Source organism: Canis lupus, chromosome 31 (assembly GCF_048164855.1).
Source record: "Canis lupus baileyi chromosome 31, mCanLup2.hap1, whole genome shotgun sequence".
In the NCBI taxonomy this organism is placed as follows: domain Eukaryota; kingdom Metazoa; phylum Chordata; class Mammalia; order Carnivora; family Canidae; genus Canis; species Canis lupus.
Window position 1 is genome coordinate 12,923,776 of NC_132868.1, and position 121,896 is coordinate 13,045,671.

At 61.5% G+C, this 121,896-nt stretch overlaps 2 protein-coding genes across 6 annotated transcripts; one reads left to right on the top strand and one right to left on the bottom strand.

The window, feature by feature from the left end:
• The first annotated feature begins 26,390 nt into the window (after positions 1-26,390).
• On the top strand, positions 26,391-91,896 carry SLC12A7 (solute carrier family 12 member 7). 5 transcript variants are annotated; one of them, XM_072807403.1, is made up of 25 exons: positions 54,649-54,863; positions 68,774-68,868; positions 69,259-69,384; positions 70,374-70,520; positions 71,552-71,606; positions 72,666-72,796; positions 73,458-73,699; positions 74,429-74,640; positions 74,946-75,113; positions 75,530-75,628; positions 76,165-76,222; positions 76,536-76,710; positions 78,038-78,156; positions 78,430-78,528; positions 78,983-79,102; positions 79,598-79,702; positions 80,128-80,296; positions 82,261-82,456; positions 82,753-82,922; positions 83,003-83,134; positions 85,139-85,246; positions 86,216-86,394; positions 89,425-89,558; positions 90,473-90,588; positions 90,782-91,896. In XM_072807403.1, the coding sequence occupies exons 1-24, from the start codon at positions 54,734-54,736 to the stop codon at positions 90,562-90,564; spliced, it is 3,261 nt and encodes a 1,086-aa protein (XP_072663504.1). In that variant the 5' UTR covers positions 54,649-54,733; the 3' UTR covers positions 90,565-90,588; positions 90,782-91,896. The 5 variants fall into 5 exon arrangements, with proteins under 5 accessions (XP_072663508.1, XP_072663504.1, XP_072663503.1 ...); XM_072807407.1 differs by lacking the exon at positions 54,649-54,863 and adding an exon at positions 26,391-26,499 and having other exon boundaries at positions 90,473-91,896; XM_072807402.1 differs by having other exon boundaries at positions 90,473-91,896.
• Positions 91,897-97,617: 5,721 nt separating this feature from the next.
• Positions 97,618-120,609, bottom strand: NKD2 (NKD inhibitor of WNT signaling pathway 2). Its single transcript, XM_072807408.1, has 9 exons — positions 120,570-120,609; positions 120,108-120,187; positions 102,460-102,520; positions 101,190-101,317; positions 100,914-101,009; positions 100,339-100,486; positions 100,034-100,118; positions 99,296-99,423; positions 97,618-98,975 (listed from the first exon to the last, which is right to left on the bottom strand). The coding sequence occupies exons 1-9, from the start codon at positions 120,592-120,594 to the stop codon at positions 98,410-98,412; spliced, it is 1,317 nt and encodes a 438-aa protein (XP_072663509.1). The 5' UTR covers positions 120,595-120,609; the 3' UTR covers positions 97,618-98,409.
• Positions 120,610-121,896: the final 1,287 nt, after the last annotated feature.

Consider the following 121,896-nt stretch of genomic DNA (forward strand, 5'->3'; position numbering starts at 1 on the left):
ACGCAACTCTGCAGAGGAGACACGTTCCAATGTACCTGTGTTTCTACTGTTGGGCAGTTATGTCATTCTGGATGTTACTGTAATGTTGCTGCAATAAACATCTTTGTTTAAATACCCATTACCAAAAAAAAAAAAAAAAAATACCCATTACCCATCTTTGAACTTCTGGGACAGCGTTTTCTAGAAGGGGCTTATTAGATTGAAGCCTATGAGAACTACTTTCTGGAAAGATCTTGAAGCAAGAGCATCCATTTCTCTAGCCTTGTTGGAAGCACCAGGTATTGTTTTAATCTTTGCCAATTTAATAAGTAGGAATTGGTATCTTATGGTATCTGTTTGTCTGTCTGGTTCTTGCCTGTATTAACATTTTTCATCTATTTCTTTAGCTGTTTGAGGTTTTCATTACCAATTGCAATGCCCCTTTCTCCAGGATGGGGGTGTCTGAACAGTTTTCTGGCTCCTCATGTGTTTGGGCCTCAATCACCTCCTCCCTGTGGGGTCAGATTCTGGGATGGGCCTCTCCTGACCTCTCAGCCCCTGGAGCTGCCAACCCTCTGTGGCTGGTGACCCTGCTCTGGTTCATTTCACTGGGCCAGGCTCTGGGGGAGACACCATCCCTCCGCGAGAAAGCACCCAGAGGCTGGAAGGGTGGGATTCCCAGCTTGCAGATATAGAAGTCCCAAGGGCACCCTGGGTGGAGGTCACTTTGATCAAACCAGGCCCAGAGGGAGGAGATTCTGGGTCTGAGGACCGCAGGAGATATGGAGCTGGAGGCCCAGCCAGATGGTGAGGAGTCCGAAGGATCCCTGCAGGGCTGCATGCCATGGAGGACAGCGTGGAAGAAGCTGTGAGAACTATTCAAGGGACCCAGGGAGAGGAGAGACCAGTTAGGGACCCAGGGCCCAGAGAGGGTAGGAGATCAGTTAGGGACCCAGGGCCCAGGGAGGAGGGAGATCAGATAGGGACCCCGGGCCCAGAGAGGGGGAAGATCGTTAGGGACCCAAGGCCCAGAGAGGAGGGAGATCAGTTAGGGACTCAGGGCCCAGGATAGGGAGAATATGGTTAGGGACCCAGGGCCCAGGGAGGGGGGAGATCAGTTTGGGACCCAGAACTCAGGGAGGGGGAAGATGATTAGGGACCCAAGGCCCAGAGAAGGGGGAGATCAGATAGGGACTCAGGGCCCAGGGAGGGGGGAGATTGGTTAGACCATTGGTTAACCCCAAGCAGCACCTACACTCAGGACCGGGATAGAGTGGACCTGGAGGCAGCAGGCAGCAGAGATGGGACTAGGAGCAAGTAGACACCAAGGCTGCGTGAGCCTCCTGCTCCCTTGTCTGCCCCGTGAGGCTGCTGGAACCTGCAGCTGGACTCACAGAGACTAGACAGAGCCTGTGACAGCAGTGTCTGCCTGGGATGCCTTCCGTGGGGAGGACCGGGGAAGCCACAGAGGGCTGAGCCCGAATCAAGGAGGAACTTTACAGCAGCTCTGGCCGTTCATGCTTTACATCAGCTCCTGGAACTTCAAATGAGGCTCAGAGAGGACATTCAGTCTCCAATGTGTGGGATGACATTAGAAGACATGGGGATGGGGGATGGGGGCCCCCAGCCCTGCACCCACTGCTTCCCTCACCCAGAGCCTCTGCAGGAGGGCAGCAGGATTCACCCCTTCTGCACACTGGAAGAAACTGAGTCCCAGGGATGTGGAGTCACCCAGGCTGGAGGCTGAGTGGGAACCAACCCCTGGCTTCCTTCTTCCTGCTGCCACCAGGCCCTGCTGAAGGCTCCCCCCCCGCCCCCCCCCCCCCCGCCAGCCTCAGCGAGGACTTCTACCCACCTCTCCCACAGGCCTCACCACCTGATACCTGAGGGGCTCCAAGGCCCACTGAGGGCTGGGGGAGGCAAGGGGTACCATTTGGTGAAAGAGCCCAAACCTCAGATCGGGAGCTCTAAGCCCCTCACTGCAGCCCAGAGAAAGGTAGTGGACTATGGCACAGGGGTCCAGGGGTCCTCGACATGTGTGTGGGGGTCCTCGCATCTCTCCACCTGACCCCAGGGCCTGCGGAGGCAGCAGCAGTCCCCACCCGCAGCCAGAGCCTACACCAGCAGCTCCTTCCACTCGGGGCATTCTCAGAAACTGGTCAAATTGTTTTCAAGGGGACACATGCGATTAACCATCAACCTGAGAAAATGACTTCTCAGTGGACTCTCGGCCAGTACTTTTCCAACACACCCTGGACCCTGGTCCCCACCCAGTGTCCCAGGGAAGAATCTCAAGGTGTGGAGGCAGCACCGGGGGGTGTGGGACAGTCCAGGAATCCCACCTTTGCTCCTGCGGTCCTTTGGAGGACCCCACACTGCACCCCACATGGTACCCTCGCTCCTCCGGGTTCAGACGACCTCTTCCTCAAGCCTCCTGCCCCTCCCCAGAGCAGTCTCCGTGCCTTTGTGCCTTGTACCTTCCTCACTCCCAAAGGCCAACCCCTTCCCTCACTCCATCTGCTCGGTGATGCCCTAAATCCCTCCTCAGGCCCTGAGGACTGAGCTTGGGGACCCAGTCTGGGGCTGCCCCCCAACCCTTCCCCACTGGGGACCCTTAGGAACACACAGGTGACACAGAACAGGTCCGGGGGGGCTGCCCAGACAGAGCACCCACATTTGTGCATCAGTGCTGGTGAGCTTACCTCGGAGGCTTCGGGGGGCACGAGAGTAGAACTTGGTTGTTGCAGGGCAGCTGCACCTGAGCAGGGTTGGTCACTAAAGTGACATTTGGCTCGAGGTTCCTCATGGACCTTTGATGGGCCAAGTGGACCAGTGGTGCAGCAGTGCCTTGACACTGACTGGCTTTTAGGGATACAGTCGGGAACGTGTGCACTGTGAGAATGAAATTCATGGTTTGCCATAGCGATAGTTTGGACCTCTCCAGGGAATGTAGCTTGCTGTGAGCACGGGGCCACGCGGCAGATCGCACTGGGAGCTAGAAGGCAGTGTCCTTGGACTGTCCCCATGTGGACCCGGTGTCCTTGCAGACTCTGCCACGGTTCCCACGGCACTCACTCTCCCCTGCCTCACTTTGATGAAGGGGCCAGAACCATAACTATACCCAGCATGAGGGACTTGTGTCTACACTGACACGCCCATGGATAGACCTCATAACGCCTGCAGCTCCACAGCACAAGCCCTGGGCAGTCGTCCCCATCGGGTGCTGACCAAGCACCTCCTGAGCACCAACCCCATCCATGCAGGTGCCCTGTGTTCCTGGTAGGACAGCAAATACCAACTGCGAGCCCCATCTGAGCTTGTGCAAGTGGGCAGGGGTGGAGAGGGGCAGGTGAGGAGCCCCAGGGCCCTCACATTCAAGGATGACCAAGGGGGTCGGGTTTGGAGAGCGGGCCAGAGAAATGGGCAAGAGTCAGGCCAGCAGGGTGGGAGTGTGTCACCCCGAGAGTGACAGCTGCTCTGAGGTAGGAGGCTGGGTGATGAGACCCCTCAAAGTTGCTGGCTGTAAGGGGTATGCATGGAGAGGGCAGGGGGAGGCCTAGTCCAGCGGAGGAACAGTGGGGACAGGCTCCACTTGGGGGACTGATGGGACCTGAGATTGACCAAGGAGTAGACTGAGACCCTCCAGCCCCTGAAGACATGGCCGCCTCCAAGCACAGATGCAGCAGGTGTGCCCTGTGGGTCCCCCGCGGCTGCTAGAGGGCGCAGAGCAGGAGGCAGTCGAGCAGGGGTGGGTGACGGGGCTGCTGGAAGCCAGGGTGATCTTGAACAGGAAAGATGGAGAAGCAGCTTTGAGCAGATGTCATCTCTGTACGTAAAATAGCGCCTTTCCCAAGAACTCATGGAAACAGAAGTGACTTCTTTTAGAAGAGTTGCTCTGACAGAGGGGAAGCCAGGCTACAGGCAAGAGTTGGGTCCTCTGCCCACCTGCCGCTCAGGTTGTCCCAGGCTGGGGTGGAGGGAGGGCTGCAGGGGGTGGGAGAGGGGCTTCGGGGGGCACAGGGTTGGGGAGGGGCCATGGGGAGAGGGGGACCTGAGGATCTAGAGCCCTAGCCCTAAGTGTCCCAGCAGGTGGTCAGGAGCTGCCCACAGGCAGGCAGGTCAGGGCACATGGATGCCATCGGTTGTCGAATGGTTGAAGTGGAGGAAGGGGAAGGAAATGGAGCAGGCGCTCATGGAGCTCCTGGGGACCCTCGAGAAGCCAGAGGGTCAGAGAGACTCCTGGGGGACACATGAGGTCAGCCCGGCGGGATTCAGGAAGTTTGGAGGAAGGAGACAGGAAGGGTGACCACCTCCCCTGCCCTTTTGCCAGGTTGCATCTAAGATTGGTGCTTAGGAGAAGGTTCTAGAGCATGAGCACAGGCAAGGGCATCCGGAGAAGGTCAGAGATGGAGGTGAGCCCGCCCAGGCTGGCAGGCCCTGAGGCAGATGGTCAGGGTCCAGCTGGGGACAGGCCAGGGACACTGCTGCACAGAGCAGGCCAGGCTGACGCGCAGCCCCGGACTCCCGGCGGGACATGGGGGCTGGGGGTCCGACCGGACACGGAGGGGGTGCTCGGCTTAGGGCGTGGCGGGCCTCGGGTGTGGTCCTGGACGGTGGCTAAGGTTCAGAGGGTAAGGTCGCTGGCTGCGAGGCTCGGAGGGCGGGCCAGGCGATGCCTGAGTCAGCTGTCCAGTCAGGCAGAGAGCCTGGCCAGAGTCTTCAGAGGAGCAACCCGACTCAGGGTTGGGGGTCAGAGGTCAGGTAGCATGGGCCATGGTTGGGAAAGGCAGGGTCGGTGCTGGCAGGGAGACCTTCCACCCTCAAGTCAGGGGGTTGAGAGAGAAACAGCACTGGGGACACACCCTCTCACTTTCTCTTCCTCTGCGGGGCTCCCCGAGGCACGCGCCCCAGCTCTCGCCAGGTCAGGCCCCCCTCCGTGTCTGCAGGGAGCAGCACGAGGCTCTGGGCTGGCCCAGCGTCAGGGCAAGGAGCAGAGCCGTCCCCGTGCCTCCACCGTCCGGGGACAGGTGTGGCCGTGCCGCCACCCGGCCCCACTGCCCTGGCTGGCGTCGGCCCCCGGAGTTCGACCCTGCTGGTTGACCCCGGCCGCAGGGCAAGGCCTGACCCCACCGCGGACCCTCAGTCACTTCAGCCCAAACATCAAGCAACAGAACAGCTTTTTGGGATCTTAGGTGTTGCAGTCCGGGACCTACCAGTTCTGTGGAGCTGGAAAGAGCGCTCTGAGGGCAGAGGAAGCCTCTCCAAAGGCAAGAGCCACAAGCTTATGTAAGTTGTTTTGAAAGAATCGTGGTTAGCGCAGGCAAAAATCGTTACCGCTGGTCTCTGCGGCCCGGTCACCGCGCTGGGCGCTGGCTGGGAGCGCCGGGAGCTGCAGGGCAGGGGACGGCTGGCAGTGGCACGGTCCAACGGTTCACCTGCCATCCAGGTGTGGGCTCCAGCCCGGCCCCAGCTCCACCCGGGAGGCGTGTTCACACCAGCACAGCGCTCCACGGCCCGTTCAGGAGAGCTGCACGCCTGGCACACCCAGGTCCTGGGAAGGCATGTTGAGATGCTGGAGCCTGCAAACAGAATCAGGGACATGCTTCAGTGGCCTGCCCATCAGTGAAGGGCACGAGTCTCCCACGTGGGTGGCAGGTGGCTCCCTCAGCATCCGAGCTGCCGGGGGAAGTGGGGCCCCGGGACGCTAGTGACCCACGGCCCAGCTTCTGTGCACCCCACGGAGGAAGCAGCCCCACCTTACTACCTACAGATCCTGGCAACGTGGGGGGACGTGATGAGTGGGGAGAGGGCCTTGTGGAGGGGCAGGGGGTCCTGAGGAAGGGGAGGGGTTCCTCAGGGGAGGGAAGAGGTCTGGAGGAGCCGAGCTGCCAGACATCCTAATGAGGCCTTGTCAGACCTTGCAGTCCAGCCCAGGTGTGACCCCCGCAGGCCCAGGTGGAGTGGCCCAGGGCCCAGGCCGCCTGAATTCCCAACCCTGAATTAGGAGGAATGACACCTCAGTACTGTTCTCGCTGAGTTTGGGTGGATAGTTTGGCAGACAGTGACACATGCGGGAAGGTCTGGAGGTGGTCCTGAGGAGCGATCGGCCGAACCAGGAGGCGCCCGGTGGGTGGGCAGCCGCTGTGGCCCCAGCGAGCAGGCTGGAGGGTCCTGGCCGCCTAGAGACCCGCGGGGCGGCCAAGGTCAGTAGGGAACACGCATGCCTGTGCCCCACGGGCGATAGTCTTAACCCAAGTCTGCAGAGAAAGTCAGGGGGCTGCCAGGAAGGGGGTCCCTGTTCCGCTGGGGGTGGACGCCCAGCCTGACACCTCAGAGCCCGTGTCAGCTCATGTGGCTGACAGCGTCAGCTGTGGCAGCTCCACTCGGGGGACGTGCTTGCAGAGGTGCCCAGAGAGCTGCCTTGGGTGCCAGGCAGTGTCCCCGCCAGGCAGTGTCCAGAAGTCACGGAGCTCTGGAGACATGAGGGGCCTCCACGGTATGAGGGGGTGGGCTTCCCGGGGAGACCCTACGGGGGCAGAAACTCCCATCACAGCTCAGCCACACCCAGCACAAGAGGTGTGTGACCCGGGTGACCAGGTCCCGGTGCAGTGGGCCCTCTGCCTGGTGGAGTCTCCAGGGTGACAGTAGGGATGGGGGTCGCATCCCTCTCCCATCAGGAAACCCATGTGGCCGTCCCGCATCTCCTAGTGCCACCTCCCCACAGAGGTGCGGCGTGGGCGCTGGGGGTCTCTCCCGCTCCCTGCGAGGCTGAGGGTCGGGGCCTGGACCTCCCTCCAGCCTGCTACCCTTCCCAGCTGCTTGCTTATGTGCTTATTTCAGATGTGCTGTCGCATCTGTGTAGCAGGAGGCAGCGTGAGACCCCGCCGGGAGACCGGCTCAGGAGCACACTGTGGACAGTAAGCCCCACTTCAGACCTGGGGGGACCCAAGGATGGTCTTCCACACCTGAATCTCCTCTTGGGACAAAGTGGGTGGCCGGGGGAAGGCTCGGAGACTGAAAGAGCCCCCCACCCAGGCTCCCTGTGCACCTGTCCCGAAGGTGGCAGGTAATGGAGAAGCCAGCACCGCAGCACCCCCTTCCCAGGATGGCGGAGCCCACTGCCAGAGGCCTCCTGTCCCTCTGAGCTGGGGACCTGAGCCGGTCAGCCCCCTACACACGTTCTCACGGGCTCGGGGCTCCCCATGAAGCCCTCCTGGGCCCCCCCTCCCCTGCCCTCTGCATTTTACATGCACTGACCTCCTTTGAGCTGGGAACTGTCTCATCTGTGAAGTGAGGACACTGAGTGAGTTAAAGACCTGTCCCAAATCGTGATTAGTCGTGTCCGCCCTGCCAGTCTGCCCACTGCTGGAGGGCGGCCCACTGTGCCCCCATCCATGTTCCTCACAAGCACGGAGTCAGCACCTGGCCAGTGAGCCTGGCGGTAGAAGCGTCGACAGATGGATGAGCCGGTAGAGGAATGAACGCGGGCCTGCCCGCGCACCATGGATGCAAACTCCTCACCGCGTTGAAAGAGCCGTTGGACCTAGTTCTGGGTCCAGCCCTGCCCCCAGCGCTGTCCTCGCAGCCACCGAGCCGGAGTCTGCATCAGGGACTGGGGCGGCAACAGGGAAGGGCGCCTGGGGCAGGGGGTAGGGAAGCATGCCGTCCCCGCCCTGCTTCAGCCCGGCAGGCCCCCGGAGCTCTCTGGACGGAGCCTCACAGGAAGGGGTGCCCTCCCAGCACACGGAGCAGAGATGGTGCTCAATAAGTGCACAGACCCCGGCAAACACCAGGACCCCCTGCAGAAGGCCTGCTTCAGAGCCCAGGGAGGTGTTCTGGGGGCCCCCAGGATAACCAGGGCGGAGGGGGAGGGACGGCGGCATGTGGGGGAAGTTTTCCAGAAACCACAGTGTCCCTTTGAGCAGAACCTCCTCAAATGAAGAACCAATTTTCCATCTTCCCCAGAAGTTAGCTGTGGCCACAAGGAGTGCAAGGACAGTAGGTATGCAACCCCCTAGGAGAGTTCCTAGGGGGTCGGGAGGCCCTTTTTGTCCTCCGCCTCCTTTCCGCTGGCTGGAAGGCATGTGGGTTGACTGGAGCCTCAGCAGCCACCTTGGGACATAAGGACAAAGCCCCTGCGGCTGATGGAGGAGCAGTGAGTAAGCAAGACACGAGGAGCCCTGCACCGCCCTGGACCCCTCCCTCGGGCTTCTCCAATGTGAGAGAAATAAGCTCAGGCGAGTCTAAGGCCGCGGGTGGGGGCAGCGCAGGGCTAGCAGCCCCCCACCCGGCTATCATCCAGGAGCCTCCGCTGGCGGCAATGTCTGCATGGACCAGCAGAGGGCGCACACGCTCAGGGGAAACCAGGTTGCACAGCCGCCCTCGCCTGCAGGTGTCCACAAGCAAGCGCGCGCAGAGCACTGCCCCACGATTCCCCCAAGACTCAAGTTTCAGGATGGGCTGATGAAAGCCCTGCAGATCCCCCACCGCCGGGAAGTCACGGTGTTATAAAGGCAACCAGTCCTCGTGCCCACGGGCGCTTTCACAGAGCGTGGGGGTGAGGCGTGGCGTGGCTGGGGAAGAGCACCGCTTCCACGGGCGTCGTGCCTGACCTGCTGCAAACCTCACGCCTCGAGCATGCGGTCGCGAGTCAGGAGCAACGTGCCGTCGGGGACCACTGTGTCATGTGCGGGGTGAGCCCTGGGACAGACCCCTGTCCAGTCGGGGGGACACCACCGACTCAGTGTCCCCAGCTCCACGTCCTCTGAGGGAAGATAGACCTGGACGATATAAGGCCCCGTCTCCTTTGGGTTTTATATGTGTTTGTTTTTTAGCAAATCAGTAGCACTCACTCTCCTTCCCTTTTTTTTTTTTTTTAAGATTTTATTTATTCATTCATGAGAGACACACAGAGAGAGAGACACAGAGACATAGGCAGAGAAGCAGGCTCTATCCGGGTCTCCAGGATCACATCCCAGGCCAAAGGCAGGTGCCAAACCACTGAGCCACCCAGGGATCCCCACTCACTCTCCTTCCAATATTCCTAAAGATTGTCATGAAATGATGTTTGCCTCTGTCTCTGTGTCTCTGTTTCTGTCTCTCTGTCTCTGTCTCTGTGTCTGTGTCTATCTCTGTCTCTGTATCTGTGTTTCTGTCTCTGTCTCTTTGTCTCTCTGTCTCTCTCTCTCTCTGTTTCTGGCTCTGTCTCTCACACCTGGCTCCAAGAGGGGAGTAGGGGTGCTCTGGGGTCAGGGCAGTGGTCCAGTGGAGGGACGGGTCAGGCATAGGTCCTGGGGGAGACTGGGAGGTGCCCCAGGGGATGCCGCAACCTGATGGCCTGAGGCAGGGGTGGGTGGGCTCTGGGATATTCCAGCAGGATGGGTTGCGGGGGGTGAAGGTGCTGCCCTCCCAGTCCTCTTCAACAGGGGTGGTGGGTGTGGGGTCAGCGTGGGGACAGGGAAGGGCTCACCTGCCGACTGGTGTGCTCACACAGACAGACCCTGCCCCCAAGCCTCAACATCACACACTTAATTGCTCTTTGCACACCTCTGCTGGCTCTGGACTGGGGTTGTGCTCTCTGGTGAGGGTGGGGGGACAGGGTGGGGAGGGAAGGGTGGGGGTGGTGGGTTGGGGGGTGAGGGAAGGGCAGGGGGTGGTCAGGCTCTCCACCACTGCCCGGGTGCCCCTGAGATGCAGTGCAGCTGTGCCAGGCGTGATGTACACAGCCACACGGGGTCCTTGGGCAGGTGTTGGTGGCCCTGGACTCCTTCATACCACCACCACCCCAGGTCCCTCCCTACCCACAGAGCTCTCTGGAGTTCCCCAGGGATGGGCAGCCAGCACCTGGGGAGGCTGGTGGGGAGCCCCTCACCCTGGGTCATGTGGGGTGACATCAGACTGCCCGCATTCTGGAAAGGGAGGCTTTCTTTGCCCATGTGGGGGCTCTGAGGGCAGCGCCCCCTTCCCTCTGCCCCACCCCTGCCCGTGCTGGGGCCGCAGCAGGGTCTGGAGACAAAAAAGAGGCCAGTGGGGATGATGGGAGATGTCCAGATGCGAGTCACTCCTGGGATCCTGGTAGCCAACCTTCACCCTTCCCCCTCCTGCATCAGCCACTGTTCGAGGGCCAGAGGACGGACTCAGCTGTGGTCAACAGCCAAACGCCACCTTCTTCACACAGGTGGCATCAGGTGATATTCCTATGACCTCTACTTCCTCCTTCCAAGTCCGCTCCTGTGCCTGTCGGCTCGTCTCCAGAACCAGCCAGCCTCGCTCTGAGTCCTCTGGGTGTGGGTCACCCTGGCCTCCCCAGACCCTGGATGGGCCCTCTGGGACACAGTGCCCACGGACTGTCGGGCACAAAAGTGCTGGGCTTCCCATTATGTCTGACCCCCGTGTTCTACCTTCTGCTCCCAGGTATCACAACCCTTCTGAGTGATCCTTGAATTCTGGAACATTCTACCTTAAGGAAGGTGAGCTGAGCTCCTGAGGGCATCCAAGGCCTCCCGTGAGGTCTGAGAACGTAGAAAGGTGCCAGTTCCCTTGGGACGGGACGATGGCAGGGCGTCCTGTGGTAGCAGATGTAACAAACGTGCAGGTGGTGAGGCCCAGGGACCTACCCAGCCCGGGTCAGCCGGAGCAGGGTCCAGCTCACCCCCAGGGCTGGAGGGGCAAGGTTCAGGCCAACTGGTGCCTGCTCAGCCTGGAAGCCAGGGGACCAGGGCTGAGGCCTTGAAGGGGGGACATAGAGCAGAGCTGACGAGGAATGCAGGCTGGAAGCAGGGCCATCCAGGGCAAGGGTGTGCGGGGGTTCGGATGAGAGCAAAGTCGGAGACCAGGAGCACGGGGGTGGGGGGGTGGGGGGCAGGGTCTGAGGAGGGCGAAGGGCAGCTGTGCCCAGCCCGAGCTCCCAGTGGGCAGCCCTGCCAGGCTTAGCCAGGTGCCAGCAGGGTCATGGGGATGGCCTGAAGGGGCCCCAGCAATGATGATGGGCTGACAGGTCCCTGATGCAGGGACCCCCCACACACAAAGCCCCCCTGAGGCCAGGACCCATCAAGGGAGTCCTCCCCAGACCCCTCCCTGCCCCCTGAGCCCCTGTCTCTCCAGTCCCCCCCACCACCACCACCAATGCACTCTCACTGCGTGTTTCCTGGTGCCCATCCTGTGCCCGTGGCCTCCCCCACGCTGGAGCAGACCCACCTGAGGACCTGGTCGAGCCCGAATTGTGTCCTTAAAGACCCGGTGCAATCAGTCCTGTTCTCAAGCACTGGGGGTAGGACCTCAGCATGTGAATTTGGGAGAATGCGGGTCAGTGGTAACACCCATGGGATAGGTTCTCATTGCCAGACCGTTTGCTCCTCTGACATTTTCCACTCGGGACCTGTAACCAGTCCCACGGGGGCCTAAATGCACAGGAGCAGTGCCCCCACCTGGGGTGAGGGCTGTGAACACACCCCTGCACCTGCCGTTCCTGAGACCCACTCAGCACAGCTGGAAGGACGCCCGGGGCTCTGACCCACCCTGTGGCACGACGCTTTACTTGGGCACAAAAAAACTCGCAAGGCCTGGGATCAGGCTGGTTTCTACCACGTGAGACCCCAGAGTGTCCAGAGCATGACTGTTCCCACGGCTGTAGCACCAGTGTGGGACTCTTCACTGGGCGAACCTGGACCAGTGTCCTTCTGGGGGGGCCTGGCCCAGCTCTCGGAGCCTGAGTTCTCACAGGCCGCCAGGAGCTGCCCGCCCTGGCCCGGGGACCCCTGCCCTGGGGACCCGGGGAGCCACATCCTCCCCGCCAGGCCGCCCCCGCCCACCCCCGGAGGCTCTGGCTTCACGGAGGGCCTCTGACACCTGCTCCTCCACCTGCCTGTGCGTGGATATGGCCCGGGCAAGCTCGTGGGGGCCGCCAGCCGCCCCTCCTCACCGAGCCTCTCAGCCCAGTTCTCCAGTAAGAAATGAAGACACGTCTGCCTGTTACCCACTTATAATGCACCTTTTGTCAGTGTCCTGCGGGCTCAGGGGATTCCCAGCACCGGCTCTCCTGCCAAGTGGCGCTGAAGAGTTACCTGCCTGGGCCCCTGGGTCACTGAGACCCTCCCCAGGGGCCTGGCGGGGTCGTGGTCCCGCCGTGTGTGAGCATCCACTGCCGCTGCTCCATGTGTGCCTGCCGGGGACCAGGGGCAGCCAGGGGCACTTGGAGAGGGTCAGGTGGCTTTTACGCCCCTCCCTGCTCCCGAACAGATGCGAGGTGACAAACAGATGTGCACGGCTTGGATTTAACAGGGAAGAAGGGGAGATGAAGTCAACTGTTCTGACCGCAGGTGCCGTCTTGGCTCTGTATCCCCGTCTCAAAATGTGAGCTGCTTCTTTCAAGTTCAAAATCTCCACAAACACGAAGCCTTGTGAGCAGAATATCCTCTATTTGCTCAGCGCGTCGCAGGCACTTTAACTACGGTGAGTTCACGCCGCGAGCAGCCTCAGAGAAGGGGCCTGTGTGGCCCGCCGGGCCTTTCAGACCCGCACTGCACCCCTGCATCCCACTCACCAGCTCCGTGGGAGCCACCGTGCTGGCTGCACCCAGGGCAACCCCACCCAGTGCTACCGGGATGTCCAGGAAACCGGGCACCTCTTGCCCCGGGGCCGAGTCGGGACCTGAATCGGGCACTTCCGTTCCACCACACGCATGGCTGGATCCAACCAAGGCTGCACGCTGTCGCCCCACTGACGGATCCCCTCACCCCCACTCTGGTCCGACTGTCACAAAGCCTTGGGGTCCCCACACACAGAATGGGATGCTGGTGACCAGCCCCCCAGAAAAAAACAACCCAATTCATAGCATTTGCCAGGTTCTCTGGTGAACATGTTTCTACCTCGGCTGATTTCGAGCTGTTGGTGTTTAACAGGCAGCCCACAAATCCCTAAATAGTTGACAACTGCTTGTGAAGCCGGGATGGGCGTGCCAGGGCCCCCTGAACCCACCGAGGCTAGAGCCTGCACGCTGACCCTCCATGGGGGGTGGGGGAGGTGGGCAGCAGAGAGAGCCACGGCTCTGCATGCAGACGGCCCCAGGAAGGGGGCAGGGAGGGCAAGGGTTTGCTGCACTCCAGCCCCCAGGCCCATGGGGAGGCAGGTACCCCCTCCGGGTACCCCCAGGGCTGCGCAGCCCTGCTTGGTCCCATGGAAGGGGGGTCGCCATCTCCAGAGAGAGCCCGTCGGGGTGGGGTCTCCCGCCCACCTCATCCTTCCCTGCCATTCCTCTCGGTTTGGGCGACTCTGTTCTACATCTCCCTTCAGGGTGCCGGGCCTCTGGCTCATAGCACAGTTTGGGGTCCTCGAAGGAACCCAAGAGGACAGAAGACCTCACCCAACACCTGTTGCCCACTCCCTCCTTTGTGACCTACTCCAGGGTTTCTGCGGAGGGGAGCCCCTCCTCGCAGGTGGGGAAAGAGCGGCGGCCACCCAGGCTGGGAGCCCCCAGACCCCAGGTCTGCTCTTCACCCAACAACAGCCAGCAGGTCAACCCCAGGCCGCGTGATGTATTTTTCCTAAGGCCGATTAACCTTGGAAAACAAATCAAGGCGATGACAAGGATCCACAGGGAGGGGGATTTCCAGTCCCAGCGGCCAGGAGAACAGAGGCCCGGTGCCAGGGCGGGCGAGAGGAAAACACCTCTAAGGCAGGCTCTGATGTCAGGCAGTTAGGGCAAAGGTTCTCAGTGCCCACCGGCTAGGAGCCCCCTGAGTTACTCCTCTGTGCCTCAGTTTCCACATCAGTTAAAATGTTGGTGTTTTTTAGGACTGTATAGAAATGGTATAATGTGTATAAAGTGTGTGTCTGGTCCCTGGGCCTGGACAACTCTGAGTGTGGCTTTTATTCTCCTGTGTCAACCAAATGCCAAAGTAGGAGAGAGGCCAGGTGTGAGCGTGGAAGACGATCTGCCTCGCGAAACTCAAAGGGACTCCAAGAGTGTAAAAGGGGACGACCACTGTGGAACGATGCTTGGGACTTTGTCAAAAAATTAAACGTACTTCTCATCCGTGGGCTGGCCACTCTGCTCGTAAGTACCCGCCCAGGAGAGACAGCGGCATGTCCACAGGGACGCTGGCGCGCACAGGCCTGCAGGGGCCTGGTCTCTCACAGCCCCGCCTGCACCTGCCCGGCCTCTGTCAGCAGGAGATTGGAGAAACCACTGAGGCATCCACACTGACATCTCGCTTCACTGGTGGGAAGGAAGGAGAGGTGAGCAGCGACACACCCCGCCATCTGGTTTGTGCAGAGTGGTTACCTGTGGGCCGAGAGAACTTTCCAGCGAGGGCGTGTCTGTATCTTGTGCTGGAGGCTGCTGCACAGGTACACGATCCTCCAAGCTCTGACTGACCAGCTAAGGTCTGTCCACATCCTTACGTGTAAACCGCACTTCGAGAGGAGGGCAAGAGCCCCCAGAGCCCTGGCCTCTGAGCGCACCCGCAGGGTACATGTGCCCCATGCGGCTGGCACCACAGGAAGGAGGGCATTTTGTCAGAAAGCACTGCTCTTGCCTTAAGCTGCACCCTGGCAGCACCCAACCCTTCCTTGGAGCACCCACGTGTCCAGGTGTGTCCATCCTCAGCTGCCATGTTTGTGTGGCTCCAAGCGAGGCCTGTGTGGGAGGGACCCCAGCACACTGGAGCCAAGGCAGGTGGTCGCACACACCCTACAGAACAAAGGCACAAGGAAGGGCTGCCCCTGCAACAGGGGGTGGCGGGGAGGAGTGAGGGCCAGTTGGGAATGAGCCAACCCTGGAGGAGTAATCATGGTGGGGGTGGGGGCAAGGCTGGCGATCCAGGGCATGCACAGAGGGGAGGGTGAGATGGAAGATGAGTGTGCAGAATGGGGAGGAGCCTCTAGGAGCCCTGACGGACACACAGGGGTTAGACCTGGAACTAGGGAGCCACTGAAGATTCCAGGTACACGGCAGCCTGAGTGGAGGAGAAAGGAAGGATCAAGGAGGTTATTTCACTCATTACCATCATCCCTCTCTGGACTTCAAGTGACAGATGCACAAATTGAAAATATCTCAACAACAGAAGAAAGAGCTCAGGATCCTTGCAGGCAGAATTGGCCAGGAAGCTGGAAGCAGGACCAAGCTCTCATCTTTCCTTTGCTCCAAGCTGCCTGCAGTCTGGGGCCGCTGCGCTGACATCTTCTGTCTCTTCCTAACTGCTCTGAACCCTCATCTTTGTACTGATGGGCAGGATGGGCCCCACACTCCCTCCTCCTGTACTGCCCACCATGACCTTGCCCTTCTCTGGGCTCCTCACACATACGCTCGGCTCCACTTTCTTTCCTCTCGATGGCAGGCACATCAGGGGAGCCACCACAGGGGCTCCCATTTGTGTCCCCAGCCCTGTGCAGCATCTGATCCTCCGCATTCCCTGTTCCATGAATGATGGATGCATGGATGAGTGGAAGGATGGTGAAAGAATGGCAGATGGATGGATGGATAGGTGGATGATGGATGGGAGGAAGGAGGAAGGGAGGGAGGGGTAGATAGATAATGGAAGGATGGTGGATGGGTGGATGAAGGAGTGTAAGGATGGTAGAATGGTGGTGGATGATGGATGGGTGGATGGATAGGTGGATGGTTGGATGATGGATGGAAGGATGGTGGATGGATGAGTGGATGGATGATGGATGGATAGAGGGAGGGAGAGATGATGAATGGAAGGAGGAGTGGAAGGATGGTGGGTGGATGGATGGAGGAGTGGATATATGCATGGATGGATGATGGAGGGAGAGAGGGAGGGGTAGATAGATGGCGGATGGATGGATGATGGATGAATAGAGGAGTGGAAGGATGGTGGATGGATGGATGGATGGATGGATGGATGGATGGATGGATGGATTGATGGGGTTAGAGGGTGGCTACATGGGTGGCTGGGTGGACGGGTGATGGGAAGTAGGTTGCACGTACCGAATGTGTTCTGTCTCCGCCATTCTCGGAGAGCATTCTGTGTGATGTGAGAAGCCTGTGGGGTTCGGCCTGCCTGCTCATGGACAGCACCCAGGCCACTCAGAATGGGAAGCAGAGCCAACTGGGGTCCACAGCCCCTTGAGGCTTGAGGACCACAGGGTCTGATACACTATGTGCCCCCAAGCCTTGGGAGATAGTTTAGGGAGGCTCAGGGCCAGGGTTATCCTGGGCACCCCTTGTTTGATTAGGCTGAGACACTCAGCCCAGGAAACCTGACCTCCCAAGGGACTGAGGGGCCAGAGGAGCCCAAAGGATCAGGTCACTATGCTGAGGAAGGCAGCAGGTCAGGTGGCCCAAGTTTCCGTATTTACACGTCCAAAGTGGGGCAAGCCTTGCCATAGGGAGGGGCCTATGGCAAAAGGTTGACCCAGGGACTTAGAAGCAACATGGCTAGGGTTGGGACTGGGCCTTCCAGGCAGGAGAGGCCCAAGGTGTCCATCACAGGGGTGACTGAGCATCCTGATCCTGATATCCCCGAGACTGATTTCAGAACCTGGGCTGACCTGTCTGACTTGACCCCCACAGTACCAGGCACCACTGCAGAATGAGCCCAACTAAGAACAGGACTATCTCCCCCTGGACTAGCCACAGGGTACGAGCCCATGGACCACAGACCTCGGCACAGGGCTTTCCACACCCCAGCTGTGGGCCTGAGGAGGAGACTGTCATTCCAACTGAAACATTGTCCTATGGTCCTACAGAAATCATTCCCAGAGATGCCCCCTTTCCCCCGCCCTTGCCCCTCACACCTACCCTCACTGCTCCTTGGCTAGACACTTATCAAATATCCACACCGAAATCCAGCACAAGAAAGAGGGTAGGACTACAGAGATGGGCTCAGATTTGGGAACCAGAGAGGTGGGCACCTGGACAAACCGGGGCTTCCCCAGCAGGGTGGGCAAGAGGAGATGGCCATTGGGATGGAGGCCAATGGGGTCACTCCCAGCTGCTCAACTGCTCCTCCTGTGTGGTCTTCCCTGATCCCCTTGTTTTGGCTTCTATCAGGCCCCACTATGATCCCAACCAGCCTTCTGAGTCATCCCACTATCTCTGGAGCCAGTCGTGGCATCTTCCCCAGCATAGTCTGCTGCATGTGCCCTCCTGTGCACCTGTTTCCTTATCTTTCCCTTTCTCTGTCTCCTTGCCTAGACCAAACTCCTCAGCACAAAATTCAAGGGAGAGATGCAGAACTTAAGCCAAATATCCATGAGCCAATAGCCATTCCAACACTTTCCAGAAGAAAATAATAATGAGAATCAACATTCACTGAGTGCCAACCCTTCTGTAGGGAAAGCTCCAGACATTTGTCCATGCTTCTATGGTCCATCCATCCATCGTTCATCCACCACCTCTCCTTCCATTATCCCTCCATTCCTCCATCCACCATCCCTCCCTCCCTACCTCCATCGTCCATGCACCTGTCATCTCTCCCTCCCTTCACCCATCATCCCTCCTCCCATCCATCATCTCTCCAACCATCCATCCATCACCCCTCCATCTACTGTCAATCCCTCCCTCCATCCATCATTCATTCACCCATTTCCATCATACCTTCTTCCATCCACCCATCATCTCTCCAACCATCCATACACCCTCCATCCCTCCATCCACCATCCCTCCACACACCCCTTCATCATCCATCTATCCGCCATCCATTTATCCATCATTCCATATTTATTTCTCTTTTTATAAGATTTTATTTATTTATTCATGAGACACACACACACACACACACACACACACACACACACACAGAGGCAGAGACACAGGCAGAGAGAAGCAGGTTCCATGCAGGGCCCGACGTGGGACTCGATCCCGGATCTCCAGGATCACGCCCTGGACTGAAGGCAGTGCTAAACCGCTGAGCCACCGGGGCTGCCCTCCATATTTATTTCTGAATGTTAGAGGCACTGTACACCATCCTGGGTGCTGAAACAAAGCCATAAACAGTACAGAAGGGTCGCCTGGGAGAACCAAGGGCCATGGGCAGCTGCTTCTGTCCCAGAGGGTGCACTGGGCTAGTGGGGCCATCCAGCAGGCACACAGGGGAACTCCAGGGCCCTGGTTCAGAGCCAGAGGACATTTTAAAAGGGGGAAGTGGTACCAAAAGAAATCTAACTCCCCCTTGGGTTGTCCTGAGGACCCTGGGAGTACTTTTTGTGGCCCTCTGTCTATGGGGCCCAGTGCTGTCTCCCCAGAACAGGTGACATGGTCCTTTATTGGCACAGTGATGACCCTTTAGCCAGGAAGCATCTTTCAGAAGCAGTTGTGGGGGGAGAGACTCTCCCTGTCACCCCCTTGGTCTCGAGTGTGAATCACTTCCCTGCTGATGTCCAGGAGCCCAGCATGTGTCCAGCACGTTCCATCACACTCCTGGCCCCCAGCTTTGCCCCCAGCCCCCTTTTGTTGCCTCTGTCCCTCAAGCTCCTGGTGGCCAGCGACAGAGGGCTACAGCAGTGGGCAGGACTCCCCATGGCAGTGCACACATGAGAGCTGTAGCTAGCTTCACAAACAGGGGCTCTGAGTCAGGGCACACCCAGCGGCCCGTGGTCTCATCTGGTTCCGGCTACCTGTAGAGTTAGTGACGAGAGCAGTATTCACTCGTGCTTTGCAAATTAAGTGCCATGACCTGAGTCATGTAACCCTTGTACCAGTCCGACAGGGACGGCATCATTGTCCTCATTTCAAATGAGAGGAAACTGAGCCTTTGAGAGATTTGCCTGGTGCACAGAACAATTGTATTGGTTAGCAGTTGCTGGGCTACAGCTGAGTGACAAACCACTCCGACACTGTAATTCTTCCCATTCTTCCCCTCACTCACACATCACCAGGCCAGCTGGGGGTCAGCGGGTCAGGCTTGGCTCCTCTGGCCTTAGCCCCAGGCTGTGGGCTGGTTCCGAAGCTTCTCCGAGGCTCCCCCTCCTCTGGAGGCCAGCAGGCCAGACATGTACATTCTCCTTGTGGCAACAGAAGACCAGCCCATCTGCAGAAAGTCACTACCACTCCATCGACCAGAGCAAGCCACCTGTCCAGCCCAGCACCACAGGGGCAGGGAAGTCCCCAGACCCTGGGAGAGGGAGGGGATGAGTATTTGCTGAGCCATCGTCCAAACTCCCCTGGTGAGTCTGCAACAGAGTGGGGCTGGAGAGCAGCCCCTCTGGCCTCAGAGGTGAGGACTGTGGGTGATGTCAGCCCGAGTCCGCCTGAGCTGGCCGCATTGGGTCCAGCTCCAGCCCCACCCAGAGCCTTTCAGCACACAGTTCCAGGTACCCCAAAAGGAGCCTCCTCCTGGAGTCCTGCGTGGAGAACACGGGAGCATCCCTGTGCCTCTTGAGGAGGAGGGGCGGGCACCGCTGCGGGAGCCACTGCCAGCGGTCCCTTTACCAGCGTCCAGGGCTGGGGCACCCTGCCAGGGGCTGTGGAGTGAGAGCCTCAGGTGGCAATGTCCTCCTTCCCCTGGGAGGCACACCTTCTCTGCCCACGCAGGTGGGGGTCACCCATGATGCCCGTTCGGGTCCTTGGTTCTTGGTCATGAGAAGCTGCCCCAGGCAATGGAGGGCTTGGCTGCCGTGGCCTTCCCTGAGTGGCCAGCCTGGACAGCACTCCCTAGGCCTCGTGTCTGGCGCTGGTCACTGCCTTCCTGGGTATCAACAGGTCACACATTTACTACAGAACTCAAGAAACCAGTTGAGAAAAAATAGGATCTTTCAGGACTTTGTCCCAGCTGGTTCATTCCAGGGTCTTAAAGAATGTAATGTCTTTCCATCCACTTGATTTTTTTTCAACTCAGACTTTTTTAAAGCAGTTGTAGGGTCACAGGAAAACTTCATGGAGAGTACGGACGGTTCCCATATACCCCCTCTAACCCGTGCCCCATTTCCCTGGTTTTGAACGTTCTGTGTTAATGTGCTGCATTTATTACAACTGATGAGCCAATATCAATACGTTCCTGACTCGAATCTGTTGTTTGTAACGTTCACTCCTTTGTGAGCCCAGCTGAGGGTTCATGAGAGGACTACAACTCCTGGCTCCTGGCCTCAGAGGGGCAGCGAGGGTGGGAGTGAGGGGTGGCCAGGGCGGGAGCAGCTCTGCACGGCATCCAGCCTCCCCAAAACCAAAAGCAAGGCAGTATTTAAAGACAGTGAAGGGGTTCACCTGGGGGCTCCGTTGGTGCAGCGTCTGCCTGCGGCTCAGGTCATGATCTCAGGGTCCTTGGAGAGTCTGCCTCTCTCTCTCTCCCTCTGCCCCTCCCCTGCCCACACTCTCTATCTCTCTCTCAAATAAATAAATAAAATCTTAAAAAAAAATAAAGACAATGAAGAAACAGAGGAAGCATGGACCTCACAGGGCTCTGAGCCCCCACTGCTGTGCGTGAGAATGTTCCGGAGCGGCTGCCAACTCCCTCCCCTCCACCCCCCTGCAGGAATGAGGGGTGGGCCCCCTGCTCTCACACAAGGGTGGTGCATTTCACGCAGAGGTGACACACTGCTTTCCCATAGCCTGAAACCCAATCTGGTCACCGTCCACTGAGCCCGGGAAGGTTAACCTCCAAATAGGTGTTTGAGGGTCACCAGGATTCACAGGGTGGGGGCTTGTAATGTGAATCTGTGAGCCTTAAAAACAAAACAGTTATTCTACCAACAAAAATGGGTTTATTCAGAAACCCACACTTATGTGGTCGGTTAATCTTCGACAAAGCAGGAAAGAACATCCAATGGGGAAAAGACAGTGGTGTTGGGAACATTCCGCGTGCGGAAGACTGAAGGTGGACCGCTTTCTTACACCAGATGCAAACATGAACTCAGAATGGATGACGGACCTGAATGTGAGACAGAAACCCAACAAAATCCTAGAGGAGAACGCAGTCAGCAATCTCTGTGACCTTGGCTGCAGCAACTTCTTACTAGACACGTCTCCATAGTCAAGGAAAATAAGTGAAAAAATGAACTACTGGGGACGCCTGGGTGGCTCAGTGGTTGAGCATCTGCCTTTGGCTCAGGGTGATCCAAGTTCCTGGGATTGAGTCCCTCATCGGGTTCCCTGCAGGGAGCCTGCTTCTCCCTCTGCCTATGTCTCTGCCTCTCTCTCTCTCTGTGTCTCTCATGAATAAATAAATAAAATCTTAAAAAAAAAAGAAAGTAAAGAAAATGAACTACTGGGATTTCATCAAGATAAAAAGCTTCTGCACAGCCAAGGATCAACAAAACTGAAAGGCAGCCTACAGCATGGGAGAGGAAATTCATAAATGATATATGAGGTAAAGGGCTAGTATCCAAAATATATAAAGATCTTATCAATAATCAAAAAACAAATAACCCAATTAAAAAATGAGCAGAAGACATGGACCAACATGTGTCCAAAGAAGACATCCAGATGAGTAATAGACACATGAAAAGATTCTCCACATCCCTCAGCATCAGGGAAACGCAGACCCAGAACCTCAGTGAGATCCCACCTCACACCTGCCAGGAGGGCTGAGATCAAGAACACAAAAAACAAGTGTTGGTAAAGATGTGAGAAAGGGGAGCCCTTTTGCCCTGTGGGTGGGAATGCAAACAGAATGCATCTGTTCTGTAAAACAGTGTGGAGGGTCCTCAAGAAGTTAAAGATAGAGCTACCCTAGGACCCAGCAATTGCACAACTGGGTATTTACCTAAAGGTAAACAGTAATTCAAAGAGATGCCTGCACCCCAATGTCCACAGCAGCATTAGCTACAACAGCCGAGATATGGAGAGAGCCCAGATGTCCACGGACAGACGAACGGACAGAGAAGAGGTGGTGCATATACAGTATTACCGGGACATTAGTCATGAAAGAGTTTGAAATCTTGTCATTTGCAAAATGAGGATGGAGCTATGGAACTAGAGGGTATTTGCTGAGTGAGGTAAGTCAATCAGAGAAAGACAGACACGGTGTGAGTGAGTCCGGCACCCAGACCGGCCGCACAGACACTGCTGCTGAGTTTCAGGGACTGCCTGACACACCCTGGGCAGTTTCCCGGCGTGGCTGCCCATCCCTGGATCCCGCGAGGGCCTGGAGTGGTCCCAAGGTGTGGGCACAGCCTGGCCTGGCATTGGTCGTGAGGGCCTGGCTGGGGGCACAGGCGGAGAGCCTGGTGGGGCCCTGCCCCCCCTTCTGCCTCTGCCTCTGTCTCTGCTTGTCCCCCACTTCTGTCTCTGCTCTGTGTCTTCCTTGCCTCGGCTCCCACCCCTGTGACCGATCCTCTACTCACTGCCAGGCTCTCTCTGGGAGCCCAGTCCTGACAGTAGGGGGCCGCCCTGCTGAGACACCCGGCCTCTCCCCCATAGGTGGCTGCTGGTAGGGGGCAGACTCCAGGTTTCTGGAGAGTCCTTCTGGGGTCCCCCAGAACATGGGCTTGCTGAGCGAGGCAGCGAGAGCCAGACTCTGGCTGAGCCCTGGAGGTGTTGGGGGGTTGTCCTCTCCTGGAGTCATTGAAGAGCTCTGGAGTGAAGGGTCCAGGCTCTGGGACCCACGGTGCCTCTGTTCCCAAGGCACAGCCAGAGTATGTCCCGTCTCCCCACTGTCAGACACATCAGCTGGCTGCGTGTTCTGATCAGCACCTGTTCCAGGGCCCACCTGGTGTGCTGAAGCGCAGGCTCTGGGCTGAGGTGCTGAGGACAGGGTGGCTCAGGCAGCCGGTGGGTCAGTGCTCCCAGGGGCCCTTCTTGGCCTTAACCCTGTGGGTGGCCTAGCATGGCCCGTGGGTGAGCCCAGGGTAGCTGCTGTCATCTGAGAGGGCTGTCTCCCCCAGAAGGCCAGGCCAGCATCAGGGATGCCGGGGGATTTCCACACACCTGGTCAGACGCCAGGTGCTGCCTGCTTCGTCCCACCTGTGGGCCCAGGGCCCCCGCCCCAACACACACACACTCATCCTCTGCTGCCCATCTTCTGTCAATGGAACGACTCTGAGCTGGTGCTTTCAGGGCCTGTGTGGACCACTCACACTTGCCAGCACTGCAGCTGGAGGTCTGGCAGCGCCCGTCTCCTCAAAGTTGGATGCATACAAGTGCTTTCCCAGGACATTTTTTTTCCCCAGGACGTTTTTACAGCCACAGCGGGCAACCAAAGCATGTGTTTTGAAATTGTCCAGGCTAAGACCTAAAGGCTGCATGCTGCAGCATGGACACCAGTGATGGGATGTTCTGGAAAACAACGCAGGGACTGGAGGGTGGCCAGAGCTGCCAGGGGCACAGCTGGTGCAGGAGAGTGCTCTGTCCTGCTATTCTGTTCGTGTGGGTCACGACCAGGGAACTCTGCCCACAGTGATGAGTCTGATGGTCTGCACTGGAGACCCAATTAACAGTCAACAAACCAATAAATGTATGCGTGCATACACACTTATATACAGGCGTGCACACACACGTAGATACAAGAATATAAATACACACATATACACACAGATGCAGATATAAGCATATAAATACGCATACACACACGTAGGTACAAGCATATAAATGCACACACATACACACACATGTAGATACAAGCATGCAGCATATAGACACACCCATGTAAACATATAAACACACACATGTAGATGTGTGCATGCATGCATATAAATACATGCACACATACACTCATACATACATAAGTATACACACGCACACACAGATGTAGACACATACGTAAATTGCAGACACAGAGACACATACATGTGTGCATACACACATGCATGCATACACAGAGACACACATACACACACATACATACATACATAAATCTGAAGCTTAGAGACTATAGAATTGTATTGGTTGAGGAGATTACAACTGCAGTCTAGGTAGACGATGATGTTGACAGAGCACCTGGGAGAGGCCACCTGAGAATCGAGGCCAGAGACTCTCACTGGGGCCCCACTTGGGGAAGGGAAGTTTCCAGGGGCACAGAGCTCATGGCGGGAGCCTCGGCTATAGCTCCAGGGCTCCCGGCCAGGCCTGTCCACAGCTGCCTCAGGGCCTCGTGTGGACAGAGTGGAGTCCTTTCCCTGCTCCGTGACCCCAGGGGCCTGTGATGGCTGAAAGCCCCCCGGGCCAGGGGGTCCTGCTCTTGCCAAGGGTGTCGCTGAGCAGAGTGAGAGACCCTGTCCTCCCCATGGGCCGGCACCCTGCTTGGCTGGGAGGCCGGAGACTGTCCCACTGTCAGCTCAGAGCAGCAGGAGCTATATAGCCCATGTGCTACTTCACACTCTCCGGGGACGTCCAGGCAACCCCAAGCATGAGGCCAGAGACGCAGAGAGAAAGCACAGCAGGCACAGCGAGGAAGGATGTCACCGCAGTGCTGTATGGGCAGGAAAGCTCCCGACCTGGAGACCCCGCTGGACGACGGGATGTCTGAGAGTGGCCAGCCCCGGAGGGCACACCCGCTGGCTGCGGTGTGTTCTGATTCTATTTTTACACATAGATGTAGTTGCAAGACCCGTGACATCGGGAACAAGAAATGTGAACATGTACAAGCAAACTTCATGAAACATCCCTGGAGCCCGGACGAAGGGTGGACACTGTGAGCAGCCAGTGCTCAGCAAGGTTGTTTATAACTCGCTGCCTTTCCCACACAAGCATCCATGGACTGGGGGGAACCTTTGCAAATTCACTCACTTGTTCATCTCGGGCAAACATGCAACGGGCAGAAGGGGCCCAGAAAACACCGAATGAGAATGGGCGGGGAGGGCAGGCCCGCCTTCCCCATCCGTCCTGGAGAGCCCCCACCCCTGCCCCTGCTGGAATACAAATGGGACAGCTGGACCAGGAGCAGCTATCATGGATCCTGAGGTGAATGAGTAGAAATTGCACACAGCTGATCACTGACCTCCTTTAAGTCATCGCTCAGAGATCATCTCCTCCCAGGGCGTCCTGGTCACCCCATTTACACTTTCACCCCACTAGACCCCTTGTTTGCTGCCTCCCTTCTAGAATGTGTGCTTCAAAGAGGCAGGGGTTTCTGTCTCCTCCCTCATCTGCGGGGCCTGGCATAGCTACGCACTAGTAAATCCTGTTGAACAAATGCGTGTGCAAAACATGTTGAATGCTGTAAAGTGCTAGCACAAAGTGGTAGCGATATTAACACAGAAGTACCGTGTGGCTGGTACCTAAGCAGAGTAGGCTAGCTCTTGTGCACATTTCCTGTCCTGCCCCTGGTTCCAGGCTCCTGGTCTCACCCCCTCCTTCCTGGTGATCTCTGCCCCATCCAGGTAGAAGTCTGAGGCTGGGGCCTGACCTCCTGGCCAAGTGTTGAACACCTGAATGGTCAAGAGGCCCATGGTGGGGGATGGGAGCCTGCAGGTTCAGGGTGTTCCTTCCCCAGACCCTTGGTCCAGGAGGCCTCCACTCACTTCAGGAACTTCTGTACCTGCCTCATTGTGAGTGGCCCTTGGCTGCCATTCTGCCACCCAGGGTGGTCACTGTCCCTGACCAGAGGCGTCTCCAGAATCTGATGGCCCCTGGAGCTGACCTCTGTGGCCTGGGTGGGGGAGGGGTGCCCAAGTCTTGCAGGGAGATCCCCAAGGCTCTGCTGCTATGAAGAGACACACTTCCTGGAGATAAAGCCTTTTGCGTGTCACAGAGGCAACGCGCCCTTCCCATGGTGCTGGGGCTCATCCTGGGGGTGATGGGTGCTTGGAGACCACCACGGAGGTGCTGGGGCTCATCCCGTCCAGTGAGGACAGCCAGGATCTTGAGCCCATCAGAGCTGTGCTGTTGTACCTGTCCAGCCCTCTGGCCAGTCACCTGGTTTATGTCCACTGTGGTCCCAGGTGACCACCTCCCCAGGCGTGCTCCTTGCGGTGCTAGCCCCCCGGACCTGCTCCCCTACCCCGCACCCCGCTCCCACACCCCTACCCCTCTCCCTGAACCCCGCTCCCCTACCCCGCACCCTGCTCCCCTACACCGCTTCCCTACACCGCTCCCCGCACCCCTACTTCACTCCCCGCTCCCCTACACCGCTCCCGCACCCCTACCCCGCTCGCTCCCCTACTCCGCACTCCCCTACCTCACTCCCCGCACCCCTACCCCGCACCCCGCTCCCCTACACCGCTCCCGCACCCCTACCGCTCACCCGCTCGCTCCCCTACCCCGCACCCCGCACCCCGCTCCCCGCTCCCCACTCCCCTACCCCGCTCCCTGTTCCCGCCGGGTCCTGGACGGCGCCGGGTCCCTGGGGCGGGCTCTTCCCCGGGCGCCGCCCCCGCCCCGCCCCGCCCCCGCCCTCCCCGCGCAGACCTGGGCCCCGCCCGCGGCCGCACCGACCGGGCTCGAGCCCCGCAGCTTTGGCGGCGCCGGGCCGGAGGCTGGGGCTGGCGCTCGGGCCACCATGTCCCAGCGCTTCGTGGTGATCCCCGCGGCGGGCAGGGCTGGGGGCGCGGGGCCCAGGCCCGAGGGCGGCGGCAGCCAGCGCCCCAGCCCCCTGCGGGCCGCGGAGCCCGACCCCGCCGGCCCCGAGGCGCCGAGAGTGGACGCGCTGCCCATCCTGCGCTACTGCCGCGAGCCGAGCCGCTACGGTAGGTGCGGGCCCGCGGGACCCCGTCCAGGGCGCGCGGCCACGCCGTCGGGCGGAGGAGCGGGAGGGGAGGGGGCGCGCCCGGGCGGGCCGGGGGACCCCTGCGCTGGTGCGTCCTCAGCGGCGCCGGCGGCCGGGTGGAGCTGGTGTGGCGCGCGCACTGCCGGCTCCTCTGGGGACCCTGGCCTCGCCTCGACGCCCCCTCTGCCCGGTCCTGCGCCCTGGAGGGGGATGCGACTCCCTGCGCCATTGTGAAAGCTCCTGGGAACCCTCTGACCTCCTTGCCCCTGGAGCCCGGGCCGGCCAGTCCATGTCACATTCCAGGGGGCGGGGGAGCGGTGGGTGCTTGGGGACCACCAGGGAGATGCCGGCTCGTCCCAGGGGTGCGGTGGGTCCTTGGAGACCACCAGGGAGATGCTGGGGCTCATCCTGGGGGGTGATGGGTGCTTGGAGACCACCACGGAGGTGCTGGGGCTCACCCTGGGGGTGATGGGTGCTTGGAGACCACCACGGAGGTGCTGGGGCTCATCCTGTCCAGTGAGGACAGCCAGGATCTTGAGCCCATCAGAGCTGTGCTGTTGTACCTGTCCAGCCCTCCGGCCAGTCACCTGGTTTATGTCCACTGTGGACCTTCCACCTTCAGCTTTTAATCATCAAACTTCTAGTGACTGCGCTTCAGTTTTGAGAATGGTTATATGCAGGCCCTGAGAAGTGCTGGTGGGCACCTCTGTGATCGGCCTCCTGTGCTGGGGGGCGGGGTATGGACAGTGGCTTGAGGCTCAGATCTCAGGTCTCAGGTCCCCGCCCCACCGCCCTGGGTGGGGGAGGGTGGACATGGGAGGACAGGCAAAGCCGGGTTTCCAGCAGCTCCTGGTTTGACTGGATTCTGAGAGGTCATTGCCCTCCAGGCTCAGGCCGGTCCTGGGGGCAGTCGGCCCCTTGGTCTGCGCGAAGGTGGCCCCATTTGGGAGATAGAGCGTCCACCTCTGGGCTGACATCTGAACAATCCGCAGCTTCTCAGGAGCCCAGTCGTTTCCTGCAGGTCAGAGAGGGGAGGTGGCTCCCTGGACAGAAGGGCCTCCATCTGGCCCCTGTGGTAGATGGGGGCCCAGGGCAGAGGGGGGACAGGGCACGAAGTGAGGACCAGCTTGTTGAACAGAGCTGAGAGTGCCAGGGATTCTAGATTCTTTCCAACAAGGCCTTTGTTGACTTACTTGGGAAATTCTTTAACATTACAATGAACTCTGAGCTGTGCCTCCCTCCAGCAACAGGCATCCTGTGTGCTAGGTGTGTGTGTGTGTGTGTGTGTGTAGGCATGCACGTATGCGTGTGTAGGCATGTGGGTGTACGCATATGTGTGTGCACTCACACACGTGGAACATGCCCTCTATCAAGGACAACATTGGTCCAGACACTCAGACACGTGGTGGGCACTAGGGTGCGTGTCTCCACCAGTTCTGCTCTGAGCCGTGGTCAGGTGTGGCCAAGTGTGGCCAGGTGTGGCCGTGACACTTGTCACTCTGGTGGCAGCTGTTCTCAGGTCCTGCTCCCTCCCTCCCCATCCCCCTGCTCCCCAGGAGACCCTACTCTTGTTTTTCTCTGTGAGCAGTGTGGTTCTGCTGCTCATGCTCATCGATTAGATTAGCACGAGTCAGAACAAGTAATTATTTCTGGATTGCCAGTGGCCGCTCTGCTTTGAGGGAAATCGCTCTGACAAAAGGGGTCAGTAGAGACTTTGAGAGAGCATGGGTGAGACTCACCAGTGGTGAGTGAGGGGCTCCTCTCCTGGCCGCCCCAGTGGGGGGGTCCCTGAGCCCCCAGCCCGGGCTTGCTGACCCTGACACAGTCTTCCCCAGGGGGAGGGGGCTGCAGCCTTACCTCTTGGCAGAAACCGGACTCTCCGCGGGCACACTCTGGGTAGAGCGGTTCTGCACAGCAGGGCCCAGGTTCCAGCTCCCTGGGACTGACCCTCCGGGTCCTCCTGGAACCTCGTCCCCCTTCTGGCCCCCTCTGCCCACTTGTCTCGGTTGCCCAGCATGCTGATGCCCTTGGGAGACACGCTCAGGTCTCAGGCTGTCCCACTGTCCTCCTTGGACCTACTGACATTTTCATCTTCATGTTGAGCTGGGACACAAGCATTGCCCCTGAGCCCTCCAGGTGGTAGATGGGGGCCACCCTCCTGCCCCTAGCACTCTCCCCTGCCACCTCTACCTCCTCTGGGGGGGGTGGGCCAGACCTCCCCTCTGACCTCAGGGGCCCAGCCATCCCCCAGCCCTCAGGTGGGGAGCCCTTCTGAGCGCCTGGCTGTGCTCTTGCCCCAGGCTGATACACAGTCAGGCTCCAGCAGGGCGGCAGTTACAGGGGCTGGTTCCAGCAGCGATCAATCAAATGATTGTGTGCTGTGCCCACTGCGGGAGAACAAAAGACCGATTATTTGACGCTGCTGATAAGACAGTGCGCACTAAGTTTAAAAAGCAACTCAGGTTTTGCAGCACGCCTTTGCCCTCATCTTGCGTTGCCCTCCCACGGTGTGAATGAGGGGGACTTTCCAACGCTGGAGGACGCGCCTGCTGCCACCACGGCTCCTTGTGCCACATCAGGAACCGCAGCAGAAATCTGCCGGGCTGAGCGTCTGGCTTTGCCCTTAGACCAGCTCCCCTCCGGCGGGTTGGCTTGCTGTGGGTAGCGAGCACGGCAAGTGTAGTAAGCACGGCAAGTGGGGTGCCCCTGCCACCCCCGTGTCCCTGGCTCATCCAGTGCTTCCCTGGTGCACAGGGGTCTTACAGTGCCTCTGTGCCCTGTCCCGTTAGCCTGGTCGAGGGAGGCAGGGTCTCCGGCCAGACCATGCTGGGGGCTTCTTCACCCCCAGCTGCCTGTCTGCCCCGACTGGTCTGCATGCACTGGGCAGGAGGGGAGAGGAGCCCGGGAGGGTGCAGCTGGGCTGCGATGGGGCTGCCATTCCACAGCTAGTCTGGGAGGTTCTGGAAGGTGAGGTGGCTGAACCATGGCTATCTCCCACTTCCAGGTAAAACACCGGTACTGGCTCCTGGAGTGGTTCCTGTGTGGATCACAGAGGGGCCTCAGATCCAGAACCAAGACCCTGGAGGACCCACCTCACCTGCCTGCAGCCAGAGGACAGGGACAGAGGCAGCATCAGGCTGAAGGCAGGCTGCCCTAAGGACAGTGAGGTTGGGGAGGCCACAGCCACCTGCTGCCCCTCCAGTGCAGGGCCACGCACCTCGGAGGTCAGCTGGGCTTCCCAGAGGCTGCACCCCCGCAGCCACCTCCCTGTGTGTGGTCTGGGCTGGTCTGTGGGCCTGGGGGCCTCCAACAGGGGCCTGACCTGAGTCTCCGGACAGGTCCTCCTGCCGCAGCACACCTCCATGGGTGCTCTGAGCCCGTGCCCAGGAGGCCAGGGCCACCCAGGGTGGAGTCAGGTGGACCTTCACCCCAGCATTTGCCCCCACGCGGCTCCCCGCTTCCACCCTGCGCTGGGGCTCAGGCCCGGTCCCAGTGTCCCTAACGCAAGGTTCACTTTCTGTTTCTCCGAAGTTGATGTGGTTGGGGTGTCAGAGTCCCACAGACCCTCGGACGACACCTGGAGGGTTGGTAGTGTGGGCCTGCTGTTGGAAACATGCAAGTGTGTGTGTACGTGTGTCTTTGTGTGAGTGAGTGTGAGTGCTTGGCCCTTCACGCTCAAGGAGGAGGGGAGGGTTGACCACCAAGCCTCAGAACCTGCTCTGGCCAGAGGGGATGGTGTGTTTGGAGGGGCCTTGCCCTTGCAGGGACAAGGACCAGAGGGGGTGCCTCTGTCACTAGTGGGGACCCGGGACGACCTTGGGCATGCCACTGGCCCAGCCTCTGCCAGGCGGGCACCGGGAGTGAGGCGCTGGCCACCGCCCCTGCTCTCCCTGGGATATGGGCTCCCAGGGTCACCCTGCCCCCACCGTGCGGCCGGTGCATCTGCACTTTGTGCGACTTCACAGGTGGCTCAGGGGTTTCTGCTGCAGGGAAAGTCCCATTTCCCGGGCCCACTTTGGCGCCTTCCGGTCAGGAAGGAGGCTCAGTGTGGCCCCGGGTGCCCCAGGAAGGAAGGCTGAGCTGGAGTCCTGGCTGTGGGCTCCCCAGCTCTGGTGTCACAGCACCTGCCACCCCACTGGGCAGACTCTGTTTTCTTTTTACTAAATATTTCATGGAGCACAGCCCTCACGCTGGTCTGCAAGCCGCCTCCAGTTCTCACGGACAGCTCACGGGCTTTGTCACTGCCAGGAACGCTCCCCTGGGTGGTTTCTTGCTCCGCTGACAACGCCCGAGGGCGCGTCCCTCACTTCTCTCCTCGATACTTAACGCTCTGGTTAGCTTCTTTTCCATGGGGTGTCGTGGGTTTGGAGGCACCAACTCCCATTAAACATCAAAATTGCACCTAAGTGTGTGTTCAATTGGCCACACCGCCGTCCCTAGGCCACGAGGGGGCTGCACAGGCAGGCCCAGGACCCAGGGGAGCCCCGTCCCTAAGCCATGGGGGGCTGCGCAGACAGGCCTAGGACCCAGAGGAGCCCCTCACTCATGGGGGGCTATGCAGGTGGGGCCAGGACCTGGGGGAACCCTGTCCCTAAGCCACGGGGACTGTGTGGGCAGGCAGGCTCAGGACCTGGAGGAGCCCCATCCCTAAGCCACAGGGGCTGCACGGACAGGCCCAGGACTTGGGGGAGCCCCTAACCCGTAGGGGGCTGTGCAGATGGGCCCAGGACCCAGGGGAGCCCCATCCATAAGCCATAGGGGGCTGCGCGAACAGGCCCAGGACCCAGGGGAGCCCCTAACCCATGCGGGCTCTATGGGTGATCTCAGGACCTGGGGGAGCCCCCGTCCTGCCAGGACTGCCCATGCCTGCCCCGGTGCCCCCAGCTGCTGGCCCTCACCTCCTCCCACCTGGGCTCTGTCCCCGCGAGCAAGGGCTATAGTGTGCAGAGGTGGTGGACAGGAAAATGGAATCAGGAAGACGTGGTCCGTCCATGTGTGGGAGGGCTGTCCAGACACCCGCTGCGGGTACAGACCTTGAGGACCCTCTGCTCAGTGAGAGAGGCTGTCACGAGGGACACATGAGCCCCTCACCAGAGGTCCCTGGAGGGGTCCCGTCCACAGGGATGGAGGGGAGGACCATGGGCACCAGGGCCTCGAGAGAGAACAGAAGTTCTGGAGGGGGTGTGCGTGTGCTGAGTGCCGCTGTGTATGGCACTGAAACAGCTGGAAGTTGTAAGTTTTATGTCAGATATATTTTACCGCCATCAGAGGAGCACACAGCAGAGGAAGTGAGAGGGACTGTCCCTTCCCCCACCGCTCCTTCAGGGAGCTGCTGCTGCTCTTCCGGAGGAGGAAGAGGCCGCTCTGATTAAATCCACTCTCACAGCGCAGCCTCTCGCAGGGGTCCTTCTCATCTAAATTACTCTCTGCAAGGTGTGAGCTCAGGCCTTTTGGAGGAGATATTTTTGTCCAGGAACCTTCCTGTTTCCAGCAGCACCCTGTGAGGCCCTTCCGGGCTGGTCCTGGGGCAGGAGAGGGGCTGTGGGTCTGACCCACCCCTCCTCGCTCTGCATCCCCTGAGACTGCTCCTCCAGGGGCCAGGAAGCGTCCTGGGCTCCGGAGCTTTGCCAGGAAGGCCCCTCCATCCTGGACACCTGGGAACAGCATGTCCTGGCCACTGGGCCCGCGGCCCCTCACCCTCGTCCCTTGCTGCCCTCTCCTGGGGACCCCAGAGCAGGAGGCTGAGGTCTCCAAGCTGAAGGAAGAGCAGATGTGGGGCACTGGGGTGGCTACTCTGGCCGATGGGTCCTCCCTCATCAGCGGCTGCTGGGGCTGCCTTTTGCTTGGTGTGCTGGCCTGTCCCCAGACATGGGGACACGCTGCTGCCACATATCCTCCTTCTGGAGACAAAACACAGTGGATTGGGGACCCAGCTTCCTGCGCCTGGAGGGATGGAGCCCCGCACAGGGGTGAGACCAGCGCAGCCCCTGGCACCCGCTGAGCTGTCCTGCCGTGTCTCAGCACAGCAAGGGTGTGCGTGTCTCTCCCACCTGCAGAGGGATAGGTTTGCCCCTCGGTGGAGCCGGCTTCTGCGTGATGTCATCAAGGGTCAGGCAGGGGTGCCTAGCAGCTCTACTGGTCCAGCGTCCGACTCCTGGTTTCAGCTCAGGTTGTAATCTTGGGATCATGGGATGGAGCCCCATGCCCGGCTCCCTGCTGGGTACACAGACTGCCTGGGATCCTCTGTCTCCCTGCTCACCTCCACCCCTGTTCATCCTCTCTCCCCCTGGGCCCTGGGAGCTGAGCCTTCCTTGTACAGCAGCCTAGGCCTAGTGCCACCCCCAGTGGGCTGAGGGGGTGAGTTTCCCTCTGATGGAGCCGTGATGCTCCCCTGAGGAGATGTGGTGAGTGTTCTAGTTGGGACCCCAGGAAAGCAGAGCCCACAGGATGTGTGCAGAGAGAGACTGGATTAGTCCATGCCACTGTGGCTTAGTGAGTCCAAGATCTGCAGGGTGGGCCAGTGGGCAGGAGACCAGGGAAGGGCTGTAGCATCCACGGGATGCCTGCTGGTGGCACTCCTTCCTGCCTGGGGAGGTCAGCGTCTGTTCTAACCGGGCCTTCGACTGATTGGGTGAGGCCCACCTGTATAGGAAAGGCTCAAAGCTCACCACTTTGGTTTTTTTTTTTTTTCTGTTTATTTATTTTTTTTTTGTAAATTTATCTTTTATTGGTGTTCAATTTGCCAACAGATAGAATAACACCCAGTGCTCATCCCATCAAGTGCTCCCTTCAATACTTTGAATGTTAATCTCATCTAAAAAATGTCTTCACAGAAACACCCAGAATAATGTTTGACCTAGTATCTGGGCACCGTGACCCAGGCAAGTTGACACAATAATGATCTTCCCACAATAATGGGAAGAGAAAGTGCTCAGAAATAGTCACTGTGAAAAAGCCTTTTCCAGGCTGTCACAGATGTGGACGCGTGTGTGTACGTGCTCTTCCAAACTTTATCTCTTAATGTATTGGAAGTGCGTTTTCTGAGTAAAAAGGCCTTTATTCTTTGTATTCTTTGGCTCTGATTTTTAAAGGAAGGGATTATGAAACCAACAGAATGTGAAGCTTGAGGCTGTAAGACTTGTCGTTTTCGGTGAGTCCACAGCAAGGCTGGGTGTTTATTTACCAGTCCTTGTGGGTGTTTTAGATTTTCTCTGAAAACTGTGCTGCCAGCCACCCCTTTGGGGCTTTTCCTATGGAGAAGCAGAAGCCTGTGTTCAGGCCTCTCCGGCCTCTGGGCTGGCGGACCAGCCTCCCGCACCAGGGACCCTCAGAGGGGAGCTGCCCGCACGCTGCGGGCTGAGACCTGCAGCCTCCATAGAGGCCGCGAGTGGGGGCTCGCCCACGGTGTGCCAGGTCTGTGCTTGAGCTGCACCCTGCAGCGGAGCCACGCTTCCTCTGCTGTGGCGCCGGCGTCCCTAACCTGCTTGTTGCTGACACTACTAGTCTCACGAGTACGTTTCAAGTGGCTGAACAAATACTTCAGTGTTACAAACAATCACGAGCTCCAGAGAGTCTGTTACCTACAGAGGCTGAGAGAGGAGACACTGCCTGCGGGTGGCTGCAGTGTTGCTACAGAGTGGAGGGAAGGGCTGCAGGTGGGAGGTGGGAACCCAGGGCCTGTTTTTCCTGTTTACTCAGATGGTCACTTCTGAAAGACCATTGCAGCAACTTGCCACATGTTCTCATCGTTAGTTATTTGCAAACGTCCGTCCCGGCCCTGTGACCTGTGCACACGCTGGACGGTGAGTGTGTGCACTTCATGAACGGTGTGGGGCTGTGGCGTCTGCTCCCTGGACATTCTGCAGGTGCCCACGGCAGTCTACCTGGCCCCCAGCCCCTCACAGTCGGGGCTGGATGCTCCTCTCTCTGTAGTTCAATTCCTGGGACCACGATGCTCAGACCCCACGCAGGCCATGCCAAGGAGGGCCTGGCTGTGAGGCCACTCAAAGTTGGGCATGAGTGGGTGACATTAGTGGGCTTCACTCAAAGAGGCTGGGTGGCTACAGATGCCCCCCAGGGGCCAGCATGGGGGTCGTGGGGCCGTGGGGTCTGTGGGACCAGGTGTCTTCCTCTCCCGCTGCCCGCACTCCTGCACTGCCCTCTGTGGGGGCTGGCGGGTTCTTTCAGATGCCCCCTGTGAGGACGGTGGTGTGCAGGGTCTGGCCACACTACCTGAGCTCAGGAGGCAGGTTCAGAGCAGACTTGGGCGTTGGGGAGAAGCCCAGAGAAAATAGATGGAGTTGACATATGCTACTTAACTCAGGGTTTTCCCTGTGTTCGTTTGAGAGGAATGCCGTGGAATGTTAGCTCCAAAGGCTCACCTTCCTGGGCTGTGAAAGTCTCTGTCTTCCAGAAGTTGTGTCTGGAGGTGCTCCAGACCCCACCCTGGGGCATGCACGTCACACGTGTGGCTGTGCGGTCCTCTGACCCGTTGGGGCCGCCCCTGCCTGGGGTGATCGGGCTGGTCCTGGGGGGCCAGCAGGGCCAGGTGCAGCTTGGGGGTGACGGGGCTGGGCAGCACCTCCTGGAGTGCAGGGATGGCCTTCTCCGGGGTGACGCGGTCCGTGGCTCCTGTGTGCTCCCAGCAGGACTCGAGTAGCCTCTGACGGCCTCGAAGTAATGGTGACAGTGACATAGACAACATAAAGCTGCTTTCCCATCACTGTGCGCCGCTGGAGCCCCATGCACTCATCCCTGCGCCCTGTGCTCGAGGCCTGAGCCGTCTGTGCAACCGCGCTGTCTCCCCCTACCCTGCACACCCACGCTGTCTCCTCCACCCCAACATGCACACCCACATGCACCCATGCCATCCCCACACCCAGGTGTCCCCCACAGCAGCCCCAGCCCCAGCTGGCTGCGGGGCATGGGCAATGTGACTGGTGACACTAAGGTCTAGATTTAAATTTTTTGAGTTTTTAACTAATTTGAATTTAGACTCAAAAACCGCACGTGCTCAGTGGCTACTGAAGTGCACGTGCAGGCCCAGTGCTGAGGACACGGTGGAGGTGAACCCGTGCCAAACCCCGCAGCTCCAGGAGCTTGTGCTCCTGTGACAGATGATGAGCAGGGGTGTGGGTAGGGGGGCGGCCCAGAGGGCTGAGGGCGGAGTCCCCACAAAACCCATCCCTGGGGTCCTGACCCCAGCGTGTCAGAATGCAGCCGCACTTGGAGGTGGTCTTTACCAGATGCACATGGGACACACACTGTAGGCAGAGGCCTCAGGACAAACAGTCCCCAGAACGGAGGCCACACATGCGTGTTATCTGTATCCCCAGCCATCGATGCTGAGATGAGCGGTTCAGCTCTTGTAGCCATGGCCGCCTCCCCAGGGGTGTCTGTGTCAGCTCAGCCCCCTCAGAGCCAATGCACCCCCCACTGTGGTCCACCATGAGGTCACTGAGCCCATCAGACCCAGGGACCTGTGCCCTCCCCAGCCAGGGGCTCCCTCCTCTGCAGCCACCTGCATCTGGCTCCCCTGCCTCTCCCCCGCTGGCCACCTGAGCCCTCCCCAGGGCCCCAGACTCCTCCTCGCTGCCTCTTGTTGCCTGGAGACTCATGCGTTCTTGTCCCCCTGGACCACAGAGAGTTGAGTGTGGTGGGCCAGCCACGCTGGTGTTGTCAGGCACACTGGTGAACCCCCTCCCCTGCTTACAGGAGGAGGCCTCCCTGGGGGTGTTGCTGGGAGGGGCCCCAAGGGAGCAGGGGGTGCCTGCCGCCCACCTCCGTCCCATGTACCTATACCCATCAAGCCTATAGGTGTTCATGACCTGAGGTAGACCAGACACAGAGGGGCCTAGGGATGCAGATCGGGGTCAGGATCACCCCTCAGAGACCCCAGGGACCACCCCCCATGCCACCACCTGGGAGAAACTGGCCAAACTTATGGACTGCCTCCTCAGAACAGCTGTGGGTCTGGGCGTCCCCCTGTAGCCATCACTAGGTGGACAAGGCCCCTCAATGCTGGCCACAGGAAGTATGAACGTGCTTCCACCCACACAGCTCTCTGCAAGGTTCTGACCCACTTATGAATCTGGCCGGCACCAAGTAACCCCTGGGAGCTTGCCAGTCCACCATAGATGTGGGCCTCGAGTCCACACAGCCAGGCCCCAATGGACAGCTGCGTTTTCCCAGGTCTTCTGGGGGCGGCTCCTTTGGGGATGCCGGCTGATGCAGAGAACCAGTGAGCCCCTTGGCCAGCCCACTCTGGAGCCCCCTGGCCCTGACACTGCTCAGCTGGCATTAAGCCTATCCCATGGCTTTGATGGGTGAGACTCAGGGACGTTCTGGGAGAGAGGTGCAAGCGGGCACACTCCGGCGTGCACTAGCATGTCTGGCGCCTGTGGCCAGAGGTCTTCTCAGCAGAGCGCATCCTGGGACCAGTGGCCTGAGTCATACGCAACAGGAACTGTGCTCTAGGGACATGAAGGAATCGCTCTGGACACTTCAGAGCCCGCCCGGGTGTTCCAGAGGGTCAGAACGAGGCGTGCCCTGGGACAGGCAGGAAGGGAGCTCCCAGAACCCACATAGACGGCACCGGCCCAAAGGCAAGCAGTCCTGCTGCGGGGAGGGGCAGGGCTACGGGAAGTGTGCCCAAGGGGTCAGGGAGGCCAGCCGTCTGCTGTGGGTAGAGGGCTGAGTGGCTACCTGCCGAGGAGTGCTGGGGTTTGCTGAGCACCCCTGCCTCCACACCCACCCCCTAGGGAGCCATTCTCCTGGGTGGGCAGGCCCCACTGTCTCCCACACTCAGCTGGGGGCTGGAGCTCCTGAGAACGAGATGGCCTTCCCGCCTCCCCGGGAGCTGCCTCAGCCCCTGCTCCCTGTGCGGGAACATGGGTCCCAGTCCCTGGGATGGACTGTCACCAGCCTGGCTCCCCTCCTGCAGAGGCTCAGGAGGACACCCCCCCCCCACCACCACCTGTGGACGGTGAGTGTGTGAGGCAGGACTGGCCCCGCAGGGAAGGGACGGGGCCTGGCTTGCTGGACCATCGGGGGTTCCAGAATGCACCTGCTGTGGCCTGAGCCCTTCCAAACTCAGGGCCTCAGCTGCCCCCCTTCGAAGGGCCAGGTAGTGGGTAGGGGCCCACCAGGGACAAGGCACAGTGGATCTCCTGCCTGGGAGCTGCTCCCTTGAGGACATGTATTTTATGACCAAGTCCGACAGGATATGGTAGAAAGTTATCCGTTTCAGGTGAGTTAGTGGCAAGTGGATGGCAAATGGGGGTTTGCCAGCCTGTCCACCGTCTGAGATGGTCCACCAAGGGCAGAAGGACCCTCCTTGGCCTCCTCCCTGGGAACCAAGTACTGCATTAGTTTTGAGGCTAGTGGGGGACTGAGTGGTGGCCCCCAGGAGATACGTCCACATCCTAACTCCTAACTCCTGGCCCCTGGAAACGGGACCTGATTTGGAAGAAGGGTCCTCGCAAACATGATTACATGAAGGATGTGGAGGTGAAGAGGCCACCCTGGGTTATCCAGTGATCCTTAGTCCGATAACCAATGTTCTTATGAAAACACAGGGGAGAGACTGTGCGAGGAGGAGGAGAGAGGTTGGAGCGCCAGGTCACTGGAGGGGGGGATGCTGGAGGGCCCCTGCAGAGGGAGTGCGGCCCTGTGACACCTGGCTGTCAGATGTGGGGCTCCAGGGCTCTGAGGGCAGGCTTCATGGTCTGAGGCTCTGGGGGCTGGTCCAGGACCTCAAGGGTACCAGACAGGCTGGCTGGGCTTACCTGCTTCTGTCTGGAACGTTCCCTGGGCTTGGGGAGGAAGGTGCAGAAGAGCAGAAGAAACAGGCATGCCCAGTCAGGGGGCATCACTGTGGCTGGCATCCAAGGGCCCCTGCAGGTGCTCTGGGTGCTGGGCTCGGCCCCACTGTCTGCATTGCCAGGGCTGGAGCAGGGACCGAGGGAAGCAGCCCCCAGCCTGTCCTGGAGCACCCACCCTGCAGCCCGGGAGCGCAGCAAGGCCTCCGGAGAGCCGGCGCCATGGAGGCACCTTCTCTAGGGCTTCACCGGGCCTGGTCCAGCAATCCCTGGCGGGGGAGGCAGGGCCGCAGCAGGGAGGTGGCAGCCGTGTCCTGGAGCGAGTGGACAACCACGAGGGCTGAGGGGCACTGGAGGCACCTGGGAGCACCTGGAGCAGGTGCCACCCCTGCAGCCTGCAGTGCCCTGGCCAGGCCAGCAGCCCTGCAGTGGGCCCCCCGTCCACTGGGCTTGATGGGAGCCCCTCCCATGCAGACCCTGCAGGACTCCCACTGCCGGCTTCCCTCGCAGAGCCAATGAGGGTGGGGAGGGCTGCTCCTCATGCGCACCTGCCAGCCGTCCATGAGCCTCGACCAGCGCCCAGGCTTCCCTGGGGAAGCCTATTTGTAAGTCAGTGACTGGCTTTACAGAAGCAGAGTCCCCTCCGCTCCCCGGCCTCCCCGGGCTGCTGCCCGCCGCCTGGCAGCTTTATCACCCAGTCATCTGAACTTTGCTCACATTTGGTAACATACTTTCCTTGGAAGCCGGGCTGTGACTGTCACATCCCTGCTGGCTGAGGTTCCTGGTTGTGACGTCAGGGTGGGGAGCCTGCAGCAGTAACGGATTTGGGTGCCGGCACCGCGGGAGGGGCCCTGCTGCAGGCCTCCTGGCCTTGCGTGCCTCTGTGCACACAGCACGGGTTCAGGGGCGAGCCCCCGAGAACGAAACTGATTCATGATTCATGGAGGAGGTGCGGTGGTTCTGGGCCTTCTGCCCTGGAAGCAGGCTTTGCATCTCTCTCCCTGAAGACAAAGGGTAGTTGCTGCCGTGTGAGGGCTTCTCTTCCTGTGGGGCCACGGGTGGGAGAGTCCTACGGGTTGGCAGAGTGCAAAGAGCGACCCGTCAGGGTGTGAACTCCCCTGGTTCTGGGGGCACATCCTGGTCCATGCTGCGTGCATAGGCACAAGGGGCTTTGGTCTACTTTGCAGAGGGTGGCCCCTGGATTGGCCCCCCAGGCCAGGAGGGGTGGGGTCCGGGAGCAGCCACTGCCTGTGATCAGTGGCCAGGGGTCACGTGGCACGTGGTCTGAGGCGTCCGGGCGGGCCTGCGTGGCGAGAGCACAGTGGCAGGGCCTTGGGGGTGCTGAGGCCCCAGGTAGCGCCCCTCACCCTGGAGTTGGCGGGCACGGGTCTCCGTGTCAGGTGTCAGGCGTCGCGTGGAGGATAAGGCTGGGGCTTCTCCCGGGAGTGCCATTCTGCACAGGTTTTCTCCACCCCAGTGCAGTGATAGTCACCCAACCCGAGTGAAGGTGTGCGGCTTTGGGGTTATGGGGCTGACCCAGCTGAATCTACTCCCTGGTCTCAGAAACATGTGTGCCATCCACTAGGTCAGGCCCTGAACCAGCTGACAGCGGGCAGGCCTGGCTCAGATCGCGGTGAGGAGCCACCTCCCTCTCTGCCCTGAACTGAGTCCAGGTGATGCATTGGAGTAAGCAGGAGGCCTTGAGTGCAAAGGCCACTTCTGGGAAGAGGTGCCCTAAGCTGCCCAGATTTCAGCCCAAGGGTGGCAGTGCAAAGGCCCTGGGGCAGTGCCAATTCTCAGGATGGGACCTAGGATGTGAAGAAGACCCAGGGTGGGCACTGGTGGAGGGTGCTATGAGGCAATCACTGACCAAGTCTTGACCATCTGGATTGATTGCTGCCAGGTTGTGGGCAGGGTCCTATTGTCTCATACCGTGCAGTGAGGCTGCCTGGGGAGCAGACTCTGGGTCATTCCTGGACTTAGATTTCTGTTTGCTTGTTTGTTTTCAGGTTTCTGTGAGGTAGATGGACAGGCTGTGCAGTGGAAGGGACATAGTGACCTCAAGGTGACACAGTAACCCCAAGGTGACCGGTGGAAAGTTGCCAGCCATGCACCGTGGGGCATATCCGTGACAATCCCAGAGGAGCACTTTCTTCAAGAGCAAAGGCCCTGTGGCCGCCAGTGTGGGGCATGGAGGCTCAGACTTCTGAGAATGAGGGTCCTAGCACATCACAGGAGGGGCAGGAGGAACATGCAAGGGGCTCGCTCTCGGGGTTTGGGGAACTCTTTGTCCGCATCCCGTGAGCTGTCTGGACAAACAGGCAGACAGATGGGGCCTGCTGGGTCCTTTCCCTCTCTGGGCCGACCGCCTCTCTGTGTGGGGGTCCCTGGCCTCCTCGTGGTGGGAGGGGATTCTGTTCTGAGGAGGGTCCCTGGATGCTGAGTCACAGGCGAGGTGACTGGCCAGTCTGCGAGCAGCCGCCGGTCCTCCACGGTCCTCCACACGCAGGACCTGCCCCGGAAGCATCTTGCTGGGGGCACCCCTCCTTTCTTGCAGGAGATCCTGTGATCCGTGAGGAAAACATGCGCGTAATCACTAGGCCACGGCGGTTGGCTCTTGCCTAATTCCCTCCCTGGGGGAACCTGCGGGGCAGAGCCTCCGGGGGAGCATTGGAAAATCTTCCGCTCCCTGGGAGAGGCAGGGGGGCGGGGACCCTGAGGCCACCACCTCAGAAGGCCATGGGGAGCTTCGTCCCCCTGCCCGGGGCGGCCAGACCCCGCGGCCCTGCAGCACAGGGCGCCGTGACATTCCCGCTGCAGGTGGACACCAGCCATCCTTGGCACCGGCAGGATGTGGGACGCACTTCGCCAAAACAAAATTCAGTATCGTCTGGAGTCGCCTGGTCAACCTCCCCACCCCCTTGGGTGCCCTCGGACCACAGGGGTCTCAAGGGGCTGGTTTCAGGGCTGCTGGTGCCGTGGGTCCTGAGGGGGAGGCTGTGCCGCACTTGGTGAAACCGACTGGAACAGCCGACGGGGCGTGTGGGGTGTGGGAACAGGCTCAGCCCAGTGAGCGCGGGCCCCAGGGCAGGCCCAGAGGGCAGGCGAGGGCTCCTCACTCCTGGGGGGTCACGCTGCCCTGCCTCCCCCCACCACGCGGCGGGAAGTGCTGGGCCAGGGGCTGCGTGGGTCGCCAGGGCGGACCCGCCTGGGCGCAAGCTCTCCTGCTCTTCACCAGTTGGCAGGAATGGGCTTTTGGGGACGCGAGAGGCGGCCCCAGCACCGGCACCTGGTTACAGGAGGACGGGAGCACAGAGAGCTCAGGGAAGGCCCCCAACTCGGAGCAAGAGAGGGGATCTCGGGCCTGTGGTGGCCGCCCACAGGGGGGCGGGCGGGGCTGTGTCTCCTAGGCTGTGAGATGATGAGCTTCCAGAACCTTCTGTGTGTGATGCCCACACTTGGCTCTGCAGCGCAGGCTCCTGTGGAAGTGGGCCGCTTCCTTCCGGAAAGGGGGGGTGGGGGAGCCAGAGCCCGGTGGCCCTCAGGCATGTCACAAGGCAGCCAGTAGGGGGCAGGCAAGGACCGCCATTCTCCCCTGAGGCCGCCTTGTCCTTGGGTCACTTCTGAGGCCTTGTCTGCACACCCAACCCTGCTGTCCTCTTGTCTTGTTTGTCTCAGACTCTGCCAGGAGTCCAGGGGTCAGAGGAGTTCCAGAAGGTTCCAGGCCAGCCTCAGAGCCCTGACCCCCACCCCTACCCCAGTGCCCTGGGCCCGTGCAGTCCCCAGATGGCCCGCCCTGGTCAGGGTCCAGCGAAGGTCCAGCCAGGGCCTGTGAAGCTGCCCCTGGGGTCGCTGAGGCCCTTCCCAGAGGACACTCGCCTGGGGGCCCGCGAGGGACCCTGACCCAGGCCAGAGCAAGTGCTGTGGCCTCTGGAAGGTTCTATAGGGTCCTGGAGCTCCCACAGTGGCTGCCCCGAGGGGCCAGTGGGATGGTCATCACTGCAGCCTCGTGTACACCAAACAAGTGCAGTCTTAGGTGGTTTTTTTGCACATTTTCTCAACCATACCCAGGAATAAAGTCATGGAGGTAACCCCAAGGCTATGGGTTTGCCAACTTCCTGCTTCATGGCGGAGTGGGGATGCGTATGGGGCTGCCCCTGCCTGGAGCCCCATCCTGGACACCCCACCCCAGGCCCGCGGGCTCCGAGGTGACAGCACAGGAAGCTGAGGACCCAGTGACCGTGGGCAGCCCAGGACCTCCCACCCCTGACCCAGCAGCTTTCCGCCTCAGGTCTGGCAGGGCCCCGTGGGTCTGTTCTGACCCCGAGCGAGCAGGTGTCACGCCCACCAGGGATCAGGCTGGGGCTTTGCCCCATGGCAGGGTCCCGGTCGTTGATCCCCGGGTGCCCGCAGGTTTCCTTGTGTAGAGCTTGCAGGCTCTGGCCAGGCCCCTGGTCGGGCCAGTGGGACCCTGGGGGCACTGTGGTTTCTCCTGCTCTCCTGGGGGCCTGGACACCCTGGGTCAGGGAAGGGCAAGGTGGGAAGCCCAGGAAGTTCCTGGGGTCCCAGGTGAGCCTGCATGGTTGCCAGGTGGCTCTCCCGGTGGCCTGGGGCAGGTGCGGAGGCTCTGTGGGACCCTGCCCTTTAGGGGGAGAGATGATGGGCACACGCTCCCCACCCCCCATGCTCTGCCCGGCTCTCCCCTCACACTTGCTTAGTTGGAACTGTGCAGACTTCTAAAATTTAGTTAATGTGTCAAAATATACAAAACATGCTGCCACTGGGCATCTGCATGTCCGTGGCCACCTTCCCAAATCACTGTCTCCTGTGCCCTTCCTGCACCCCTGGGACGGCTCCTAGGGGGTCCACCTTCCCTGCCTGGCAGGTGGCGTGGTACATGGCCACAGAGCCCAGCTGTGGCTGTATTTGCTCAGACAGTGGTGTTTACCTTCCAGACACTTCCCGCCCCACCTGGTGCCACCTGGGTGTGTCCACTCCAGGCACAGAGTGACTGCCTCTCAGAGGCAAGAGGAACAGCTTTCAGTGAAGCACTGAGGAGCCCGAGTGAACCTCCATCCACCCTGTGCCCGTGTCCTGGGAATAGACGGGGGGCCTGCAGGGTGGCCTGGCAGTGGCTGCAGGAGGCCCCTCGGAAGGCACCCTGATGTCCAGAAGATGTGGCTGTGCCCCAGGAAGGACAGAGCCCTGGGTGGATACATGCACATGTGCTCACACACGCTCACCTCTGCAGAGACAGATGAGCACCAGGTGGGCAGCCCCTCACCTCCCTCCTCTGCCCCCCCCCCGCTCCATCCGACCAGCGGAACTCACTGGTCAGCAAATACTCATGAGCACCATTGGGTACCGCATGGGTGATGGAGGGCAAGACACATTCCACATCTCAGAAGGTTACTTCTAGAGCCTTCCATCAACACGGGGAGTAGGAAAGAGACTACTATCCAGGGCGTCCACTCTTAGGCACCCCTTGGTGCCCCTCAGGGCATCAGGAGACCCAGGGGCTGAGGACCAGCTCAAGCACAGGCCTCCCTAATTGGTCAGCTGGGCACTTGCTTGCTGTTGACCTTATTTCTCAGAGAGAGATGGGGATGGGTGTCCAAGGCCCCTTTTCCCCCGGAGGTGGTCGGCATATGAGCCACCTTGTCCTGCAGGCCTTATTTCTCACGCTGTGGGGCAGCAAAGACTTGGTATGGGCGACCAGGACCAGGGGACCTGATCCACTGGACTCCCAGCTGACATCCTGCTGCCCAGGTTTTCAGCCACATGCTCGGCTCTGTGGCTGCGAGGCCCCTGCCTCCGCTGCCTGCTGCTGCCATCCTTGGGGTGGGGTGGGGGACACATCCATTGTTTTTTAAAAGATGTTATTTATTTTAGAGAGAGAGAGAGAGAGGGAGTGGACGTGAGTCGGGGAGGGAGGGACAGAGGGAGATGCAGGCTCCCCACTGAGCACACACCTGGACGCCAAGAGCTCACAATCCCGAGGTCATGACCTGAGCCCAAGCCGGGAGCCCAGGGCTCAACCCACGGGGTCCCCCGAGCGCCCCGGACACACGGCTGTGTCTCAGTAAACTTGTACCGACACAACTGATCAGAAATACACAAATCCTACTTTCTTTCTTCAATGGTAGAAAAGTGATCTCTGCGTGGAAATCTCCCCGGGTGACAGTAGAACTTTCACCCCTCGGTTAGTAGCGCATTAGATATTTTCACAGGGTGGAGTCTGTCCTGTCGTGGTGGTTTTGTCTCTCAGTTCCTTGATGACAAGTGTTGACTTGATAAAATGCATGGGGCCATATTCCTTCTTGTGTTTAGCGGCCCAGGGAAGTTCATTGATTGGTGTCATTTCTCCCTCGAGTGTCTGGGGAGTCCCCACCATGCGGGTGGAGCGCCTGCGCACTGGTTGCGGTTTCCTCGGGGGAGAGGGCACGATTCAGGGCTGCTGTGGAAATGTGGGCGGGTAGTGTTTCCCCAGGAATTGGTCTATTTAGCGTACAGTTTCAGAGCGCTTATGGCAAGTGACTCATAGCGTCCCCTGACCGTCGGGACCTGTAACAAATTGCCACGAACGAGTGGCTTCAAACCATGGCAGGTCCCCTCTGAGCTCCTGGAAGCCGCGGGTCCTGAGTCAAAGGCGGGTGCCCCGTCCGCAGGCTCCAGGGGGTCTTTCCTTGGTTCCTCCAGCTTCCGGTGGCTGTGGCGTCCGCGGGCTGGGGACTGCCCAGCCCAGGCTCTAGGCCTCCCGCACCTCCAGGCCTCTCCCTCTGTCCTCCTAACACCACTGGTCACATTGCATCGGGGCCCCCGGAGCACGTGTGACCTCGACACCCTCAGGCCGGGCGTCCCAATGAGGCCCCGTTCACAGCTTTCGTGTGGATCGTGCTTTGCCTGTGGCCGGCGGAGCATCGACGTGTTTGGAGAGAACACGCGTGTGCTTTGTCAGGCCCGTCCTGTGACACATGGGCTGCAGACCTAATTTGTCTGCACTGGTGTTTTTCCTTGTCCACTTGCTTTATTGGCTGCTGCCCATTAGCGTGGACGTTCCGTCCCCGTTCGCTGTCTGGGGCGATGGCGTGGAGCACATGCCCTTGGAGGACTGGCGTGTGGCCACTCGCCGGCGTGTCAGCACAGGTCCGCTCCCCTGGCCTTCCTTGGTCCTCAGCACGTATCCCCACATTCCAAGCTCTCCCACCATGGGCCTCGTGTGTCTCCTGTTGTGGTCCTGCTGGCAATTTGGGGTCCGTGTGAGCGACCGTGGCCAAGCTCCCCTCACAGCCAGGACACCTCTGGGCCTTCGTTCCACAGACGGACTTGACACCCTGAGCATCAGTGCGGCTGCCTCATGGCCTGGCTGTGCGCATCTTGACCCCACGCCAACCTCCTCGCCCTGAGCTCATCCTTTGTCTGTGTTTCCTGTCGGGAGCCTTTTGCCTTCGGCTTGTGAAGAATTGTCTTGGGGTTGGTTTCCTGGAAATGTCATTATTTTGCCGCGTGTGTAAGGCCTGTACTTGCCGGCGTGGACATGGAGGCCGGCGGCCGTTTTCCTTGCCCGCTTTGAAGGCACTATCCGGTGGCCTCTGGCGCCGGCCCCAAGCTGACGTGGCCCATCTTTCCAAGCTCTGCTTTGTTGACGTGAGTGTCCTTTCTCCCTGAAAACCGGACAGTGACCAGATGGTCTAACCACCCCGTGTTTTATCACCCTTCTCCGTGCTCATCACACTTGGATGTGTATTTGGCCTGTGACGTTTGCCTCTGGGAGGACCTGGCTGCCACTTGGGCAGAAGGACGAGGAGGTTTTGAGCTGCAAGGCCCAAGCGACCTTGATACACTTAAGCGGCAAGCGAGCTTATTTTTAAAGTGTATTTTTAACCCATTGCCCCGAGAAAATAGAAATTAATGACTTGCGGTATTTACACACAAAGTCCTTCCCTGTAGACACGGCCAGGCTTCCAAGTGCTTCCCTCCGTCTCTCGTGAGACGTGAGCCAAGTATTTCAAGTTTGAATGAAATGCTAAACCCAGAGAAGGTTTTCTAACTCAGAAACTTGCTCAAACACAAACATTCTGCCCCTTGTCTCTGGTGGAATAGAAGAAATCCAGAAAAAGAGTTGGATTTGGGTTCAGGGTGCTCCTTGGGTCTCAAGGATGCTGGGACCCAGCCAGGGTACAGGACCTGGCAAGAGCCAAGCGGGCCCCCAACCCTCCCCCAGAGAGAATCCAGAAGCCCTGGGCAGGTCCTCCGTCCCTGGGATGATAGGTGTGACCTTGAGAGAGGCCGTTGGTCACCTTATCTGCGCTGTGGATAATAATAGGATAGAAATCACCGCCCCGGGCGCCTGAGTGTGACCTGCTTATCTCTGGGCAGCAGCTGTTTAATTGAAATGATTGTGAAGTATTTTTGTCTCAGCAACGCTGGCTCCCACCACCAAACCAGAAGGTTCCTGTCCCACATCTCCCAGAGGGCTTGTGTGGTGTGTGATTCTTCGTAGATAGAGTGGTACACGTTCGATGCTTCTATTTCCCACTCAGGGGTATTCCCTGGAAGCCGTTTGTCCTCAATCCTTATGGGGGGAGATTGTGAAACAAGTATTATCCCCAGTAGCCAAAACGTAGAAACACCCCCCGTGTCCATCGGTGGACAAATGAACACACAAAACATGGTGCATCCATCTAACGGGATACTGGTCAGCCTTTAGGAGGAAGGAAACGCATTTGCCATGGCGTGGAAGGACCTCGGTGAGACCGGCCGGTCCCAGAGGACAAACTACCCAATTCCACTTTGTGAATCAGGGTCAGGCACGGAAGGGAGGTCATGGTTTCCAGGGGGGCTGGGGGTTGATGTGCCTTGGGGACGCAGCTTCAGTCTTGCAAGACGGAGAGTGTTCTGGAGGTGGATGGTGGCCACCTCATCTAGCAGCACATGCCACCAAGCTACACGGTTAAATATGGTTAAAACGTCCAATTTAATGTGCTGTATGTTTTACCACAATTAAATAAAATTTTCTAGAAAGGGAAAGAAAAGGCAAAATGAGTCAACAGTCTAGTATCTGAGGCTGGGAGGAGGAGGCTGGGCGGCCCATGTGGCTCCAGCACCCACAACAGCGTGACCCTGACTGTAGGGCTGCGCAGCCCGCACCAGTCACGGCAAGGCACCTGAGGGCTGTGACAAGCCCCCAAAGAGGGGTCTTCACCTCTATGACTGCATTGTCTGCGATCCCAATGCTTGGTGGTTTTTGAAGCTGCCCCCTCCCCAAAACACTTCACCCTGTCCTCACCACAGCTCCGTGAGTGGGGGTCCTGTCCTCAGAGAGGATGCCCGGCTGCTCATGTGGACCCTAGTATGACCCAGTTACCATCCCCCATGGGACTAGGGGTCAGCAGGGGTCACCACAGGCTCCCACAGACAATAGCCAGAGGCTGGCTCAGTGGCGCCCAGGCCATAGACCGCGGTGCCCCACCTTGGCCTTCCTTGAGACCCCTTGGGAGCCTCGGGGGGGACCAGCTCGTGGGGACAGAGTGCCACCACAGCGGGCCTGGGTGTGAAGCCCGTGTGGCAAAGCAGTGTCCAAGGTGGTGGGCCCTGCCCAGAGTGGCCTGGAGACTCTCTGAGTACAGAGAGCCCAAAGAGGGCATGGGAGGCAGACAAGAGGCTGGGAGTGGCAGGGGCTCCCCCCACTACTGGCCAGGCTGGCTCCTGGAGCCGGGCCCCTGGGGGTGGCTGTGCAGTGGCTGCCAGGGCCATGCCTGGCTTCCCTGGGGATGAGGGCCCAGGGGACAAACCCCAGACTGACCGGCTGAGATGCCTGGAGCAGGTGCTAGTCCCCGAGGAAGGCAGCGTCCACCCACCTCCCTGCATGCCCGATGGCCTCCCGTCCAGCAACTTATGCCATAACGTGGTTGGGGTGACCCCTGACATCTGCTCCACCTGGGCCTGATCCCTGGGCTTGCGCCCCTGCATGGCCTCCTGACCCTCCCCCGCCCTTTCCACCTGCCCGTGGCCAGGGCCTCCTCCCCCCAGGTGCCTGCCCCTCAAAGCACCCTGCGCAGTCTTCCCCCCTCCTCACGGCTTGGAGACCTTGCCTCCCACACCAGACAGTGCTGGGGATGTGGGACCCACTTTGTGTGCCTGAGGATGGCCACAGTGCCTGGCACAGGGCAATCCCCTGGGATGGGGCAGTGGGTCCATGGAGGAACTGGTCAGTGGGGGAGCCCACCTTCCCTGGAGGTCCATGAAACCCCTACCTTCTCACCACCAGTCAGGACACCACCACCCGAGGGCCACAGGACATGGCCAGCTGCCCACCTCAGGGCCTGCCTAGGTGCGAGTGGGCAATGGGCTCCAGTCCCAGGAGAGGTGGAGCTCCGCCTGGCCCGGCACTGACCACTGGTGGGACTGTGGACACACCAGACTCTTGCAGCTGCTTCCCGTTGCAGCCCCACCGCCGTGCTGTGTGACATCTGGCGCACCACTTGGTCTCTCTGGGACCCGCAGAATGGATGTCATTATTGTGCTACGGATGTTTGTCTTTTTTTTTTTTTTTTGTCTGTGACTAATTGGGGCCATGTGGAGAAAGACCCCAAGCAATGCCTGACCTATGGTGAGCAATGAGACAGACCCCCCCCGGGGGCTTGGGGTCAGGATGGGGACCTGGACGGTGGCCGCCCTCCCCGCCGAGGCTCTGGGCCACTTCAGGGGGCAGGTGCAGGTGCTCTGACCGTCCTGCTGGCCTCATGAGGGCCAGACATCTGTGGGGCTGAGAGGCCGTCACCCATCCCCACCTGCGGGAGCCCCAGCTGGGATCTCCAAGCCTGACACCGGGTGGGGTCAGACGGACGTCTGCCGAGCCTCGAGCCTCGACGTCTTTGCAACCCAACAAATAGCTGCTGCTGGCGCTCGCTGACAGAGGCTGTGGGAGATGTGGCCCAGGTGGCCCATGGCTGGGGAAGCGAGGGATTCGGGGCCAGGTGAAGGGCCTCAGGCTCACCTGCCTGCTGCCGGTGCTCCCGTGGAGCAGAGCTCTAACCCAGGGCATCTGGCAGACCCTGCTCTGGGCACAGGTGGCTCCAGGCTGCGCCTTCTTTCTCCTCCCAGGTGTAGCCTGCCTCCAGTGAGGGGCACACACGGGCTACATGGGTGAGCTCTGTGCCCCATGAGCGTGCAGGCGCCCCCAGAGCTGCCACCCCAAGCTGAGGCCGCGAGATCACGGACTCCATGAGGGACTGGCTGGCTGTGCACGTGGTTGGCGCCTTTCACGGACACGCAGGTCCATGGCTGGGACGCTCCCGTCCCTCTGCCCATTGTGTTGAGGGCTGTCTCCAGCGTGGCTGACACCATGTGTGGCTCCGAGTGTCCTGGGGTGTCCCCTCTGCGGGGAGGGGATTGTGACTCCTGGCTAAGGCGTGTGGGTCTCCCCACGTAGATGCATGCTTCCCATGGCCACGCTGGGCCTGGTGTGCCGCCTGGGCCGGCCCGGCCCTTGCACACGGCCTGGCCCCTTCCCGATCTGCCAGCTCTCCTCCAAGAGGCGGGACACACACGTGGCTGGCCGTGGGTGACAGCTGTCTTGGCACCCTGGGGCCTACTCTGCACTCTGAACGGAGCCTTTTGAGGAGCAGACATAGCTGATGTTAACGGAGACCACTTTGGTGGTTTCTCTTTTGGGAAGAGGGCTTCCCTTCGAAGGGGGCTCGCAGGGTGAACTCCACGGCTGCCATCTTTAGTGTAAATCTGCATCTCTCAGCCCCTGATGGTGGGTGTCACCTCACACCCAGGCCCAGCCCGGGGCAGGGGGGTGTCCAGGGGGTGTCCTGCGAGCCTGCGGGGGCTCCATGGCAGCCTGAGGAGTGAGACCTGGCCAGCCGTGTCAGCAGAAGAGTCCTGACTTGACATCAGTAACATGCATCAGAACCTGGGAGTCGCACATGAGGCCTTTAGAGGGGCCCAGTGGCTGGGAATGGCCTGCGTGTGGGCCCTGGGGCAACAATGAGGCACTTGGGCCTGAAGAGAGGTCAGGGGCACAGTGACCCAAAGTTGGACACTCCTGTCCCCATCTTGCCCATTCCCAGGTGCTCCTGGCTCACTCCTGGCTCCTTGACAGCCTCCCGAGAAGGGTGCGGCCTGCCCTGCTCATGCGGGAGCCACGGGATGGGCCTGGGCTAGGAGAGTGGGTGTAGGATCCCTGGGGCGGGGGAAGGGCTGGGTGGACAAGGAGGTCCTGGCACCAGGCCCTGTTGCCTGACCGGGTCTGCGGCTCCTCACCACCCCCTGTGACTCTGGCGTGATGGGCTGAGGCCAGGGCACCACCCGCCTGGGCCCCAGGACACTTGTCTGGGTGAGATGGGCAAGAAGGGATGCAGAGGTCACATTGGGGCTCTGTGGCCTCAGACATTGCTGAAGGGGATTTGGGATACCTGCACTGCTGAGCAGAGCTGATGGCTCTCAGGGGCCTGGGGAGTGCCCTGTGGGCGTGGGGAGGCTGAGGGGTCCTGTCTGGGCCTGGTCCAGGCCCTGGGGGGAGGGATCTGGGGAGCAGGAGCCACAGCAGCCAGGGGCCAGCGTCTCGGTTGGTTCCTTGGTTCCGGTTGCATGCCAGCGCTCAAACCCCCGCCGGTGCTGCAGTGGGCTTCTCAAATTTCCACCAAGATTTATTTGAAAAGAAGTCACTCGGGGAACCAGAGCAAGATATGCGGGCAAAGTGGTATTTTGGTGTCTCAAGCTCTGAAGAAGGTGAAAAGGGAGCTTTCCTTTGTCCTGTAATCACCAATGTCCTGATGGTGAGGGCGCCTTCCCAGCAGCTCTGGGAGAGCAGAGGGGTCCCCAGGGGGCTTGACTACCATGGAATTCCCCTTGTTCAAGGGCTGTAAACCCCACCCCGTTTAGCTGGCAGGTCATCTATGCTGACTTCTAGGTTCTCAGAACATTCTTTGCTTATCTCAAAAAATAAAGCCCAGCAAGGTCTCTGGGGAGCTCTGGGGTGGGATCCGCCTTCCAGGCTTCAGATTCCAGCCTGCAGGCACTCCTTCAGCTCAGCACTGCCTGTGGCCAGATCGCTGAGAGAGCCCCCCCACCCCCACCCCAAGGACGTCCTAGCCAGGACAGTATAGCAAGGCCAGTAGGGTTGGTGGCCCAAGAGTCCCCCCACCCCAAGGACGTCCTAGCCAGGACGGTAGAGCAGGGCCAGCAGGGTGGGAGGCCCAAGAATACCCCCACCCCCACCCCAAGTATGTCCTAGCCAGGGCCTGTAGAACAGGGCCAGCTGGCAGCGTCCATCAGCATAACCCTCCAGGGGGCATTGGAGGTCGAGGAGAGGACAGTGCTTTTAAGATATGGCTATTTGTTGCTTCAAGAGCAGGAGGCTTTACCTAGAACTACTTTATTTTGAAAATTTTCCAACCTACAGAAAAGTGCCAAGAATGGTGTGAGAGCATTCACACACCCCAGATGATCCCGTAAAGTGCTTTACAGCTGTCCTCTTCACTCCTTCCATCCCGTGAGGCCCAGGGTTCCTGCTTCTGAGTCCTCAGGTGACTGTGACATGTTTGAAGAGTCAGGCCATGGTTTGCAGAACCCCAGATCCAGTTCAGTCCTCAGGGCGGAGTGCCTGCCCCGCCCCTCCTCAGAAGGCCTGTGTCCCCAGGGCAGGCTGTAGGGCTTCTGAGCCCGGAAGCCACCCAGCTGGGGGGAGGGGCACAGGGAGGAGCCTGGGGGGGCCAGGTGTGAACCTGGGGCAAGGGCTCCCACTGAGAGCAGGGGCCTGGAGGGTGGCAGGCAGGTCGGCCAGCCTGGGTCCATGGTGGCACCCTGGGGGGCAGTGTCCGCTGCCCCTGACTGCTGCAGCCCTTTCTGAGCCAGCACATGAGGGGCAGACCTGGGATCCTCAGAGACCACCCTGGCCCTGGGTCGTCCCCTCTGAGAGAATTCTCCCAACCCTGCCAGCTGGGAGAGTCCAGGTGCCACAGAGCACTGACCTGTTCCCTCTCGAACTTCTTTCCCCTGCTGTCCTCACATTCCACCCTGCCCGACAGCTCACCACCCTGTTTGCTCTGAAGAAGTAACTTTGGCTTTAGGTGGGGGGGCCTCCCGTCCCTCCCAGGGCCTCTGGTTCCTTCTGTTCCCCCACCCCTCCTGTCCTTCCTTCCCCACCACCCCACATCCACTCCTCTCCCTGCCCTCCCCCGGGGGGTGGTGGTGGGTGGTGGTGGTGGCGGCGCTCTCCATCCAGCAGCATCCTGGGCATCTTCTCCCCTCCAGGGGCCAGAGCTGGCCATTCTTTCCCTCAGGGCTGACCGCAGGCCCATGGCGGGCAGTGGGGGGTGGTGCACCTGAATGGATGCTAGGCTCTTCCAGCCTGAAGGTGCTGACTTCCTGTGAGAAGTGGTCTTGGGCCCCCTAGGGCCACCCTCTGCCCTGGTCCCTGGGGCAGTTGGCACCCCAGTCCCTCATGTATCCTTGGTGGTTCCTGGACAGGATACTCCCAGCCCTGAGAGGTAAGCTGAAATCTTGGGCCAGGAAAGTTGGAGGGTGAGCTGTAGCCTTTGAACAAGAAGGGAGAACAGTCACCACCACCCCCAACCTCCCCAGGCCCTGCGAGTGACCTTTAGCCTCTGGATCTCAACTACTCATCTGTAAAGTGAAGGTGTGGGTCCCACGAATGGGTTCCTGTGGTCATCTGGTCCTGCTCCCAGGCCACTTAGTCTGTAAGAGGATGGCAGCCCTTTTGCTCTGGTGAGGTCCCCATACCTTGGGGCAATAACCGGGTGACTGGTGCTGACTTTGCAGAGGCTTCAGGGGCAGCTCGCACCTCCCAGCGAAGGTGCCTGTTTCCCCACTCGGACCCGTCAGCACTGCATTCTGTAGTTTTGCACCCAGACTCTTTCAACAAGGCCAGCCCTTCCCTGAGAAGGACACCTGGAGACCCTTCTGTATTTTGGGGGGGGGGGTGGCCTTTCCCCCACTTTTCTTGCTGCTGTTCCAGGAAGGCAGCTGAAGACACCTGGTGTCACCTGCAGCCCTCTGCTCCACTGTCTGACACTCCTGACCCAGCCACGGACTCAGGATCTCTGTGGAAGCTGGAGAGTGAGGGTGGATGCAGTACAAGCCTCACAGCCTGCTGGCCCCGGACCAGTTCAGAGGGGAGGCCAGGAGCCTGGGGCACAGCGTCTCTCTTTTGTCTTTAATTGAAGATGGACTTTCTGGATTTGGCTTTATATTATTTGGGTAATATAAAAATGCAGAAAAAAGGCAGACCTGTGCAACCCCAAGGTCCAGAGGTAACCACTGACCTCTCTGCTGCCCATTCTAGGCCAATTGGAACACACAGGCAACATTTTTCAGACGTGGTTATCCTGTCACAGTGCCTTGTGACCTTATTGCCCTCCTCTATTTCTGCTTCATGGCTGTGAAACAGTAGCTGTGTGTTGGGGTGGCTCATGGCCCCTACATGCCATCACTGTCTGGATACCAGAACTAATTCCACTTTGATGGGCATTTTGCGATTCTCTATTTCCATATGTCCTTTGTCACTGAACACACCAGGTGCTTGAAAATACAGGCCGGTGGCATCCTGGGAGCCCTCCCTGGTGGGCTGGTCTTCCGGACCCTGGCTGCCCTAGCTGCTGCCCAGGAGAAGGAAAGGGTAGAGGCTTGAATGGAAAGGGAAAGCCTGGGTTCCTCTGTGGGCCGGGACCTGTCCCAGACCCTTGGTAACTTCCTCTGGGTTATGTCCCTTGGGGACAGAGCCACCACAGCAGCCCCAACAGCCCCGCACGGCGGCCTCGGCCTCGGCACCGCACCCCATGCCTTGCTCCCTCTAGTGGGAAACCCCTGCTCTGGGTGTGCCTGAGCCAGACGAGGGAGGGGAGACCAGATTCCCGCTTGGTGGGGGGGGGGGGCTGCTCAGTCCTTCAGGGACCCAGACTGTGTGCGGGGAGGGGAGCCTGTGCGCAGGGGCCAGCTGGGGTCACGGTGGTGGGGAGGATGCTGTGGGCAAAGGCTTGCCCCAGGTGGGATGACAGTGCGGGAGCAGAATCACCCCTGGCGGCGGGGGAACCCCGGGGGCGCGGCGGTCCGGAGCGCAGGCTGGGGCGGGAGGACCCGGGGGGCGCGGGACCCGAGCACCGGCTGGGGGAGGGGGCTTTTGCCGGAGGCGCCCCGCCCCGCCCCGCCGCGCGCAAACTTTTCCGGAGGCCGAGGGGCCTGCAGGTGAGGTCACGTGGCCGGGGCGGGGCGGGGCGGGGCGAGCCGGGCGGGGGGCGGGCCGCGCGGACCCCGCCCCTGCGCCCCAGTCCCGCGGCGCGTCGGCGGAGCGCGGGCCGGAGCGGGGCGCGGGGCGCGGGCCCGACCCGACCCGACCCGAGCCGAGCCGAGCGCGGAGCTGACGCCATGCCCACCAACTTCACCGTGGTTCCCGTGGAGGCGCGCGCGGACGGCGGCCAGGACGAGGGGCCCGAGGCGACCGAGGGGGCCGAGGCCCCGGGCCCCCCCGAGGGCGAGCCCGACCGCCGGAGCCCGGGTGAGCGCGGCCGCACCTGCCCGCCGGACAAAGGCGGAGCCGGGCTGCGCGGGCCCCGGGGCGCGGGAGGAGGGGCGCGCCGGGCGCGGGGCGCGGGGAGGTCGGCCCGGGAGGGCCGCCGGCCGCCCGCTCTCCCGGCCCCCGGGGTCCCCCAGCGGCCCGCCCCCCCCGCAGGGCTCCTGCCGCGCCCGAGGCCCCGGGGCGCCGCCGCTCCCCCGCTCCCCGCACACACGCCCCCCACCGTGGGGGCACCTTCCTCCCAGTCTGGGTGGGACGCCCGAGGTGGCCGTGGAGACGGGGAGAGGCCTGGGCCTCCGTGGGAACCTCCGGGCCCCCCAGGTCCCGGGCGGCACCGGCACCGGCACCGGCACCGGCACCGGGCTGGGCGGCCGGAGCGCCTTCCTGCTTCCTTCCTGTTGCCTTTGCTCCGCTCTTGCGCGCTGGGGCAAAGGGCCGCGGGTCCGAGAAGCCCGGCGGAGCCCCCGCTCCGTGCCGCCCGACCGCGCACCCCTGCCGAGGGGTCATCGGTGGGGTCGCCGCGGGAGGGGGCCGCGGGAGGGGCCGCCCCGTCCCCGCAGAGCTGCGCCCCGGCTGGTCCTCTTTACCCTTTGTCTCTGGACTCCGAAGGCGCCTGGCGCTTTCACTTTCTCTTGGGGGGTCCGGCAGCCGGGCTCCCTCCATCCCCCAGGCTCCCTGTCGCTGTGAATGGGTTGTGCCCGTAGCTGCCCTGTAGACTTGGTCGGAGAGCAGTCGGCAGCCCGGGGCTCACTCTGTGGGGTCTAGGCAGAGGCCCCCCTACCCTGTGGCTCAGGGCCCCGGGGCAGCCCTGGGCCCCCTGCCCTGGCTGGCTGGCCAGGCACCTTCGTGAGCACCCACCACCAGGTACCCCAGGGGGGCTGCTGTCCTGCTGACCGTGGTGCCCCCTCCCCAGGTGTCCCTTCCCACCTGAGGAGGCAGGCTTCAGCCTAGCTTTGGTCTGTACTGGGCCCTGGGACGGGTCCAGCCACCGCCTGGCCTGAGGGCTCAGACCAGGTGGCACGTGAGGACAGTCTGTGCGTCCATCCTCTCCATGGTTCTGCGCACGGTCTGGCACCGTCCTCCCGGGCCAGCCGTGTCATAGCGCCCACCACAAGTGCAGCGCGTTTCCAGAGGAGCCTCTGCAGCCCTCGTGTCCACTCCCTGACCACTGGCCCCTTCTGGGGCGGGCTGTGGTCCTTTCTCTCCAGGCTTGGAGTGGGTCTTGGTTTGAAGCTGGGATAATTTTTGTCCTGCCCGTTTCCTCGTCCCTCCGCCAGGACCTCTGAGCACTGCTCTCAGGCCCGTGGGAACAGAGCCAGGTGCTGCAGCTGCCAGGAGGGCCGGGCGCGCACCCATCTGGGCTGGGGGGGTGCTGAGCCCCCGCCCACCCTCACTGAGTGCTGCCCCCCTCCCTCAGCCTTCGACCCCTCGCGTGGCTGCCAAGGGCTCCTCTGGAATCTTACCACCTTGCGTGATATCTGACACGAGCTCAAGCAGACGCAGGCATGGGTTTCATGCTCACATTTTAACAAAGCCTGAGGTCTGAGTTGCATTCGTGACGCTGAGCTGAAAGAGGCAGGATAGGGTCCCCTGCTTCGTCATTGTGCTCTTGTTTTTCGGGGGCTCTGCATGGGTGGGCTTTGATGTTTACCGTGAGGTTCTAGAGGTGCCACGGGCCAGGCACCGTGTGGCCAGCATGCCAAGGGGGCTGGGGAAGCGGCCACCCTGGGCTTGTCAGGGAAGGTCCCCTGGGAGCTGGGAAGGCTCAACTGTGCCGGTCCTCAGAGTGAAGGGTGTACACCCCAGGAGGACCCAGCCAGTGGCGGGTCTGGCCCCGTCGCAGGATTGCTGGCACTCTGGCCGACACCCCAGGGAAGTTTCTGGCTTTCTGGGTGGGCTTCCTGGTGGCAGTGGCAATGGTGGTGAAGCAAGGTTGGGGAGGCTCATCTGGGGTGTCTTTGACTAGGCCTATCTGGAAATAGGCTTGAGACCCTAGAAGTTGAGGGGCTGCAGTCTGCTGAGAGTGAGTGGGGGGCCCACCTGGCCTGGTAAATCTCAGTGGGACCATGGGGACTGCCCTTCCTTGGTGAGGGCTAGTGAACCTGTCACCCCGGAGTGAAAGAGCACAGCACCTCCTGCACAGGGTGTGGAGCCGGGCCTGTCTCTGGGCTGTGGGAGGCCCCGCCGCCCCAGGCCTCCCCGTGGGGCTGGAGGAAGCCGAGCACTGAGCCTCGCTGCCCTCCCGCGTTGCTCCGGGCTCTACCCATGGGCCAGGCCTGTGGCTGGTGCTCTGGAGCCAGGAAGCTGGTGGCTTGGGTGGTGCTTGTGGGGGCCTGGACGAGCATCAGCTCCTGCCGTGGACCCTCCCCATTCGCTGCTAGCCAGGTGGGGTGTGTTCTGGAATGGCAGGTGCATCTCGCCAGGCATCCTGTGCCTTGTCAAGGACCTTTGTTCTCTGTTTTCATGTGATTAGAGATTGCAAATGGGAAAGATGGATTCTGTGTCCTGTGTGTGTTTCGTGGTGAAAATATTTTTCAGACGAGACGTGAGGAGTAGGGATGCTTTCCTGACTTCCAAGTGTGGGGTTTTTACTGACTCCAGGGAACCCATCTGACTTAGGACTTGAATGGAGCTCCCTCCTGGAGCGGGTAGGTGTGCAGATGAGGCATGGCCACAAGCTGTGGGCCCCACAGAGGTTGGGGGCTCAGTCCTTGGAGGGTAGACTGGGCTGGCTGCCCTGTGTCCCCGTCCCTGGTGAGAGTTCGGTTGCTCCCTCCCCAGGGCTCTGACTGCAGCTTCCTTATCCCATTGGTGACTTGGCTCTGTGGCTCAACATGTTGGGTACCCGGGGGGGTCTCATCCCCACCCTCTGAAGGGGACAGTGATCCAGACAGTCCTGTGAGTGTCCCTTTGCCCTGCCGGGGCTTATAGCAGGCTGGCCATCAGGCAGCGGGCAGGGCTCTGAGGCCATGACCCCAGACATCAGGCAACTTTTCTGTTGGTGTGTGTGGCTGCTGCCCTGGAGGAGTAGCCGAGCTGACCTGGGGTTGGGGCAGGGGTTCTGCAAACAGTGTTGTCAAGGGGTACGGCCAGGCTGGCTTCGGGGTTTGGTTCTACTGGGCGAGAGGACATGGGGTTTCAAGAACGGAGGGAGGTGTCAGGCTGACGCAGGGCGGCCACCTGAGCAGGAAGGACAGGCCATGCCGGCCATCCCACTGGCAGTGACTCCCGATGCTGCACCGTTGGCCCAGCACCGTCTCCTCGGGCACAGCCAGAACTGTCCACGTGGTGTTGAGGGAGATGCCATGATACTGGCCCTCAGGTGGGGGACAAGAGGTACCACATGTGCACTCGGTGTACCAGATTCAGTCTTCAGTGGCCAAGGAGCAAAAAGTGGAAGCACACCAAGTGGAGTGTGCGTCCGAGTGCTTGTTCACACTTCCTCCGTGTGTCTGTTGGGGTTCCCAGAACAACTTCAGGGGACAGGTCCTCTTGGATAAGTCCCGCTGCCTAGCCAGTGTGTGCATGTATGTGGTGTGCGTATGCACGTGTGTATGCACACATGGGTCTCTGGGCATGTGTGCATGGATGTGGGTGTGCGAATGCACGTTTGCATGTGTGTGCATGGGTCTGGGCACATACATGAGCATGTATGTGTGTGTATGCACATTTGCGTATGTGCACAGGTGTCAGCCTGTGTGTGCCTGGATATGGGTGTGTACATGTGGGTGCATGTGCATGGGTGTGTGTGTGTGCACAGATGTGTGCCTGGATGTGGGTGTGTTAATGCACGTTTGCATGTGTGCACAGATGTGAGCCTGTGTGCATGGAGGTGGGTGTGTGCACGTGGGTACATGTTCACGGATGTGTGTGTGCATATGCACGTTTGCGTGTGTACACACAGGGGTCTGGGCACATGTGCATGTTTGTGCACACACGTGGACCTGGATGTGTGCACGCACATGGAGGCAGGCACAGGGCTTGGTGGTCACATGGTCTGGGGGCGTTGAGGTGTTCTCTCAGCGGACTCCGTCCTGTGATGTGGCTAGAGGTGTGCCTCTGGGGGTGACTGTCCTCGGCCAGGCGGTGGAGGTGGTGGTGACACGTCTGTGCTTCTGGTCTGAGATCTGTTCTCGTGACCCGTATGAGGAGCCTTGTTGCTGCATCGATCCAGGTCTGTATTGTTCTGGAAAGTTCCCAGACCTTCCGAGTTTGATACCTCCTGTGCTGGGGCAGCTCTGAGCTGTGGACACCAATGGTGGCAGTCACTGCTTGGGGCGAGGGGGAGTGCCCTCCATGAGTGGGCACAAGGGGCGCTGGTGAGGATCTAGCTCCCATGGCTGCCCCCCAAGGGGTCCCCCCTCTGGGGTCCTGGGTGCTGGTTACCAGCAGCTGCCGTTTGTTCTGTTGGGACTAGAAGGTGCACCACAGCTGGTCCCCCATGGCCTTGGGTGCATCAGTGAGCACAATGGTCAGTGCTCTTCTCCTAGGGGCACAGGCTGCGAGGACTAGCTTGTGATTTACGGTGCACTGGGGAAGTCGGAGCACCGTGAGGTGCTGGGTGTTAGCGTGGCCTCACGGAAGGGCCATGGCTGCTAGGGATGGTGGTGCCGCCAGCAAGAGTGGCCGGGAGGCAGGGCTAGGCCCCTCCAGCAGAGAGGGGCTTCGGAGCCTGTTCTGTTCTCATGTCTCTGGCTGTATGGCTGTCCAGGCTCAGGGGCGTCCCTGAGTGCGGCCTCCCTGTGGGAAGGAGGAGTCCTGAAGGCGGGAGCTGCCCCGGCCTGGTGAACCCAGCACCCTGCAGTCGCTGTTCCTGTTCGTAGGTGGGCTATGGCCGAGGGGGAGCAGCTGACCCACAGATAGCCCCCTCCTCACTTGGCGCTCTACGGTGACCTGGGCACATGGGTCTGTGGTGTCCCCATGTGATGTGCTGGACTAGCAGGGGTTAGACTGAGGGTGGTGGGGACCAGCAGCCTGCCCCCGAATGCAGCCCCCTGTGGGGTGAGTCTGGCCCCAGACGGGCGCGATGAGTCAGGGTTTGAAGCCACGGGACACTGAGATGGCCCAGGGGAATTCCGTGGAAGGGCCAGGCAGGGGTGGGGCCTAGCTGCCCACTGCAGGGGTGGTGGCTGGAGGAGCATCTGGTGTGTGGGCTGTGCTCAGCTGGGCTCTCCTGCCTGTTAGCAGGGACAAGTGGGCTCTGGAGCAGCTATGCTGTGTGTCCTGGGACACCTTCATGCGCCTCTCTGTGCGGGGCCGATCTGTGAGGCCTGGTGGGCCGTGGAACCCCCTCTCCCTGTTGTGGCCAGTGCCTCCGTGGGGCCAGAGCACAGTTGGTGTTCTGGGCACTGTCAGAAAGTGGGAGATCCCTACCTACCCTGGTCCTGGGTCTGGGAGCCACGTGGCATGACCCCCGCCTCCTTTAGCAGTAGAGGCTCAAGCGAATTTCAGGGTATTTCTTTGAAGTAAACAGCCTCAAATGTGTCCTACTTAGAAGTGTGTGGCGGGCTTGCCGTGTTCCTCTGGGGGCTGTGGACGGACTCCTCGGGGTGCATTGTGGAGAGGGGTGCAGAGGTGTGCCTGAGCACAGAGCTGGGCAGGGCTGTGGCCACGCAGGAGGGAGCTGGGGAGGTGGCTGGTTCGGGGGCCTTCGTTGGCTGCAGGTCAGTGTCCCACGAGGTGGCCAGGGGGTCCGAGGTTTCTGCAGCACGTTGGACCCCGTGGGAGACTGTCCTCCCGGGTTGGCCCAGGCTCCTGCATCAGGGGACGCATGACCTTGGGCCAGGGACACCTTCCCAGGGCTGCTGTCCTCGGGGGCCAGTGGCAGGGAAGGACTTGGGACGTTCGGCCAGTGTTCAGGTGGCTGCTTGTGTGCTGCCGGCCTGTCTGGGGTCTCCTGCTGTCACCCGCATGGGGGTGTGAACTTTGTGAGTGTCAGCTGGTGTGGACGCATGTCCAGAGGGCAAAGTTTGATGTTAGGTATTAACTCCCGCTCACGGGGCTAGGTGCTCTGGGTGCTCGTCATTTGAGTGGGCTTTGCTCATGCACTGCTCCTCGTGGTCGTAGGGGTCGCCTACATTTGTTTTGGAGCCACAGAGGAGCTGGGCAGGGCAGGGCAGGTGTCTTTGAGTGACAGTGAGAGGAAGACCCCTCTGCCATGGGGTTGGGGAACCTTTGATGAGAACCCACAGGGGCCGTTTCCTGGGCCATGGGACTTTGGGCCTGGGCCCGTCCAGGCTCCGACGGGCAGCCACCTGCAGGCACCCACTGGGGACGAGCCCGTGGGGACCTGGGCACCCTTCTGGGGGACTGAGGGCAGTGCTCTCTGCACAGACAGCAGAGCACAGAGGGTTAATATTTTCCCTTTAAGAGAAAGAGGGAAGTTCCCTCTTCACAGTAGAGGTCTGGTTTGTGCAGATAAGTCTGGCGGCTTCAGCAGGACCAGGACTGCCGCAGACAAAGTGAGGTTCCCCAGCTTTGCACCCCAGCTCGTGTCCATGGCTGCCAGCATCATGTGGGTCCTAGAGCCTCCTGCCCAGAGTCCCGGTGAGCAGGCCTCAGCCAGGTAGCCCCTGGTCCTGGGGGTGGACAGGGCAGGCAGGCCCCAGCCAGGCGGCCCCGGGTCCTAGGGGTAGACAGGACGGGCAGGCCTCAGCCGGGTGGCCCCTGGTCCTGGGGGTAGACAGGGCGGGCAGGCCCCAGCCAGGTGGCCCCTGGTCCTGTGGGGGGACAGGGCGGGGCAGGCCCCAGCCAGGCGGCCCCTGGTCCTGGGGGTGGACAGGGCGGGCAGGCCCCAGCCAGGCGGCCCCTGGTCCTGTGGGGGGACAGGGCCGGCAGGCCCCAGCCGGGTGGCCCCTGGTCTTGGGGGTAGACAGGGCGGGCAGACCCCAGCCGGGTGGCCCCTGGTCTTGGGGCAGACAGTGCTGGCCTGCAAGGCTGTGTCCCTGGTGGAGCCCTGGCCTGGGTCTCCTGCTGCCGCGGCTCTGAAACCTTGCTGCCTTGGGCTTGTTTCCTTTTCTGTTCCTGGGGTGGCTTCCTGGGGGAGGAGGTAGAGTTGCAGTCCTGGCACCTGTGTGGTCTGGGGTGGGCCACCGACAGGGAAGTGGGTTGGAGCGCCTGTGACCCCGCGTGTGGCTCACGGCCCGTGTCCCCAGAGAGGGGAGAGGAGGAGAGTGCACAGTCACCTCCCTGTTTGCCTCTTACAGTTGCTTTCGATTCCACACCGGGAGCTGTTTTGATTCCACACTGGGAGCTGCCCTGGGCTGCCTGCACCGCACTGGGAGCGGAGGCCGTGTCCGTCGGTGGCCGTGGCCAGGCCGCCCTCAAGACAGGACATCCCACGTGCGCTGGCAGCACCCAGCCCGCTCCCCGAGTGTGCCTGCTCCCTGAATGCGCCGGCCTGTGCTCCCCTGGGTGCTGTGTCCCTGTCCAGGAGGTGGCCTGTCCCCACGGTGGCCGTGACCTCTCCGCTCCATCTGGCTGCGGTGCCCATGGGTCGGCTGGTTCCCAGGGAGGCAGGACAGTCACTGGGGAGGGATCGAGTGGGGCCGAAATCAGAGGAGGAAGAGCAGGGCGGTGTTGGGTTTCCTGCTCCTTCTGCCGCAGGGTCTTGGTCGCCGCCAGACGGGAGCCTGTGTGAGTAACAGGAGCCGCCCCGAGAGGCGGGAGAGGGCCTGGTGCCCCCGGCCGACTCTCGCCACCGCCTCCTTGGGGCTGACGGCAGGTCCTCATGTGGGAGAAGTCACGGGAGAGGTCGTGGGAGAGGTCAGACCAGAGTCAGCACACGGTGGAGGGCCCGCTGGGGAGTGGGGGTCCCCTGTGTCCCACGCCGGGGGCATGCCCTTTAGCGGGAGAGCCTGGTGAGGCCTTCAGAGCTGCGGTCCCCAGAGATGCCCCGTGTGCTCGAGTGTGAGCTTGCAAGCCTGCATCTGCAGGCACGCGTGTGCATGTGTGTGTCCTGTGTGAACGCGCTTGCGTGTTTCTGGCTTGCTGGGATCTTCTGGGTGCTCCTGCTGGTTTGCCAACATTCTGTGTGGCTGCCGCTCAGCAGCTGTGCATCCCCTGGGACGTCCCCTGTCCTCTGGACGCATCAGAGTTAAAGACGACGTGCTGTGTGTGGCGTCTCCGCCTGGTCTTGGGGACCCAGTGGCATAGCGAGCTGCCGTGGCGACCTCGCTTGCGCTGAAAGGTGGCTGTGTTCCTCCAGTGTCCGGAGCCTCCCTGAGCCCTTCTCCCGAAGGTCCCGCGGTATTTCCTAAGGGAACCTCCCCTCTGGAGCCCTGGGCGAGTGGGAGACGGTGGGGAGCCTCGTGAGTTGTGCCTGACCCGTGGGGCAGTGCTGGGATGTACCTGGGCCCTGCCACTGTCTGACCGCGAGGCTGCTCGTGGGGTCTGCTGGATTCAGGTCACACCTGGTGTCATGTGTGCAGGGTCAGGATGTGGTGGGAGTGAGCTGTGCCCTTGAGGGGAGGCCTTGGAGCAGTGAGCTGGCCCGTGTGCCTCCCTGGTGCTGGGCTCCAGGAGGTGCCGTGCACACGTGGGTGTCACTTGCCTGTGGGAGGACGCAGCAATCGGGCAAGTCACATGTCCATCTCGTATCAGGGACCCCAGAGCTGAGCAGAAGCGCAACACAGCCTTAAATGAAGGGCTTTGCGCTGGGTGAGCGTGCCGGGTGTGGGGGAAGGGAACCAGGTCACATGCTGACCTGAGACCGTGTGGGACTCAGGAAAATGGGACACTGGCATCCGTCCCTTCTCTGTGGCACCAGAGACGACCCCGCGGTCCTGGGGGCAGGAAGGGCGTCCACCTTCCTGTCAGCCTGAGGCCCTCTTCTGCTTCCTTGCGGCGGCCAAGGTCCCGAGACATCCTCCCTTCCGCTTGCCGGGAGACCCAGCCAGGGAGGGCCCGTCCGTCCTCCCCGAAGGGCATGCTTTGCTGTGTGCACCGCCTGCGGCGTGCGGGCCAGGAGGGTCCTTGTCCTCCTGATACGTCCTCTGATTTTGACAACAGTGTTTCTGTTTGAGCCAAAAATTTGTTGTGAAAATCACCGGGCCTTTGCCCTCGAGCACGAACATGGAACTCCTCCTCCGCCCAGGAGGGGTCTCTCTGGCCTGGGTTCCAGCCGTGGTCCTGGATGTGACGCGGGGGGGCGGGGGCAGGGCCGGGGTCACGCGTCTACAGTCAGGGTCCTGGAACAGAGAAATGCTTCGTTCCAGCCATAACTGCTTCAAAGAGGCCTGGCCGCAGGAGACATGGCTGTATGAGGCTGCTCTGGGGTCTGGCCACTGGGTGCACTGGGGGATCACTGGGGGACCCTCCATTCTGCCAGAGGCTCCTGCAGCCCTCATGTGACCCGCATCTGCTGTGTGGACCTGGGGAGCAGGGAGGGGCAGCTGCTGGACCCCCAAGGTCTGTGCCCCATCTTCTGTTCCCCAGCCCCGCTTCGAGAGCCATTCTGAGAGAGATACAGGTAAAATCCCGGTTACAGACCAGAAGTGGAAGGTGTGGGGAGTGACAACTGGCATTGTCAGGAGGAGGTGATCATGGGGGGTGATGGGCAGATGGACATTGTACCCTGAGAGGCTGCCCAGCAGGAACAAGGGCTCTGAGCGGGCTTCGGCCTCCCTGAGCCCCCTCACCCCGGGGCGTGGCTGCCTGCCTGCAGAGGACAAAGATGCACCGCATGCTGAAGTCTGGGGAGGAACCCAATTCAGGCTTGGGAGAGGGGGTGCAGTCTGCCAGGATGACCTCACCCCAGGTCAGTCTAACCCTCGCTGACCTTGGGGAGGCCGGAAACGGGCATTGGAACCAATGGAGGGCGCAGGAGGGAGACATGGCCTGAGGGGCGTGGGGGGCCGTACGGGCTGCAGGGAAGCTCTGGGCCCCAGCGGGGCCAGTGACACGTGAGCCTGGAGAGGTGTCAGGCGGAGTCCCTGCCTGGATGCTCACCCAGCGCTGGCGGAGGCGGCGTGGCTTTCATAGAACATGTTCAGTGTTCTGCTTTGAGGTGACATGGTGCTGAACTGTGGCCTCCCCTGAAGCAGCCCTCATGGGGACGAGGACGGGGACGCCAGTGCTGGCCAGGGCCTGGCTCCCTGTGCCCGCCTGTGCTCTCTAGATCCTTCTTGGAACCTTGGTTCTGGACCAGCAGCCACCACCTGTGCGCTGTGTTCCTGGGAGAGCCCGCTCCTGCTCTCGGGGTCACAGGCCTGGACTGGGCCTGCTCACTCGTGGCGTGCTGCTGGACCTTCCCGTAGAACCTGGGGTCAGCTGGTGTGCATGGTCACTAAGGTCCCTTCAGGGCATGGAGAGGAGTGACCCGTGAAGCACTGGTTTGCACAGGTGTCCCCTGGCTGGGGGGCCTTAAACAGGCCGATCCCGCCTGCTGTGAGGTGAGGTGGAGGCAGAGACAGTGGCTGAGGCTGGGAACAGGTGAGCGGATGAAGGACGGCCACTTCTGCTTTGCGGCCTCCCGGAGAGCTCAGGAAACAGCTGTGTGTTGAGGACCTGCTGCCGGGCTCTGCAAGCTGCGGCCTGCCTGCGTTTGTCAATAAAGTTTTATTGGCATGTGACCCTGCTGTTTGGCTGTTCGCACATTGTCTTTGGTGCACTGAGCACTTGTGACAGCCGTGTGGCCTGTACTGAGGAGGCTCGCTGGACCCGTGGTCTAGAACCTTCCTCCACTTGCTGTCTGTTCTTCAGCAGCATGCCTGAAGGATGGCAGGAGGTATGTGGAATGCCATGGAAATCGTCTATGGCTGTTTTCCTGGGGTGGTTTTCAGGAGAAATGCCTTGAGGCAGGAATGCCATGGGGTGTCCCGTCACTGGCTCGGTGCCCATGTGACCCCAGGCGGCTCTGGCCCCAGACACCTCCTGCCCGGACTGACCATGTGGGGACCCGGATAACCCTCTGCCTGCCTGTCACCCAGCAGCTTCAGGGTCTCGCGGAATTCCCCGGGGTGACTGCACGTGGTGGTTACGAACGGTAATCTGACGCGCGTGCCCGGGCATTCGTGAGCGGCGCCTGCCTGTCTGTGTCTTCCAGGCCTCGATTCTTAAATTTTCTCTTTGTGGTTTCTTTGAGATAAAGATTACTTCTTTATTTATTGAGTAAGCTTGACGTCTGGCACAGTTCTGGACTCATGGAGCCCCCACGTGCGCTGGTCTGTGCCATGCTCCCTGTGGGTGTCCCAGTGGATGGATGGCCCCCCTGGCCTGCACCCCGAGTCCCACCCAGTGGTGCCTCTTTGGCCCCAGGCATCCGCACTGCATCTGGCTTCTCGGCCTGTGGTGGTTTCTCAGGCCTTTGTTTTTAGTGGTGTCGTGGCTCAGGAGGCTGGTGTCTTTGGGGCCGTGGGGGAACATGGGCCATGTGCTGCTGGGGAGCTTCAGCATGCAGTTGGGGAGGGGCAGCCGGGTCACAGAAAAGCCGGTCTGGCGTGGGGGCTCCTCCCAGCGCACAGCTCAGGGCCCCCCTGCACACAAGCCCCGCCGTCCCAGTGCCACCTGCCGCAGGGACATGCACCTTCCTGGCATGGTCCTGGGGGGCTCCCCACCTCACTCTGTTTTATACAGGGAAGCTCCCCTGTGCTGTGAGCCTCCTCAGTTCCTCTTCCCTGCGTGGGGTTCCCACAGCTCCACCACACCCGTCCTGTGTCCCCCTCACCCCTGTGTGTGGTCAGGCTCGTGAGGAGCAGCCCTGCAGAGCCAGGCGTGTTTGTCCCCCCCAGGTCCCCCCTCACAGCTTCAGGTTTGGTCCTGGGACTAGCTTCCTCCCTCCAGACTTGGGCTGCTTGGGGTGCTGACTGTGCTTTACTCTGGCTTCAGGGCGCTCATCTGTGCTGTGACCTCGCATTTCGAAGCTCAGATTGTTCTGGAGGCAGCCAGAGGGAGCCCCATCGCTGGCAGTCTGTTGTCCTGACGCGTGTGCCGGGTCATGCTCAGGGGACCCACAGTGTGTGGGTGGAGGTGGAGAGCCCACCACCCTGGCCACCTGCCCCCGTCATGGGAGCGCAGTCGCATGATGGCTCGGGTGCATGCTGTGCGCCCACAGACGCGCGTGCCAGTTTTAGAAGCGCTCACCCGCGTGTCTGGAAGGGGACCCTCTGCCAGCACTTCCGGTTTCCTTAGTTTTCTGAGGTCTTGAGCACAGGATTCAGTCTGTGCTCGGGGTGCTTGGGCTGCTTGTGTGATCCCCGCTTGGGGTGATTGTGGCGTCCGCTGGCAGTGTGGTCATTTGTTTTGTCCGTCCTCCTCGTTGCAGGCTCTGAGCGTGGGAAACACGGGGGTGGTTTCGGAAGCCAAGCAAGGAGGCGCTCCCCTGACCAGAGCGTGGGGTGAGGCCTGGAGGAAGCCGAGGGCACAGACTGGGCCTGGCGAGTGGCGGGTTGTGGAGGTGGGGGGGGGGCCTCGGGCAGCGACCCCAAGGGGCCGGGCAGCCTCGGGCTGTGTGCAGTTCAGGAGCAGGTGTGCCCGGATTTCAGGGACTGCTTGGCTGACTGGGTGGGGATGGGGTTCCCTACTGCACCCAGCACACGGCCCACTGTCACTCCCCTATTGTCACCTTGAGCTGCCACGGCGACTGGGGGCCCTCCACCCCCACCCCGAGTGTCTGGCAGGATGGTGACCCTCCTGTCTTTTAGGGATTCTGTCAAAAAGGTGGACCAGCAGGACCCAGCGTGAGTTCTCACCTAGCACCTGGTGCCCTGGGGTCTGAGGAAGCTGGTTTTGGAGACTTTCCCTCCTTGCCAGGTGGCGTTGGGTCATAGGTCAGAACACCAGGTCCCCTGAGCGCAATGCCAGTGGCTAGGGGGCCTCCTGTGAGCGGGTGCCCACGTCCGCATCCCTGCAGCAGGCCAGGCCTTCCCTGCTGTGGCCTCTGATGGTGGACGTCCAGATAGGAGCTGCCCTCGGTGGTGGGGACACGAGGGGGTGCAGCCCCCAGGCTCCTGGCCCCACCTGTCCCCATCAGCGGCTCCTGTACCTGGGGTGGCATCATGTCACCGTTTCTGATGAAATGCCCCCTCCCCCCGGGGCTTGTGACCTTTCCTCCATTGGGACTTAGAACCTGTGACCTGGTGCCACGTCTCAGGGTCTGGGAGCCAGGAGCCCACAGACTGAACTAGGACCTGAGCACTCTGTTCCTCCATGGCCTTGAAGGCCAGTTCTCACCTCTTTGGCAGGGCTTCAGGGCCACCTCAGGCACTGTGCTTGCCCGGGGACTGCTGGGTCCCTGAGCTGAAGGTCGCTGGGGAGATCTGTGATCCACTGGGATTTGGTGAGCTGGAAACTCAGGCCGAGGCTTTTCTGTGCGGCCCTAGCATGAGCACGGTTTCCCGTAGGAACGGTTCCAGCCAGGCTGTTGCAGGGACCATCCAGCATATGTCCCCAGGAGTCCTGGTGAAGCACCGTGGGACCCCAGGGGGCGGCTTGGGACGTGAAGCTCCTGAATGAGAGGCTACACCTGTGGGTCCTGCAGATAGTGCTGGCCCTGCCCTGATCCCAGCACCTGGGGGAGGCCGCATGCCCTGTCCCTTCCTACCCCCTACTCCACCTGGGACGCAGTGGCCCCACGGTCACTTGTTCCTCGTCCTTTGTGTTTGTACGTCTTGTTTTATATCTGGGGAAAGTGAGGTGGGTGGTGGGCTGCTCAGGCACAAACGGCTGGCTCAGCAGCCAGGGCTGCGACCCCGAGGTGGGTTGCTGGTGGGGGCCCCAGGCACAGGGTAATGTCCCCAGGTGACACACATGTCTGCATCCTTGGAGCCCGGTGGCCTCCTCGGGGCCTCCAGCCTGCTCAGCAGTCCCCAAGGCCCTGGGGTCACGTGGGCCTGCAGTGGCACCTGCCCTGTTCTGGCCGCTTGTACAACTGACCTGAGCGGTTTGCCCTGCAGGAGATGGGAACCCGCGAGAAAACAGCCCGTTCATCAACCACTCGGAAATGGAGCAGGAGAGCTTCTGTGAAGGAAAGAACATGGCGCTCTTTGAGGTGACACATGCTCCTGCCCTCTGACGGGATGCATGGGGGCCAGGGCTGTAACCTGGACACAACACAGGGCCACAGCCCCGAGACCTCGTGGTCTCCCGAGGAACTGGGTCAGGTGGAGGGCTGCCCCCCAACTGGCTGCCACACACAGGGGGAGCCTCATTGGCCGCCACCTTCTCAGGAGGGACCATCAGGGAATCCTGGACCTTGCTCCGTGTGGCCACGGGCCCCAACCTTGGGCTCCTGACCCCTGACCTGGGAACACTGCACATGTCCAGGGTGACATGGCCTCGGATCTGGGGCTGGAACCAACAGGGAGCCTGTGCTGGGCACTGGTCCAGCAGTGGGGGGCGGGAGGGATCGGGTAATGAACTCCGTGTTGGCCCCGCACAGGAGGAGATGGACAGCAACCCCATGGTGTCCTCACTGCTCAACAAGCTGGCCAACTACACCAACCTGAGCCAGGGCGTCGTAGAGCACGAGGAACATGAGGAGGACGGCAAGAGGCGTGAGGTCAAGGTGTGCCCCCTCCCCCCGCCCTGTCCCCTCCAGCCTGTGACCCCCAGAAGCCCCCTCCCTATATGTGGTGTAGCCTGCTGTCCTGCGGGAGTCTGTCATTGGGCCAGTGAGCCAGCAGAGCTGCCTCCCTGGCCCTCGACCTCCCAGAACCTTACCCTCCCTGGCCCTCAGCTTCCTGGCTGCTTGGCCTTCCGGCCCCTTGACCTCCTGGCCTGTATCTGTAGCTTTTCTCCACTCTTAGGAAGTATTTCCAGAGCAAACCTTCCCCAGGTGTGTGTGTTTTCTTACTCACCTGCATCTGAGACATTTTTCAGGGGGAAGGTCCATCTCGGAAACTGAGGTATACACCTGACTCTGGTGCCTCGCCAGCTGTGGGTCAGGATGGGCTGGGACCCCGGTGTTGCGCACCCTCTGTGGTGGCTCTGGAGCCCCCCAGCAGGCTCCTGGCCTTGGTGCCACCAACCTGCCTGCAGTTCTGAGCCCTGGTGGCCTCGGGGATCACAGAGGACACCCCAGAGGTGGCACCACTGGGCTCACATGGCTGCAGGTCACATGTGAACTTTCTGCAGTGGGTTCAGGCACTTGCCTTGCGGTGCCTCTTATGCACTTAGGGAGCCCCTGCCTATCGTCCTCCTGTGTCCCTGAGTGCCTAGGCCTCTGCAGACCAGAGCTGCCGTCCACAGAACAGGGCCTGGGCTTGTCCTGCCTCCCACTGGCCCGGTGTTGCCATGGCTGCCTTCATGTCACCCTTCCCGCTCTCTGGCAGCGACGTGGTCTGGATTCCGTCCCAGCATCCACCTTGCTCCTGGGCAGTGGGGTCCTAAGGATTTCTCCCAAAGCCTCCCAGGGATGCCTGGCTTCCCCCAGGCCTCCAGGGCCATGGCTTCCCTTCCTTGTCCGAGTATCCCCGGGGCTCCTGGGAGGGCGGTGGGTCTGGGCGCCTACAGGTGCTGGTTCCGCCTCCCTAGAACCACCATGGTCTCTTTCAGAGCCCGCGCATGGGCACGTTCATTGGCGTCTACCTGCCCTGCCTCCAGAACATCCTTGGCGTGATTCTCTTCCTGCGCCTGACGTGGATCGTGGGGGCGGCTGGCGTCCTGGAGTCCTTCCTCATTGTGTTCATGTGCTGTACCTGCGTGAGTGACCCAGGGCCCCTTCCAGGGCTGGCAGGTGTAGAGTGGGCCAGCGATCGGCCAAGGGGTCTCTACATCTGTGGAAGGATACTGGGGTGTGCGTCCAGGTGGCCCGGCTTGTGGGGGCGCTGTCTCCACTCGAGCAGGTCCTGCATATTCATGAGATCCCTTCCAGTTTGGAAGCACCTGGGGTCCCTGTTTGCAGGAAGGGCTCACCTCTGTGACTTGTTTGGTTCTAGACCCTGCCCCCCACACCTGCCTGGCCCCAGGCAGTAAGAGCATGGGGCTGTTGTCCCCTTGCTCACAGGTCTGCTGTGGCCTCCATGCTCCCGGGCACCTGCTCCACAGCATCAGGCTCTCCTGCCTTGCTCTCACTGTGGGACTGGCTCCTTTGAGCCCCCAGGCCTCCCCTGGAGCTTCCTAGCTGTCCAGGGACTGGCCTGTGCCCCTCGTGGCCCTGCAGGCTGCAGCATGGTCATCTCAGCTGCGCCCCCTCCTTCCTCCTGTGACGTTTCTTTCACTTGAGAGATCTGGAAGTACCTGTGATAATTGACATAAAACCAGATAAAGAGCAGGGGCTTCTGTAAGCAACACGTGTGCCCAGGGGGACCTGAGCCAAAAAAGCGGGACCCAGGATTGTAGTGGCCATCGGTACCTTATACTTTCCGGAGGCTCCTTCTGGTCCTTTGGTAGCCTGTGGTGTGGCCACTTTCTGAGCTGTGCTGGGAGCTGGGGGCAGACCCACCCTGGACGGCTGTGGAGGTCCTGCCTCCAGCCTGGAGCGGTTGCCCAGATGGGGTTCCCCCCAACCCCATGGTAGGCAGGCACCGAGGCAGAAGCCGGCCTTTCATCCCGTGTGGGGTCTGGAGTTGGGATTTTCTGGATGGTCTGCAGGAGCTCAGCTTTGAGGGTCGAGTGAGAGAGATCCGGGCGGCCCTGAGTATCCTGTAGCTCGGCAGCCCGTTCGTCATGGGGCTGGGCGTGGTCCCCCAAACAGCCTCTGTTCTCAGAGGAGTTCACCTGTGTCTTTGCAGACGATGCTGACGGCCATCTCTATGAGCGCCATCGCTACCAACGGTGTGGTCCCAGGTAAGGGTGCCGGGGCAGGCCGAGTGGAGACCCGACCTGAGCCCTGCTGGGGATGCAGGGCTCCCCCTACTGTGACCTTGACGTGAGCCCTTTACCCAGGGTGGCCTCTGCCAAGGTGGGCGGTGCTGCCCCAGAGGGCCCCTGTGTGCACGTGCCCTGCCCACCTGATGGCAAGCCTGGAGCACAGACTGCCACTTCTGGCGGGCAGGTCCACAGGGACCCCGCCTCCAGGCAGAGGCGCTCACGGGCTCCCTGCTCTCCCAGCACATGGGGGCGCCGCGAGCTGTCCTAAGGCAAGGCGGGGATCTTGCACACACTTGTCCCCCAGTGCCTGGCCTGCGCTCAGAGCTGCTATGAAATTGGGATTTTTGTAGATTCCTAGTGGAACCTACATGAACGTTTCCAGATACTTTCTTAGGAAATGTCAACATTGCTCTGTGGTCAGAGATGCTGGCATCTCATGAACCGCTTCCTGCTTTTGGTTCTCGAGTTAATTTTTCCCAGACCCCAATTCTGTTTGTAAACTGAGTTATTGCTGAGGCTGAACTGAAGCATCACCACGGGCAGTCCCTGCGTCAGGTGCCGCCTGAGCGGGTGTCAGGAGCCTGGAGAGCAGAGGGGCTGGGGGCACTGGGCACGGCTTCAGTCTTTGGGGCTGCTTTGGCCTTGGAGCCCCGGAGCACAGCTGCTTGTCGTGACTGTCCCTGGGTTGGGTGGGTGCGGGGCTCCAGGTGAGGAGGACATGGAGGGGACGGTCTGCAAACCATGCCCTGCGGGACTCCGTCTCCAGGTCCTGGGGAAGCTGCCCATCCCTGGAGCCTCCCTGGCCCAGGGGGCAGCAGTGGTGTAGACTGCACCCCTACCCTCAGGGCCGCCAGGGCATGGGGTCCAGGGCTGGCTGTGGCGTTGGCTGTGCTCTGGTGCAGGATGGTGCTCCAGCAGCCGCAGGCTTCCTTGGCCTTTCTGGGGCAGAGTGCACAGCATCGAGGTGTTGGGCTAACGTCGGCTTCCCGGGAAATGGTGTGACCCTAACCCGCTGCTTCTCTGTCCTGTTTGCAGCTGGCGGCTCGTACTACATGATATCACGCTCCCTGGGGCCTGAGTTCGGAGGGGCCGTGGGCCTCTGCTTCTATCTGGGCACGACCTTCGCTGGGGCCATGTATATTTTGGGGACCATTGAGATTTTTTTGGTACGTGCTTTGTTTTGGGCTGGTTCTCCAGGCCCCGAGGAGTCCCCTCCCGGGCCCCCCACCCTTTTGCTCTGATGCCTGCCTGCTCAGGCTCTCGGAGGCTGGCTGTGTCCCTCTCGGTGCTGGGCCCTGGCTGGACGCTGTGCCCGTACTGACTGCAGTGACCTGGGGTCCCTCCCGGCTACCCTTTGGGGACATCTGAGTGCGTGATGGGCTGCAGGTCTGAGCCCCAGATCAGCCCGCATCCCTGGCCTTCAGCTGCCTCTGCTGTTGGAAGAGGCAGAGCCAGCCAGCCAGTCACCTCTCGGCCATGAATTGGTCCATCCTGTTGCCCCCACTCAGTTTATTATGTGCATGCACGGTAGGGCCTCCGTGGACAATGTTATCACTCCCCGATGATAAGGCCACGGTGGCCCCTGGCCCTGCAGGCTGAGCTGGGGGTGCTGCCCAGGGGCCAGGGGCCAGCGTCCATGACGCCCACCCCAAGGGCATCTCTTTTTAGCCTTGTTTCTGGGCTCCCACCAGGGTGTACTCCCCATAAATGCATTCTGGGGGGTGGAAGCCCAGCATGAGGCCCTGCGCACAAAGGCGCCTTCCACGTGGGGCCACGTTCCAGGCAGGGATGGTGGGAGGCCCTTCTTTAACTCTCTATTCCCCACAGACCTACATCTCCCCCAGCGCAGCCATCATCCAGGCAGAGACGGCGGAGGGTGAGGCCGCGGCCATGCTGCACAACATGCGCGTGTATGGGACGTGCACGCTGGTGCTCATGGCCATGGTGGTCTTCGTGGGCGTCAAGTATGTCAACAAGCTGGCCCTGGTGTTCCTGGCCTGTGTCGTGCTGTCCATCCTTGCCATCTATGCCGGTGTCATCAAGACCGCCTTCGACCCACCAGATGTCCCGTGAGTCCTGGGCCTGCAGAGGTGCAGCTCTTCCTCTTAGCCTGGTCTGTGTGCCTGGTCGGGCCCGGGGTGGTGGCGCTGGGGGGTGCAGACTCCCCTGTTCCCGCTAGGCTAGGGGATGAGCCATCAGGATGCTCGTGGGGCTGTGCCCTCTGCATGGATGGGGTAGGTTGCCGGAGGTCAGAGGTAAACACTGTGCTGCTGGCCCCGAGGACAGGCCGCACTGAGCACCCCCTGGGGTGGCCCGTCCTCAGTGCCCCTGGCTGCCCAGGGGCCCCCCAATGGGCTCCTTTCCTGTCCCCCTTCTGGGTGTGGCTGGCAGGTCCCAGGAAGTGGCTCAAGGTCACAGCGAGTGAGCGAGCCATGTTACGTCTGCCACGTGGTATGGCAGGTGGCCAGGTTGGCCCAGGGCCCACAGGGCTGGTCAGGAGGGGCCGGGCAGCGGGGTGGCACCAAGCCTCCCCCCCGCAGTGCCTCCCTGTGGAGGGAGGCACCTGCATCAGTCATGCAAGGCCCCTGCAACATGCACTGTGCTCCGGGGAGCATGGTTGCAAGGGCCCCAGGTCCTGCTTCAGCACCCAGCCTGCGCAGCTCACCGGCACTCCTGCCGCCCAGGGTAGAGTGTCAGAAGCAGCCTAGCAGCCCCCAATCCTGGTCACTCGGGAAAAGTGGTAGAAGTAGTTTCAGGAGGGGCCTGTGCATCTTCTCACGCCCACCTCCCTGTGCTAGGGTCTGCCTGCTGGGGAACCGCACCTTGTCAAGACGCGGCTTCGACCTCTGTGCCAAGGTCCACACCGCCAACAACGGCACGACGCCCACCGCGCTCTGGCGCCTCTTCTGCAACAACTCCATGTCCAGCGCCAGCTGTGACGAGTACTTTGCCCAGAACAACGTCACAGAGATCCAGGGCATCCCCGGGGTGGCCAGTGGCGTCCTGCTGGGTGAGTGCCACCCTACACCTGGTAGGCGTCCTCCCCGGAGCTGGAGCCGTGGTCACCACACAGGCCATGAAGCCTGCGGCTCAGCAGACCTTGTCTTTCTAGGGGTTTGCTGGCAGGTGCACGGGCACTCGCCCTGGTCACGGGGGCTCAGGCTGGGGGGACAGGGTCTGTCCCATCTGTGTTCTGGGAGGAGGGGTCGTGTGTGACATCAGATCCCGTGGGAGCTGGTAAGCCCTTCACCGCTGTGCCTGCTGGGCCTGGTAGAAGGGTCTGGAATCTTGTTATGGGCCTGTTGTCACCCACAGATAATCTGTGGAGCACATATGCAGACAAGGGGGCGTTCGTGGAGAGGAAGGGCATGCCGTCCGTGCCGGTGCCAGAGGAGAGCAGAGCCAGTGGCCTGCCCTATGTGCTCACCGACATCATGACCTACTTCACCATGCTGGTCGGGATCTACTTTCCCTCTGTGACCGGTGAGGCCCTGCCTGGTCCCCCGAGAAACAAGCCTTGGGGTCTCTGCTCCCCATGTGCCGGTTGGGGTGTGGGAAGGTGTTGTCCCAAGTGCTCCCAGCAGACCGGCATCACTCGGGGTGACGGACCGTGGCAGCTGGGCAAGGAGCCGAGGGCCATCCTTACAAGACAGTCGCTGACCTTCTGGGATGACCCTCAGCACCTGCCAGGGTGTTGTTCCCTGCATCGATACACGCTCCCTGCCGGGCCACCTCCAGCTGCCCTCTGCCCGCGGGAGCCCCAGCCCCACCCGGCCTGGCACTGCCGCCTGAGCCACTGGTGCATGTGGCTATGTGGCCCGTGTGTTGTGGCTGGGGGCCTGGCAGGCGGTGTTTTCAGGTTTGTGGTAACCGTAGGCTGTCCCTGTGGGTCTCTGTAGGTATCATGGCGGGCTCGAACCGCTCTGGGGACCTCAGGGATGCCCAGAAGTCGATCCCCACAGGGACCATTTTGGCCATCGTGACAACGTCATTTATCTGTATCCTCCAAGGCACTGGGTGAGGAAGGCCCATGCCCTATCCACCGCCCGGTGCGCGTCCAGCCGGGGTGGGCTTCCAGGGCTCAGGCCAGCGCTGACCGCCACCTCCAGAGGGAGCCGGGCCAACGTCTGCCTGATGATGGAGGGTGAAGGAGCCACCAGGACACTGACCTCACGGCCGGTCATGGCCTGAGTGTTGTCAGCCACGTGGAGCGCTCACGTCGTCACACATGATGCCTGGCAATAACCCGTGACTGTGGTGTGGTTCATGGTGCTTGTGTACACGCACACAGTCACAGCGACCCCATGCTGGTTGCAGAGGTTTGTCTCTACCAAGCGAGCCAGTGTCCTGCCAGTGTGCCCCCTGACTCACTGGAGCCAGGACGGGGCAGCAAGAAAGGCTCCGAGGGCCGCAGGGTCACAGCAGTGGGGGGGGGGGGAGGGCGGGCATGTGGGGCACAGGGTTGGTCCAGGCCCACCGTGAGTAGGACCCCATTGACACGTTTGGGCCGCAGCTTCCTTGACACGAGACACAGACCTGTCCTGCATCGTGCTCTTTGGGGCCTGCATCGAAGGCGTGATCTTACGAGATAAGTATGTTGGTTTTGTGACTTCTAGAAGCTTCCTAGTCAGCATCCGTTTTCTCATAGCAGATGGTAGCGTTGAGCTTGCCTCCCCCAGGATTTCAGGTTTTGTGTGGCAAGCAGGAAGCCCCATGGCCCCTCCATGGGGGGTCCCGTGTGGTCCCTGGCAGTGAGGCCTCACGGATGCTGCTGTGCAGGGCTGACCGTGGCCTCCCTGCTCCTGAGGAGGACACTCAGGGTGGGAGTGGCCTCATTCCAGCTCGGGACATGAGAACCACGTCTTCAGCATGAGTCTGATGGCCTGCCTGCTCCTGCCCCGCCAGGTTTGGCGAGGCCCTGCAGGGGAAGCTGGTCATCGGCATGCTGGCCTGGCCGTCCCCCTGGGTCATCGTCATCGGCTCCTTCTTCTCGACCTGCGGTGCCGGCCTACAGAGCCTCACGGGGGCGCCGCGCCTGCTGCAGGCCATTGCCCGAGACGGCATCATCCCCTTCCTGCAGGTGAGTGGGGTGCCCCTCGGGAAGGAGGGTGTCTGCGTGGGGTCCCCAAGGGCCTGCCCTGGAGCCAGCTGTCACGGTGATAGCCTCTGGGCCCACGTCTGGGCCGTGTGTGAGGGGAGCGACCTGGGACCCTGTACCTCCTGTGGGGCTGGCGTCTGCCCTGCTGGATGTGGCTTCCTCCCCTGCAGACAGAGGTCTCTGCGAGGAGCCCGCGGGACCGGCGTCTTCTTGTTCTGACGGCACAGGACATGGCTGGGGGCTCAGATAACATAAGTGCATCTGCTCATGCCCCGGGGGTGGGAGGTCCCAGAGGCAGGCATGGGCAGGGCTGGATTCTTCTGAGGTCTCCGTCCTTGGTGTATGGACCCCACCCTTCCTGAGTTCTCTCATGGCTTCCATGTGGCTTCATCTTTTCTCATGAGGACACCAGTCACCTAAGCAGGGATTAGGCTGCCCCATGACTGGTTGCCCTTAAAGCTCACATCTGCAATCATAGTCAAGTTACCTCCCAAGGTGGTGGGGCCAGGGCTTCCCTGGGCCAGGGCTGGGGTGCCTGAGGCCCCATGTGTGCTGATCATCTGGGGTGGGTGCTGGTCCTCTGGCTCCCGAGTGCTGGCCCTCGCCTTCGCTCCCTGGAAGGTTCCTGTGGCCTGGAATGTTTTCCTCTCTCATGACTCCATCTGTTCCTCGGACACAGGGTTGCGGAGCGTGCGCAGGTACCTGCTAGGTTGGGCGTCACTGTCAGGAGCAGGTGGCAGTCATGGCGTCCCTGGTGCCGTGGAGCCTCCAGCCCACAGACTCCCACCTGAGCCTCGACCATGGCGCCCTGGTGCCCCTCTCTAGCTCTGTTTCTTGTTTGCTTCATGGTGTCTCTGCAGCGTGCTCTGAATGTCCCTTCCCGGGCCACTGGGCTGCAGGGACTGCAAGGAACATGTTGGACAGCTGGTGCCCCTAGAGGCGGGTGTGGCCTTGCCGTGGTCCTGCCCCACGTGGCTGCGGGTGAAGGGTCCAAGCACCTTACTGTGAGGTCCTCACAGGGGTCTTCTGTGCGTGTGGCTCGAGGCTAGCCTTATGCTCCCTGGGGGGCCCCCGTCCAGGGCACGGAGGGATCACCTTCACCCCCATCCGTGCACTGTGAGGCCCTGGGCCTGGTGGTACCTGGGCCACCGTCTCCCTTTGCACGGCTGGATGTCGGGTTTTCTTCCTGGGGCCAGCCATCGAGGGTCTAGGACGCACCGTGAAGGTCTGCTCCTGCCTTGGTTCCTCCAGGGCTGCTCACCAGGACACAGGGCACTGCCCCCTGTGACCCGGCTGCCCTTCCCTGCAGGTGTTTGGCCACGGGAAGGCCAATGGGGAGCCCACGTGGGCTCTGCTGCTCACGGCCCTCATCTGTGAGACCGGCATCCTGATCGCCTCCCTGGACAGTGTGGCCCCCATCCTGTCCATGTGAGTGGCTGCAGGCACGGTGGGACGTGTGTGGGGAAAGGCCACAGACATGGGGCCGCCGCCTGCTGACTCGGAGCGGGAGGCCCTGCTCTCGGGGCTGGCCTTCTGCTCGGGGTGATAGACATGCACAACCACAGAGGCCGTAGACAGGAGGGGGCAGGAGACCACCTGGGAGTGGGTGGGCTGGGCTGTTGCAGGAGGGGTGTGGGCATGGTCAGCCAGGGCCGCCTGGGACCTGACCTGCTTCCTGTGGCCTTGTCCTGGCATCTCCAGGTTCTTCCTCATGTGCTACATGTTCGTGAACCTGGCCTGTGCCGTGCAGACGCTGCTGCGCACGCCCAACTGGCGCCCACGTTTCAGATACTACCACTGGTGAGCACTCGCACGGCCAGGGCGGCCCTGGGGTCCCCAGTGCAGGCTGCATCCAAAGGCCACGTGGGGCCCTGGTTTCCTCTAGCACCAGCCTCGGCCGAGCTGAGGGGGGCCCTGTGCCCCTGTGTCACCCAGGGCCACCAAGGCATCACGTGGCGTGTGGGCCCGGAGCGTGTGACCTTAGGCAGCATGTCTTCGTGCTGCCATTGTGGTGGACGGGTGAAGACCATTGTGCTCTGTGGCCGGCAGTGTGCCTGTGCACCCTGGGCAGAGGGGTGGGCGTCCCGTAGGCGCAGAGCCAGGGCAGGTTCAGCCCTCAAGGGGGCAGAAGGGGGGATCAGGCCGGCAGCGTCAGTGCCACTTTCCCACCATAGCTGAGAGACCTTCTTTCGGTGGCTGGCGATGTGCGTGGGGCTGTGGGCGTGGCAGGCCTGTGAGTTCTGTGTTCCTCCAGGGCGCTGTCCTTCCTGGGCATGAGCCTGTGCCTTGCCCTCATGTTTATCTGTTCCTGGTATTACGCGCTCTTCGCCATGCTCATAGCCGGCTGCATCTACAAGTACATCGAGTACCGCGGGTGAGTCCTCCCTTGGGGCCTCCCGGGGTCTGCGCGGCACAGTGCTGTGCACCTCCTAGGGCACAGGTGGGCACAGCTGTCGGGTCTGCAGGCCTTTGTCCTGGGGGTCGAGAGTTACGTGTGCTTTGAGTCGATTCCACGGTGATCATGACACTTTTATGCCATGTGCTTTGTGAGAATTGGGAAGTCTGTCCAACACTGATGTGTGACAGATTTCAAAATTTCCAAGAATTTTACATCCCCTGGGGCATCGCCTGGGGGGCCTGGCTCCCTCCTAGGGGTGAGGTCTAAGGGGTCTTAGCTGCTGCCCGGAGGCCCCTCCTAGCTCTTACCAGAGCAGTTTAAGAGTGCGTGGGGGCTGTGACCACTCCTGGTGAGGCCAGGCCCACCAGTGTTCCCTGCACATGCACATTGTGGCCCTGGCCCTGGCCCTGGCCCTGGCCCTGGGGTCCCTCCCCGCCCACCCCGTGCCTCACTGCTGCCCCTCCCCTGCAGGGCAGAGAAGGAGTGGGGTGATGGCATTCGGGGACTGTCGCTGAACGCGGCCCGCTATGCCCTGCTGCGCGTGGAGCACGGCCCTCCCCACACCAAGAACTGGAGGTAAGCGTGCAGCCCACTGTGCCCTGACCTCAGGCCCCACGAACGTGCACAGCTCGCCTCCGACCTCATGCTCTGGAGAGGCCATTGCCCCCGCTGTGTGAAGCAATTGTCTCAAGCTTTTAGCACCTTCCCTCTGTTCACGATGGTCGGTTGTGGCATGACCAGCGTATCTGGACCCTGGGCCGGACGCAGGCAGTGCGGTGGGTGGGGAGTGGGGCGAGTGGACCTCATGGGGTGGCACAGAGGATGGAGGTCAGTGCATGGATGTCCTCTGGGAGGACGAAGAAGGCTCCACCCACAGACCAAGGGTTTCCTCAGCTGGGGTCCCCATGGCCTCCATCCCTCAGGCACCAGGATGCAGAACCCGGGGCAGGCCCTCTGTGCACCTGCTGGGGAGCCCGGGGTGACCGCTGTCTCTGCCGCAGGCCCCAGGTGCTGGTGATGCTCAACCTGGACGAGGAGCAGCGAGTGAAGCACCCCCGCCTGCTGTCCCTCACCACCCAGCTCAAGGCCGGCAAGGGCCTGACCATCGTGGGCTCCGTGCTGGAGGGCACCTACCTGGACAAGCATGCAGAGGCGCAGCGGGCGGAGGAGGTGGGCCTGAGGCGGGTGGCAGGGCTGCAAGGCAGAGGGAGGGCAGGGGGCAGGGCGGGCCTGCGCAGGGAGATCAGACCCCACCGTGCTTTCCGTCCTGATGCCCCAGCGCCTCCTGAGCTGCCCCCCTGCCGGCCTCCCCCTACCCCCCCACTCCCCCGAGCGAGGTTTCTATGCCGCTGTCTCCTTTCAGAGCCTGGGGTTCTGGGTTCAGATGGGGCGAGCCTGAGATGCTGCTGAAGTGAGCGGCCATGAGGGGGCAGGGACCCCCTGGAGGGCCGCGGGCAGGAGGCGGGAGGCAGGGGCAGGTTCGGGATGGCTCAGCTTGGGCTCGGTCTCTCCGCCCACTGGCGGCCTAGCTCCAAGGCCTGCGGTTGGTAGGAGTGTGGCGGGTGTGCCCTGCGGGGGCTCTGCCTGGAGGGATCACCCACCTCAGCCCATGCAGCCTCACCCCTTCTAGGCTCCTCAGTCCCCCACCTTCAAATTGCTGCCGACCGAGTGTCTCTGGCCCCCATGGAAACAGCCTGGTGTCAGGAGTGCCCGGGCTGTGTGTTTCCAGACAGACCTGCTGGGTCCTGTGCTCCCTGCCCGCCCCCACGCCCAGCGGTTTGCGGGTTCAGCGTGTTCCGTGGTGGCAGTGCCCGGTGCTCTTCTCCCCGAGGCACCAGTGGCACCACAACCCCATGTGCTTGAGTGTGGCAGCTGCTGCTAGACCGTAGATTTAGCGGGGTTGTCCCTGTGATTTTGCGCCGCTCCGCCTCTGGCCAGGGCAGCACCCTCTCCAGGTGCCTTTGCTCTCTGGACTGCCTCTCGAATGGTGACATGGAGTGTGGTCCAGACGCGCCGTGTGGCAGGGAGACCCTGCCATTTACTTCTGAATGTTGCCCGAGTGCTGGGGCCGTGGGCCGCACTCCCAGTGTGCCGGGGCCTCTCCGGGGAGCCGAAGGGATAGGCAGCAGCCACCAACTGGCCCGGGACGGTAGTGGCGTGGCCGGGTTTCCCGTCCCTGCCCCCTCGCCGGCACCGCTGACTGTTGTCCCCTGACGTGCGGTCCGGACTCTTCCAGGCCTGCAGCGAGCGTTTTCCTGCACTGATGATGGTGCTGTAAAACGTCAGTTCTCTGTCACAGCAGAGAACGTACCGGCGCCGGCCTTGTGGCCTTCCGTCTCGGTGCAGGTTCATGAGGCTGCTCCTTAGTGCTGCTGAGCCTGACAGGTTTCCAGGGTTCCTGTGGTGCGGACCCTCCGTGGACAGGTCTCATTCCACGTGGATTATTGGTAGGAGGACCTGGTGGAGTCAGAGCCTCCCAGGTCGCATGGAGTCCCGGGGTCAGGTGCAGGGCACCTGGCTGTGTGTGCGGGCAGGTCTGCATGAGCAGTGAGGATGGGGGCCTTTTGGTGTCTCTTTGGGGACAGCTCCATGTGCTTAGCCCCTCACTGCCCTGGGAGGCAGCAGAGCCCATGTGGACGTGGTGCCTCTGGCTTCCACCCCAGATGCACAGCCCTGGCTTGGGGCTCAGGCTGCAGTGGGGCTGGTGGAGTGGTGGCTGCGTCTTGGAGGTGAGGGCCAAGGGGCGCCACAGTCCCTGTGCACTCAGGCTGGCCACCGTGTTCAGACTGTTGCGCTGACCAGGAGTGTCTCAGCCAAGCGGGGGTGCAGGGCGTTCACCTGGCTTTGTGCGTGGAAGCAGCCCGCTCCCTCCACCTGTCTCCCACCTGTCCTGCCCCATTGAACGTGTCTCTACTCCCTGGGCGGAGGCCTCCCCGTGGAGCGTCCTGGTTCCCACAGGGATCTGGCGTCACACTGAGCTGGTCACTGTGCTGACCACGATGTAGGGAATGAATGGTGAGGGCCCACGTCTCCCTGGGAGCACACGTGAGGGGGTCTCTAGGAGTGCAGGGACGCGGTGTCGTCGGCTGCCCATGGTTCTCCCGAGCAGACGTCGACCCTGCTTGTCTCCCCAGAACATCCGGTCTCTGATGGGCACAGAGAGGACCAAGGGCTTCTGCCAGCTGGTGGTGTCATCTAACCTGCGGGACGGCATGTCCCACCTGATCCAGTCGGCCGGCCTGGGAGGCATGAGGCACAACACAGTGCTCATGGCCTGGCCCGGGTCCTGGAAGCAGGAGGACAACACGTCCTCCTGGAAGAACTTTGTCGGTGGGTACTGTCCCGGGCCGTGTGCGGTGGCGTCTCGGCGCCCCGGGGGACACGCCCAGTCGTCTGAAAGCCTCGCTCCCTTCTCTGCCGGCCCGGCCCCGGCGTGGTGACCCCGTGTGGCTGCCCACGCCCTCCGGCCGGCAGCTCACTCACTGGTAGCACAAGGGCAGCCTTCAGTGTGCACCCCGGGTGGGCCCCATGGCCTTGCCTGCCTCCCATGCTGGCTGGAGCCCACGCATCCGTGGGGGGCTCGGATCTGCTTCAGTGCCGGCCACCCGCCCCCTGCCTCTCCACAGAAACTGTCCGAGACACCACGGCGGCACAGCAGGCCCTGCTCGTGGCCAAAAACGTGGACCTGTTTCCGCAAAACCAGGAACGGTTCAGCGACGGAGACATTGACGTGTGGTGGGTCGTGCACGACGGGGGCCTCCTCATGCTGCTGCCCTTCCTGCTGCGGCAGCACAAGGTAGGATGCATGGGGCAGGTCCCGTGACGGGGGCTGGGCTCCCCGGAATGCATGCCAACGCCAGCCCTGCCGCCCACCAGGTGTGGAGGAAGTGCCGGATGCGCATCTTCACGGTGGCCCAGGTGGACGACAACAGCATCCAGATGAAGAAGGACCTGCAGGTGTTCCTGTACCACCTGAGGATCAGCGCTGAGGTGGAGGTGGTGGAGATGGTGAGGCGCGGCCCCGAGGGGGTGGGGGTTCCCCGCATGCCCGCTGCTGGTCCCGCCTCCCGGGACAACACTACTCTCGGTGTCCCACGTTTGTGGACGGGTCCTCGGTGTACCTTTGCCAGTCTCGAGGCTGGCCTGGGCTGGTAGGTTGCATGGTTCGTAGGAGGGGCTGCCCGGTTGTGATGTGCCCTCCTGAGCATGTCCTGTGCAGACGTGACACCTGGCCTGTTGCAGGATGTGAGCCAATCTGTGTCCAAGCCCCTTGGCCTCAAAGTCCCACCCATCGCACCGACAGCCTCTCGTCGGGTGCTGGTCCCCAGGGCAGGGGGAGCGAAGCGTTCTCATGCCTGCAGCAACTCCCAGGGTGCTGTCCCCCGGCCCCGGCCCTGTGCGCTCATGCTCTCTCCTGTCAGGGTCCATGTTGGACCGCATGGTGGTTCTGTCTCACACTGTCCTGTGGCTGCCCCAGCATCTTCCACGTGGCTCCCATGTCACTGTCCTGCGCTGCCCCATCCTCACCGTCACCCCCGCCAGTCCCTCTGTTTTCAGGAACCTTGCAGACGTTAGGAGTCTGGGGAGCTGGTCAGAACCACATGGGTGGGGTCCTGGGTGCCACACGGTGGGGGCGGGGTCGCACCGTGAGGCCTGGACTCTCGTGGTTTTGCAGTAACTGTAGTTTCAAAGCTGCTAACGTCGCTCGGTTTCTCGAGGACGCAGTTGGTGCGGCACGTCTGACAATGTCATGGGCGGAACCCACAGCCCTGCCTGATTGCGATCGTAATCGCACATTCTGCTTTGTCGGGAGCGGTGTTGGGACACGATCGTGTCTCCTTTGTGAGACACCTGCTGCCCTGCCTCACACCCCCATGCCCCCAGCCGCGAGCAGACTGCAGCCGGAACCCCTTAGCCTATCCTTCCATCAGAGGTGGGCAGGCTCCCTGCGCTCACGCTCTGCTTCTGGGCTGTTGGCTGGGCTAGCCTCATCCCTGTGCCTGGCCCCCCTGCACAGCAAGGGCGCCCTGCGGACAGCCGGGGCCCCAGGTGCCATCGTCAGGAGGCAGGGAGCCCCTCTGCCAGAGGAGAGGCCAGCGTCGACAGCCTGAAGTCAGGGTCACTGACGGGGAGGGATGCTCCTGGTCAGCGCGGCTCAGAGGCCAGTCCGAGTGGGAGCCAGACCTGTGAGCAGGAGGGGTCTGGGGGTTGTCGTGAAGATGTGTCTGTAACACGAGCATACTTGGAGGTTTTATCACAAGCGCTGGGGGAGTCAGAGTCAGTACACGTTTGGTCAGATGCCCCAGCCGACAGCTAGGCTCCGTGAGTGTCCCCGAGGTCAGCAGGAAGCTGGCTCGGCTGCCCACTCTCATCTCCCTTCCTGGGAAGCTGGAGGCAGGGATACACTTCTACAGATCACACGACTTATGTATCTAGAAAATCCAAGAAAATAGATTTTAGCGAGGTGGATGGACAGAAACGACATCAAAACCTACACTTGTAGGATGGGATCCTGCTTGTGGGAGCCGTGAGCGGGGCTGATGGCAGCGCTGGGCGGCGGGAGCCCAGAGCTCCACCAAGGGTCACAGGGCGCTGCCCACTTAGGTCCTGAGAGTGAGACACGGACCCCACCCTGGACAGGCGGGAGGATGCAGGGCCACCCGCTGAGGCTCAGGCTGGGGGCCGGAGGAGATCCTGGCCCTGTGGTCAGCAGGCAAGCTCGGCACACCCTGTGCAGAAGACAGCGCCTGCAAGCTGTGGGCGCCCCCTCGTGCAGGAAAGGGCACGTAGTTGGCATGGGGTTCCCCCAGGGGCTGTCTCCCGGGCCCATGAGCAGATGCGGGTTCTACCACGAGGTCATCTGCTCGTGCTCATGGGAAACACACACGCCACGTGAGCAGAGGGGGCACCCGCTGCTGTCACAGCTCCGTGCTCAGACACTCAGAGCCACATTAGTGGAAGCGCACAGCCCCTGAGCCACGTGTTCACCTCCACGCTTTCCGGACTTCCTAGGTTGAAAATGACATATCGGCATTCACGTACGAGAAGACACTGATGATGGAGCAGAGGTCCCAGATGCTGAAGCAGATGCAGCTTTCCAAGACGGAGCAGGAGAGAGAGGTGCGTATGTGGGATGGGCAGCGGGCAGGCGCACCCACAGCAGGAACACGGAGGGGGGACCAGCCAGGTCCAGCTGCACCGTGCTGGCCTGGCCCCTGCACACCCACCTGACCCACAGGACCGGTCCTGGCGGTCACTGGAGCCATTACCCCCTGCCTGGCTTTCTGAGCAGCTGCCTGGCATGGTTTTGCCCCCATGGCCCACACCCAGGCTGGGGTCAGGGCTCCGTGTCCCCACCCCACGTGGGTCTGCCTGCCATCCCGCCCCTGCTTGTGTTGTCCCCTGTCCAAATCATCACGGGGCCTCCAACTGGCCTCCTCCCTCTAGTCCCTGCCTTGTCCAGCCAGGAGCCACCGAGAGTCTCTGAGGGCCATCGTGTTGACCCATCCTGCGGGCTCTGCTCTGACCTCCCCTCAGGTCACCCTGTGGCTTCTCAGCCACCCTAGGCTCTGCCCTGAGCCTCACCGGTCCCCTCAGGCCCAGCACCCTCTGGGGGTCAATCACAGCCATCTGTCCTGTGCAAAGGGTGACACTAGCTTCCTCACCCTGCACCTGCCCCTCCGCAAACTCCAGGGCTCTTCTTCTTGCCCCAGGAACTCAGGCTCCCTGACTCTGCTGTAGGCAATGAGGAGAGGGCTGGGTGGGTGGTGACAGATGGGTGGATGGGCAACCGAGGGACGAATGAGTGAGGGACGAATGGGTGAGTGGTTGGGAGCGGCCGCGTGTGTGGAGCCATTTGGAGTGCAGAGACTTCCAGGTGTGGACACCCCCTCGTGCTCACATGGAGTCTGGGGTGTTCTCCAGGGCCCTCAGAGCTGGGGCGGGAGGAGGAGGCCAGCAGGGGGCGAGGGAGGGCTGGCCCTGGGGCCCCAGCGCCCCAGCGTCTCGTCTGCACCCGATTCATCTCGGGAGCGTCTGGAGGCCTGTGGTCACTCGGTGGGGCTTGTCCTTGCCCTGCTGTCTGGCCAGGCCCAGCTGATCCATGACAGAAACACTGCAGCCCATTCCGTGGTAGCCACCAGGACCCAAGCCCCGTCCACGCCAGACAAGGTGCAGATGACCTGGACCAAGGAGAAGCTGATCGCAGAGAAGTACAAGAACAAGGAGCCGGGTGTGTCCGGGTTCAAAGATCTCTTCAGCCTGAAGCCGTGAGTGTCCATGTGGCCCCTATGGGGCACGTCCTGGCCAGACGGCCCAACCCCTTCGCCAGCTGTGACAGGGCTGCACATGCACCTGCAGACGCAGGCCTGAGGGTCACTGTCTCCATGCACGTGGATCCGGGCATCTGTGTTTTTGCTGGGTCCTAGCAGCTAGAGGTCAGGGCTTGTTGGGGGCTGCAGACCCCCTGCTGGGACCCCACTGACTGTGTAGGCTGCCCACAACACAAGAGCCGGCTTCTGCCTATGGTGCTGGGCGGGGAGCCCCTGTCTGTGGTGGGGTGTGCCGCTGGGCCCAGAGGCGTCGTGCCCAGGGTCTCCAGGAAGGGGCGAAGCCCTGAGGCCTTGGGCGGTGCGGGTGGGGGCGAGGACACAGGGCTCAGCCCTGATGGAGGAGGAGGACCAGGTGGGCCGGGGAGGGTGGCCGGGGCATGCCCAGTGACCATTTCAATAAGCCTTTGTCCTTTTGGCTCTTGAAGTAACCCGTTCTTTGTATTTTCTCTCCCATGTAGAGAATGGGGAAACCTGTAAGTGCTCTTGTTTTACTTAGGACGCTTCTTAGATCTGTAGCCTTGCATGCTTGGTACATGCTGCCCCTGTGAACCGTGTGTGCATGTGTCCCCACGTGTGCAGCCGTGTGCGTGTCTGTGTGCTTGTGCCCACGCGTGAGCAGAGTCTGGCGGCTGCTGTGGCTCCCGTGTCCAGGCGGCTCAGGGTGTGCACCCGAGGTTTCGTCTTCCAAGGAGCACGAGGACCACGGCATGGGGAGGGCGCTCCCTGAGCTGCTCTGGTGCCAAGGAGCAGGTGCTTTGGTAGCTCTTAGCTGATCCATCCACACCCCTGGAGTCCCGTCCCCTGCTCTGTGGGGACAGGTGCCCTGTTGCTCCCCAGCCCCGGGAGCTCTTCACCTCACGACACTGCTGGCCTGGTCGTGGGAGGGGTGTGGACGGACCCCGTGCATACTCTGGCGCTGGGGGGTAGCCAGACGGGCAGGAGTGGGAGCTGCCTGGGGTTGCTGCGTGCCCCCTGCCGGCCTGTCCCCTGCAGCCAGGGCGGTCCTCGTGGCACAGCGGTGAGGCTGGGGGCAGCCCTTCCTCCTGCAGCCCCCAGGGCCCCGTTCACACGCCGCAGAAGAAGGCAGACATTGGTCCATGGAGGGAGTGAAGTGTGTAGACAGGTCAGGGAATCTGTGGGGAGGGCAGGGGGGACACAGGGACTCGACTGTTGCTCTAGTTCCTGTAAACTAGACATGAGCCCCAGGTCAATGAAAACCCCAAAAGCAGGACGAGGGTTTCTTCCCTAAGATGCTCTGTGGAGCGAGGGCCTGCTGAACCCGTCCCCAGGGGCGCATGTGGGCACCCATCGTGGGTTAGGTCGGCCTGTCCCCAGTGGCAGGCACGCTTTGGGGGGTGGATGGCCGTCCGGGGCATTCGTGTGCAGGAGCACATCTGCTAGGCCCGTCGCCCTCGACGTGTGGCCTGCAGGAGCCGAGGGACCAGCACCTCCGTTTTGCCCTTGTGGTGCTGGCTGCGGACACACCACTGCCCCCTTCCCACCGCCCCTGGGTGGCCGACCGCCACATTCAGCACGTGTGTGACAGGATCTCTTGTTCTGTGGATTTACGGCCCAAGGTTGGGAACAAAGACAGGTTTCTGTTGGCTTCCTGGAGACATGAGGCCACACTGTCCCTGTCTGTGCCCCTGTGACCTCCAGGACGCACGTCGCCCTGGAGCCAGGGGCCCTTCCCGCCAGACCCAAACCCCTGATTTAAAGATTATATGTGTTTTCTGACTTCGAGCTGTAGGGCATCCTTGAGTATTACTCATTTCTGGAGTGGCTGCCGTCCCCGAGCACGGGTAATTGTGGTCTCGTCCGGGCAGCTAACTCACAGTTCTCGTAATGGAAGGGCCCTGATTGCGCTGTGCCAGATGCCCAGTCTATAATTTTATCAGGCGAAATGGGATGGAAAGAGGGGCCGGCTCCCTGTTTTCCTCCTGGGAATTGGTGGTTGTGATCGGAGCTATTTGGCTCCAAGGCAGAGCGGGTGACCGGGCGTGGCCTGGATGTGGCCGCTGCGGGCCTTACACCGACCATCGGCCCGCCTGCCCCTCCAGTCTGGGGCATGGTGACCTGTTCCCGACACTGCCAGGCTGCTGCCTGCGGATTCCACTGTGCAGGTGTGACTCGGGAATTCACAGAATTCCTGGGGTTCTCCATGGTGGAGTGGGGGGCACGGATGTCTTGGAGCATGCGGTGTCTCCTGAGTGTGCTTTCCGGAACATGGCGTGGTACCCGGGGACCTGTGGACACCCGGTGCACGCCTGAGTGCAGGGGGTACCCAGGGACCTGTGGACACCAGGCGCACACAGGGTAGAGAGGACCAGGCCCTACGGGTGCCTGAGCACCAGGACGCACTGAAGGGTGGGGAGCACTGTGCCTGGGACTCAGAGGACTGTCCAAGCGCCCCATGGACGCTCTGCCCCACTCGGTGGGCATGCGCAGAACTGGGTGGTTGGTGAGGATGAGGTGCAGGGCCTGGGTTGTCCTCCTGCCGTCCACTGGGAGTAGCAGCATGCAGGCGGGGCAGGGCCCGGGCCTCTCCTCCACGCCATCCCTGAGGTGTCCTGGCACCCAGCCCAAGTCAGGACCAGCGAGGTGCTGCTGCATGTGCTCTCGAGCCTATCTCAAGGGAGCAGGGCTATCTCAAGGCCGCGTGTAGAGCAGGGCTGGGCCGAGACACTGAGGCTTTTGGGTGGGGTGGGGTTAGAGCCCATATGTGTGTGAGCGCCTTCCACGCCCAGCACTGTGCTGTTCCCTGGGGCCACGCATAGATGTAGAAGCTTGGAGGCTCTAGAGACAGCCCGTCTAGAACTGTGGAGACCACAGCTTTGTCACTGCTGGTAACGTCCCTGTTGGTCCACTTCGGGGAGGTGACACCATCAGAATCCTGGTGTGTCTGTCTGGGACTGAGCCGGGCACACAGGGCTGTGGGTGGATCGCCAAGTGGTCTTCTCCCCGCAGGAACCAGTCCAACGTCAGGAGGATGCACACGGCCGTGAAGCTGAATGGCGTCGTCCTCAGCAAGTCCCAGGGTGCACAGCTGGTCCTGCTGAACATGCCAGGCCCCCCCAAAAACCGGCAGGGCGATGAGAACTGTATCCTTTCCATGGGCTGCCTGCTGTGCCCCTCAGAGGCCTCCCTGTTACTCGGGATTCTGGGTGGGGGCGGGAGCAGTGGGGGGCCCTTGGGCCAGGACCAGAGCCTCCACCCCCGGCTGAGCCGATGTGGCCCCACCTGGCCTGAGTGCCCAGAAAGCAGCGTCCAGGGGAGTCCAGGTGAGCAGCCCCTGCTTGGGCGGGGGGGGGGGGGGGGTTGTCCACAGCTGCGAGGAAGCTGTCCACTGCCAGGTGTCCCGGGTGGCTCGGGCCCTCAGTGAAGCACTGGGGACATGCAGGAGGTAGGAGCAACGAGTCCAAGAGGTGGGTGAACGCATCCGTGACCCAGACCCTGTGCACCGAGGAGCTGCGGGCCTGGGATGAATCTGGGGCTGCTCTGAGCACCTGCCTGGCCACCTCCCATGCTGGGCATCTGCCTTGGGACAAGGGCGCACCGCATATTCCTGTTTGTCCTGGACGAGCCACAGCACAGGTGCCAGGCCTGACCTCGTGATGTGCAGGTCAGCCCCCCCGAGCTGGAGTCACGCCTCTAGCCATGTGTCCACTGTCCTATGAGGGGACTCAGGGGCTGTCCCCTCTGGCACTAGGAAGGGCAGCAGGCGGCCCTTGGGCTTCAAGCCTTGATCTCCATGAGCCTGAGGACTCTGTTTGGTTGGTGACCAGACAGGGACTCCGGCCTGTGTGGGTTCTTGGTGGACTCATCCGTCTGTGCCCCGTGCTCCAGAGTGAGGGCGGGGCTCCTCGGTTCCCGGTCAGGCTGTGGGGACCCTCAGGAGCATGGGAGGCTGGGTTGACGCCTCGGGCTGTGCCATGGGCCCCTGGTCCTGCGTACTGGCCTTCCTCTGCCTGGGACTCAGGTGCAACCAGCTGTGTCCTTAACTCAGCCACCCCAGACATGGAGTTCCTGGAGGTCCTGACTGAGGGGCTCGACAGGGTCTTGCTGGTCAGGGGCAGTGGCCGGGAGGTGGTCACCATCTACTCCTGACACGGCCACCCGGGAGCCCACAGGGTGAGCTGGGGGTTGGGCCACACGTCCTAGCCCTCCTCTCCAGGCCGAGAGCCAGCACGCAGCTGCCAAGGTTCCCCATGGGGAGGGGAGGTGCAGATACCCTCAGCACCCTGCGTGACCTGGGTGGCACTGGACCAGAGCGCTCAGGCTGTGGATTCCTCGGACCCACCTGGTTGTCGTGGTTACATTTCAGTTCTTCCCCACCTGGGACGCTCAGGAGAAACCACGCCTGGACTGAATGAAGGTCACCTTGGGCCACAGGGGTCTGTTCAGGAAGATGGCCGAGGGCCTCCATCCCTCGGTCAGCCTCCTGTGCACCTGTCCCTGTAACATCCCTGTAATGTCCCTGTTTGTGTTCCTGTGGATTGAGGCCAAGGAGCGCTGTCCACGCACGATGGGTGGCCTTGGTCAGCATGCCTGCCCAGCGTGGGAATGTGTAAAAAGGGAACCCTGGTTCTTCGGGCACACGGTGTGGTCCTCCCAGGTGGGCACATTCTGGGGGATCCCGTGGCCTCCGGTTCCCACACACCAGGCTCTGTGGAGAGGGGCCCCAGCGGCTCTGGGTTGGTGAGGCGTCGCTTGCGTGCCTGTACCCTCCTGCCAGCAGAGGGGACCAGAGGATGCGTTTCGATGGTCCATGGACTGACCTGGTCACACCGCTGTGGGTTGTGGTGACGTGGCTCACTGTCTGTGCGGCGTATTTATTTATTTAAGCACCTGGGGAGTTTTGGTAATAATGAGGGTGTCTGTGAATGAGCCCATTGGCTCTCAGGCTCCCTGGGGCCCCCAAGCAAGTCAACCAGGTCCACAGATTTCAGGTCAGGGAACAGACCAAGCGTGTGTGTGTGTGTGTGTGTGTGTCCCGATGTCCCTGAGGCATGGTTGGGCAGCACAGAGGGTCCAGAGTGACCACCAGCCAGAGTGTGTGCCAAACAGCCATGTCTGGGCTCGGGGCGTACGTACTCCTGCCCGCCGTGGTTCCACAGCAGCAAAGTGGCAAACCCACCTCCCTGGCACACGGGTCACATGCTGTGTTGGGCAGAGGTGTGTCCCCAGGACCCCATGAGGTACAGCACGTTCACACGGGCTGGAGAAGAGCCACCACATAGCAGGACCTCCCATGACCCCAGCCCCTGTTTGCACGGCGTAGGCGGCTGCAGAGTGAGGGTGCAGCTGCGTCCGTGCACCCCTTTCCACACGACTGCGTGGGACCGAGTGCAGCTGATCAAAGTGGGTTCCACGGTGGTTTTATAGCTTCCTTGTCTTTGTATGATCTTGTTGGTAGAAAAATAAATTGTATAAAACCTAGTACTGTGGAGTCTCCTGTGTCTTCAGCGTAAAAGCGGGACAGTGGGAGAGGTGCCCGGTCCTCCCTCCCTGTGAGTGTTCTCATCTCACCCCAAAGCAGATGCAGGTGGCCAAGGAACCTGACCGCGTGGCCCGTTTTCACGGCTGTTAGGACCTCATTCCCTGGGATGCACAGACCACCGCTGCCCACTCACCAGGGGCTGAGACCCAGCGTCACTTGAATCAGTCAAGAGAAGTGACGAAACAGGCGAGTTTGCAGAGAAGGTGTGAATCTGTAGGGACATTCAGGACGAGGGCATGATGCTGCTGTGCTGAAGTCATGATTCCTGGAGGGGTGGGATCTACAGGGAGCTGGCACTGTGGGGATCCCTTGTTCTAGCCCTTGCCGCGCCCTACGGCCATGGGTGGGAGAACAGGCATGAGGCCCTGGGGCTGCCCTGCATGGCTGCCAGGAGTGGGCAGGTGCCAACCCGGTGATCCCACTCCTGGAGCCGCGGCCCAGTGACCTAGGGTCCCCACGTTCACTGCAGGCCAAATGTGGAGACCCTGGGTCTCAGCCCCTGGTGAGTGGGCAGCGGTGGTCTGTGCATCCCAGGGAATGAGGTCCTAACAGCCATGAAAACGGGCCACGCGGTCAGGTCACGTGTTGGGTGATAACGTACAGGAAATGCCCAGAACGGACAAAGCCAGAGAGGCAGCGTGGTAGTTACTGCTCCCCGGGGGCACGGGGTGCAGTGAGAACCGGTGGCTAAGGGAGCCTGGGCCGCGTGGTCAGCAGAGCACAGGCCCCGGGGCTTCAGACTCTGTGTCACACCTCAGAGCAGTTTCCCGAAGCCTGTCAATGCCAAGAGGGATCCCAGCCCCCCATGGCCCCGAACGGTGATGGTGCCCTGACCTTGTGACCGAGATGCTTGTGCACAGCAGTGAGCCGTCAGCCTTCTGCATGTCGGGCAGCATCGGCCAGGACCCACACGAACGTGGGGGAAGCTGCATCCAGATGGCAGAGGACAGAGAGGGTCAGTGGGCCTGTAGGGGGCTTCTAGGCACCAGCAGCTGCAGAAGCAAAGGCCCTGAGGCAGAGGGACAGCCTGAGGGTGGGAGGGGCCCCAAGTGGGGTCAGGACCAGGCAGGGACTTCAGTCTTGGGGCAGCAGGAAGCTGTGACTCCTGCATGGATGCTGGAGGCTGCGGTGCTGAGGGTAGGAAGTGGGGGGCAAGCAGGTGGAGGCCCTGCCGGAAATGGAGGTGAGGGCAGGGAGGGGCTAGAGGGCTGCCTGTGGCCAGGGAAGCCTGGACTCTGCATCAGGGTGACGTGGGCCTCTGGGCATCTCGAGCAAGTCCCAGGAGATTCTTGGAGTTCAGATGTGGTTCCAGGCTGGCGGGAGTGGGGACAGGTGTTCGGCAGCCACGGAGGGGTGGGGGGCAGGTGGATGGTGGCCATGGAGGGGAGAGGGGGGCAGATGGATGGCAGTTGTGTGGGGGACGCTACTCCACCAGGCAGCCCAGGAGGGCCTGGAAGTGTGAGACCCCAGAGCAACCCAACGTGGTAGGAAAGGCAAGTCTCTGTCAGTGCGACTAGAGACTGTGCAGAGGTGGGTGTTGACCCCAGTGCTGCCAGCAGGTGCTTGTTCCAGGTGGAAGCCTACAGCCCCTCCTGCACCGCCTACCTGGGCTGGGCAGGTGCGGGCGACCCCGCCCTCTGGTGACCCCGCCCACCCAGGCTGGCAGGTGCAGGTGCAGGCCACCCCAGCCCCTCCCTCATGGCTCCACCAGAGGGCAGGAGGGACCGTTTCTGCACAGCCTTGTCTGCAGTTTCCATCAGAACAAAAAATATGGGACCAGAACGAGAGAAAGGAGGAAAGAAGCTCCTGTAACTCGCAAAACAATCCCCAGCGGAAGGAGGCCCTGTGTGCCCAGAGGGAGAGAAACCGGGGAGGTTGGGGGAACCTAGGGTGGAGGAGAGCGCAGTGGACGTGGATGAGCCCATGTGGGGGCGCGGGGGAAGGCGGCTGGTACAACGAGCGCCTGGCGCGGCCCGCAGTGGGTGGGCAGGGAAGGGGTGCAGTCCCAGGTGGACACGGTTGCACCTCAGCTTCTGGGCTTGGTGGAGCCCATGAAGTTACTGCCCTAGGGTATCCCCTGCCACTGCTCAGGGTCCCCAGATCGGCCCGCGCCTCCTCCTGCAGGGCTGGGCTGGGCTCCACCCCCTGCCTGGGCCCAGACCCGGGGTGTGGTTCTCCCAGCACCACCCTTCCCACTGCACCTGGGGAAGCATCTGCTGAGTGTTGTCCTGTTTCTCTGTCTTTGTTGGGGGTGTGGGAGGCCCACTCACCTCCAGCTCAGACGCTTGGGCCCTGCCGGCGACAGGTCATCTGCCTGCAGGAGCGGCCCAGGCAGGCGTGGCAGGTGCCGTGTGGCTCTCCATCCCTGAAGGTGCCCCACCATGTGAGTCCCCAAGGGCACATGCCTCCCCCCTCCCTTGCATCCCCAGGAGGGGAGCTGCTAGGTCACAGGGCGTGCCAATGCCCGCCGCAATAGTGGGTGCTGGGACCAGTGTGTGCTCCCGCCCGCCAGCACCCGGGGTGGATGGAGATGTTGTTCAGGCATCCGTTTCTCCAGGGGACCCACTTGACCCATCACCATTTGGGAAAAGAAGGCCCCCTCCCCGATCACAAATGTAGTGGCTGTTTGTAGAGGCTTGTCCGGGCCTCCTGCCCTGCGCTGTCACTCGCTTTGACCTTGGCGCACCGAGTTGCTTACCCTGGCCGCGGTGTGAGGGTTGGCACCTGCCCCTGGCTGTGCCTGTCCTCACCCTTGTGCATGTCCGTACACGTCAGCCAGTGTTCAACCGCTGTGCAGAAATCTGCCGAGACCTCAAGCGGGACCAGATGGCTGCTTGGAGCTCCCGCTTTGGCCCACTCACGCACAGGCCACACCCCTCCATTTAGATCTTTCCAGATGGCTCCCGACAAAGTCCATAGTGTCTGTGTTGAGATCTTGTACAGCTAGGCACGTGGTGTTTTCGGGTGCTGTTGTAAGTGGTCTCCGTATTTGGGTTCTCCAGACACAGGGAATTGGCTCTTCCTCTGCCTCTGTTCCATTCTGGGCCGGGTGGATCCGGTGATGCCCACGCACATGCGGGGCAGGGGGACGTGCGTGTGAGGTGCTGAGTCAGAGGCCAGCTCTTCCTGGAACACCTGCACAGACTCACCTGGGAGTAAGGCCTCCCCACCTCTCTGGGCTCCCTCAGCCGATCAGTTGACACAAACTGAACCATTGTAGTGTTTTTAAAAAATCAATTTCTAACCAGTGGCTGCACTACAGGAATAAAACTGCTCTTGGACGTTGGCCTCATATCTAGAGGCTTTGCCAATCTTTATCCTAAGTTATCTGAAGATGCTTCTGGAGCCTCACTCGGTGCCATCTGCCAGCCATCCTAACAGTTGGGCTGTTCGGTCAGTGTACCTCTATCCCTAGGACTCGCCCTGCCACCCGGAGGCACCGGTCCCATTCCTGGTCTCAATGATATGGGCCGGGCGGTTTGGTTGGTGGTGTGGTATAGACGCTCCTTAACCAGATCAGACTCTTGGCTTCTGGGTGGGTGGGGACATAACCTGAAGGAGCCTCACCACCAGGACCCCATGCTGGGGTCTGTCTGGTCCGTGGGGCTCAGGCCCCTCCCGGTGGCATGCAGCAAGGTGCGTGGTGGGGGAGGACTGGCGAAATCCAGAGCTCCCAGTTAGAACAAGGGCCCCCTCCCGGACTCTGGGAGGGCCTGGGTCCAGCTCCTGTGGCACCCAGTGTCACCACTCTAGGTACGTTCTTCCTCTGCCGCAAGTGCACCTGGGGTTTAGAGACCCCTGTACATCTCTGGCTAACAAGCCTCTTTGCTGCAGTGTCTCCCACCCTCCATGTGCCTGGCTCTTCTTCTTGGGCAGTTTTCCGGTAGATTCCACAGGAAGCTGCTCCCAGACTCTCGGGGCTGCCCTGGGCCACCCGCCAGCCACTCTGGGTGTACATGCCCTCCTTCAGCACGCGCCCTCCCCCCAGGAGTCAGCAGTGGCCGCCAGCTCCAACGCTGGAGTTCCCCGGCCAGAGGCGCAGAGATGGGCCTTGGGGTCCAGCAGGGTCTCTCGGGCGTGGTGAGCCGAGTCTGTGGGGTGGGTCTGGACCAGTGGCTCAGGATCACCGGGGAGTTTGTCAGGGACGCCTGTTCACAGACCTGCCGGAATCGGCACCACACCGAGACCCCGGGACTTGGGGGTGAGAGGTGCACTGGGGGGGGACTGCCCTGCCGCGTTTGTCCTCCCCGGACAGCTGCGGCCCTGTCTGGGTCCTACCCTCCGCTCTACAGGGGCGCTGCCAGTGTCTGATGGGAGCACGCAGCCCACGAAGCCGCAGAAGCCCAGGGGCCGTCTGCCTCCCCAGCTCCCCGCTGGGGTTTGGTGCTGCCCTCCCCACCCTCCCCGGCTGACCAGGCGACTGTCTTGCATGTAGTGGTCATCGTGGGCGGTGCCTTCACCTTCCCCAGGTGCCTCTGGCTCTCTACTCCCTCCTCCGGTGCTCCTAGACCCCAACATCCAAAACCATGACTTGTTCCCCAAACTCTCCAGCTAAAGCCCCACCCAATGCCCCACACCCCTCCTGGGATTCCCAGCAGGCATTCTAGGCCCTTCCACCCGCCCCCAACGGCCACCCGACTGCCACCTGCATTCCCCAGCTGCACCCAGGCCTCTCACTTCCCCTGGACCTCAGGGCCCCTGTCCCTTCCAGGCTCCGTGGGCACTTCGACGGCAGGTCACATGAGGCCAGAAGGAGCTCTGCTTGGAGCGAGGCTTCTCGAACACACACACTTCCGGGCTGAGACTCGTGGCTGGTTCATGCCTGTGTGCTGACCCTCCTGGTACCGAGGACAAGGTCAGGGCCCCAGGGAGCTAATGGGTTGGTGCCCAGGAGCAGACAGGAACGCCGATCCAGGCAGCAGGTGTGGGGGAGGCTAGTGTGCTGAGGGGACACCCAGGTCCCCGAGTGCAGAGAAACATGTAGGCTTTGGACAGAAATGAGGAAACAAAATAGAGAATGGTCCTCTGGGGTGAGGGGTGCTGTGGGGGTCCGCAGGGCAGGGGGTGCTGTGGGGGTCTCCCGGGGGGTGAGGGGTGCTGTGGGGGTCCCCAGGGCAGGGGGTGCTGTGGGGGTCTCCTGGGGGATGAGGGGGTGCTGTGAGGGTCTCCTAGGGGCAGGGGGTGGTGTGGGAGGTCTCTCAGGTATGGGGGTGCTGTGGGGGCCCTGGGGGAGACACCAGATACTTAGAAATCCCAAGACTGTTCAAGCAGGCACGCCCCTGGATGTCAGGAAGAGCAGTGGCAGGTGCTTCCTGGGGCCTCCAGACACATTCTGGTTTCCAGAGAGCGACTGTCTCCACGTCAGCCTTGGTCCACACGGCCCCGGATGTGGTGCCAAATGTCTCATTATGAGCCGAGTTTGGAGCTTAGGTTTTTAACTAGTAAAGTGTGTGTGGGGGGGAGGGAGGGACATCCATAAGTACGGAGCTGCGTGTGTGCACGTGTGTGCGTGTGTTTCCTCTGCGTGTGATCAAGCACAGACGCGCTCCCCGGCCACCGGCAGGGCAGATGCTCTGCACACTGGTGGCCACACGCTGGCTGACACAGGTGGAACGAGTGTATCTCTCTGAAAATCTTGTTTTAAAAGAGGATGTGACACGTTCCAAAATGCACGTATTTTTATTCGGCCTGGGGGATCTCACGCTTCCACCACCAATGCCCCACACGAGCACAGCACCCAGGACATGACATCACCCGCACAGTCACAGGTCACCAGGAAGCCCACCTGCTCCTCGGGGACAAAGGTGCAGTAGCTTCCCGTGCCGGGGGACCGCTGCCCGCACCCCCGGGGCAGCCTCCCGTCCCAGAGGAATTGTGCTTTCCCAAAGGGGAACTGCCCCAAAGCCTGGTCGTGTCGTGTCCACCTGCCTGCTGCCCACGTCCGTGTCCACTGAGGACACCAGGGGCACGCGAGTCCAGAAGCTGCCTCCTGCAGACCCCAGTCCAGCCTCACCCCTGTCCCCACCGCCTCCCGCCATCTCTCCGTCCCGCATGGCTGCCCCCCTTCTGCCTGGCAGTGCTTAGCGGCTGCATGAGGAGGGACAGCTACCCCCACCCACCCCTTCTGACTTTTGTAATGAATAAATTATAGGGAGGGCCGCCTGACCAGGAACCCTCACCACCCCATATGCCCCACACGCGCGTCGGAGCGGAGCCCTCCAACCCCACGGGGCCTCGGGTGGAAGCAAACAGAAGCGATATTTACGCACAGTTCCCAGGGCTATAGAAAACAGCTTCGTAACTGAGCTGCCAGTGGCACATCCCACGTGTTCTCTGGACACGACATCCGTGCGGGCACCGGGCGGGGAGGGATGGGGACGGGCAGGGGGCCTTCCGGCAGGGTCCATCGGCACCACCTCAGTGGGGCCCCCGCCCGGCGCCGCGTGCACACCCTAGGACGGGTGATGGTGGTGGTAGTGGTGGTGGTGGTGGTGCTCGTGGTGGTGGTGGTGCTCGTGGCGCTGGACCGTGGGCACCGCACAGCCCTCCCCTGCCAGCGCGGCCGGCAGGTCCCGCACCAGCTCGTGCTCCAGCACCACCGGCTGGCCCAGCGCAGCCTTGAGCGGCGAGTGGCCTTCCCTGCTCCTCTGCCGGTACCGCTTGTGGCCGTAGGGCTGCGGCGGGGGCGGCGGGGGGTGGTGGCCGTCCTGTGGGGCCTGGGGCGCGGCAGCCGGCAGGTAGTAGCCCAAGGCTCTCCCGGGCTTGCCCCCGCTGGGCGCCCCGGGCGGCCTCCCTGAGCCCTTGGGGGACTTGAGGAGCGGCTTCTCTAGCCCCTTCATTCGGGGCTGCACATCCAGGGCCCTGACGGTGGGTTCTGAGGCCAGCAGTGGGGGGTCGGCCAGCACCTGGGACCTGCGGTGCCATGCAGAGTGCGTATCCGACTCCTGGGAACGGGATCGGCTTTGGGGGTACGCGGCCTTGCCCGGGTGCTCCTGCTTGGCCTGCACCGGCGGGGACCCTGCGGACACAGGACCCCGGGTGGGTGAGACCCACAAGATGACCCTGTGGACATGGGGCCCTGGGTGGGTGAGACCCAGGGTGGGGGAATCCTGGGGCCCAGGTGAGACCCGTGGCAGGCCCAAGGACATCTATCTCACTGTGGAGCAGATGCGCCCCCACACACCTAAACAGGGTGCCCACCCTGGACACAATGCTGTAGTGCGGTCTGTCACAAGGCCCCCACGACACTCGGCCGGGGGGTTGGGGATGGCTCCTGTTCCTGAGGCGTCTGTACCCAGGGCCTCGCCGCCTGGGTGCAGGCCAGTCCCCAGGACTTACCAGGTCCAAACTTAGATGTGTAGTTCTCTATCCCGGCCAGGTCCAGGTAGTGGTTTCTCCGCTCTGTGTTCTCGTCCACACGGTATGGGCCGCGCTCGCAGCAGGGGTGGGGTTCGGCACTGGGCTTCCTGCACGCACCACGGGGATGAGGGCCCAAGTGCTCGCCCCCGCACAAGGGACAGCAGGCACTCAGAGACGAAGGGGTGCCTGCTGTGGGTGGACTCGGGGTCCTGGGCAGGGGCCCTGACGGGCACTTACTGCCCCACAGGGGAGCAGGAATAAAGCTGTCGAGGACAGCAAGGTCCCCAGCCACCCCGGAGGCCCCAACAACACTTCAGCACCACCGTCGGGAACACCTGCAGAGCTCGGAGAGCTGCAGCATGAGAACCTGCAGCCGAGAGCAGTCAGCACCCTGCACCCTCCAGGTGACCATGGGAACCCCAGGGTGCTGGATCATGGCAGAGGGTGCATCTCCAGGCCAACCCACCACAGCCCTCAAACCTTGCCTGCCTCTCAGACACCGAGCACCAGCTGCCAGGGGGGCCCCAAGGCAGTGCCCTCACCCTGCTGGCGGGCAGGGCCTGGGTGCTGCGGCCATATCCCGCCCTCTGCGCCTAGGTGCCTGGCTTGGTGGCTCTGTCCTGAGGGACAGCCCTGAGGCCTACAGGCGACAAGGGGTGGGCCAGCTGCTCCCACAGAGGACAAGCCAGAGGATGTAGCCAGACCCCAGCCCCTCACCTGGTGTGTGCAGATGGCCTCTTGTCGGTTCCCCTGGGGTCCTCGGTGAGCTCAGCCTCCATCCTGCAGCGAGGGGGCTCCCGGTCTGCAAGAGGCAGCAGGGCGTTCCCCTCATCCACAGCAGTTCACTCCCACACTCACTCACCTGATGGCTGCCCTCAGAAGGGATGGGGCGCCAACAGCTGAACAGGGAGGAACAGTGAGCACGGTGGGGACAGGGTGTGCGGGAGGGGCTGCCCCTGGGGGCGGGTGGGCTGCTGTCTAATGAGGGGTCTCCGGGGTGTCCGAGCAGGGCAGCCCCTCACCCTGGCCTGTGGGGGGGCTGTCCTTTCTCCCGCCATAAGACTCAGGGCTGACGGTCAGCTTCACGCGGAGGGTCTTGCTGCTGCCAGAGGAGTGGTTGATGGAGGCATCGACGGCCTCGTAGATGGTGTGCATCAGGCTGGACATGTCCTGAGCATGGCCGTGACATCAGCGACACAGGTGGACCAGGCAGGGGCGCTCCGCTGCCTGCGGGCGGCCTTCCCCCCCCAGCCCTGCCGTCTCAGCGGCTTTGCTGTCCCAGGGGCAGCTCTGCTGTTCCTGGGATCACACCTCGTGGACAGTTTACATTTGACACCGATTCTGAGTTCAGAAGACTAAGCAACCAGATGAACTGTGTCACCCCACACACAGGGGCCAGCAGAGGGGAGCGCAGGGGCACCCCCTGAGCCCCCACTACCCAGCCCTGGGGACTGAAGCCCAGATGTTACTTGGGGGGGGTCCTCCAGGAAGCAGCACAGACAGCTGCTCCCCCCTAGCCCTCCCCGCCTGCCTGCTGGGAGAGCCCCAGCCTCTCCTCCCTCCAGAGCCCTTCCCTGTGGGCAGCCTGTCACAGCACCTCCCTGGTGGCCTTGCCACTGTGGTCAAAGCCATAGAGTGTGAACGTCCACTCCTGACGGTTGTCCTCCTCCACCGACACGTCACACTGGAGCGCCTGGGGGGCACAGAGGTGGGCATGTGGGACAGAGGGGGACACATGGGACAGAGGAGGGCACGATGGAGGGGGGCATGTGGGACGGAGGGAGTCACATGGGTCGGAGGAGTCACGTGGATGGATGGGGTCACGTGGACAGAGGGGGACATGTGGACGGGGTGGGGGAGGGGAAAGACCTACACTGAGGTCCAGCGGCTTCCTGCCCAGCCCCCGTGGGCCCTCGTGGCCTGAGGCTCTGTCTCCATCCCCCGAGCTGGAGAGCTGTCCTGTGCCTTCGCGGCCCTCGGCCTTCTCAGGGGGCAGCGCCACTGCAGGGGGACAGGGCTGGGGAGGATCTTTTCTGGGCCCGGCAAGGACGTGGGCAGAAGGGTGCAGTGCAGGGGCCAGGGAGCCCCGGAGTCCTGGCCAGCCTCTGACCCCCCCCATCGCACCCTCAGAGCTGGCGGCAGGAAGGGCCCCGTCAGAGGGGAGGGCGGCCCCACTGGGGTTAGCTGGGGCCAGGTGTGCAGTCCTGCCCCTGCCCCCCATCCACCGGGCAGCAGCAGCTCTGGCGCCCAGGTGAGGAGGAGGTGCCCCTGCAAGGCAGGCCAGGATGACCCCACCCGAGGGGCCTCTGGGAGGGCGACTGCATCGTCCTGCTGCCCCCGACCCACATGGTCCAGCTTCCCCGGACTCCAGGACCCAGGGGCGTGTCTGTGCGCTGAGTGTCCGCGGGACAGCCCTTTGTCCCCAGGCTCTGGGGATGGAGAGACAACACGCATTGGTGTTGCTGGGCTCATTTATCCTCCGGGATAGGAGCTCAGGCCTGTTCCAGCTCAGTGGCTGCGTATAAGCCCTCATACTGGTGAGAGTGGGTAAGGGGCTCAGGGCCTGGGGCCCCAGCTACAAGGGTCACTCTGGTCACACCCTCCTGGTCAGCCTCCATGTACCCACACCACTCGCACCCCAAATGACGCAGTTCTGATGACCGCCCATCGCACTCCACAGTGGGATCTGTTCTGCCACAGGTGCAGAGGTGTGCTGGGGACTCGGGTCGGGACGTCAGACCCAGACCCAACCTGTGCACTCGCCAAGAGGCTTTTTTACAAAGCCAGACCGTCCCACCTGTGTACATGGGCTCATGGGTGCTCCAAAGACATAAAAGGTCAGGGGCCCCTCGGACTCCATCCTCTGCTTCTCAGATCCCTAGGTCCAAACCCCAATCTCCTAATTCATGTAAGGAGCCCCAGGAGAAATGTATGCCCGAGTGTATTTGAAGACCAAATTGCCTTTACTGCTGGGATGTGTAGCTCACCTGCACCTGCCATCAGCCTCTAGAATGGGGCTGGGCTGGGCAGGACAGGCCACAGCACGCCATCCCTGTTATCATGGGCCCAGTGGCTGTGAGGGCAGCTTTCGGGCGTGGGCTCTGAATACAGCTACTTGGTGAGGTTCGGTGGGGTGGGCTTACCCTCTAAGGGGCACTGGTCCTCCCAGAAAGGTCCCTCCTTCAGGTCCCCGCTGGGCGGCTCCTATGGGAGGACAGGGTAGTAAGACGAGGCTCAGTGGAGCAGACCAGGCATGAGCCCCAGGCGCCAGGACTGGACTCCAGCCTCCCGGACTGTCACCTGCTCTGGGCCCAGAAACATCAACCTGTCCACGCCCCACTGAGCCTCAGATTTTAGATAGCACCCCAGCCCCCCAAGGTGTTGTCCGGCTCCATCAGCCCCACGTCCATGGCAGCTGCTGCCAAAGGAGCCCTGCGTGCCCTGGACGAGTGGCCTGGCCTTTGCCTGAGGCCCCCAGCCTCTGGCGGGGAACCTGGGCTCAGGACAGTGCTGGCTGCACTTGGGGCCCCCCGCAGGAAGCACAGGCTGCAGGGGGGAAGCACAGGGTGGGGGGCTGCCACACCGAAGCCCCTCGGCCACCTTAGTCTGTCCCAGGACCAGTCACGGCAAAGTGGGAACAGATCCCAGCACGTCAGAAGGGTGCTTTAGCTGCAGGATGGAAGTTCGCTCGGTGTCAGATGATTCACAGGAGTAAACAACACGGAGAAAGAAGCGGGAATGTCATCGGGGAAGCCTCCCTGAACCAAAGGGTGCCTGGAAGGCGTGGAAATGGCCACCCCGGGGACCAGAGCACTCCGCACGGTGGCTGGCAGGCAGCTGGCGTCCCGTGCTGCCCGGCGTCTCTGGCTCTGAGCCTGGTGCAGGGCAGGAAGCATGGGCCATGCTGTGCATGGACACAGCCCCTCTGATACGTGACTAGAGTCTTCCTGGCCCCAACAGAACCGTTTCCCCCAACAGGAGTCACCTGGGCTGCAGACCTCAGCCTGGAGCCCGGGTTGGCAAGGAGCCCAGGGGCTCATCCCCCAAGGGCACCTGACACCCTAGCTGCTCAGGCCTAACAGGCAGCAGGCAGGGAGGAATGGGGATCCCACTGCCACAGCACAGTCAGGATCCTGGCAAGGGATGGTGGAAGGTTCCAGACAGATCCACTGCCACCCCAGGCTATGGGCAGTGGGAGGGGACTGGGACTCACTCCCTTCCACTAGTGGGCCTGAGGTCAGCGCCACAGTGGGCAGCATGTGGGCCAGACTTACCCCCGCCCTCCAGCTCTCCTCTGCTCCCTAGACAGTCGGAATAAGAAGCCTTCTCACGGGGAGGTCAAGTGTACAAGCTGTCCAGGGCACCTCGGCAGGCATGGGTAGCTGAGGGGCCAATGGCGGGAAGACAAGGCCACAAACAGCCACAGAGCAGCCTCGTTCCCTGCCCCTCATGGCTCACCCAAAGCATCCGGAGCCCATGGTGGCATGGTTGCACTGGCCCAGGACCACAGGGGATCAGAGGTGACCACAGGAGACCACAGGGGACCACAGGGGATCACAGGGGACCACAGGGGATCACAGTAGACCACGGGGGACCACAGGATCACAGGAGACCACAGAATCACAGGAGACTATGGGAGACCACAAGGGATCACAGGGAACCATGCGGGACCACAGGGGATCACAGGGGACCAGTGGGGCCATGGAGGACCAAAGGAGACCACAGGGGATCATAGGCAATCACAGGAGACCATAGGGGATCACAGGGGATCATGGGGGCCACAGAGAACCATAGGGGATCACAGGAGACCACGGTAGACCACAGGGGATCACAGGGGACCACGGGAGAGCACAGGGGATCACAGGAGACCACAGAATCACAGGAGACCACAGGGTATCACAGGGGACCACGGGGGACCACAGGGGATTGCAAGACACCATGGGGGACCACGGGGACCAGAGGGGGCCATGGGAGATCACAGGGGACCACAGGGGCCACAGAGGACCACAGGAGACCATGGGGGATCACAGGGGATCACAAGGGCTACAGGAGATCACCGGGCATCATAGGGGCCCGCCAGAGTGCTGGGCACACAGAAAACAAACGAGGTGCCGTGCGGTGGTTCTGCCTCCACCACCCCTGCCGCGTGCTCTCAGGTCCCTCAGCGGGGTGGTGCCTGGAGTCTCAGGCCATGGCCCACGCAGGGTGGCCTCCTCTGGGAAGGACGGGACACCGCAGGATTATGTCAGTAGAACACAGGGACAGAAATCATGTTGCAGACGGTGGTCAGCTGAGGCCCAGGCTGGGGGGTCTGGGGCCAGGTGCGAGGGAGCCCCCATCACTTTCTCCAGGGGCCCCAGCTGTGTGGACAGGGAAGCAGCCTGGCGAAAGGTCCCCAGGCTCTGACTACCCTGCTCCACGCATCCCGCAGGGTCCCCTGCCAGGCTAATGGTCAGTGCTCAGAACCAGCAGGATTCTAGATGCTTCTGCCACAACTGAGCACTCTGCATGTCCACCACAATCGCAGAAGTATAAAGAAGAGCAGGACCTAATGCCCTCAGACCTAAGGATGAGGCCCACGTGTGCACGGCAACTCTGCACGAAGGAGCTAAAGTCACGGGCAGAGTGGCCAGAGCCCCAGGGCCTGCCTTGTGACCATGCTGTGCCCAGGGTACTATGGGGCACAAGACCCAGAGCTGGAGCACGTCCCCGCAACCGGCGACTCCTGGTCACACAGAAACGCCCTTTCAGCTGTGCTACTCTGGCTAAACGGGGCCGAGAGCTGTAATTGGGTCGCATCAAACCTACCACTAGGCCTGGCCTGCCGCCCCCCTGCCTGCGGGGATGCCCCCTCCCCAGAGGAGCCCCTGCCTCCTGCAGATAAGGGGTGGCTCTGTCCCCGCTGCCACTGCGTGGGACTTCTGGTGGCTCAGCACACCCGGCCACACCCACTCACAGCCAGGAACAGGGGCAGGGTCCACTCTGATGCTTTACTTGCTCAGCTCCTGCTTTACGAGTCACGGTTCGGTGGCCGTGGCCTCGGCTGCCAGTCCCCAGGGTGCCATCCCCATCCCTGGTCCCTGTCCCTCTCACCTCTCAGAAGAGGCCACCATCCACATCTCCTGCTGAGACTCTGCCCTAAGCCTCCATACAGACCTGAAGTCCTGGTTCCCCCCAGCAGGTGGCCCCCACCTAGACTGGTCCTGGTGAGCCTGCCAGCTGCCGCCTCAGCTGCCCGTGGGTGCAGAGGTGTTGGGAGTTTGGAAGGAAAATCTCTGCTCCTGGCTTCCCCTGAAAGTTTCAGCCAGGAGGTCCAGCCACAGGCTCCCAGGGACCTCATGCCATGGCCCCGCCCCTGGGAGACCCCCACGCCACTGGAACCGTGGCAGTGCTGGGCCATCGGCTGCAGTGTGAGGGGACCAGCTCCTGGTTAAGGCCACAGTGTGGGGGGTGGGAGGGTTATTGGGAGGAGAACCGTTTCGTGATGCAAACAGCCTCTCCAGAAGGAGCCTGCTCTTCAAATTTCAATGTTCCTACACTCCTGGAGAAGTCGGTGCATCTGTGATTTAGCAAACACTCCTGGTTTTAAGGGTTGTCTGTTTTCCTTGGAAATCCATCTCCGGACTCTTGGAGAGGCCCCAGGAAAGTGAGGCCAGGCCGGGTCGCTGCATCTCTCGCGCCTTCCTTCTCGACCTGTTAAAGCGCTGGCTTCCGAACCTGCTCTCACCTGCTCTCCATAGAGTGCACCCGGATGGGTCTGCTGCAAACACAAGGCCACATGAGCAAGAGAGACACAGCTCCTGCCTCAAAGCCAGGTTCATGGGATTGGGGACAGATGGGCTGGAGGTGGTGGCTGTGTGTCTGCTTTGAAACTCCAAGAGGACTCTGCAGGTTTGCCCAAGAAATCTGTGTTCTACGGGGCCAGTGTTCACTCCCGCCCAGAAAGTGGCCCTGTGTGAGTCCAGAGGAGCAAGAGCAAGGATCCGAGGACATCCTGTTGTCCCCATGGAGGGCTGGGCTGCTGGCACGGGTGACCCTCCCTCTACCTCACAGGAGCCACCCTTGCTCGCTGCTGTGAACTGCCCCTTCATTTGCATTAAAACATGCAGAGTGGTCCCCTCCTGACCTAGAGCCTCCTGGAAATACTGGCCTGTTCCTTGCATGCAAGGCCCTCAAGGGGAGGTGGGCTGGAGGTGGGGTAGGGAGTCCAGCAGAGAGGAGAGAGGAGGGGGTGGGAGGGGAGGAGGACAGGTGGGGGTAGGAGGAGAAGGAGGGAGCTCGGGGTGGGGGAGCAGGGGAACCACCCAGGCAGGTGTGTTGCTGGTATTTTCCAGAACTGCTCTTGAAGTGACAGCCACTGGGGCTCCCCAGACCCTTAGGGGAGGGTGGCCTGAGATGGACCTTTAACACAGATGTCACCCGGAGGAGCTGTTGGCCCCATGTCCCCATGCAGTGGGAAGATGGTGCCCCCGGTTCATAGAGCGCCTCTCCATGGCCTGGCCTGGCCCAGTTTCTGACCCGACAGGTGGAGCAGGTGGCTCTGCAGGGACGGGCCTTCAGGGTGGCTGAGGGCCGGGAGCCCTCACAACCACCTACCCTCCCGCTTCTGCAGGCAGCAGCCCCCAAGCGGCCTGGGAACTCCCAGAGGCAAAGGGCTGTGGTGCCAGGAGCCCCCAGGACAGCTCAGCGGTCGCAGCCCCAGGTGCTGCTGGGTGGCCAGGTGGTGGCCGGGCAGTGAGGGTGTGTGGGCCTCAGAGAGGAGGCTGAGGGCTGCAGGGAAGAGGTCCAGAGTGGGGGGTCCCCCAGGGCACCAGGAGGCTTCCACAGCAGGTTGCCAAGGCCACTTTGGGGCAGTCTGGGGAGTATTTGGGCTATTGCTTGGGTTGTCGGGTGCCAGACATAGGGTGAGAGCTGGGGAGTTTGGGGTCAGCATGTAGGACTGGGCCACATGAGGAGAGGCAGAGGGCAGGCCCAGGGTCCCCCAGAGGAGTGAGGATAGGTGTCAGGGTCAAGGGTCAGGAGTGTAGGGCCCCAGAGTGGACCAGGACTGAGGGAAGGGGGAGGCTGCAGGTAGGGAGGGGATGGGAGCCCGGCCATGGGGCCACGGCCTCTAAGCCTCCAATGAAAAGAAGCCCCTCCTGCCTGCCAGGAATCGAGGTGCTTTCGAATGCCATCAGATGGGAGGTTTGGGGAGCAGCTGCCCCCAGGCTTCTAAGGCCACGGAGTTGGGCTCCTCGCAGGGCCTGTTGTGACAAGAAACACCTGAAAGGGAGGCAGAGGTCTGCTTTCTGCCCGGTCACCCTGGGGGGACGGAGCCTGACTCAGGCGACCCGCCAGCACGTCTGGAATCTGGAGCAGCAGCGGCGGCTTTGAAGTGCGCTGCGCTGCTTCCACGGCTAAACAGTTTCAGATGTGACAAGCAGTTCCACGGGCTTGACGACGCCAACGCGAGTGCTGAGCCCGGAGGCCCCGCCGAGGCCGCTGGACTCCGGAGGTGGCGGCGGGGATCGGCCCCTGAGGCCACAGCTTCCCGGGGAGGCGGCCGCCGGCTTCCCGCACCAGCGCACATGGTTTCCGGTTCTTTCTTCCAAAATTACAAGTCCTCAAGATCCGAAAGGGGCCTTTCCAGATTTTGTCCATCAGTACTTCTTGGTTAGGACTGTTTAATCAGACTTTGTAATCACCAAATTTGGGATTTATGTCTAGAAATGCAGTAATTTGGATCAAAGGGTCTCCTGAAATAAATAAGTCTGTGCTCACGTGCCAGCGCTCTGCTGGAACCTACTTCCCGAATGAGGCCAGGCACCAAAAACGATTCTGGCTCTCCCTTTGTCTCATCCCCAACAGTTTGCCATAATTTTGCTTGTTTTATTAAGATATGGGATATATTACATACCCCACCTACCCTGGTCTGTGGGGATTAACAGCACCCTTCTCCCCCAAATGCCCAGACCCCCGAGAGAGTCCCTAAAGACCCCAACGAGGGCTGGAGGATGGCTGTCCAGCCCGCAGCAGGAACGGCTGGAAACCCGCACCCGGGAGATGCTGTGGGAGACTCAGCCCAGCGGCCACCCAACTGCACGGTAATGAGTGCATCACCAGGGGTGGACTCAGGCAGCCCGAGGTGGGATACTCCACCTAAGGCGTCATCACAGCTATCAGTTAGAAGCCGACTGCAGACACCTGGGGGCCAGAACTCTCCCCCAAGCCTGGGGACAGGTACTTGTGGTGCATGTGAGCCACGCCGAAAGACACAAAACCTATAAGGACGCGAGCCCCAAACTGCATGCTTGTTGCTGGGCATCCACGCCCCTCCAGGTCCAGACCTCATTCAGAAGAACATCTGGCTGCTGGGGTGGGAGCCGGGGGGTGGGGTGTTTCAGCACAGATGACACATGCATGTGAGTATATACACGTGTGTGACTGTAACTCATCCACATACACATAGGCACACAGGTAGGCACATGCACACACTATGCACACAGCACAATACATACATGCGTATGCAGGTACACACTGCACACAGTTGCACACATGCACATGCAGGCGTACATAGTACACATGTACACACATGCATATGCAGGCACACACACACAGATACACATATTCTACCTCAAACAATTGAGATGGGACCATAAATATGCCAAAAATGTCTTCAGTGACTTCCGTTCTCAGCACACTGGAATTCTGTTTTCTGTTTAGCACTAACTGTCAGAGAAGCAGCTAATCTGCCGACTTGGTTTTCTTCTCCCAGACGTGCCTGCTGCTGTTTGGCTCTTCAGAGTTAATGACTCATAATTCCACAGAAGAAGGAAAATCACGGGTAACCGGCCTTGCAAATCCTGCTGCTGTCCTCTGAGCTTCCTGGCCACAGGGGCCACAGAGGCCACACGGGAACCCCGCCTGCCCGCCCCGTCCTGTGCAGACGAGGTTGAAAGCACCAGGTGTCAAGGGCAGACCGAATCCAGCTCCCCTCCCTCCGACTCTCCCGTGGGAACCCCCGGACTTGCTTTTCCTTTCATTTGTATTAAACCCTTATGTTTCCACTCAGAGGAAGCCTAATTCCAAAGTTGGAAAAGAACCCGTGCATTTTAAGTTCATTTTGGGGGGTTTTGTTTATTTTAACTTAGGAGGCTCCATATGTTACCACGCAGTGCAAGCGCTGAGCAGAGAAACACAGGCTGGAAATGCTGAAGCACTGGGATCAGGTCACAGCACCGGGACCCCGGGGACCGAGCTACTCTGGCAAACCTGACAGGCACCATTTCTGCCTTTGAAAGCACCTTCCTGGCATCAGGTTGTCACGTGGTGGATGCCCCCTACCTGGCTCTGTGGTTGTTGCCAGAGCTCCTGAGCTCAACGGGGCACGGGCGCCCTCCTGCCCCTCTCACATCTGGAGGAAACGCGCATAGGTCTTCCTTAGGCAAGGATCTCGACTTAAAAAAGAAATTGTAGGTGCCCAAATGAGCCCCGAGTTCAGGACACACAGGCCTGCAGCCTATCCTGGCCGTCAGGGGATGACAGGCACAGTGGCTCCCAGGGTGAATACACACGGATCTCGCAGGAGGCCTGGCCACACTGCCTTCTGACCTGGGGCTGACCCCACCTGGCTTCCCGGGTGTGCCCCTGGCACTGCAGGCGCTCACCCGGGGGCCTGCTGCCTCCCCAACCCAAGAGTGACCTGTGTGGTAGGGTAGGCAGGCCTGCTGGGTGGAGCACAAGCTCTGCACGGTCCGCCTGCCCGTCGGGTCTGGGCTGTATGGCTCCAGGCAAATCCCCTACCCCTGCTGTGCCTTGGTTTCCTTCCCAGGGAAGGGGAAAGGAGGCTGAGGAGTTGTCCTGATTATGCTGGCAGCCGCCAATAGGTCCCTGTCCCATGAATGCATGTCAGGAGGGCAAGCTTCAGCTCCCTCCGGTCCTGCTCTCCTGCCACGAGATTTAAACATATTTTTTTCTGGGCGCCTGAGAGGCTCACTCGGAGAGGTATCTGCCTTCGGCTCAGGTCGTGATCCTGGGGTCCTGGGGTCGAGCCCCATGTCGGGCTCCCTGCTCAGTGGGGAGCCTGCTTCTCCTTCTCCTCCCTGCTTGTGTGTTCTCTTTCTCTCTCTCAAATAAAAAAGAAATCTTTTTTCTCTGGCTGCCTTAAAACCTTTCTCCTTATCACGGACTTTCAGCAATTTGACTGTCGTGCATACAACCTGACACAGTTTTCTCTATTTGCTTGGAATGCATGGAGTGTCCTGGGCCTGTGGTTTAGAGTTTTTATCAAATTTTTGATTTGGGGCCACGTTTCCTCAAGTACCTGCTTGCGCCCCTCCTGGGGCTGGGGGTCCTGCAGTCGGGGAGCCCTGTGCATATGGCACCGTCAGGCCCCTCTGCCCTCTGTGCTCCATCCTGGGCCATGTGCACTGCCCTGGCTCCCAGGTGCCTCATCTCTTCTCCTGCTGCATCCACCTGCCAGCAGCCCCATCACCGCTGCTCACTCTGATGCTGTGCTTCCATGTCTAGAACTTGCATTTACGTTTTCTACGATCTTCTTGTCCTCTTGGGCACGCAGGTATGTCTATAACCCGTTTTAGCACCTCTGTGTGCTATGCCCATCCCGTCGTGGCTCAATCTGCTTGTATTGGTGGATTTTCTTCAGGGTATGGGTCATGCTCTCTCCGCTGTGCATGTGCCTGGACAGTTTCACTTGTGCTGGACATTTCCACCGTGTGTGGTTTGGGCCGTTTCTTTACAGACAGCGTTGTGTTTTGTTACGCGTGCATTGTTTTGGATGGAGGTCCCTTTTAAGCTTCGTTAGGGTGGGGCTGGGTCAGCCCTAGGGGGGACTAAGCCCCCACACTGTCCGGACCCCAGGAATTGGGGTGTCCACGCATTTCAGCGGCCCCTTCCCAACTTCTCACCCACGTGCAGATCAGCCCCCACTGGGGACCTGCAGGGACCCCTGCACAGACACCCGCTCTCCAGTGGCCTGGGAACTTAAAGTTGCTTCAGCCTCTCAGGGATCCCCGCCCACACTGCCTGCTGTCTGAGCATCGCTGTGTCACACATGCTGTGCAAGGTGGAGGGCAGACCCGGTCCCTGCATCTCGGCCAGATTAATCTCCTCCTGCATTGGTTTTCAGGCATGGGTGGCCCTCAGAGCCGATGCCTGTGGAGTCTAGGCCTGGGTGACATCGGTTCTCGTCCACAGGCTCAGGCACTCTGCCCTACGAGGGACATTTTTACACGAGGGTCTGGAAAGAGCCGAGACACCAAAACGTCGACTGATCAAGATTCTGTCCATGTTCCCTCGAGTGGAATCCACCGTGGGCTGTGATCCAGCGTCCCCACGACTTTAACGTGGCATGAGCTGGATTTCTCCCAGGACAGGACCACCAAGGAAGGCCTTCTCCCCTGCGCTGTGAAAGGCAACGCATGATCCTGGCTGGGGAGAGGGCGGCCTGGGCCTCCCAACCACGTTCACGCTCAGTGAAGCGTTTCCTCATCCCAGGAGGCACGCTGTGCATCATTCCAATGGTGTGCCTCCCTATTTCCACATTCACACTCCGAGAACATGTCGTCCGCCTCCAAGAGATAAACTACAGAAACACCAGCGCTAATGATCGGATTTGCCTCTTACATCGGAAGAGCCCAGTGTCCAGCAAACTCAGAGATGAGCAGGGGTTTGCAGCCCCTGCAACACACTCTGCACTGATTTGGTAGATGATTCCTTGAAGTACATGAAAACCACCTTCTCCGACTCCAGTTGCAGAGGAAGCAGACACAGGGGCTTGCGACCCTCCAGATGGAGCCTCCTGGAGCTGTGCTGACCACCTGGCAGCCACGGCCACACGTCACTTTTTACATTTGAAGTTATGAAAATGGAACCACATTATAAATCCATTTATCTGCTGCATCAGCCACATTTCAAGCACCAACGTGGCCAGCAGCGACCCTGTGGGCAGTGCGGATAGAGACCATGCCCAGCCTACTCGACAGTATCCGGCCCCATATTCCCACCCACAGATGGGGAACCTGAGGCCTCAGCCCTGTGGGGGCCACAGGGACAGCCAGCTGGACTGTAGCCCATAGGACAGCACCCTGCAATGGCCTCGGCGAGCTCCTCTGGCCCAGCCCCTGGCCACACTGAGTGAGCCCCAGGTGCTTCCACATCGGAGGCCTGATGTCTGACCTGCTGTGTGGCTACGAGTGGACGGCCACTGCTGTTGTGGCACATGGACCTCGGTGTGCTCTGCAGGTGGCTGTCCCGGCCCTGGCACCTTCCCTGGACACCCGGGAGGCAGGCGCCTGGCCACACGCTCCTCCTGCCGCTGTGGGCATCCTGGGCACCTTCCGTTTGGGGTTTTCAAGTCACGCTGTGGTACAGGCTCTAAAACCTGAGCCAGGCAGAGGCCAGGAGGGACCCCAGGTGCTCACAGGAGGGCTGGTACATGGGCGGCCAAAGGGGGATGGGTGTCCACTGGGCAGCCCCATGCTCCGCCCGTCAGGAGAGCCGTGGGGGTGGCCCCGGGGGCAGAGGCTCAAACCCGTCTGCCACCGAGGGAAGAGGCTTTCGCAGGCAAACAAGCAAAGCAGATGGCCAGAGAGCCCACTGTGCCCTGTAGAGCTACCAAGGTGTGCAGGACGTTAACGAGGGACACGCTGCCTCCTCTGGGCACGCCCTGGTCCCCACGGGGCAGCGCGCAGAACCATGCTCCCACTTCTCTGTCGGTTCGCAGACAGACAGACCTGTGACTGCTGGCGGCCTTCTGGAATGCCGCCCTCCTTAGGAGGCCCTCGAACGGTTCCACTAAAGGACAAGGGAGGTGCAGGCTGAGGATGGGTACCGACTGGCTGGTCAGGGCCCCACCTCGCAGAGACAGCTTTCAGCCGCCTCCCTACAAGGAGCGAGGAAGGGGGCAGTTACCCTCTGACCTCGAGACTCCGCACAGGAAGCCTGCAGAGCAGCTTTTATCCGGAGCTCGTGTGGGGCTGGCTGCCAGTGTTCACCCCATTTCCAAAGAATTTATCAAAACAAGTGTAGCTGTATTAAGATGCTTCTGGAAAGCCTACTCTATATCTGGAAAGCCAGGCTCCAGGATTCCTGGGCAAATGAAGGCCAAGCCTGAAGCACCCCCAGAGCAGACAGGGTCACTCTGTACCCTGTGGGCAAGGCTCTGTAGTGCAGGAGGGCCCCAGAAGGTTCTGCAGTCCAGCCTGCCCATGGGGGCTTGTGGCCAAGTGCAGAGAAGGAGCAGGTCTGAGCAGGCCCAGCATGGGTGGAGGAGGATCCAGTCCATCCAGGAGGGGCCCCCAGGTCTGGAGGGTGCAGAGTGGGCAGGTATGCAGAAGGTACCCGGGGAGGAACACAGGGCCTGTGGGACCTCAGAAACCCAGCTCCAGCTGGGCCGAGGGGCACAGCTTGGGGGTACTGGGGAGATGGATTACATGGGCAGGTGGGAGAGCAGGGCTTTGGAACAGGTGGGGAGACTGTCCAGAGGCCCCGACAGGTCAGACATTCACGGGCAGGGTGGGCCGGAAGTGACACATGAAACCCACAGAGCAGGACACCAGGAAGGGGGAAGTCAGGGGGTGGGGGTCGATGGGGGGAGCAGGGCAGCTCCAGGTGCAGGATGCTCACCTGGCCACGGGCAGCAAAGGGGCAGAGGCTCCGTGAGAAGCCGGCACTGGTGGGGATGTGCATGGCCTGGCCAAGGACAAGAGGTTCTCAACCTCGGATGGTCTGAGCAGCTGGCGGAAATGCCGAGCCATGCAGAGTTGTCCTGGGCAGACAGAGGCGTGGACGTAGGGTAGGGAAGACAGCTCAGGAGTTTAATCCTGGCATCACCCTGGTGGACAAGACCAGTGGGCAGCTGTACAGACACTCCTGGGTCATGTGAGGCACACTGATGCCCTAAGGAGTGGACAGGCACTGGGGACAGGGTGCTGGTCAGACAGGCCAGGTGCCCAGGATGGAACCGTGGGCACGATCCTGCTCCCGGACACTGAGCATGAAATCCTGACCTTACCTGCAGGAGGCAAAGAATGTGCCAGAATGTGCCATGTGTTAGCTTATGGGCAGCACTCCGGGTCAGCAGAGAGGTCAGTGCCACCTGAAACCTTCCCATGACACACCTGGGCTGGCCTACCATAGGCACTGAGGCTGTCTGCACAGCAGGTGGGGGCAGGTGGGTGAGGCGGGGAGGGGAGAAGGGGGGAGTGGAGAAGAGGGGAGGCGGGGTGGGGAAAAGAGGGGGTGGGGAGAAAAGGGGGTGGGAGCAGGTTGGGGTGGAGATGGGGGGCAGGGAGTGGGCGGAGGCAGCAGGTGGGGGTGGGGAGCAGGGGAGGCAAGGAACAGGCCACCTTCAAGGGCGGCTGCAGACCAGAGCCTGCAGGGAGGAGCTTCAGTGGGAGGAACAGTGTGGAGGTGCCAGGAGGAGGGCCTGTCCCCCCTCCCCCAGCCAGGCCCTGGCCCACAGGGAAGGATAGACTTGTCCTTGGAGGGTCAGGAGGAGAGAGGGAGAAGGTAGAGGGAGCCACACGGGGCCTCTCCTGCCCCTGAGCCTCTGCAAGAGGACAAGTCCCAGAGGGACAGGACTTGGGACCTGAGACCCCTGGTTACAGGAAGGCGGAGGCCTAGGGAGGGCCGGCCACCGCAGTGGGCACAGCCTCACCTTCCCCAGGCTGAGGGCCGGGCAGAGCAGCCTCCTGGCCATGCTCTGAATGCCCATCATCCAGATGCCGCATGGCCGTGCTAACGTGATCTCCAGGTTCAGTTTCTGGGTTAAACCACACCCTGCTTGTTCCTGCCTCAGATTCTAGAGCTCAAAACTAGTTACGCTTTCCTTGGAAGACGCTGCTGAACCAAAGGAAAACAAATCCTTCCTGTTCCGGCTGTGGCCAGGCTGCCTGCCGCCTGAGCCGATTCCAGCGAGCACAGAAGCGGGGAGCCTGGGAGAAAGGGTGTGGGGTCCCCACCGGGCCCTGCACCCAGTGTCGCCCAGGCTTCTCAGCAGAGGCAGCCCCTGGTGAGGGTCCTGATGACAGCCAGCACTCTGTTGAACAGCTCGCTGTCATACACAGGGGCGCATCTGGAGCAGAGGGCAAAGGAGGGAGGCTCTCTCCTCGAGTGGAAATTCAATGACGCGGACGCACAGGGTGACCCCACACACCAGGCATCGTGCAGGGGCACCTGGGGTCAAGTTGCACAAATGAGGCAGAACTGAGTCCACGAGAGCCCATGGTGTGTATCTGGGGAGCACCAGCCCAGCACCTGGGAGGGAAATGAGCGGAGAGGGCCCGCAGGTTCCAGGCCAGGGTCTTAAAAGCCTCCAGAGAGGTGAAGTGTGAATGGACACCTGAAGGAGGGGAGGCAGTGAGCTGAGCTGTGGGGATGGGCTTCCAGGCAGAGGGTGGCACATGCCAAGAACCTGGGGCAGGACCAGGAAGGAGGCAGGAGCAGAGTGGGGGCCACTGAGCAGGTTCAGAGGTGGCCAGGTGAGAGGTGTCAGTCTCCCAGACTGTCACTGAGGAGGTGCTGGCATCACCTCTGTGTCCCAAAGGCCCCCTCACCTCTGGTGGGGGAGGAGCGTGGGGGAGGACTGGCAGGAGGGAAGGGCATGGGGAGTGGGTCGCAGTGGACAGGGGTGGAAATGGCCGATTCTGGCCCACTGCAAAGAGCTCGAGTTGATGGGTCCCCCAGGCACAGGATGGGTGGGACAGGCAGAGGACGAGGGCCCAATGCTGACGTGGGGGCGGGCGGGTGTCCTGCAGGGAGGGGGGTCTGGGTGGAAGACCGGAACCCTGGGGGTGCTGGTGCGCACAGGCAACCCCTCAGAATCTGTGGGCCCAGGGGTTTCTGGGGTCCGCAGTGCACTCATGATGCTCCTCTAGTTGAGCAACGTAAGTCAGTGCCCGGAAAGCAGCCTGAGCACGTTCCAGCTGTCACAGGTGCGGGTGACTGAGTCGCAGTCCTGCTTCTAACAGACTCCCTGGGCGGAGCCCCTGCCAGCCGCCCTCCCTCCCAGCTGGCGGCGGGAGAACACGCAAGCTGACCAGGGGGCCTCGGGGAGCACAACCCTGGTGCTCCACTCAGCCGAGAGCTCCTCTGGACACCAGAGGCCCGTGTGCTTGCCGAGCTTCGCGGCGCCCACCCTCCAGAGCAGAGCGAGCCTATAGCTGCATTCTGGGATCAGCTGCTCCCGTTGTCACCCAGGGTGGCGGTTCTCGGGTGCTCCGAATGGGGGCCTCCGCGGATGCATGGTGCCACCGCATGCTCGACAGAGAGCCCTGCCCACGACGGCTAATCCCTGTGAGGCCACACGACGTCCAAAGGGTGCATCCTGCCTCTGCATATCCGTGGGTGACATGTAGGGCCAGACAGTGCCCCCCCAGCCCATGCCCCCCAGAAACTCCGAATGAGACCTTATTTGGAAATGGAGTCTGTGCCCAGTGATTGGTTAGGACACTGTGGTGCTGGGTTTGGGCTGATCCCAGCCAGTGGCCTGTGTCCTTGTCAGGAGGAGGGGACACACAGACACGGGAAGAGGCCACGTGCAGACCCAGGCTGACATCGGGCAGGGGCGCCTGCTGCCCTGCTGGGGAGACCAGGGAGCACCATCCTCTGGAGCCGTCAGGGGAGCACAGCCCTGTGGACACCTTGATTGTGGATGTTGGGGCTCTAGAACAGGGCAGAAGGAATGTCTGTGTGGCGTGTGGTACCTGGTTACAGCAGCCCCAGGTGACCAGCACAGGTGCCCCAGGTGGCTCTTCTATAGGATTATCTTAGAATATTTGGTTCTAAGGCATTTCCAGCATGTGCTTGCATCGATCAGCTATTGATCAGCTATTGATCAGCTCGAGGAAGATGAACCATCAAGTGTCCTGGGGCCTGGTGCATATGTAAGAGGATGGTCCAGCTTCCTCCAGGAAACACGACCCAAACCCTTATGGTGGTGTCAGGCCAGATCTGGGGACACAGGGACCCCACAGTGCTGGCTGGCCCCTCTTGGGCTCAGCGCGTGCACACACACACACATACACATACATACATACAGGCATCCCTGCAGACCAAGACGATCAGGGTCACAGGTCACACCTTTCACATCCCTAGGGAACAGTTCCAACAGGAACTGGCTGTCCCCCCTGCAATCATGAGGCTGTCCCTGCTGTGACCACGACCCTGCTGACCACTGGCTGTTCCCCCCCGTGACCACAATCCTGCTGACCACTGGCTATGCCCACCATGACCACAACACTGCTGCTCTGAGGCTGTTCCCACCTGTGACCACGACCCTGCTGATCACTGGCTGTCCCCGCTGTGACCATGACCATGACCATGACCATGACCCCGCTGTTGCCCCGAGGTTGTTCCCATCTGTGACCACGACCCTGCTGACCACTGGCTGTCTCCCCTGTGACCACGACCTTGCTGCCCTCATTCCTTGTGGTTTTCATGCATGACCTCAGCTGCTCCCCATCCCTAGAACCTCGTGCTGAACCCGCCAGCACCCACATCCCCTGGCACAGCCCTGGCCAAAAGCGGGCAAGCGATTAGATTCTGCCAAGATCAAACAGCAGCATTTCTCAGAGTCCATGAGGCAGACTCTTGGATTGTATTCTAGACCTAGAAGCAGCCAGTCCACCTGCCTAGAAAACACTAATACCTACGAGTGTGTCAGACGAGAACCAACCAGGCACCGGGAGCAGCATCACTGGCAAAACCAACCTCAGTTCCTTTGTTTTGGGGGAAGAGGAGAACAGGCGACAGCACGTGGACACACACTTAAGTTCCACAAGGTCATCAGCCATAGTTCTTGTGCAACACAGGGGACACAGTGTGCATGGAAACACAGAGTGGACTTCAGAAAAGGAGCATGGCCCCCACCCCACCGGGTGTGCTGCACGTCCCAGGCTGGCCTCCCCTGGGCACCACCTGGGGGGACAGGGGCCGTGACACACTTCTGGGCACCACACAGAGAGAAGGCTGCAGAACTCTGGGATAGAAGCAGGAGGGACATAGGACCAGACCGCCCAGTGTCCCTGACCGAGCAATTTCCAGGGGCAGAACCAGGAGCAGGGGTGTGTGGTGGAGGTGGGTAGAACTACCCCAGGGTAGCTCAGTGACGTGGTGGCAGCAGGGACCCTGTGCACCTCTGCCAGCAGGAGGCGAACCTGGCCAAAGGCTCACACCCCACAGCCGAATGAAGGAGTAAAAGCCATGCTGCTGTCCTAAAACCAAAGTGTGTATAACGCAAGGACATCCTGTTCTGAGAGTTTGCTCTTCTGTACGTTGGTGTTAAAAGCACCCTGATGGCACAGGCTGGGCGGCTAAGAAATGTATTTAGTTCTCGCAGTTTGGAGGCTAGAAGCCCAAGGTCCAGGCGAGGGCAGATCCCATGTCTGGTGAGGCCCCTTTCTGATTTTCAGATGGCAGAGGGGACAGGAACCTACCTCTCTGGGGCCTCTCGTAGGGGCCTTGACCCTGCCATCAGCGCTCCATCCTGGTGCCCTGAGCACCTCCCGGAGCCCCTGCCTCCTGACACCGTCACCTAAGGGGCTAGGTTTCAATAGACGGGTTTTGGAGCAATATGAACATGCAGGCCACAGGAGAGGACAAAATAGTAAGAGAACAACCCAAGCCACACCCCTCAGCACTCTTAGAAATGCTCCAAGAGTGTGGCATCTGTCCGCCTGAAAGACCCTCAGGGCCCCAGCTCCAGGCTCTCACAGGCCTGCTGGTGGGGGGGACCCCTGAAGAGTCACTGCCACGTTCTGAACAAATGAGCACACTTACCCAGACACCTCTAAGGACTGAGAGGACAGTGCCAGGCCCCCTGCCAGGCACCCAGAAGGACCCCAGGCCTGAGCCCGATGTGAGTGCACACAGGTGACTGATCACAAAGAGACCCAGCCTTACGGGCCCCTCCCTCCCTCCCTCAGGCAAAGGGAACAGGCTGAGAAGATGCAGAGCCGGCCCCCCGCTGCTCTCTGGGCCTTCCTGCCCTGGTCCCCGGGCGCAGGGAGCACATGTCCATCCAATGTTACAACAATGTACCCAGAAAATGCCTTAAAAAGTATTTCCTGCCTTTCTGATGTGCACAAAAACATCACCCCCAGAGAGCTGGAGCTGCCACTCTCGCATGTGCTCATCTCAGGGCCTATCTGAGCCCCTCCTCAGAACGCTGCACAAGCGTTTGCAAACAAACTTAGATTTCTCTTTACCAACCGGCCAGGAAAAGGTCCTTCCTAAGAGGGGGCTGACATCCCCATGTGCTGGTGTGCTCTGCCTGTGGGGGACTTCAGGCCCCTGGAGGTCTCAGCCATCTGGTGTGGCCACCAACAGGGATCCAGCCAACACTGTGCAAGCACCACCTTGTCCTGCTTGGCCAATATGTGCCCATCTAGTTTACCCCAGGTCCCCCTGGTACCCCAGGCTGGGGCAGTTCTCTCCTTCTAGACTTTCAAACCCACTCTCAGGGTCAACCTGGTCCTGCGGTCTGGGACCCTCAGCCATTCCATCTGGAGCCCCCCTGCAGGCCAGCGGTCACCCAGCTCGCGGATGGGAGGCGTGGTGGCCTCAAACCCCAGCCACCTTCACAGCGCAAGCGCGCAATCCTAACACAGGGCCAAGCCGCCCCCCACCTCCAATGGGATACTGAGGCTTGGTGCCACAAGACCCCAGCTCAGACTCAGAGGCTGGGGAGGGACAGGCTCTGGGTCCAGCTGCCTCTCTCTCGGGCCAGGGGTCACCCCCTACCCCGCCCCCCCACCCGCCCCCGCCGCAGCCTCTGCCCCCACAAGCCTACCTGCTTGCCGCTGGTGCTTCGCTCGGCCTCCTCCGTGCCTTTGCAGCCGCTCGCGAACGCGGGCACCACGGAGCTGTCCCCTGCCGCCCCGCGAGCGGACGCGCGGGAAACGGTACCGCGGGGGAAGGAGACGCGCCGTCAGCCCCGGGCGCCCACCCCAGCTCCGCGTGCCCCAGCGCGGGGCTCAGGGCTCAGGGCTCAGGGCTCAGGGCTCAGGCCGGTCGGGGGGCGGGGGGGCACCTATGCACTCCCGGGGACCCCGCGCGTCGTCCCCACCAGCCGCGGGCTCCAGCGCGGACGCGCCAGGCTCTGCGCTCGGGTCCGGCCGCCGCCCCGCGCGCTCACCTTCGGGGCTCTCTCTCCGCTGCGGGGCTGCGGGGGCCGCGGCCGGCGGGCGCGCTGGGGATGGGGGCGCCGGGGAGTGGCCGCGCCCGCCCGCCGCCCGCCGCGCCCGCGTCTCACCCAGCCTGGACTGCGCCTTCCCCATGGCCGCGCTCCGGGCGCCGCGCTCAGGGGCGGGGCGAGGCACCGGGACCGGGACCGGGACGGGGCGGGAGGCGGGGACCGGGACCGGGACCGGGACCGGGACCGGAGACGGGGACCGGGGGGCGGGGGCGGGAGACGGGGACCGGGACCGGGACCGGGAGGCGGGGTCCGGGAGGCGGGCGACCGGGAGGCGGGAGGCGGGGACGGGGACGCAGCCAGCTCGGCCACGGTGGCCACGGCGGCCCGGCTCCCTCTGAGCGCGCGCGCCCGCGCCCCGGGCTTTAAGCGCGGCCCCCCGCAGCGCCCCCCGCGGCCGCCGCCCGCAGCGCAGGCGCCCGTGGACCCGCCCCGCCCCCACCGGCCTCTCCGCCTTCGCCCGGGAGCCCTGGGGGGTGCGGTGCTGCCAGATGGGAAGGTGGCCAACGGCGCAGGCCAGCGCCAGGCCCTGGGAGGAGCGGCGGGTGGGGGCCCGATGGGGGCAGCTCCCGACCCCTTCACCGGGCATCTCTGGGCCGGACTCCCCACTCTAGAGGAGCCCCAGAGCACCGGCCGGGCTTCAGAACAGCCTGCCATCTGCCCTGCCCTGGGGGTGGTGGTGGTTGGGAGCAAGCTTGGGAAGGGGGTGCCCGGGGGACTCGGTCCAGTCCTGGCTCCTGTGAACCCAGGGCTTCTTCCCCAAAGGTCCAGCCCCAAACTCTGCCTGGCACATTATTCAAAGACAAGAAAGGATGGAGGTAGTGTCACAGGCTTGACACGCTTCACTCCCTCTCCTTTGGCCTTGGCTGGAGCATGGCTTTTGCTGGACTTCTGGGCAATAGTGGGGGTGTCAGCTGGCCCTGGGGCACCCCAGCCTGGTCACCTGCACACAGCCTCCTCCACGCAAGGGACGTGGCCACTTGCACACCTTTTGACCACTCTGCCTCCTCCCCAGAATCGTCCACCTGCTCTGTTGACCCCTCCCTTGGTGCCCACTCTCAGCACCCCGTCTGTGCCTTTCCCTGCAGTCCTCGCCCTGGGAGGATCCCTCCCCCCCGCCCCCACTCCACTTGCCTCAGTAAAACCATCCTTCCTCACCCTTGCCCTGCACCCCAGCTTGCTACTTCCACACGACTCCTTCCCTCACTTGGCCTCAACCTTCCCTGCCCACTGTGCTCCTCTATCTCCCACCGCGGTTTCTGCGGAGCCCGTGCCTGTCCCCCCATAGTTCCCACATTTCTGATCTCTGCAGATGTTCTCACCATGGCCCAGTGCCAGCTCCGAGCCTTGGAGGTAGGCCACTGTGCCCAAGGTCACTCACCTGCCC

Coding starts and splice junctions, on each gene's coding strand:
- SLC12A7 (XM_072807402.1), top strand. CDS start 54,734: ATGCCCACCAACTTCACCGTGGTTCCCGTGGAGGCGCGCGCGGACGGC. Junction 74,641..74,945: donor GGCCAGTGGCGTCCTGCTGG/GTGAGTGCCACC, acceptor TGTCACCCACAG/ATAATCTGTGGAGCACATAT. Junction 76,711..78,037: donor GCATCATCCCCTTCCTGCAG/GTGAGTGGGGTG, acceptor CCTTCCCTGCAG/GTGTTTGGCCACGGGAAGGC.
- NKD2 (XM_072807408.1), bottom strand. CDS start 120,594: ATGGGGAAGGCGCAGTCCAGGCTGG. Junction 100,119..100,338: donor CAGCCCCCCCACAGGCCAGG/GTGAGGGGCTGC, acceptor TGCCTCTTGCAG/ACCGGGAGCCCCCTCGCTGC. Junction 98,976..99,295: donor CACATCTAAGTTTGGACCTG/GTAAGTCCTGGG, acceptor CTGTGTCCGCAG/GGTCCCCGCCGGTGCAGGCC.